General features: G+C 42.8%; 5 protein-coding genes across 10 annotated transcripts; 1 reads left to right on the forward strand and 4 right to left on the reverse strand.

Moving 5' to 3' along the window:
- Nucleotides 1–4,499: 4,499 nt before the first annotated feature.
- celf3a (cugbp, Elav-like family member 3a) lies at nt 4,500–36,776 on the reverse strand. Of its 4 annotated transcripts, none has more exons than XM_029663734.2 (15): nt 36,434–36,776; nt 27,651–31,423; nt 26,882–27,153; nt 26,233–26,315; nt 12,085–12,133; nt 11,268–11,393; nt 10,824–10,903; nt 10,316–10,459; nt 9,963–10,098; nt 9,613–9,753; nt 9,338–9,397; nt 9,122–9,226; nt 8,785–8,928; nt 8,419–8,567; nt 4,501–6,574 (listed from the first exon to the last, which is right to left on the reverse strand). In XM_029663734.2, exons 3-14 carry the CDS (start codon nt 27,024–27,026, stop codon nt 8,440–8,442), a joined length of 1,341 nt encoding a protein of 446 aa, XP_029519594.1. In that variant the 5' UTR covers nt 27,027–27,153; nt 27,651–31,423; nt 36,434–36,776; the 3' UTR covers nt 4,501–6,574; nt 8,419–8,439. The 4 variants fall into 4 exon arrangements, with proteins under 4 accessions (XP_029519592.1, XP_029519594.1, XP_029519593.1 ...); XM_029663733.2 differs by having other exon boundaries at nt 11,268–11,396; XM_029663732.2 differs by having other exon boundaries at nt 4,500–6,574; nt 9,122–9,397.
- Nucleotides 36,777–36,966: 190 nt separating this feature from the next.
- Nucleotides 36,967–77,458, reverse strand: rprd2a (regulation of nuclear pre-mRNA domain containing 2a). The gene is made up of 10 exons (XM_065020538.1): nt 77,228–77,458; nt 64,158–64,287; nt 59,321–59,469; nt 59,082–59,134; nt 58,659–58,785; nt 58,159–58,334; nt 50,503–50,848; nt 49,408–49,638; nt 45,094–45,270; nt 36,967–38,616 (listed from the first exon to the last, which is right to left on the reverse strand). Exons 1-10 carry the CDS (start codon nt 77,448–77,450, stop codon nt 37,061–37,063), a joined length of 3,168 nt encoding a protein of 1,055 aa, XP_064876610.1. The 5' UTR covers nt 77,451–77,458; the 3' UTR covers nt 36,967–37,060.
- Nucleotides 77,459–84,895: 7,437 nt separating this feature from the next.
- LOC115131763 (circadian-associated transcriptional repressor-like) lies at nt 84,896–89,710 on the reverse strand. 2 transcript variants are annotated; one of them, XM_029663727.2, is made up of 5 exons: nt 89,630–89,710; nt 87,989–88,332; nt 87,715–87,869; nt 87,457–87,601; nt 84,896–87,332 (listed from the first exon to the last, which is right to left on the reverse strand). In XM_029663727.2, the coding sequence occupies exons 2-5, from the start codon at nt 88,328–88,330 to the stop codon at nt 86,916–86,918; spliced, it is 1,059 nt and encodes a 352-aa protein (XP_029519587.1). In that variant the 5' UTR covers nt 88,331–88,332; nt 89,630–89,710; the 3' UTR covers nt 84,896–86,915. The 2 variants fall into 2 exon arrangements, with proteins under 2 accessions (XP_029519587.1, XP_029519586.1); XM_029663726.2 differs by lacking the exon at nt 89,630–89,710 and adding an exon at nt 89,235–89,495.
- A 7,553-nt stretch (nt 89,711–97,263) lies between these two features.
- On the reverse strand, nt 97,264–101,994 carry mrps21 (mitochondrial ribosomal protein S21). Its single transcript, XM_029663724.2, has 2 exons — nt 101,871–101,994; nt 97,264–97,821 (listed from the first exon to the last, which is right to left on the reverse strand). Exons 1-2 carry the CDS (start codon nt 101,951–101,953, stop codon nt 97,641–97,643), a joined length of 264 nt encoding a protein of 87 aa, XP_029519584.1. The 5' UTR covers nt 101,954–101,994; the 3' UTR covers nt 97,264–97,640.
- A 4,221-nt stretch (nt 101,995–106,215) lies between these two features.
- Nucleotides 106,216–109,318, forward strand: crabp2b (cellular retinoic acid binding protein 2, b). 2 transcript variants are annotated; one of them, XM_029665499.2, is made up of 5 exons: nt 106,216–106,317; nt 106,437–106,551; nt 107,673–107,851; nt 108,244–108,360; nt 108,501–109,318. In XM_029665499.2, exons 2-5 carry the CDS (start codon nt 106,470–106,472, stop codon nt 108,549–108,551), a joined length of 429 nt encoding a protein of 142 aa, XP_029521359.1. In that variant the 5' UTR covers nt 106,216–106,317; nt 106,437–106,469; the 3' UTR covers nt 108,552–109,318. The 2 variants fall into 2 exon arrangements, with proteins under 2 accessions (XP_029521359.1, XP_064876612.1); XM_065020540.1 differs by having other exon boundaries at nt 106,221–106,551.
- The last annotated feature ends 26,789 nt before the right edge of the window (nt 109,319–136,107 follow it).

Here is a 136,107-nt window from a genome sequence, read left to right on the forward strand (position 1 = left end):
AAAATCGTTTAAGGGCCAATCAGCAGTTGAAACAAGAACAAATTGCTTCCCTGCCACTGTTTAAGTAAAAAGCTGAGGGATGCGGCTGGAGAAATCTAATCATTCTGAAATTCATAGACAGAGCTATGGATGCAAGGTCTGACCACCCATGATGTTACTGTTACTGTTCCATTAAGTCAATTAAGAACAAATTCTTATTTACAATGACAGCCTGCCTACCAAGAGGCAAAAGGCCTCCTGCGGGGACGGGGGATGGGATTCAAAATAAAAATGTAGGACAAAACACACATCATGACAAGAGACACACCACAACACTACATAAAGAGAGACCTAAGACAACACCACATGGCAGCAACACACGCCAACACAGAATAGTAGCAACACAACATGGCAGCAGCACAACATGGTAGAAGCATTAACATGGTATAAACATTGTTTGGCACAGACAACAGCACGAAGGGTAAAAAGGTAGAGACAATAATACATCAGAATATATCACATTAGTAATAAAAAAAATTAAAGACTAAAGATTTTTTTTTCATATTTCTTCATTTATTTATTTTTCTAAGCTCACATAATATAATTTCAATGTATGCATTAAGGTGTCTGTGATATAATAAATGTGGCAAAACGAATGTAGACGTTAATACATTCATTTCTGTAGCTTCCAAAATATGTTTTAGAATATTGGGGGAGTGCCAAGATGGAGGCACGCCAAGATGGAGGCACAACGGCTTCAACACAGTGCCCCCTACTAGTCATCTGGGGTTTATATACGTTATTAGTTGGGATGCGTCTGCCAAGCCCTAGCTCAGTGAGTGATGGTGGCTGAAATAGTCCCAGTTCACTGAACTGTGTTAATGTTATCTGCAGATCTGCTGAGAGTCTATGGGGCTGAGCTGAAAGAAATCACTATAGAACAAATTGTTGGGGTTAGAGATAAAATTATTCAAATTTAAACAAAATGGTAGCCTATTATCTAGGCTGCATTAGGAGTGATAAAGTTAGTTAGATCCCCGTAGGCCTACTATGTACAGGGTTTTAGCTTAGGATGGGTTATGGATAGGGGGAAAATGTTCAACTTTACTTGACGATACTTCCTTATTTCTCAACTTGGAAGGCATCGGTATCTTATAAACTTGTTTTTTCCCAGTAGCAGGTGGAACTCCGATAACAAGGAAGTATACTAAATCCACTTTTTGTACTGACTGAGAAATGCTTCCTGCATGTGTAGATCTTGTTTGTGTTGTTTGGGTCACACTGTGTGACTAGCTGTCATCTTCTCCTCCACGTGACATTGTTGCTTAGAAACGACTAGTTCCAGCAAAGATGTTGGGAAAGGCAAGATGTCTAGCAGCTAAGATGGTGAGGAACCTCCTTACACAGTGCAAAAAGTTGATTTCATATTTTATTTAATATTGTTTTTTTGGAGTTCCACCTGGAATAAACAAATGTTTATAAGACACCGGTGCCTTCCAAATCAAGAATTAAGTATTGCCAGGTAATGGTTGGTTGAAAATAAGTTTACCATGCTTTCATTGGACCAGCACATCGACCTCTAGTACAAACTACACTGAACAAAAATATTAACTCAACATGTAAAGTGTTGGTACCATGTTCCATGAGTTGAAATAAAAGATCTCCGAAATGTTTCCATATGCACAAAAAACTTAATTCTCTAAAATGTTGTGCACACATTTGATTCCACCCGTTAGTGAGCATTTCTCCTTTTCCAATATAATCCATCCACCTGGCAGCATGATCATTACACAGGTGCACCTTGTACTGGGGACAATAAAAGGCCACTCAAAAATGTGCAGTTTTGTCACACAACAATGTCACAGATGTCTCAAGTTTTGAGGGAGTGTGCAATTGGCATGCTGACTGCAGAAATGTCCACCAGAGCTGTTGCGAGTTAATTGAATGTTAATTTATCTACCATAAGCCACCTCCAACATAATTTTAAAGAATTTGGCAGTACGTCCAACCGGCCTCACAACCGCAGACCGTGTGTATGGCGTTGTGTTGGGGAGCGGTTTGCTGGTGTCAGCGTTGTGAGCAGAGTGCCCCATGGTGGCGGTGGGGTTATGGTATGGGCAGACATAAGCTACAAACAATGAACACAATTGCATTTTATTGATGGCAATTTGAATGAACAAAAATACTGTGACAAGGTCCCATTGTGAGGCCCATTTTTTTAAAGGTATCTGTGACCAACAGATGCATATCTGTATTCCCAGTCATGTGAAATCCATAGATTAGGGCCTAATGAATTTATATAAAATTACTGATTTCCTCATATGAACTGTAACTCAGTATGATAATTGAAATTGGGCATGTTGCGTTTATAGTTTTGTTCAATATAGTTTAGCTATAACCCTGGAGGTTCAATATGGATAGGCTAGGTCTAGGGGCAATGGGACTCTGTGTTGTATACCCCCCCCCCCCTCCTCATTACAATAATCCTTAAATTGTGTCTTGCGTCGTTCCACCTCCAAAAAGCACAAAAAATAGGATTTCGACACCCACCATCTCAGATTGTTCTGGAATCGTTTGTTGTTAGAAACATATAAGATTAGCATTCCAGCAACGTTATTTTATTGAAATCTAATTTGATCTCTGAAAAACTAAGGTAATTGATTGCATCTAAATTGGCCATTTTAATTGATAGATTTCATAGAATATTCAATAAATATAGTATCTAACATCCAGCTTGGGACCAAACGTTTTTTATAACAATAAGAAAGACATGAGGAATCCATAGGAATGGTCAAAAGCCCCCAATGGAACCCCCCACGCCAATCCCAGGTCAACAACAAGTATATAGTATCAGTTCTCTGTGTCTGACAAGTAGTATGGAGCTTCAGTTCTAAAGTATTGTTTCTTCATCCTGTGTAATGTATTCCCAAAGAATTGGCTGATGTTTTTATTTTTTCCTGTTCAGAGAAATTAGTCATTGAAGTTTAGGTCCCATCCTACATCCCCGGTGCTACCAGGTGCTGTTACTGCTATTAGGTTAAAAAAAACTAAAAAAAACATAAGGAATCCCCCCTCCCCTCGATGTTAAAGGGATAGTTCACACAAATTACAAAATTCAATTGGTTTCTTTAGTAAGTAGTCTATTGACAAGGTATGACGGCAACCTATGCATTGGTTGTTGGCCACGGCTTCAAATGCTAACGTCTTATAATTTGTGGCACAAATCTAATGCATGTCAATGGTGTCTACATTGCCTTCCGAAAGTAGTCATACTAAACTTATTCCACGTTGTTGTTACAAAGTGGTAGTAAAATTGATTTAATTCTGATGTTTTGTCAACAATCTACACAAAATACTGTCAAAGTGGAAGAAAAATTCAAACGTTTGTAAATAATTCATGAAAAATAAAACACTGCGTATATCATGATTAGATGAGTATTCAACCCCCTGAGTCAATACATGTTAGAATCACCTTCGTCTGCGATTACAGCTGTAAGTCTTTCTGGGGTAAGTCGAAGAGCTTTCCACACCTGGATTGTGCAACATTTGCCCATTATTCTTTTAAAAATTCTTCAAGCTCTGACAAATTGGTTAAGTCAAAACTGTAACTCAGCCACTTAAGAAACATTCACTGTCTTCTTGGACAACTCCGTTGTTGATTTGGCCTTGTGTTTTATGTTACTGTCCTACTGAAAGGTGAATTCATCTCCCAGTGTCTGGTGGAAAGCAGACGTAACCAGCTTTTCCATTCCGTTTCTTTTTTATCCTGAAAACCTCCACAGTCCTGATAGATTATAAGCATTTCCATAACATGATGCAGCCACCACTATGCTTGAAAATATGGAGAGTGGTATTCAGTAATGTGTTGTATTGGATTTGCCACAAACATAACACTTAGTATTCAGGACAAAAAAAAATATTTGCTTCCTTTTCACTCTGTCAATTAGGTTAGAACTGTGGAGTAACTACAATGTTGTTGATCCATCCTCAGTTTTCTCCTATTACAGCCATTAAAAACTGTTTCAATTGGCCCCGTGGTGAAATTCCTGAGCGATTTCCTTCCTCTCCGGCAACGAAGTTAGGAAGGACGCCTGTATCTTTGTAGTGACTGGGTGTGTTGATACACTATCCAAAGCAGAATTAATAACTTCACCATTCTCAAAGGGATTTTCAATGCTGTTTTTTTTAACCATCTACCAATACAGTGGGTACCCTTCTTTGTGAGGCATTGGAAAATCTCCTTGGTTTTTGAGGTTGAATCTTCACTTGAAATTGACTGCTCAATGGAGGGCCCTTACAGTTAATTGTATGTGTGGGATACAGAGATGAGGTAGTAATTTAAAAAATCATGTTAAACACTATTGTTACACAGAGTGAGTCCATGCAGCTTATTATGTGACTTGTTAAGCACATTTTTACTCCTGAACGTATTTAGGCTTGCCATAATAAAGGGCTTAAATACTTATTGACTCAAAACATTTCAGCTTAATTTTTAATTTGTAAACATTTCTAAAAACATCATTCCACTTTGACATTATGGGGGTACTATGTGTAGGCCAGTGAACAAAACAATAATAAATAATCATTTGCACTTGAATTAATTTTTAAATTCAGGCTGAAACAAAATGTGGAAAAGTCCAGAGGTGTGAATTTCTGAAGGCACTCTATATTAGCTCTTTCAAATCAGGATTGAGGCAAAGATGAAGAGAGCAAAGTACAAAGAGAGATCCTTGATGAAAGCCTGCTCCAGATCGTTCAGGACCTCGGACTGGGGCGAAGGTTCACTTTCCAACAGGACAACGACCCTAAGCACACAGCCAAGAAAACGCAGGAGTGGCTTCGGGAACATGTCTCTGAATGCCCTTGAGTGGCTCAGCCAGAGCCCGGACTTGAACCCGATCGAACATCTCTGGAGATACCTGAAAATAGCTGGGCGAGTTGCTGCACCATCCAACCTGGCAGAGTGTGAGAGGATCTGCAGAGAAGAATGGGAGAAACTCCTCAAATACAGATGTGCCAAGCTTGTAGCGTCATACCCAAGAAGACTTGATGCTGTAATCACTGCCAAAGGTGCTTCAACAAAGTACTGAGTAAAGGGTCTGAATACTTATGTAAATGGAATATCTTTAAAAAAAAATTAAAAAAATAAATTAGCAAACATTTCTAAAAATCTGTTTTTGCTTTGTCATTGTGATATCGTGTGTAGGTTGCCCCCCCCCCAATTCAATTTAATACATTTTAGAATAAGGCTGTAACATAACAAAATTTGGAAAAAGGCAAGGGGTCTGAATACTTTCTGAAGGCACTGTAAAAATGGATTGTGATACTCAATGTTACTACTCAATGTTAGCATCTGAAACCAAAGCATTGGTATCTGTCTGTATATATAAACCAGTGTCATTTCGGAATTTGAGTGAACTATCCCTATAACATTGAGCTTTAAATAAATTACATTATAGCAGGAACAGCACGATCTAGTGGTCAGAACCTGGTAACATCAGGATGAAGGATGGGACATAAACTTAACAATTTTAATGACTTTCTCTGACCAGGTAAAAAAGAAAAAGAAAAAAAAGAAATGTGGGGTTGATTGGTTATGCTTTCATATGACAAGCAGGCTTCAGATATTTACTAACAGTGTAGTTTCCTACAGTAGAGTGAAAGCCAGGGAAAAACATATTTTGGGGTATGTATTTAAAAACCCACTGCTCTCTGTTGCACATCAATGCATATCCACATACGGACACATCATTTTCTAAATTTGACTTTATTTTTTCTTAAAGACATGTTTTAAAACAGCAATTGTAGGGAATAAATAATTAAACAATGATTTTTTGATAATTACATTTATGTAATTAAACATTCTACAATAAGTTTATCCATAGTCTTGTAGACCACAGGAATCTATTTTCTAAAATAAAATGAAGAAAAAAAAAGAAAAGAAAAAAATCGCCATTAACAAAAAAATTAAATGTAAAAAATGTAGATACAAAAATTCCACCCAATTACCTTCCCTCCCACCATTATGCCAATACCAGTAGTAGTGGTTATAATAACACATTTTCATTATTTGACTCCATTTAAAACAAAGATATGTACAGTGAGAAGAAGTTGATTTTCTTCCTGTTTAGTTACCCCTTCTATCATTTACTTTGAAATAATAAACTAAATCTACATACCAAATCGACCAATGGTAATCAATACAGAATATTATCCCCCCGATAAAGGTTACCATCCAACTTCTTCAACCCCAGACATTGCCCTTCCCCCTTACGTTATGGACCACAAACCACACTATACAGTAAAACCCTGTTCAGTAGAATAAGTGATATGCTTTTTCATGTAGACCTTGTAGCTGACAATACAGTTTGTACATAATATGACTGAATCCAGCTGTGGAATGGTATGTGTACTCAACCACCCACCACACGTTTGTTATTTTGTTGTTACAGATTTTTTTGTTATTGTTGCAGATACATATATTTATCATATTTTTCTGAGAAGTGTTGTTGCTCCCTGTGCTATACGGTTGGCGAAACAACCAAAAAGGCTGGAACGTCCCAAGCAGTTTCTTGATAGAACTCTTATATCTTCCCTGGGGAAGAGAGAGACAGAAAGAGAGGATGAATACAAAGAAACACAAATATTAAAATCGTTTAGATGAGCATATATATATGGAGTATGTTGACAGTCTTTGGAAGTATGGGAAAAACATCTGCAAACACGTTGGTTACACATATCACATGGATGTCCTCATTGATAACTACACAAGCACGCCTAGTGTCCATGCAACTCATACAGTGACAACCATACTGCTGCATTGGTGTGCATTTCTTCAATATTTGTATTGTTTTGGCAGGCAAATAAATGTCAAAACATGCACAAGAGGAATTCTGGGCGGTGTGGTTTTTGTATCTCTTCGTAATACTCGAGTCTAATGTTAAATCGCATTGACCAAACAATTGAGTCAAAGGAGATTCAAAATTCTTCTGAAATCATTTTCAGAGATAAGAGAACGTTTTTTTTTTTTTTTTTTAAGCTGTTAAGTCAAAGGTTCCTCGTGAGACCGTAGCCTATGGCTTTACGTTTGATCGGAAAATCGAAATAACCCAGAATTCCTACAGATGAATGCTGTTCCTCAGTCAGCAGCACATGTGACATGTCACAACGACAACCATACAGTTTTACCCAAACCCCCCCACATGAACGGTATCTCACGTGGTACACACACAACTACACACACACACACACACACACACACACTACTTTATTTATGAATTAATACACACAAGTACTTCGTGTGGATCCGCACACGCACATAGTATCATTATGTCACTAACTTGCACTGTAGGTCACAATCAGTCATACCAAAAACAAACAAAGTTCAGGCACTAAGTCACTTGGATTCAATTACGACTGCACAAAAACCCTGCACTCACCAAAACTAAAACAGCGACCAACTAAACATGGGGGATATGTAAGAATGATAATCATGACAAACAACAAAAAGGAAACGAATCAAAAAACAAAATCCAAAGAAAATATTTAGATACATGTTTGATTTACGGTTAATGCTTAATATTGCTCTGTGCAATGAAATAGATATATTGCAAAAAAATATATAATAGCCTGTCATGATAATCAATTGCTTACAAAATCTGAGGTACAGTGACAGTAATTTATCAGTGTTTGTAAGGATAAAAACAGGACAAAATAATAGAGGAAACTCACAACGCACCAAACACAATTCATGGTCGCCACAGCAACTCGCCATGCAGTTGAGCATGGTGAATAAAGGCAACGGCCAAAAATAAAATAGCTAAATGGCAACCATCACAGGCAATATCGCCACAGCAACCAACACAGGCCAATTAACTTACAACGCTGTGAGAGGAAGGTTTTTTTTAGCGGTTGCTAGGCAACCATAGCGACGTAGTCTCCACGATATATGTATGGACAGGACAGTCTTGAGTGTGGTATGATGTTTTTTTTCTCAGGAAAATGACATATGACACAGCACAAAAACAATAAATAAAAAGTAAAAAATAAATTAATGACGTATAATAGTTATTGTCTTCAACCTAATCATACAACACTTGTTAATGAAACATTTGTCTGGACTATATTAAATCTGCTTTTGAATAATGAAACATGTTGTCAATCCATTTGTCACGGCATTGGTATGGCCTTATCTCAACAAACCAAGTAGTCCTATGATTGTGTCTAAATGTAATGTTTTAAACAATTACTGCTTTTAGTAGACTGTCACCTTACTCATGTGTGGATCTGGTTCACTTATTTTATCCCAGTTGATAAGTCATTATTTTAATACTGAGCTTCCACAAAATTTTAACAAATGATCCCATAACCTACCTTTCACAGTTTCTCACTGCCTGTCAGTCCCCCTGACCCTCCATTCTCATCCCCCCCCTTGCTCACCTTCTCATCTCCCTTGCTCATTTAGTAGGGTCGGTTGGCATCCTTGGGCCTCTTGAGCTGCACCTTGAGCCTCTTCATGCCAATCTGGAAACCATTCATGGCCTGAATTGCCGTCTGAGCACTGGACGGGTTGTCAAAACTCACAAAACCTGAAGAGAAGCAAACAGAAGCAAAACCTTATGGCCAATTCTGTGAAAGTATTAAACTACGAGAAGGGAGTATAATCCTTCCCAGCATTGCCTCCTCCTCATAATTTACTATGTTCTCAATGTGGCACACTATTCCCTATGGGCCCCGGTCAAAAGTAGTGCACCGCCTACGGTATGGGGTGCCATTTGGGACACATCCGTTGTCGTCGTCACTCACCAAAGCACTTGCTCTGATTGGTGGCACGGTCAACAAAGACCTTTGCTGAGATGACGTTGCCGAAGGGGATGAACATTTGCAGCATCTCAGAGTCAGTGAACTCCTGAGGCAGGTGATAGATGAAGATGTTACACCCCTCAGGCCCTGAGAAGAAGAAGAAGAAGAAGAAGACAGTGGAAGGTTAGACCATCAAGGCTCCCTGAGGGGTTCTAACGTGACTTGAGATGATCAGGATGAGGTAGTGATTTTAGACTGTCTCACTCTGTGGGGGAACCAACATTGAACATAGTCAAAACGAGAGAATGCATAGAAGGGTGGACAAGTAAGTAGAAATCACCTTCTCGTTGTTGCAGTTGCTGAGGCTGCTGATGTTGCTGTGCAACCATTGTGTGTTGGTGTGGGAATGGCTGCCCCACCATTCCATAGGCAGAAGGGTAGGTTGCTGTGGGTGTGTTTGCATAAGTAAACATTAAGGACTGTTGAGAGGGCATTTCAAACCTAAAATTCCCTCCAGGAAATTTTAAGGACTCAAATGGACTCACTACTGTCCCACCTGTGTAGTGCTGCATCCCAGCGTACGCTTGCTGAAGAGGATCCAAAACTGGAGTTTGAGCTGAGAGAGAGAAAATCAAAGAAAAACAACAGCCCGATTTATCAACTGCTATACAAACATGCTTTTTTGGCGGGTGCTACATGCTCTAAATGGCATTTGGTGCCGTGCAACAGCTTACACCCTTAGTAAACGAACAAACATGCTAGATAAGGTTCATTTGCTTGCATTTTCATAATGATACTCTGATGGAAGCAAAGTCAGAGTAAGTGAGATACCTTGGTAAGAATGAACTCCATTGGTGTACAGGGTTTCAGACACTGACTGTCCATTGGGTGGAGCTGGGACTGGAGGGTAGCTGAGTGGTGGAGGCAGAGCAGGCACCGGTGTGGCTGCCATGGTGGGCGGAGTGCTGGTACCTGCACAGGACGACCGTTTAGGGGGACAGGCAGACACGGTGAAACAAAACGCAGGGACAAATGCAATAAAATGGAACCAAAAGCAGACAAAATGGGGCCAAGACTTTAGAGAAACGAAACGTATATATAAAGAGAGAAAGTGAGCCAAGCAGAGAATCCCGTGGGAGGGGATGAAAAGTGGCAGAGGACGGCAGCTTGTTATTAAGTACCTGAGGAGGTAGTGAGTGATGCGATGGGCGTGGCAATGAGGCTGCTCGGGTTGAGGGCAGCCAACTGCTGCATGGTGATGGTGGACACAGGAGACAAGTAGGCCGACTGGGCCACCAGAGCCTGCTGCTGCACCAGCTACAAAGAAGAAAAAAAGCGAAGGAGTCTCATTCACCGTCAGGATCACATCCCAAATGGCACCCTATCCCCTATAGTAGTGCACTACTTATGACCCGTATAAGAAATATCGGGTGCCATTTTGGGGTGTAGCCATTCACCACCAGTGTGTTGGCTTGAGTATTATGCTTGGGGTTCAGTACTATAATGCTTGGGGTTCAGTACTACTAGTACTCACTGCTTGTGTGTAGGCATTGTAAGCCCCGAGGTGTAAGGTCATGGGACTGATGACCCCCAGCTGGGACGCCACCTGCTGCATGCGCCTTATCCCTCGCTCCTTCTCAGAGTCGGCGAACTTCACCACCAGGCTGGAAGAGGCTCCCTGCGGGCAGAAAGGTGGACATTACACGGTGAAAATTACACACGTCACTGTACCAAATTACCTACATCACTGTTAACACAAGGACTGAGGAGCATACATTGTCTCCACTCCTATAAACTACAGTCTCTATGTCTAAATGACTGCTTTGGAGAGAGAGAGAGAGAGAGAGAGAGAGAGAGAGAGAGAGAGAGAGAGAATGCTATTCATTGTTAGACAGGTGTTTGAGAGGTGTTGTTAGAGAGAGAGAGAGAGAGAGAGAGGGGGAGAGAGAGAGAGAGAGGGAGAGGGAGATAGAGAGAGAGAGAGAGAGAGAGAGAGAGAGAGAGAGAGAGAGAGAGAGAGAGACTGTGTGTGACTGACTGACCGGTAGAGTGCGGCTCCCATGCAGAGTGCTGATGGCTGCCGCAGCCTCTGCATTGTTCTGGTACTTCACAAAGGCACAGCCTACAAAACATGACACATCGTTAAACCCTGGCCTCCCCTCACGTGACACGGCTACGGCCTACAAAGTGCATCTCACAATCGGCACTTCATCAGTTATAGCCACGTCATGAACCGTGGTCCACAAAACATTCACTACGTCATCAATCACAACCCATAAACTGCGTTTCCGCATCATTACCTATGCTCTATAAAACATGTTGCATCATCAGTCATGCCTCATACAACACAGAAAATCAAGCATCTATGCAGTACCACAAGTTTAGATGTGACCGATTCCTGACCTTAATGGTAATATTAGTGCTGTTGACGTGGCGGCGTCGATGTAAGGCTAAATGCTGCAGCGGTCAGTAATGGTGTGAGCTACCTTTGCTAGTGCCGTCAGGGCCGCGGAGCACGGTGCACTCTTCAATGTTCCCAAACTCCTCAAACATCTTCCTCACGTCCGCGTCAGACTGCTGCTTCCCCAGCATGCCCACAAACAGCTTCCTGTCTTCTAAGGGGAAGATGAGGTGAGGGGCCAAGATAGGAACGCAGAGAAAGGAATTTGGACATAGAGTGATGGGGGGGGGGGGCAGAGAGAGTGGTTGGTTGAGGCAGAGGCAAAATTGAATGATTATAATTGAATGATTTAATTGTTTTACATTGCTTCATAAACCCAATGTGTGTTAATCGATCAGCTAAATTGTTAGGCATTCATGTAGGGTGTTACAACATACAGTATGTTGATGCCTGTGACTATTGTGCTATAACCCTGCTATATACAGAAAAGGCCACCAGAGTGCAGTATCAAGGAATCGTGCTGCATAAAAGAGCACGATCTGGCTGTGACTGGAATGCTCCTTCGTCATCCACTGTTCTGTATGCTCGGTGACATAATGAAATACGCAGTTGGTTGAAATCCTTATTATAATTACTTTCTCTAGTCAGGCACTCAAATATTAAAGTAGTAGCATTCTTGAGTTACTCATTTTTCTAGAGGTATGGTTTAGAAGCAGAAGTTGCTCAGCAGCAGTGACGAGTGGCTATTTTTGTTGAAGCTGGGCGGGAAGCTGTTTCAGGCTTTTGTCTTGAGACATTGCAGTTGGTTTGAGACAGAGTGTTGTTTCAAAAGGGTAATATGTTAGACAGGTGTTTGAGAGGTGTTGTTTGAACAGGTGTTGCTATGGACGGATGTCTCTTACCCCCTCTGCCCTCGCTGTCTGCTGGCTTCACTTGAATGGGCCGGTTCATCTGAAATAGAAAGCCCACATTACATGGTCAGTAAGTAAGTTGCTCTTAACCCAAGGCACATCCATAATTAAGCAGATGCTTGTTTAGTTGCATATGTACTGTACATACATGCATATTGTGCATATGTAAGTAGAACACAAGAAAAAGAGCTGGAATGTGAGCTGGCCACTCCCTGGGCTTCTGATGAAGCCCTGCCTCGACCCATCACCCTCCTGGTTTACTGCTCTCCTTCTCCTCTCCTCTCATTCCCTATCAATTATATTCCCTCCCAGAGTCTGTCAGTGATACTGTTCAAGATCTCATTCACTTTTCTTGTCCCCCTCCCTCTCGTCTCTCAAACGCCCTTATCTAATCCTGTCCTCTATCGTTTCTTCTCTCCCTATCAGGCATTAAAAAAAAAACAGGAAAAGCACACACCCACGCGGGATTGGGCAAGTGATAAGATTAAGAATGCTCGCCGGCTAATCTGGATTACCAAAGCATGCTGGATTAGAATGGTGAAAGATTCTGAGCAGAGCGAGAGGGGGAAGGAGCTGTAGAGGAATGGATAGAATCAGAATCAGACCAGAATGAGGAGAGCGCAACCAAAACAAAGTAAGAATTAGACCAGAATGAGGAGAGCGCAACCAAAACAAAGTAAGAAACAGACCACCTTTCACACGTCATCAAAACCCAATCCGCAAAAATGACTTCACAACAGTTGTGGACCACGAACACAATCCTTGTAATGATGTAGGCGTAGCTAGGCACTTCAATGCTCTCTCTCAAATGTTTGGTGATGCAGTGAGAAGGAGAGCGGGTGGAGGGTGCAGAGAGGAAAGGGATTGGCGTGCAGAAAGGAGCGGGGCAGAGTGACAGTGTGTTACCGCTGGCTTAATGAAGGTCTTAATTATGGAGCTGGTGACATTTGAGCTAGTCACTGATCCCAGTCTCTGATTGATCAGTTGTGATCAGTCACTGGGAGACAGTATTGATCAGTGCAGCCGGGCCCTTGCCACCTGCATGCACAAACACCATCACCAGCAGGCCTGGTGTTTTCTGATGGAGAATGAGCCATTGATTATGACAATGAATTCGATGACCGTGTGGATTTGAGAAGCATCTGTTTACCGGGAAGGAATGAAAGCAGTAATTCAAACGCATGTGAACGTGGTGAATGTTTCCGGAAGTCAGTAAATAGAATAGAATTTTCTTCTCAGAGGTGATGTTTTTCTACACGCCTCAAAATGTTCGACAAAGTCACCTTGGATAAAGTCACCTGCTAAATGAGTTCATTTAATTTGCATCGGGTTAAAGATGACTGTAATAAAACACACAAAGCCAAAATATCACGTCTTAGCCAACACTTGGACTTCAATGACAACCTCATGACGCAACAATTGTTTGATAGATTGTTCGTATAAACCCGTCTCAAATCGAATTTCAGGATATTACAACAGCCTGAATAAAACAGAGTATACGTCATATAAACGCTAGGTTAGTCAATCTATGACTTGAGTGCTACCACGGTTACGATAAGGAGAGTAGAAGCAGAGCAGATGGCACAAGAGACAGGAATTAAGAGTATACAAGAGCAAGGCTTGGATCAGGGGGGAGGCCATCGAGGCAGTGGCACTCGACATCGGCACGGCAACCAGCCCTGCTCCTCTGACAAAGTCTCCACCTCGCATTGCGGTCACCATGACACCCTTGTGATGAGATCCACAGCAGGTAAACAAGGTTGCCCCGAACAACGCGCGTAGGAAAGGGGGAAAAAACGAATGACTAAAGGGTGGTACTAGGTTGAGAGACATTGGGATTATTAGGATGTGTATGTCGCGAGGGAGAAAGGATGCTTGGGGGAGAACTGGAATTTTAGGGACAAGGGGACATGGGATGGTGCCTGTTGCATTTAACTGCTGCCACAAGGGCAGATACTGTGGGGACCAAGAAAATGTCTCCACCTATTCCACTGTGCGAGCCGAGCCACTTCATACTTTTCCTCTTCTATATTTTCTCTGCAAATCAACAGGCTCATTTAAAAACAAAAAAAACAGCACAGATAAAATACAGCCAAAAGGCCAAACCGGCCGTATCTGTGACCCATTTTATCTCTCAATGTTCATGTTGCCGTTTTTTTTTTAATCGAAAGCTACAGTGACCTTATGATTATTTCTCAAACTCTACAAACACAGTGGCACAAACACAAATGTCCACACAGGCAGTCTGTAGACACATGCACCGTCTGTTCATGGCAGCCTCGTATGTATAAACACTCTTGCCTACATTGATGTGAGCACACACACAGTTAATTTTTCCCCCTGTGATGCCAAAAGGGATTTCGCTAGGATTACAGTATGAGATATTAAATCCATAGATCATCCAACCAAATCACAGCAAGACCCCTCCCCCACACCTGACCACATCCCCTCAATGCGCGCACACACACACACACGCTCATATTTATAGAGGAGCGTGAATGTGGGATGGGAGATGATAGCAGAGACAGGGTGTGTATATCCCTGTTAATCACATTCTTCATCACATTTCTCTCCTCTCTTGCCCTCTTCCAAACCAGAGGACAGCTCATAATCTCTGTCCCCTCCACTCGCTCACTGTATCAATAAGCCCCAAACAGGCTGCAGTGAAGAGGGTGACACATTTCTCTCTAATTCAAGTCCATTCTGCCCGTCTGCCCGAAAAGCAGTGACTGAAAGGTAAATATATCAGCGGAGACCATCTCCGTCTCTCTCAAGAGTGTGTACAGGGAGGGTGGGAGTGAGGGAAGGGGGGGCACAAAGACAATTTTCCCTTTCGCCTCCCTCCGCTCCATCACACAGCGCTGGTCATTGCATCGCGCCGGTTACCTAGCAACCTGGCATCCCTCGTCCCCACCGTCTCCTGGCAACGAGACCTGCGACTATAATCAACCCCCCATCACACACATACACCAGAACACAGATGTACACAGAACATGTACAGAGATAATTACAGAGCACAGAAAACACACAGGTGGAGACATAGGCTATATCTCTATTCGCAGATGCAAACAAAGCGAAAGAAATCTGACATAGAAAAACACTCAGGCACACAAAGAGATAAACAAAGCAACAAAGGCAGGCACAGAAAAAAAGGTACAATCGCAAACACAGATGGGAAATCTCCCTACGCGCACACACACGTCAACAATCTGTAATCAATGAGCAAGCCTGTCTTCAGTATGTCACTGCTGGTCATGCTCGGCCTGTTTACACATTCAGCGCTCTCTAGGGTGGGGTCATACATTGAAATACAACCTCGCTGCTTTTCTTCGTCCGAAGATACAGAGTATATCTCTAAAAGTAGAGATATATACGGAAGTAGGTACTGTACAGTCAGAGGCGAGTTGATTCTGAATCGTCAACCATTTTCTCTGTGCATAATGTTGGAAGTATATGTCAACCATATGTTATGTTTGTCCATATTGCACAGGGGTAAAAAACTACAATTGTGGGAGCTGGACTTGTTTTCATAGAGCTGCGTCCTAGTTTTTTTTTTTTTAGGTTTAGTCAGTTTAATTCCACCTAAGTGCGATATATATAGAGATGCATGTCCATCAGATTAAACGCTGGCCCTGCTCTGTGCGCCTGAGTTCACAGAGCCTGAGGAGTTGTCATAAGAGCCCCTTTCCCCTCCACATACACGCACACACACTCGTACCCCCCACCCCCCGACAAAACACCATAGTTCTCTGTAACAGATGTCTGTATTTAAGCTGATAAACGTACTGCCTCAATGCACCCTCGTCCCACAACCCCCACTGACCCACCCCCACCCGCTGCTCATGTCAAACTTTCATTAATTTCTTACCCCATCCCCCACCCTTCTCCCCACCATTCATCCAATTTCTCTTCAATTCACACCCATTTACCCTCCTCGCAAATTGAATCTATTCTACATTCATCCCTACAGTCTCCCCAAGTGACAGCTGTTGAGTCTTTCTACAGTGTGCATGACATCTGTACTATCCCTTGGCTTGCACACATTGATATCAGCCCGTAATTATATGCATACATATGCAAATGTACACACACACTTTAATAGATCAATCAGATAAGTGTGCTCAGATATGCACTCGTTATAATAATCATCCCTGGTCAGACTACTCACTGCTTTTAATGCTTACACACAGCACATAGAACAAATAGGCGACCCCACAGGCATACTGTGTATACACACACACACACACACACACACACACACACACACACACACACACACACACACACACACACACACACACACACACACACACACACACGAAGTCAGAAGTTTACATACACTTAGGTTGGAGTCATTAAAACTTGTTTTTCCAACCACTCCACAAATTTCTTGTTAAACTATAGTTTGGCGAGTCGGGTTTAGGACATCTATTTTGTGCATGATGTGAAGTAATTTTTCCAACAATTGTTTACAGACAGATTATTTCACCGTATCACAATTCCAGTGGGTCAGAAGTTTACATCCACTAAGTTGACTGTGCCTTTAAAAAGATTGGAAAATTCCAGAAAATGATGGCATGGCTTTAGAAGCTTCTGATAGGCTAATTGACATCATTTGAGTCAATTGGCGGTGTAACTGTGGATGTATTTCAAGGCCTACCTTCAAGCTCAGTGCCTCTTTGCATGACATCATGGGAAAATCAAAAGAAATCAGCCAAGACCTCAGAAAAAAACTTTTAGACCGCCAAGGCTCATCCTTGGGAGCAATTTCCAAACGCCTGAAGGTACCACGTTCATCTTTACAAACAATAATACGCAAGTATAAACACCATGGGACCACGCAGCCATCATACCACTCAGGAAGGAGACGCATTCTGTCTCCTAGAGATGAACGTACTTTGGTGCGAAAAGTGCAAATCAATCCCAGAACAACAGCAAAGGACCTTGTGAAGATGCTGATACAAAAGTATCTATATTCACAGTAAAACGAGTCCTATATCGACATAACCTGAAAGGCCGCTCAGCAAGGAAGAAGCCACTGCTCCAAAACCGCCAATAAAAAGCCAAACTATGGTTTGCAACTGCACATGGGGACAAAGATCATACTTTTTGGAGAAATGACCTCAAGCATACTTCCAAAGTTGTGGCAAAATGACTTAAGGACAACAAAGTCACGGTATTTGAGTGGCCATCACAAAGCCCTGACCTCAATCCTATAGAACATTTGTGGGCAGAACTGAAAAAAAGTGTGCAAGCAAGGAGGCCTACAAACCTGACTCAGTTACAGCAGCTCTGTCAGGAAGAATGGGCCAAAATTCACCCAATTTATTGTCGGAAGCTTGTGGAAGGCTACCCGAAACATTTGACCCAAGTTAAACAATTTAAAGGCAATGCTACCAAATACTAATTGAGTGTATGTAAACTTCTGACCCACTGGGAAAGTGATGAAATAAATAAATAATTCTCTCTACTATTATTCTGACATTTCACATTTTTTAAATAATGTGGTGATCCTAACTGACGGTGATTTTTTACAAGGATTAAATGTCAGCAATTGGGAAAATTGAATTTAAATGTATTTGGCTAAGCTGTATGTAAACTTTCGACTTCAACTGTACGTACGTACGTATGTATGCATGCACACTGCTCAAAAAAATAAAGGGAACACTAAAATAACACATCCTAGATCTGAATGAATGAAATATTCTTATGAAATACTTTTTTCTTTACATAGTTGAATGTGCTGACAACAAAATCACACAAAAATGATCAATGGAAATCAAATTTATCAACCCATGGAGGTCTGGATTTGGAGTCACACTCAAAATTAAATTGGAAAACCACACTACAGGCTGATCCAACTTTGATGTAATGTCCTTAAAACAAGCCAAAATGAGGCTCAGGAGTGTGTGTGGCCTCCACGTGCCTGTATGACCTCCCTACAACGCCTGGGCATGCTCCTGATGAGGTGGCAGATGGTCTCCAGAGGGATCTCCTCCCAGACCTGGACTAAAGCATCCGCCAACTCCTGGACAGTCTGTGGTGCAACGTGGCGTTGGTGGATGGAGCGAGACATGATGTCCAAGATGTGCTCAACTGGATTCAGGTCTGAGGAATGGGCGGGCCAGTCCATAGCATCAATGCCTTCCTCTTGCAGGAACTGCTGACACACTCCAGCCACATGAGGTCTAGCATTGTCTTGCATTAGGAGGAACCCAGGGCCAACCGCACCAGCATATGGTCTCACAAGGGGTCTGAGGATCTCATCTCGGTACCTAATGGCAGTCAGGCTACCTCTGCTGAGCACATGGAGGGCTGTGTGGCCCCCCAAAGAAATGCCACCCCACACCATGACTGACCCACTGCCAAACTGGTCATGATGGAGAATGTTGCAGGCAGAAGAACGTTCTCCACGGCGTCTCCAGACTCTGTCACGTGCACCATGTGAACCTGCTTTCATCTGTGAAGAGCACAGGGCGCCAGTGGCAAATTTGCCAATCTTGGTGTTCTCTGGCAAATGCCAAAGGTCCTGCACGGTGTTGGTCTGCAAGCACAACCCCCACCTGTGGACATCGGGCCCTCATACCACCCTCATGGAGTCTGTTTCTGACCGTTTGAGCAGACACATGCACATTTGTGGCCTGCTGGAGGTAATTTTGCAGGGCTCTGGCAGTGCTCCTCCTTGCACAAAGGCGGAGGTAGCGGTCCTGCTGCTGGGTTGTTGCCCTCCTACGGCCTCCTCCACGTCTCCTGATGTACTGGCCTGTCTCCTGGTAGCGCCTCCATGCTCTGGACACTACACTGACAGACACAGCAAACCTTCTTGCCACAGCTCGCATTGATGTACCATCCTGGATGAGCTGCACTACCTGAGCCACTTGTGTGGGTTGTAGACTCCGTCTCATGCTACCACTAGAGTGAAAGCACCGCCAGCATTCAAAAGTGACCAAAACATCAGCCAGGAAGCATAGGAACTGAGAAGTGGTCTGTGGTCCCCACCTGCAGAACCACTCCTTTATTGGGGGTGTCTTGCTAATTGCCTATAATTTCCACCTTTTGTCTATTCCATTTGCACAACAGCATGTGAAATTTATTGTCAATCAGTGTTGCTTCCTAAGTGGACAGTTTGATTTCACAGAAGTGTGATTGACTTGGAGTTACATTGTGTTTTTTAAGTGTTCCCTTTATTTTTTTGAGCAGTGTATGTATGTATGTATGTATGTATGTATGTATGTATGTATGTATGTATGTATGTATGTATGTATGTATGTATGTCACCTACAAAAACGCAAGATTTCTGGCTCTCACAGACCTGTAACTTCTTTAAGAGGCTCCTCTGTCCTCCACTCGTTACCTGTATTAATGGCACCTGTTTGATCTTATCAGTATAAAAGACACCTGTCCACAACCTCAAACAGTCACACTCCAAACTCCACTATGGCCAAGACCAAAGAGCTGTCAAAGGACACCAGAAACAAAATTGTAGACCTGCACCAGGCTGGGAAGACTGAATCTGCAATAGGTAAGCAGCTTGGTTTGAAGAAATCAACTGTGGGAGCAATTATTAGGAAATGGAAGACATAAAAGACCACTGATAATCTCCCTCGATCTGGGGCTCCACGCAAGATCTCACCCCGTGGGGTCAAAATGATCACAAGAACGGTGAGCAAAAATCCCAGAACCACACGGGGGGGACCTAGTGAATGACCTGCAGAGAGCTGGGACCAAAGTAACAAAGCCTACCATCAGTAACATACTACGCCGCCAGGGTCTCAAATCCTGCAGTGCCAGACGTGTCCCCCTCCAGTACATGTCCAGGCCCGTCTGAAGTTTGCTAGAGAGCATTTGGATGATCCAGAAGAATATTGGGAGAATGGCATATGGTCAGATGAAACCAAAATGGAACTTTTTGGTAAAACCTCAACTCGTCGTGTTTGGAGGACAAAGAATGCTGAGTTGCATCCAAAGAACCCCATACCTACTGTGAAGCATGGGGGTGGAAACATCATGCTTTGGGGCTGTTTTTCTGCAAAGAGACCAGGACGACTGATCCGTGTAAAGGAAAGAATGAATGGGGCCATGTATCGTGAGATTTTGAGTGAAAACCTCAGCAAGGGCATTGAAGATGAAACGAGGCTGGATCTTTCAGCGTGATAATGATCCCAAACACACCGCCCGGGCAACGAAGGAGTGGCTTCATAAGAAGCATTTCAAGGTCCTGGAGTGGCCTAGCCAGTCTCCAGATCTCAACCCCATAGAAAATCTTTGGAGGGAGTTGAAAGTTGTGTTGCCCAGCAACAGCCCCAAAACATCACTGCTCTAGAGGAGATCTGCATGGAGGAATGGGCCAAAATACCAGCAACAGTGTGTGAAAACCTTGTGAAGACTTACAGAAAACATTTGACCTCTGTCATTGCCAACAAAGGGTATATAACAAAGTATTGAGATAAACTTTTGTTATGGACCAAATACTTAATTTCCACCATAATTTGCAAATAAATTCATTAAAAATCCTACAATGTGATTTTCTGGATTTTTTTTCTCATTTTGTCTGTCATAGTTGAAGTGTACCTATGATGAAAATTACAGGCCTCTCTCATCTTTTTAAGTGGGAGAGCGTCACAATTGGTGGCTGACTAAATACTTTTTTGCCCCACTGTATGTATGTATGTATGTATGTATGTATGTATGTATGTATGTATGTATGTATGTATGTATGTATGTATGTATATAATAGACACACACAGTGTGTATGCTCAATTGTTAGTCATAAATTAATTCATTTTCAGACTATTCACAAAATAATGTGTCTGACTCATGGCTGAGTAAAATGTCAAGCTTAGTCAGACGTTAAAAAAAAACATTTTTTAGGGAGAGCGTCTATTCTTTATGAAGATCTTTAAAAAAAGAAAAAAAGAAGCTCTGACGAAGCTAAATAAACTATTGATACTGACAAGAGCAGTGTGTACGTTCTTATTTCCTTTATGAAGACGTCAACATCTCCAGTCCACATCTCTGGATGTTTTCTTCCCTATCACACACACTCCATCCCCCCTTCAGCAAACCATGTCAGTCTGAACACCTGCCCTCCCCCTCCCCCACAAGACACACACAGTCACACGTAGTCTCATTCCATCTCTGGAGACATGCCCCAGCAATCTGCACACCAAAAAAAATGAAGTGTATGTACAGTTCATTATTCAAAATTAGTCCTAAAATATTGGAATATCATTCACAGGCAGACTTCACTAAATCCATCGTCACCTGGTTATTTCTTGCTAATGAAGGGCAATGTCCGGTTCTGATTTCAGTGAAACATTATCATAACAAAGCACTGAAACAAGCATTTGACCCTTACCAGTGGGGATGACTATTGTGAAAGCACATACAATCTAGATCCAAAATGTAGATAAAGGGGGATCAAGGAAAGGGGATATATAGGTCATATTCTATTTGTGAGTTGGTCCATGTCGTGTCTGTAGGGTCATGTTTATCCGTCTCCAGCCGCTGTACCAGTGAAGTTGACCAGACACACTGGGATGGCAACAAAACAGAATTCAGACAGCGAGAGATCGCAGCGGGGAGATGGAGAAACAGAGGAGACAGGAGGACATGAGTACAAGACGGGAGGAGAGAGAGAGACCAGCAGATTCTCCTTTTGACACTATCCTCTGCCTCCATGTCGGTGAGACGGAGTGTCTCTCACCTGAAATTAAACTCAGATCAGACCATATGTTCATCCTGCCATCCTTTCACCCCCCCCCCCTTACTCCTTTTTACATCTACCTTTTGGCCGTAGTTGTGTATTGTGAGGACATTTAAAAGCACTGACATTTCCCACCATGGCAGGCAGCGTATAGCTCACTACAGACAGAGGGATGTTGAATATAAATGCACAAGGAAAGGAGGAGAGAGATAATGACATGCTTCAGCTTTCTGTATTCAGAAGCGCATTGGTGTATTCGTGTCTTACAATTACTTTCATGTTTTTTCCTTTATAGCGTCCCTGACAAGGGGATGGTGAAGTTAATTATTCTCTGGCAGTGCAGGTGCTATTAGATAACGATTACACCACAGCTGGTAGTGGGGGTGGGGATACTACTTGTGGGGGTGGGGTAGTCAGTGTCTAGCTAATAAGGTGGTTTTCATCATTGCGGGGGTTGGGATGGGGGACACAAGGGGGAGGTTGTTCTTGGACGGTTGTACATGGCTTAGGTGAGAAGGTCTGGGAAGCGAGTCACTGGGGAGATGGACGGGGGAGACGGGGTTTAACGACGGGGAACCTGCCTGCTGATCCTCTCTGAGAGGTCAGGAAGGCCAGACTACTGTCATGCTAATAATAGGATTTACAGTATATTGCTGCTAGTGCTAACTCTACCTCTCTGGCTCCCAAATGCCCCTCACTGTCTCAGCTTGCGAGTAAGCATTTCATTGTACTGAGTACACTACGCTGTGTCCTGGGCGAATGACAAATAAAACTTTGATTTGGCCCACTACCATCTTAAAATGGGAATACTGGTAATAAAACCCAACAAAAGAATACAACTCAGTAAACCTCAATAAAAAGAAGAGGGAGATATTGAGAGGAGGCAAGGTGAGTGGAGGAGGAAAGCAGGTTTGTCCAATAATAATTCCTAGCTGTGTTGCATATAGCCTATTTAGAGTCCCAAATGGTGGCCCCTATTCCCTGCATAGGGCACTACTTTTGACCAGAACCCTATGGGCCCTGGTCAAAAGTAGTGCAGTACATACAGTACCTACAGAAAGTATTCATAATCCTTGACACATTTTGTTGTGTTACAGCCTGAATTCAAAATGGATTAAATATATTCTCACCCATCTATGACAGAGAGAAAACATGTTTTTAGAAATGTTAGCTCATTTATTTAAAATGAAATACAGAAATCACTCATTTAAATAAGTATTCATACCCCTTTGCTATGACACTCCAAATTGAACTTAGGTGCATACAATCTCCTTGAGATGTCACTACAACATGGAGTCCACATGTGTCCAATTCAATTGTTTGGACATGATTTAGAAAAAGAACACCTGTCTAGATAAGGTTCCACAGTTGACAGTGCATGTCAGAGTAGAAACTATACCATATAGAGTCCAAGGAACTGTCCATAGAGCTCCGAGATATATTGTGATAAGGCATATATCTGGGGAAGGGTATAAAACAATTTATACAGGGTTTGAGTGTTTCTAAGAGCACAGGTGTTGTCAATCATTGGGAAATGAAAAAAATATTGAACTTACCAGACTGCCTAGAGCTGGCCGTCCAACCAAACTGAGCAACCGAGCCAGAAGGACCTTGGTCTGGGAGGTGACCAAGAACCCAATAACCACTGACAGAACTACAGAGTTCATTGGCTGAGATGAGATAACCTGCCAGAAGGACAGTCTCTACAGCACTTTTACCAACCTGGGCTTTATGGTAGATTGGCCAAATGGACGCCACTCATTAGAAAAAGGAACATGACAGCACACCTGGAGTTTACCAAAAGGCACATAAAAGACATAAGGCAAATGATTCTGTGGTCCGATGAGACACACATTTAACTCTCTGGTCTGAATGCAAAGCGTTATGTCTGGTGAAAACCATGCAGAGCTCATCACCCATCTAACACCATCCCTGCTGTAAAGTATGGTGGCGGCAGCATCATGCTATGGGGATGCTTTTCAGCAGCAGGGACTGGGAGACTAAGGATAGAAGGAACAATGAATGGAGCCAAATACAGGCAAATCCTTGATAAGAACCCGCTTCAGAGAGCAAACGACCTTAGACTAGGGGGGAAGATTTACGTTCTAACAGGACAATGACCCCAAGCATACAGCCAAAGCAACGCTGGAATGGCTTCAGAACAAGAATATTCAAGTCCTTGAGTGGCCCAGCCAATCCCATTGAAAATCCGTGGAAAGGCTTGAAGATTGCTTTTCACCGCCGCTCCTACCTCTAAACATAACAGAGCTTGAGAAAATCTGCAAGAAAGAATGGGAGAAAATCCCCAAATCCAGATGTGCAAAGCTGATACAGACACACCCAGGACGACAAAACAGAACCAGTCAAAAGTTTGGACACACCTACTCATTTCAAGGTTTTTTTTATTTTTTACATTGTAGAATAATAGTGAAGAGAACAAAACTATTGAATAACACATATGGAATCATGTAGAAACCCCAAAAAGTGTTAACTGTAAAATATATATTATATTTTATATTCTTCAAAGTAGCCACCCTTTGCCTTGATGACAGCTTTGCACACTCTTGGCATTCTCTCAACCAGCTTCTGAGGGAATGCTTTTCCAACAGTCTTGATGGAGTTCCCATATATGCTGAGCATTTGTTGGCTGCTTCTCCTTCACCCTGCGGTCCGACTCATCCCAAACCATCTCAATTTGGTTTAGGTTGGGTGATTGTGGAGGCCAGGTCATCTGATGCAGCACCATCACTCTCCTTCTTGGTCAAATAGCCCTTACACAGCCTGGAGGTGTGTTTTGGGTCATTGTCCTGTTGAAAAACAAATGGTAGTCCCACTAAACCCAAACCATAAGGGATGGCGTATCGTTGCAGAATGCTGTGGTTGCCATGCAGATTAAGTGTGCCTTGAATTCTAAATAAATAACAGACAGTGCCATCAGCAAAGCACCCCCACACCACATCCTCCATGCTTCACGGTGGGAACCACACATGCGGAGATCATCCGTTCACCTACTCTGCATCTCACAAGACACAGCGTTTGGAACAAAAAATGTCAAATCTGGACTCATCAGACCAAAAGACAGATTTCCACCGGTCTATTGCTCGTGTTTCTTGGCCCAAGCAAGTCTCTTCTTATTGGTGTCCTGCAGTAGTGGTTTCCATGAAGGCCTGATTCATGCAGTCTCCTCTGATCAGTTGATGTTGAGATGTGTCTGTTACTTGAACTCTGAAGAATTTATTTTCCAGATTGACTGACCTTCATGTCTTAAAGTAATGGACTGTTGTTTCTCCTTGCTTATTTGAGCTGTTCTTGCCATAATATACCACCCCTACCTTGTCACAATACAATTGATTGACTCAAACGCATTAAGGAAAGAAATTCCAGAAATTAACGTTTAACAAGGCCCACCTGTTAATTTACATGCATTCCAGGCTCACCTCATGAAGCTGGTTGAGAGAATGCCAAGAGTGTGCAAAGCTGTCATCAAGGCAAAGGGTGGCTACTTTGAAGAATCTCAAAAAATATGTATATATTTTGATTTTTTGAACACTTTTTTGGTTACTACATGTGTTATTTCATAGTTATGTCTTCACTATTATTCTACAATGTAGAAAATAGTAAAAATAAAGAAAAACCCTTGAATGAGCAAGTGTGTCAACTTTTGAATGGTACTGTATATAAATTAGATCTGTTTTTCATTTTCAATAAATTTGTAAAAAAAATAAATGTTAAACACGTTTTCACTGTCATTATGGGATATTGTGTCTAGATGGGTAACAACAAAATGTGGATTATGTCAAGGGGTATGAATACTTTATGAAGCCACCGGAGGCAATAGCATTCGGAACGCAATACTCGTCTGTTTCTATAGAGACTGCCGAGAGAGAGCGCCTGTCATGTCACATTCTGCTCCATAAATGTCACTTGGCAGCACACCTGCTGCCTGGTTATGCTAAACAAGCTGCTCTAACTTTGATTTCGAATGTGCGGGACGCGAGAGAGGGCAAAGTAACTCCGGCATGCCCCTAAGCTGTCACTCCCAACTCACCAAGACGTAGGATGATGACTAAGACGCTGACTGGATGCGCCATGTACAGGGAAATATAGGAAAGCTGCCCCTGACCTTCCTCTTGGGCAAATCAACTCAAAGGGAAGTGGAGCTCACATGTCAGAGTGAGTTATTTTTTTTCTGTGGCACACTGTTGTGTCTATGTGTGTGTGTGTAGTGCAGTGAGGTAGACTGCCACTTGTTCCGCCTTGTGCTCATGGGAATGGTTGCGTCCCAAATGGGACCCGATTTTCCTACGTAGTACTAGTGCACTAATTTTGACCAGGGCCCATACGGCTCTAGCCAATAGTGCACTACATAGGGAACAGGATGCCATTTGGGACTCGACCAGTGTGTGCTGTTGAACGTCAGAGAGAGCACTCACCCCTGGTAGCGTCTTCTGCTCGTGCAGTGCATTCTGGGCCTTGAGGGCAGACTCTCGTTCGCAGTATGTCAGGAAGGCACAGCCTGGTGGGAGGATTGAGGGTTCATTATACCATTAAACAAAGATCGGTGCATAACACTAGGTCTATAAGTGGAATGTATTAGTTTACCGTGATGCAACAAATGGGCAGAGAGAAAATGCAGCAGCTTGCACTGTGACTTTTAATATTCTGTTGTAGAAAATAAATGAATATAGGCTACTAAGCCTATGGACGGGCGAAGTTACATTTTCTACAATGACACCCATTCCCTATATAGAGCACTACTTTAACCAGAGCCCTATGGGCCCTTGTCAAAAGTAGTACACTACATACAGAATAGGGTGCCATTTGAGATGTAACCATTGCTTCAGCTGGTACAACCACAAAGACAAGCTGGAAGGTGCACTGATGAAACACATTTACTGTTGGCCAGAAAGGACTTAACTGCCAGTGGCCATGCACCTGTTACATAGGTCTCGTAGCCTAAATATGCTCAGTCATATAGCCTAAACAACGTCTAATCCCTGACAGCAGGACTATGTATTGTAACTAAGTATTTCCGTGCGCTCTACAGCCTAGCCTATACAGTGTTGTCTCCTCTCCCCTTACCTTTGTGCATCCCCGTGTACTTGTCCTTTATCACTGTCAACTCATAGATTTTCCCGAACTGTTCGAAGATCGGTTTCAAGTCCTTCTCCTCAAGATTTCGGGGTATCTGCCCAACGAAGAGCTTGATTGCGTCGGCCTCCTTCATTGACACGGTGTGGGAGCGGGGATGTGCGCACCGAGGACGGACACTGGAAATGTGGTCAGAATGAGCGGGGAGGACCTATAGATCTTCGGACAATGTGGAGATGACGGGCGAAGGTTTCAACTCGGTCCTGGAGACGAGGAGAGCGAGGGAAGGTGTTTAGAACACAACGACAGAGGAACAGATGAGAAGAAGAGGTCTAGTCTAAATTATTCATTTATTCTTCAAATGCATAGCTACTTTAATTTTCTTTCAATGTTTTGAATAGCAGGAGCTATCACGGTCATCGGTTGGTATAGCCATGCAAAACATATTGGAATGTTGCAATTCTAAATGAAATCAGTCCCCGCACCAAAAATAAATAAATCGGGAAATTGATGAGCTGATAACCTATTATTAGGTTCTGACTAACATCGTTGTTTACACGGGTAAATTAATGTAAATAAACAGACATCGAAGTACTCCTTTGTTCAACCCTCTATGGGTCTCAACTGCTTGTTTAAACCCATAGGCTATACTGTCACGTTGTGTCAACGTATGGCCTGTTTGGTCCCTTTGTCAAGATGGGGTGACGATAACAATGAATTGAACATAATTGTACATACGTTAAGAGAACAACATCCTCACCTACTATTCCTCCTTGATCCTCTCTCCTTCGTCTCGCAGTTAGTTGAGAGCAGAATCACCCGTTCTCCTCTGTCCCTTGTCAAATAGGGTTTATTTTCGGTTTCTGTCTATTCTCCTGTTCAATTAAATTTGTCTAATGTAGGACCCCTCTGAATCCGTACCTTGACAAGTTACCCCCAAAAGAGCGCACCGAACAAATCCAAGCGACGACGTCCTTTATCCATAAACATGAGCGTGTGATGCTTTATCTCGTAGTTTTGATTTGTGTTATGTGTACAAACCCGGTTTTCCACTAAATACACACAAAATTGGATTTTCGAAAAAAAAATGACCTCTTTGGGATTTCTCAAGCGGTTTGTGGTTATAATAAAAGGCTCCCTATGATCAAACACAGGAAATGGTAGACTATTGCTGCCGCTCGCTCCCGCGTTGGCTGGCTCTGTGTACTCCGTTGCCTTTGACGTCGTAAACCGGTGTCTCCCTCCCTGTCGATCTATATTCTCCCTTAGGTTGTAACAAGCCGTGATGTCTGCCGTTAGGAAGCGTCTAAGAATTCTACCAGGACTGGTCTTAAGACGACATTTCCTCCATTCTCATTTTTTTGACTGTGCAGAATGAGACAACATAATGATACAAAATCGATTACTTAATCATATAATACTTAACATTTATTGGACTAAATGATACTTTTATAATCTATGAGAGGGATTTTTGGTTTTGACATGTTTTCGTCCTTCATTTCAGCCATGCACTTTTTGGCGGTGCCTGACATCAAGGGATGCAAATCTGTCTTTTGTTCTAGTAGTGAGAGCTGACCGCGGTGCTGAAATGGTTGTAGACGCGGTCGCTGACTGAAACTTCGATTGACAAAGAATAAATAAAAACAAATCTCTTTAAAATTTGACATATGTCATAAGTCATTTGAATGGTTCTTCTGCACACACCCACTTTACACACAATGAGCGAACATGTAAACAATAGGCCCACATGACAGCATTCACTTATGCGCACATACCTAATCATGGCACTCCAAATAAACACGTACAGTACAAGATTTTCTCACAATGAAAAACAGATAGTTGTATGAGCTCTTGCCGAAACCCCCACTGGGTTTATCTCAGTTTTAAATAGCCAGTGGTGTTTTCATCTTTTTTTCCCCTCAATATTTATTGTACCCAACCCAAACCATTTCTTAAATTTGCCATCTATCATCCCTCCTTAAATCATGTCCCCACTTCCATCCCTAAGCACATGCATGGACTAAGAACTTTAGACTAAACTTTAGAGTTTATCTTACTCATCTTGATGATACAATACAATGGTTGACATTTAGAAAATAGTTTAAATTGGCAGGTGATTATTTCAGATGGTGCATGTCAATTGACAAGAAGAAGAAAAAGTTAGGCTTAGGGCTTGACTTGAGAAGGGGCTCACTTGAGCAGAGTACCTGCACCTCACATTTTCTACTGCTTGATGTCAGCGGTGACATTCTCAAGATAGAACACTTTCTGTAAAATGTAAAAGTGTGATCTATCCAACGAATATGAATATGATGATCCTATCAACACAGTTGGGAGTACCTAGACTGTCACTCACTGTGCCTCATAATGCATCAACAATGGACATGTCAGTTTAAGGTATAAGCAAAAGATACAAGTAACTGAGCAATAAAAAGAGTTATGATAATACATATTTTATTGTGTAAAGAGAAGCATACATATTATTGCTTTTATTTGAATCAAATCTGTTAATTAAAAATACATGGTTTAAATGTACAGAATTTTCCAAAGTAGAATAGTGTGTGTGTGTGTGTGTGTGTGTGTGTGTGTGTGTGTGTGTGTGTGTGTGTGTGTAAAACAGAGAGCTTAACCTGTCTGGTCTCATGTTTGCGGCACCAAGCTCACTCATTGTGGCTGTACTTCCTGTCCCTGGCTAAGTGACATGTCCTTTAGCCGTCTCTCAACCACTCTGCTCCCCTCTGGTTCTCCTCCTCACTTTGACCTCTTTCCTCAAGAGACATTCAAAGAGATGGGACAAAGTTACACACAGCAAATCAGTCATAACAATACAGCCAGTTGGCCAGTTGAGCTTAGCAGGTACACATTAGGCTCAATGTGTCCCCAATGGGCCCCTATTCAATTTATAGTAACCTCATTACAGGGCTATAGCGCACATCGCATATGAGCCTAGGATATCAACGATGCAAAGTGGGCCTAGTGTGAATGATCATGCAATTCTATGTGAGTGACTTATTGAGTAAAGTATTTGTCATCATTTAACTTGAGCGAATCACACGACCGCAAGGCGTTGCTCCAAATGGAGGCATGACCCGGGCAGGAACTTGTGCCAGTGTGCTAGCAAAAACAAAACTTCCAGCTTGCTAATTAGCAAAGAAAATAGCTAGCTAGCCAGCCAATGGCTTCACAGAGAAGAAAGCCTACACCATTAAAATCTGTGGTCATGTGTGTCGCCTGGGGGGGACTATCCCAATAAGAGTTACAACATCAGACCCATACAACCAAAGATTGTCTATTATATTGACAAGATAGTAGATATACCACTCCAACAATGGAAATACATGGAAGGCAGGGGGGGAGGAAGCGAGATCAGGTGGGATCATTCTAGCCAATGCAAAAGGAGATAAGTGTGTGAAGAGGCCATAGAGCTAGACAGAGGACTCATCTTTGTAGCTGTGCCATTATAGCGCCATTGAGGCAATCTTTATTGGCTCAGAGGATTTCCCACCCATGGTGGAATTGTGGAAGCCTTCAATGGCTGTATCCATGTTAAAACGGTGAGGGCAGTAACCATGTTAAAACGGGTTATGTCCATGATGACTCCACTAGCTCTGACAACATATAAAGTACATTTTTTCAAAGTTGCCGAAATGCCATTCGTAACAACCTAACCATTACTAGACTTACATTAGATCAAATAAGCCTCAAGTAGCAAATTAGCAATAAAAAAATGTTGTTGACCAAATTCGACACTCATTTATTACCTCCATACAAAAATTACTCAACTTGTGGACTTATTTTTCGTGGACAGATTTTGGGAGGATTAAAATCTTTCGCTTCGCCTCGTCCTCTCTGATACGACAGAGGTGCACAAGACACATGGGGGAAGCTGTAGGGGGAGATGATTTGTTGGTAGATTAAGCCAATGCCTATCACGCCGGGAGATTCACATCTTTCTTATTGGCTAACGAATGCTTAGTTTGACGTATTGGTCCACTAGACCTTCCATGCATTTGGGCAGAAGTGTCTGGGAACGAGGTTACCTATATAGTGCACTACTTTTGACCGGGGTGCCATTTGGGAAGCAGCCTTAGTCAATCATACCACCACCCTGACAATATCATTGTGGTTCTTCTCAAATAAGACACATTGCACCACTAGAGGGTGCTTGAATAACTACGTACAGTATCTTGACTTAAATTGTTTCACAAACCTGTGGAAACGATCAATAAAATGACTTTCCTCAACTAAATTATGGCCAACACAAGGCCAGTCATACATGGGAGATATCCCAGACACAGATTATGCCTAATCCTGGACACACAAGCATTTTCAATAGAGATTCTCACTTGAGCTAGAATTTTAGACCATGATTAGGATTCATCTGTGTCAGAGAAACTTCCCTGTATTTAGTATTTCTTTGGCGATGTTAAACATTTCATTACCCGGGTTAGTGGACGTTGAGGAGATATCGGTCCTTGTTGTCTCGTCACTCATGCCAGCAGTTTCCCACTCCTTACACAGGTCACCATATCACTGTTAACAGGAGAAAGGAAAGATGGAAAGAAAAAAGAGGTATTAGAACAGAGTAAGGCGGGGGGGGGGGGGGGGGGGGGGGGGGGGTCAATAAAGCACCCAAAATAGAACAATACACGATAAATGAAGCTAACCATTATCATAGTAAGGGCAAATGCTCAGATCCAGAGCTGGACATCACTTCACAGTTGTTTTATGAAAACAAAATCCCACAAGGTTTTCACCTTTTTAACAACCTGTAGGCCTACCTACACTATTGTTTCGTTTTTTGTCGAGACCATGGTAGGTTAACGCTGCAAGTCATGTTTTTTTTTTTTTTTTTAAGTAATGTTGCTCTCATGGAATGACCTTCCATGAGCACTACACCGATTAAGGACTAAATGAAGGGCTATTTGAACATGAAAATGTCAGAGAGATGCATTTCATTTAATTAAATTAAAGGTTAAGTAAAATATACAAAATGTTTTGTTTTTTTAAACGTATTTGTTCTTTGATTATAGGCACACTTAGTGTGGCTATAACATTCAAATATCAATTTCTTTACTCCATGTTTACTCATCGTTTTCCATTCAACATTAGTTACAACGTCACTATTTTGTCGGATATTATCCTGTACCTATATTTGTCCTATATCTTTCATCTTTGTGCGTCAATCCCTTTCCTGAATGTGCCAGCGCATGGGCCACGTTCAGTTGAAAAACGTTCTTGAACGTTGCATATAGAAATTCAATGAATAGGACCGACTTGATTCCTTCATCTACATGTCGGTGTAGCCATGTCTGTCCAACATAGAAATCTGCTATCTGAACGTTACGTCCTGCTGAACACGCCTCTGACCTGCACAGTTCGAAAACGCGCACACGAAAAACCTTTTTTTATGCAAGGTTCTGCGCACTGATTGTACACAACTTTAAACATTCGTCAATACCTTCAAATTACAATGCGGGGCTCTAAAGATGAGCAGGGAAACGTCCCATGCTCTCGTCAGATAAGGAGGCACTTATGAATAGGCAACAAACAGTAAGCTACACGTAAACCAAGACCGTGCGATGCAAAGGAACAAACGCGGTGTGCTTTTTATTTCACTTTTACATTTAAAACACTATGCTGCGTGTCTCAAATTGCTCAGACGTTATCCGACCGTTCTTTCGATTAGCATATGTTCTTACTGCGAGACAAATGCCTATGAGAACCTTTACTGACATCTAGCGCCCGAGTACTGAACATTGCCCACGTTTGTTTGTATACAACATACACATCTACAGTATGTCTAATATTACCCTACACTTTGATTACCATTTTATATAGGCCTACGTCATCCCGATTATTACTTATAGCAAAACGGAGAAAACCGTTTTCACATAGTGGTCAGGGACGACACACGGATGCATTTCGCAATATGTAAAATGATCACATATAGTTTGGTTGTTTTTGTGTAGCTCCCCTTACTGAAAAAATTTCACAAAATTATACAATGATCTTGTCTATTTCCAATTAACTTTAAAAAAAAGACTTCAATTACATTTCAATAAATGTCTTCATAACATATTATTTAGTGGTGTAAAGTACTTAAGTAGTATTTGGGGGTATCCGTACTTTACTACTTATATTTGACAACCTGTACTTTACTACATTCCTAAAGAAAATAATGTACTTTTTATTCCCTACATTTCCCTGACTCAAAAGTACTCGTTACATTTTGACTGTTTAGCAGGACAAGAAAATGGTCAAATTCACGCATTTATCAAGAGAACATCCCCTGCTGCCTCTGATCTGGCGAACGCACTAGACACACATGCTTCATTTATTTGAGTGATTGAGTGTGGCCCTGGCTATCCGTAATTAAAAAAACAAAAAAAAAACAAGAATGGTGGTCTGGTTTGCTTAAGACATTTTCAATTTAAACTTTCACTTTTGATAAAATATATTTGAGCAATTAGCTACTTTTGGCACAAGTATATTTAAAACAAAATACTTTGACTTTTACTCATGTAGAATTTTACTGGGTGGCTCACTACCTTGAGTAATTTTCTATTAAAAAAAGGTCTCTACTTTTACTGAAGTATGACAATTGAGTACTTTTTACACCACAGATTATTCCTGCATTTGTTATTCAATGCCTACTCAGACATATTAGCTCTGACACAATCAGTGTTTGGTTTATTTTGGTATTGTAAAGAATCATGTCATAGATAAAGTATTCTATTGAAGTCATGGTCAAGGCCAGAATTTAAACCAGCACTGCAGAACTGGCTGCAAGTCATTTAAATGACAAAACTGATCAAAGATCATCTTTTTAGTAAAGCATAAGAGCACTGCAACATTACAGAGGATCTGCAAGACTCATAAAAGCGTGTCAAGAGTAGTGGTGCTAATCTAGGATCCGTTTCCCCCAGGTCCATTCTTGTGATCTAAACTGATTCTAAGCACTCCTATATATGACCCCAGGCCTATAAGTACTATTTTCCAAGGAAGCATAGTGAATCAGGCCATGGGTGATGGCCGTTCTCTAATAATAGTGAGCACAGGCAGCGAAAACTTAAACCGAAGGCAGGGCATTGTCTCGTCCTGTTTAGGTAACCTTAAAAGGTCCTTCACTAACCACATTCATTATTTAACATAAGTTACTGTTCACAAACATCTAGGAACAGCAGATCCAGCTGTTTTTGGATGTACTTTTATTTTCTAAATTGATTGAAAGACCAATTCAATCTGGGTCCATTTGTATCAAGTGTCTCAGAGTAGGAGTACTGACCTAGGATCAGGTTAAATGTCCATAAAATCTTTACTGTGATCAAAAATGGCAAAACCTATCCTAAATCCACACTCCTACTCTGAGATGCTTTATGAGTTAAGGCCCCCGATCTAAAAGCCAATCAACAGGTCAATCTAACCAATCATGTATTAACATTCTGTGTCACTTGTTTTACATTGCCCTCCGTAATGTGCATTTTTTCCTTCTTTCGGCTGTATACTCAAAGTTTGGATTGGAAATCAAACAATGACGATGAGGTGAAAGTGCATACTGTCAGCTTTAGTTTGAGGTTTCATCCCTATCGGGTGAACCGTTTAGAGGTTACAGCACTTTTTTTTGTACATAGTCCCCCCCCCATTTTAGAGTCCCAAAAGTATCTGGACAAATTTACCTATGCGTATTAAAAGTAGTCAAAAGTTCAGTATTTGGCCACATATTCCTAGCAAGCAATGACTACGCCAAGCTGGACTCAAATTGTTGGATGATATTTGTGCGTCTAACTATCCATAATCATGGTAGCATCCACAATGTAGAAGTGTTTAGAAACATATTGTATTCTTATTTACCATTCATTTCTATTGGGCAGAAAATAATCTGAAACAACCATAACATTAATATAATGCATCCAACAAGTTTGTAGGGTCACACATTTGATGTGATCATTGTGTGCTTGGAATATGTGACCAAATACTAAAATTGACTACTTTAACACACATTAATTTGTCCCAATACTTTTGGTCCCCTATAATGAGAGGGGACTAGGTACAAAAAGTGCTATATTTTCTAAATGGTTCATCTGATATGGATAAAAATAACCTCAAATTAAAGCTGACAGTCTACACTTTAACCTCAGCCGTTGTATACTTTCAAATACAAAAGTGCTGGAGAACAAAGCCAAAAGTAGAACAAATTGTTCACGGTCCCAATAATTACAGAGGGCACTATATATCTTTGTGACAGGTCAGTGAATGTTTGCATTGTGGTCACAGAATGAGTCTCCTGGTGTGTCTCAACCATTTTGTATCAGGCACCAGTGGGCTACTCCTACATGGCCACGAGCTCAAATCTAATTTCTAAACCTCCCATTCTAAGTAAATGAATTACGCAGCACGTTGCATGGCAACAGATGTGAATCACTTAGGCTATTCGCTTCCTACAGTACACCAGATGACTACGCACTTACATTTCTGTTAGATTTTCATTTAGTGCATGAGCATCGTGGTTGAGGTCAGTTAGAACAGAAACAGAAGTCAGCAAACCCAGGAAATGATTTGAATTTAAATCCAAAACATATACCATCTCCCTTTCAATATAGAGAAGTCATTGAAAATAGCTTCTCAATAATGCATTTTTTATTGAATTGGAACATCAGTTTACAACTTGAATTGACCACAACCCAGAGGGGCATCAATGTTACTGTGGAAGTGGTGATGGGAAGGAATCATGGAGGAAGAATTAAAGGCAAACATGACTCAGGCGAGAGGCATTTCCCAAGACTGAGAAAGAAAGTAACCTCCCACTGCGGTTTTCAAACTCAGGTTTTTATTAAAGCCAGTACAAGTAAAAGATAGTTGAAGACGGAAAGTGGAGTTTCTTGATCCAGCTCCAAAATTTTCTTTTCTTCTTTGTCGTTTAGGGGCAACAATCACCCTCCCCTCCCCATTTTATTCTATTAGCCCTGTGCCGGTGTCATCCTTCTCTGAGAAATGAGAGAAGTGATGACACAGCCAGTAAAGGGTTAAATCTTTCGCACTATGCACACTGAACAAAGTTTTGCTTAACAATTATAATATTCAAAGTCATAACATTTATGGAATTTATCATTGTCCCCCAGCTACACAAACGGATATTGTAGAACATAATATTACGTTTACGTTCTCTTTGTGTCTACTTACATAAAATGTAGTGTAAACAAAAAGAGACCACTTAGGAGCAATTATCTCGGCTGTTGGGATCTCGGTTAGGTCTTTGCAAAGGGAAAGTAGACCTCAACTTTTAATTGAAAAATGACAAGAGAAACATAGCAGTAACTACCTTTCTCTGACACTTAAGCCTACTTTGCAAAAGAACAACGTCTTAAAATGCAGTTTAAATAATGAACAGTAGTCTTAGATGTAACTCACGCTAACGCATGCACACAAGTATATATGCAAGCTTAGAGCTAATTCAGAGGGGGAAATGAACTAAAGATTTAATGCAATGTTTTATACTCAAACGAATATGAGAACAATAATCAAACTGAATTATATATCCACCTCTTATCTTCTTTTATTCCGCTGCATCTCCGTTGTTCAGGCCGACTTCTCCATTCCCTCTTGCTCCAGATCCACGTCTTCACTCATCCTCTCTTCCTTAAGATCCTCCCAATTTACTCCTCCACTTCTCCTTAAACTGTACTCATCTATTCCCCTCTTCCTCAGGCCTCTTCTCCGCTCCCCTTATTTGTTTAAAAAGTACACCTGAAGTCTTCAGCTTCTTTCCCCAACTCATTTCTTATCCGCCTCCTCTTCTACCCCTCCATGTGTCACATCGCCTGCCTCAATGACATTCCGGGAGACTAAGCACTAATTTGATGTGAACCAAGTCAGTTGACAAGTCAGAACCGCGGAGGTAGGTGTGGTCTTTTTGGGGGAAAGAACGGACCACCTGGCCCCCCACCTCTGGGGTGTCCACCGAAAGGAGGCCCAGGCCGTTTCCCCCTGAACATGGGGCGATAGAGAGGTGGGCGTGGGGGTCCCCGCGGGAGGCCTCTCAGGTGTGGATGGCGAGCTAGGTGGAGAGGATGGGGAGGCAGGGGCATGTGGTCAGGGTGGTGCAGGTTCATGTGAGGGGGAAGGGGGTGTCTGTGACCATATGGAGGGGAAGGGCTGCGTGGCGGGTAGTTATAGTAGTAAGGGTCTTCTGAGGGAGAGAGGGGGAGTGAGGCGCTCTCTGACTCTATAAGGATAATGAGGATCGTCTACAGGTAGATGGTGGAAATCATCTGGGTGATAATAGCGATTATCTGGGTGACAGAGATCGTGAGGGTGCCGGTGGAGGTCATCGGGATGGCGATGGAAGTCGTCAAGGTGATGCAGGTTGTCAGGATGACGGAGTAGATCGGAGTGGCCGTGGAGGTCATCGGGGTGACGACGGAAATCGTCAGGGTGATATGGGTCATCCGCGTGGCGATGAAGGACATCCTGGTGACGGCGAAAGTCATCAGGGTGATAGGGGTCACTGATAATCACCGGACCACCCAATGTACTGACGCCCGCCCTGTCATCCTCAATCTCAGGGTTTGGTGAAGTTGCCTCCACAGGCACCATCACAGACGCGGGCGGGCCCTGGTAGTCCTGCAGTGGGGCTGGTATCCCAGGGAAGGGCGGTGGGGGTAGCTGGGGAATGGGGGGCAGGGGACTGTTGAGGAAGCTTGAGGGGTTGGCCCCCTGCTGGAAAGGCAGAGCATGAGGATCTCTTGTTTGGTAGGGCTGCGTCTGCCCCTCCCCCTGGTATGCATACAGTCCTGACATGGGGGTTTTGCCATCTCCTGCACCTGAGGCAGCCATGTTGTGGTTGCTGGGATGCAGGGCCTGTCCCTCTGGGTAGGGATTACCATACCATCCTCCTTCACTCACGACAGCGTTTGGCCCTGCCGGAGGCCCTCCTGGTGTGTTACTGAGTAACCCCTCCCCAAGGGTTGGGGCTGACACCTGTGTCGTGATGGGCTGGTAATGGGCCAATCCAGACTCTCTGAGAGAAGGAGCTATTCCATGCATCTCTTCCTTCCCTTCATAAGGCAACTGGTGGTACCCTTGACCATTAGGCGCTCCTGGATGTAGTCCTAAATGGCCATGAGTGTTGGGATCCTGCCAAGCTTGGTTATGGCAGGCAGTTGGAGACAGAGACAGGCTGCCATCTTCTGGTTTAGGAACCCCAGAGACCTGACCTTGTTTGGCCAGGAAGGGCTCTGCTCCTCCCGGAGTGTCCATGATCTCATCCAGGGTGGGGGTGCCTCCTCCGGCCTCGTCCCGTACCGGAGTGCCCCCCTGGGTCTCTGTACCCGCTAAGGGGCTGAGGGTGCTGCCTCCCGCTTGGACGGCCACACTAGCCAAACCCAGGTTAAAGGCATTAAAGCCAGGATTACCCTGCAGGAAGCTGTGGATCTTAGACTCCAGGCTGGAAGCGGAAGGCTTTTCTTCTTTCTCCTGCCCCAGGACCGGCCCTCTATGAGGGCCGATGGCTAAAGGCAGTGTGGACTGGGGAAGGGACGCTGCCTGAGGGACGGCGGTGGTGTTCCCCACTGCAGGGGCTGATGGGTTTGGTTCGAGCGTAGAAGAGGTGAGAGGAAGGCCTCGAGAGGGTGCTGTAGGGGTGGAGGCGGAGGGAGGGAGCTTGCCTGTACTGGGGGAGTTTGAGGAGAGGTTTTCCGCTGGACTGTTCAGACGAGTGGAGAGGCCTAAGAAGGAGACGTGTGTTAAAATGTGTGTTAAAATACATGACAACTATGAATAGCGAACTCCATTGTACGAATCTGAATGATTCTCACCCAATACAATAAAATTAGTGATAGCAGAATAAAGATGTACACTCCCTGTCTGTCACCACCTTTGCTACTCAAATAGCAGTCAAGAACAACAATATCCAAAATGTGCACATCACATTTCCAAATCATAAAACTTGTGATAGTGTCAACGTTTATGATCACTAGGTTTGATGTACAGTTCGTTACAAGACGATATGGCGCCATAACCTGGGTTGTTCTGAGCAGAATGAGCCTGTTTGTGAAGACATTTGAAGAAGCACAAGCAACCGAATGCACTCACGACTCCATTCTTTGTCCACCAATTACAACCGGTTTCTCTGATTTGCCTTGTGAAAGCTTAACATTAAGGCCGCATTTTATCACTTAGCTAGCCATGTTGGCAATAGAACAAGCTTTCAAATGCCCACCTGACCCAGATTGCGATTTATAATGGACCGTTTTTGGATTGCGTAAATAACAACCGTAATTGTGTGATGGCGGTGATGCAAAACAACTAGAAGTGTGCTTGCTCTAGTTCCTCAACGGCAAAGCTAGAAGAGCTAACAAAAAAAACATTAAAGTTCATTGAAACTGCATAGGAACTCTGTGGCTACTTGGAGACACCAGTTAGTCCTCTCACTCAAATTCTTGTGTCAGGTGAACTGTTGTGCCCTCACCTTTGGACTAATACTTTTCCCATGGTCTCCAAACTGTTCTCTTTCAATTGCTACCATGGTTATGCCTTTCATATTTCTTCTGGAAGAAACATTTTAATGTAGTCCTATCCATATAGGCCAATTCCCACAAGGGTTCAAGGGCAACTCAATACAACGGCCAACTTTTCTGGTTGAAAATACCCTGTGTATTTTATTTAACTATGCAAGTCAGTTAAGAACAAATTCCTATTTACAATGAGGGCCTACCCCGGCCAAACCCTAACGACACTGGGCCAATTGTGCGCCGTCCTATGGGACTCCCAATCACGGCCGGTTGTGATACAGCTTGGAATCGAGCCAGGGTATGTAGTGACTCCTCTAGCACTGAAATGCAGTGCCTCAGGGCTCCCGAGTGGCGCGGCGGTCTATGTGGCCTCAATATTGGTCAGACACATTTCTTCCAGTACCAAAATTGACTAAAAAGTGTAAGAAGTCAGTATATTCCAAAACGGAGTTGTGAGATGTGTAACTGAGTTAGGCACAAATTACATGGAGTTGTACTTGGGTTTTGATTTCGATGCCCACTAACACGGGATTGTTGTGGCTAAGGAAAATTGTCATGTATGGACAAACAGTTTTGCAGATTGTGCTGTATCCTCCCCATAAAAGACACAGACTTGCCCACATTACACAGTGCCTGACTAGTTTACATAAGACAACACGTTGCCAATGTTACGTTTTTATATTTTTGTTCAGTGTAACATGTAAAGTGTTTCATGAGCTGAAATAAAAGATCCCAGAAATGTTCCATGTGCACAAAAAGCTCATTTCTCTCAAATGTTGTGCACAAATTTCTTGATATCCCTGTTAGTGATCATTTCTCCTTCGCCAAGATAATCCAGCCACCTGACAAGTGTGGCATATCAAGTAGCTTATTAAACAATGATCATTACACAGGTGCACCTTCTGCCGGGGACAGTAAAAAAACACTCTAAAATGAGCAGTTTTATCACAACACAATGCCAGATGTCTCAACTTGAGTGAGCGTGCAATTGTTATGCTGACTGCAGGAATATTCACCAGAGCGGTTGCCAGAGAATTGAATGTTAATTTCTCTAACATAAGACGCCTCCGACGTCATTTTAGAGAATTTGGCAATATGTCCAACCGGCCTCACAAACGCAGACGTTTAACCACAGCAGCCCAGGACCTCCACCTCTGGCTTCTTCACCTGCGGGATCTTTTGAGACCAGCCGCGGATTTGCAAAACCGAAGAATTTCTGCACAAATTGTCTCAGGGAAGCTCGTCTGTGTGCTCGTCATCCTCGCCAGGGTCTTGACCTGACTGCAGTTCGGCGTCCTAACCGACTAGAGTGGGCAAATGTTCACCTTCGATGACAATTTTAATGCACTAAGATACCATGACGAGACCCTCAGGCCCATTATCGTGCCATTCATCCGCCGCCATCACCAGCATGATAATGCAAGGCCCCATGTCGTAAGGATCTGTACACAATTCATGGAAGCTAAAAAAGTCCCAGTTCTTCCATTGCCTGCATACTCAGACATGTCACCACTGAGCTCGTTTGGGATGCTCTGGATCAAAAAGGTGTATAAAACCGTGTTGCAGTATGTTGTGACCAACATATGCATATCTGTATTCCCAGTCATGTGAAATCCATAGATTACCTAATTAATTGATTTAAATTGACATATTTCCACATACGAACTAACTCAGTAAATTCTTTGAAATTGTTGCATGTTGCGTTTATATTTTTGTTCAGTGTATGTTTAAAGAACATTTGGCCCCTAAGCCCTTTTTGGAGTGGCCACTTAGAGGTGCAGGAACTCAAGCAGTAGAAAATGTGAGGTGCCGGTACGGAGTTCTATGACCTGCCCAAGACAAGCACTGAGGAGTCTAACTGTTTTGGGCAGAATGAGAATTGAGACGATGCACACTTACTTGTATCCCAACTGCCACTTCTTATTCGAAAAATTCTAAACCCATTCGCAAGCATCTTACATACAGTCGAGAAGAACTACTGAATATAAGATCAGCGCCAACTCACCATCAGTACGACCAAGAAGATCGCATGCAGCGACCCAAGGAAACGACTCCGAAAAAGAGGGAAACGAGGCGGTGTTCTGGTCAGACTCCGAAAAAGGGCACATCGCGCACCACTCCCCAGCATTCTTCTTGCCAATGTCCAGTCTCTTGACAACAATGTTGACGAAATCCGAGCAAGGGTAGCATTCCAGAGGGACATCAGAGACTGCAACGTTCTCTGCTTCACAGAAACATGGCTTACTGGGAAGACGCTATCCGATGCGGTGCAGCCAACGGGTTTCTCCACGCATCGCGCCGACAGAAACAAACATCTTTCTGGTAAGAAGAGTGGCGGGGGCGTATGCCTCATGACTAACGAGACATGGTGTGATGAAGGAAACATACAGGAACTCAAATCCTTCTGTTCACCTGATTTAGAATTCCTCACAATCAAATGTAGACCGCATTATCTTCCAAGAGAATTCTCCTCGATTATAATCACAGCCGTATATATCCCCCCCCAAGCAGACACATCGATGGCTCTGAACGAACTTTATTTAACTCTTTGCAAACTGGAAACCATTTATCCGGAGGCTGCATTCATTGTAGCTGGGGATTTTAACAAAGCTAATCTGAAAACAAGACTCCTAAATTTTACCAGCATATCGATTGCGCAACCAGGGGTGGTAAAACCTTGGATCATTGTTACTTTAACTTCCGCGACGCATATAAGGCCCTGCCCCGCCCCATTTCGGAAAAGCTGACCACGACTCCATTTTGCTGATCCCTGCCTACAGGCAGAAACTAAAACAAGAGGCTCCCACGCTGAGGTCTGTCCAACGCTGGTCAGACCAAGCTGACTCCACACTCCAAGACTGCTTCCATCACGTGGACTGGGACATGTTTCGTATTGCGTCAGATGGAAATATTGACGAATACGCTGATTCGGTGTGCGAGTTCATTAGAACGTGCGTCGAAGATGTCGTTCCCATAGCAACGATAAAAACATTCCCAAACCAGAAACCGTGGATTGATGGCAGCATTCGCGTGAAACTGAAAGCGCGAACCACTGCTTTTAATCAGGGCAAGGTGTCTGGTAATATGTCCGAATATAAACAATGCAGCTATTCCCTCCGCAAGGCTATTAAACAAGCTAAGCGTCAGTACAGAGACAAAGTGGAATCTCAATTCAATGGCTCAGACACAAGAGGCATGTGGCAGGGTCTACAGTCAATCACGGACTACAAGAAGAAACCCAGCCCAGTCACGGACCAGGATGTCTTGCTCCCAGGCAGACTAAATAACTTTTTTGCCCGCTTTGAGGACAATACAGTGCCACTGACACGGCCTGCAACGAAAACATGCGGTCTCTCCTTCACTGCAGCCGAGGTGAGTAAGACATTTAAACGTGTTAACCCTCGCAAGGCTGCAGGCCCAGACGGCATCCCCAGCCGCGCCCTCAGAGCATGCGCAGACCAGCTGGCCGGTGTGTTTACGGACATATTCAATCAATCCCTATACCAGTCTGCTGTTCCCACATGCTTCAAGAGGGCCACCATTGTTCCTGTTCCCAAGAAAGCTAAGGTAACTGAGCTAAACGACTACCGCCCGTAGCACTCACTTCCGTCATCATGAAGTGCTTTGAGAGACTAGTCAAGGACCATATCACCTCCACCCTACCTGACACCCTAGACCCACTCCAATTTGCTTACCGCCCAAATAGGTCCACAGACGATGCAATCTCAACCACACTGCCCTAACCCATCTGGACAAGAGGAATACCTATGTGAGAATGCTGTTCATCGACTACAGCTCGGCATTCAATACCATAGTACCCTCCAAGCTCGTCATCAAGCTCGAGACCCTGGGTCTCGACCCCGCCCTGTGCAACTGGGTACTGGACTTCCTGACGGGCCGCCCACAGGTGGTGAGGGTAGGCAACAACATCTCCTCCCCGCTGATCCTCAACACGGGGGCCCCACAAGGGTGCGTTCTGAGCCCTCTCCTGTACTCCCTGTTCACCCACGACTGCGTGGCCACGCACGCCTCCAACTCAATCATCAAGTTTGCGGACGACACAACAGTGGTAGGCTTGATTACCAACAACGACGAGACGGCCTACAGGGAGGAGGTGAGGGCCCTCGGAGTGTGGTGTCAGGAAAATAACCTCACACTCAACGTCAACAAAACTAAGGAGATGATTGTGGACTTCAGGAAACAGCAGAGGGAACACCCCCTATCCACATCGATGGATCAGTAGTGGAGAGGGTAGCAAGTTTTAAGTTCCTCGGCATACACATCACAGACAAACTGAATTGGTCCACTCACACTGACAGCGTCGTGAAGAAGGCGCAGCAGCGCCTCTTCAACCTCAGGAGGCTGAAGAAATTCGGCTTGTCACCAAAAGCACTCACAAACTTCTACAGATGCACAATCGAGAGCATCCTGGCGGGCTGTATCACCGCCTGGTACGGCAACTGCTCCGCCCTCAACCGTAAGGCTCTCCAGAGGGTAGTGAGGTCTGCACAACGCATCACCGGGGCAAACTACCTGCCCTCCAGGACACCTACACCACCCGATGTTACAGGAAGGCCATAAAGATCATCAAGGACATCAACCACCCGAACCACTGCCTGTTCACCCCGCTATCATCCAGAAGGCGAGGTCAGTACAGGTGCATCAAAGCTGGGACCGAGAGACTGAAAAACAGCTTCTATCTCAAGGCCATCAGACTGTTAAACAGCCACCACTAACATTGAGTGGCTGCTGCCAACACACTGTCATTGACACTGACCCAACTCCAGCCACTTTAATAATGGGAATTGATGGGAAATGATGTAAATATATCACTAGCCACTTTAAACAATGCTACCTTATATAATGTTACTTACCCTACATTATTCATCTCATATGCATACGTATATACTGTACTCTACATCATCGACTGCATCCTTATGTAATACATGTATCACTAGCCACTTTAACTATGCCACTTTGTTTACTTTGTCTACATACTCATCTCATATGTATATACTGTACTCGATACCATCTACTGTATGCTGCTCTGTACCATCACTCATTCATATATCCTTATGTACATATTCCTTATCCCCTTACACTGTGTATAAGACAGTAGTTTTGGAATTGTTAGTTAGATTACTTGTTGGTTATCACTGCATTGTCGGAACTAGAAGCACAAGCATTTCGCTACACTCGCATTAACATCTGCTAACCATGTGTATGTGACAAATAAAATTTGATTTGATTTGATTTTGTGTCCCGCCGTGCCCTGTTTTGTAACATGATTCGCTATGAAACAGCACCAGATAGACACATACTCTGGTCATAGATAGTAGCAGTAGACTTGATAGTCTGAAGTGCACTCTACTAGTTTTCATGCACATTTTTGTACTTGAGAAATACCAAAATCCCCAAACAACTTAGCTAGATGCAAAATTGTGCGACTAAATCATCCTCTGCAAAAAAGTCTAAATTAATAACATTTCTTTCTTCTGACTATTCGGAGGAAGTGGTAGGCTAATAGCGGTTGCTGCTACGGTGTTTCAAGAGCGACTAACACCAGTAACTGACAGGGTACGATAACACACATCGAACCACACCACCAGGACTGATATCTAGTTTTTCTTAATGAGCTAAACGATGAGCTCAGTCGCTCTTTAAAATTTTCTCTACCACACGGTTTCTCACCCTTCAGCCCGCTGGCCTGCCCCTGGGATTCGGACAGTGCACCGAAGAGCTCCTCAGGAGTCATGTCCACTTTAGACAGGATGCTGGTCAGAGGGCTGGCTACCTGGGGGGCTACTGGGGCAGGAGGGATGGTCCTGGCTGGAGAGGGGGAGACCAAAGAACCACCTGGACTCACTCCTAGGGGAAAGAGGAAAATAGATTTTAATTCGTTAAAACCATGACCAGGGAGATTGTCAAAGAATAGAGTAAAAAAACTGCTGGTTTTATGAGTTCATGTAAGTTCTATTCAACACCATTACAAAACATAAAATGTGCTTCTCTCTACTTCCACTTGAGCTGCAGCTGCATTGAATGAGTAGCCAAGTATATCGAACACCCTGCATTTTTATTATTAGCAATATTTCACTTTCTCTGGTCATATGAACATGAATTTGTGCAGATGCTGTGAGACTCGAGTTTCGCCATCAGGTGGAAGACTGTTCCCTCTCTCTGGTCAGTCTCATCAGAAGAAAGGAAGGAGAGTGCAGGGACCGTGAGAGGCGGATCCTCTCCTACTCCCTCCGCTGAGAATAATGCAGTGTTCAAAACTGGGAACTCCGAAATCTCAGACTTCAGTGCTTTACAGGCAACTGGGAACTCGGGGGGGGAAAACGAGATCCAACTGGGAAAAATAATTTTGAACAGGCATCCAACTCGAAATTCCAAGTCGGAAACTTGGGCACCTGCCTTGAGCTGCGACTTTCCGACATGAAGATGACTGACGTCGTGATTTGACCTCGTTGTTTCCCCGAGTTCAGTTGTCTTGAAAGCACCATGACCATCAGATACAGGTACCATCAGTGCAGTAAAATAAAAAAGCAAATACTTGAACATTTCTATTTATGCTCAGATGTACCTTGCAAGTGCTACACCAACTGATCTATTTTATTATCATAGCTCGAGTTTTGAAATGTAATATGGTCTGAGAAGAATATTGGCAGGCCAGGCATATAGCCAAAATACTGTGATGTAGGCTATTAGGCCAACTGCACAAACCTCATTCCGACAGAAAGTTTTTTTTATTTGGTTAATGTTACATTTTAATTCATATTTATAAAAAATCTGAGTCTTAGATCTCAGCTTGCTTTTTGACTGCGAAAGTGATCGAGAAAAAGGTTGGTGACCACTGCTCTGAATAATGGCTTCTCATTTAAACGGACTTCAAGGTGTTGTGACAAATGCTATTTAACAATATAATAGTAAATACGTCTAACCCTCAAGTATCCGAAATTACGTGATCAATTGAGGTTTACCGATTATGAAAAGCAGCCAGTTACTTGCTGTATAACTCTGATAGAGCTAAAAAGGTGCGCAATTGTTTTGCATGGAATAATCAGAAACGTATAGTTCTGACTATGCCCTTCAAGAGGATACATTTAACAATCACTTGAAAACAGCACGCAGTCGTCCATGGTTTTAGCAGAGCCGGGGGTCTCCTTGCCCCCTAGCAGGCAAATTGAACGCTCTGCACCTTGTGGCTTTATATTGATAACCTATAGCATCTCTGAGAATAACAGTGTTGATGTCAGCGGCTAATAGGGCTGGGAATTGCCAGGGACCTCACAATAGTATCCCGATACTTAAGTGCCGATACGATATGTATTGCGATTCTCACAATTCTATATGTATTGCATACTGTTTTTGCGATTCTCACAATTCTATATGTATTGCATACTGTTTTTGCGATTCTAACATTTTGCTCCACATACACGGAGTGGAAGCTCTTTCCATGACTGACTGACCAGGTGAAAGCCATGATGCCTTATTGATGTCAGTTATTAAATCCACTTCAAAATCAGTGTAGATTAAAAAGGAGAACACAGGTTAAAACCCCATGAGGTCGATATCCGCACCCCACTGATATTAATTAGCATTAAAATAAATCCCCATAAAAATCTGCCATTTCATGCTAGAGATATGTTTTTTTGGGGGGGGCATCGGATCAGTCTCAATCCACCGCATCCGCCTATGTCACACTTCCGCATCTGCAGTGAAACGGCGAAAGAGCTAGAGGGGTGTTTGTCAGACCATGAGACATCCTGAAAAGCAGTCTCCTCAAAAAATCGTCTGTAGCTTACAAACAGTTTGGCCTACAAACTAACTAAATGGTTAGTGGGCACACTAATGGTGGTGGACCATCGAGTTTGGTTAAGGTTTCTCCTCAGTGTGTGAGTGGAGGGAGGCTCTTGACATATTCGCTAAAGCCAACTGCTTGCAGATACAAGGCGGGTAAGGCTACCTACATTAGTGATTCTATTTTTTGTAATGTTTATTTAGTCACAAGATGAGACTTCAAATAGGCATGTGCATGTCAAAGACACTGTAGCTTACTGTTTAGAATGGTTAAATGGACATTGAAATATGTACATTAAAAAAACCACAGTAGGCTATTCTGGTTAGTCAAACGCCAAAGTCCTCTGATGATACTAGTCCCAGTCCCGTGGAAATTGACATCCCCGTGTTTTGAGAAAAAATATCTGCGTTTCACAGGTGTTGCTCACGGTTGAAGCAAGAAAACGGACTCAATAAATTGAACGAAGGGCAACGCATAGCCTGTGTATGATGGGTCAATATGTATCACTTATTTATCATGTCACCTTTATTTAACCAGGTAGGCCAGTTCAGAACAAGCTCTCATTTACAACTATAAACTTTCACAGTGAATGCTTTCGTTTATACGCTCTCTGCTGAACTAATTGAAAGTCGACAAGGGTGTCATTAAAAAAAAATATTGCGCTGATTTAATGCAACCCTTGCTGTTAATAGATCTAAAAGCAGCATACAAAATTTGGACTTGGACAGGAGGGGAGATATTTGATTTTGAGAGAAGGCAATGCTCAGTTAGATTCGATCTGTAGCGGTGCAGTCTTCATCATAAAAGCTGATAGTATTTCAACCACAAAAATATGCATCGAAGCCAAACTGAAATCTTATCGGAAAACAAGTTGGGTCGTTTTCACAGCTTTCTTTTTCCTTACAACCGGTCAAACTGATATCATTTGGACATTTTGCACAGAATACTCCAGTTACTCCAGAAACTGCTCCAGTTTCAACTGTTCTGCCTTACTATTATTCGACCATGCTGGTCATTTATGAACATTTGAACATCTTGGCCATGTTCTGTTATAATCTCCACCCGGCACAGCCAGAAGAGGACTGGCCACCCCACATAGCCTGGTTCCTCTCTAGGTTTCTTCCTAGGTTTTGGCCTTTCTAGGGAGTTTTTCCTAGCCACCGTGCTTTTACACCTGCATTGCTTGCTGTTTGGGGTTTTAGGCTGGGTTTCTGTACAGCACTTTGAGATATCAGCTGATGTACGAAGGGCTATATAAATAAATTTGATTTGAATACCTAATCCCTATATTTTTTCTTTATTGTATTCATTCTATCTATCCATCTATTACATTATGTTGAGAAATGGTTAATTTAGTATTCTAAGGCAACACATGATAAGAGAAGCTACATGTAATCTAATTAGACAACTTCACTAACAAATAGTCTTCCAAAATGTCAGAACTTCTAAGCAGAAACATCTCTAACATATCAGGCAAAACAAAATCCTGCACCATGTCCCAAAAATTGTTCTGCAGTCTGTCTGACGCCTAAAGCACATTACTATATTTTCCGTGTTAGGATTGGGTGCCTCAGATTTTCATGTAGTCGGCCTGTTGTGGATGGGTTATTAGCAATTGCGGGCAGGTGCGGGTCAATTAACAGCTGAACCACGCACCACTACTGTACATATAACAAATAGGCCTCATTGGCATGGCTTCTGTTATGAGGTGGAACACACTTCATTCAAACTGTTGTTAGAAAATACAATCTGTTAGAAAATACTGTGAAATTGACCAATTAAAACAGAGCCTATAGATAATTAGCAGGCAGCGTGTGTTAACTGTCCTTTTGAGAAACAATCACATGTTGGAACAGTGGGTGCATTCTGACATCACGTGCATAAAACAACTCACGCTGGGGGAACCATTAAGAGATATTTGGAACCCACATGTGAAAAGGTTCATTCAATTCTACTTCAAATTAAAATTATGCTTCCAGTCTTATTCATATTGGACATTTAAATCAAGGGTTGCATTGAATTAAATTCTGAATTGACCCTAAAATCCAGACTGCTTCCTTTATGATGCAACATCAGAATAACAGTGCTGATGATGTAATGGTGCCTTTATGATGGGCCATCATAATAGCAGTGTTGATGATGCAACAGTGGCTGCCTGCATGTAGTGCCTTTATGATGTTACAATAGCTGAAGTTTCTCACCTGGTTTCTTCATGACAGATGTGATGCTGCTGAGAATGGAGCTAATTTTACCCAGGTCCACATTGGCGAGGTTGCCTGATATGTTGGTTGTATGGGTCAAAGGGGTCACGAGAGCTGGGGAGGGTGTGGCCTGTGGAACAGACTTTGCCTCTGTGGCCAGTGGCAGTTGTGTGACAACAGGCACAGGAATGGGGACTGGAGCTGGGATGAGACTTTCAACTCGCTCCTCAACTGAAAACAGAGGAAGTGTTCAATCGAAACAGCTAAATTGCAACACAATAGAGCCGTACAGGTGTAAATGAGGCACATGAAAGTACTACACTGAACAAAAACATATCCCCAACAAGTAAAGTGTTGGTTTCATGAGCTGAAAAGATCCCAGAAATTTTTCATACGCACAAAAAGCTTATTTCTCTCAAACGTTGTGCACAAATGTGTTCACGTCCCTGTTAGTGAGCATTTCTCCTTTGCCAAGATAATCCATCCACCTGACAGGTGTGGCATATCAAGAAGCTAATTAAACACCATGATGATTACACAGGTGCACCTTATGCTGGGGACAATAAAAGGGCCCCTAAAATGTGCAGTTTTGTCACAACACAATGCCACAGATGTCTCAAGTTTCAGGGGAGCATGCAATTGGCATGCTGACTGCAGGAATGTCCATCAGAGCTGTTTCCAGATAATTTAATGTTGATTACTCTACCATATGCCGTCCTTAACATCCTTTTAGAGAATTTGGCAGTACGTCCAACCGGCATCAGAACCACGCCAGCCCAAGGATTATTTCAGTCATTAATAAAGCCCTTTTGTGGGGGAAAAAATGCATTCTGATTGGCTGGGCCTGGCTCCCCAGTGGGTGGGACTATGCCCTCCCAGGCCCATCCAGGGCTGCATCCCTGCCCAGTGATTTGGAACCCATAGATTGGGGCCTAAAATATTTATTTAAATTGACTGATTTCCTTCTATGACCTGTAACTCAGTAAAATCTTTCAAATTGTTGCATGATGCGTTTATATTTTTGTTCAGTATAGATCCTGTCCCTTAACCACCTTCACCCCATCTACGCTCTGCATCGCATGTCATTACCCTCACCTATGATATTGACGTTCTCTGCCTCCTCATCCGAGAGCTCCATGTCCTCCACGTCGCGGTTGTCTGAGTCCCCTACGGTGAAGCCCTGCTCGGGGGAGCCACCAGGGGAGGACAGGGGGCTTGGTGCTTCCCCTAAAGTGATGTCCGCCTCGTCATCCATGGCCAGGCCATCCAGGTCGGAGTCTGGGTCAGCCAGGCCATGGAACGGGGACTCTGAGCCATTGGGAGAGGGTGCGTCCATCGAGGGCGAGGGGATGGGCGACTCATCCAGGTCTGGTAAGGTGGCCTTGAGGCTGTCCAGCTTACGCTTGAGGTGGGACACCCGGTTGGCAAACGTCTTGTAGGCCTTGGGAAGTTAAAAAAAAAAGAAAAGAAAACTCGAACACAAAAAAATCTATGCAACTTACTACCAAAGCCCTCCACTAAAACCAAAGAAAATCTCTTTCAACCTTTCACAACAACAGATACAAGGCATTATTAAGGACACCATCTCGTACACTTCATGGCGAGGCCCCAAAATGTCCAACCTGGAAGCCTGTGTTTAAGACATACGGAAGTGGATGGCGGAAAATGTTTTAGTTTTAAACTCAGACAAACGAGAAATTATAGTTCTAGGTCCTAAGAAACAAAGCGATGTGCTATTTGATCTGACAATTAATCTTAAATACAGTCACCTCAAATAAAACGGTTTAGGACCTTGGCATTACTCTGGACCCTGATCTCTTTCGACAAATATTTTTCCCCCCATCAACGTAACACTGCAAAAATCAGAAACTTGTTGCCAAAAAAGTATGCAGAAAAGCTCATCCATGCTTTTGTCACTTCTATATTAGACTACTGAAATGCTCTACTCTCCAGCTACCCAGATAGAGCACTAAATACACTTCAGGTAGTGCGAAATACAGCTGCTAGATTCTTGACTTGTTCCTCTACCCATCTCTTCGATTTGGTCCTGCCGTAAATACCTACACGTATGCCAACAAATACCTACACGTATACAAGCAGGCCCTAGAATTTCTAAGCAAACAGCTTGAGGCAGTGCTTTCGCCTATAGAGCTACATTTTTATGGAACTGTCTGCCTATCCATGTGAGAGATGCAGACTCGGTCTCAACCTTTAAGTCTTTATTGAAGACTCATCTCTTTTGTAGGTCCTATGATTGAGTGTAGTCTGGCCCAGGGGTACGAAGGTGAACGACAAGGCACTGGAGTGACGAAACGCCCTTGCCGTCTCTGCCTGGCCAGCTCCCCTCTCTTCACTGGGATACTCTGCCTCTGACCCTATTATGGGGGCTGAGTTACTGGCTTACTAGTGCTCTTCCATGCCATCCCAGCCCTTTTTGCTATAATCTACTTGAGTGGGTTGAGTCACTGACACAACCTTCCTGTCCGGTTTTGCGCTCCCTTGGGCTCGTGAGGTGGAGAAGATCTTCGTGGGCTATATTCAGCCTTGACTAAGGGTAGTAAGTTTGTGGTCTGTTGATATCCCTCAAGTGGTGTGGGGGCTGAGCTTTGGCAAAGTGGGTGGGGTTATATCCTGCCTGGTTGGCCCTGTCCAGGGGTATAGTCGGACAGGGCTACAGTGCTTATCTGGTGTCCTGTGTGAGCTTAAACTCTCCTGCTCTCTCAACTAGAGGTCAACCGATTATGACTTTTCAACGCCGATACCGATTAAATCGAGCCAATTTTTATTTATTTATTTGTAATAATGACAATTACAACAATACTGAATGAACACTTATTTTAACTTAATATAATACATCAATAAAATCAATTTAGCCTCAAGTAAATAATGAAACATGTTCAATTTGGTTTAAATAATGCAAAAACAAAGTGTTTGAGAAGTAAAAGTGCAATATCTGCTACGTAAGAAAGCTAATGTTTCAGTTCCTTGCACAGAACATGTGAAAGCTGGTGGTTCCTTTTAACACGAGTCTTCAATATTCCCAGGTAAGAAGTTTCAGGTTGTAGTTATTATAAGAATTATAGGACTATACCATTTGTATTTCAAATGCTATTAGATGGTCTTAAAGGCACTTCAGTATTGCCAGTGTAACAGTATAGCTTCCGTCCCGCTCCTCGCTCCTCCCTGGGCTCGAACAAGGAACACAACGACAACAGCCACACTCGAAGCAGCGTTACCCATGCAGAGCAAGGGGAACAACTACTAGAAGGCTCAGAGCGAGTAACGTTTGAAACGCTATTAGCGCGCGCTTACTAGCTAGCCATTTCACTTCGGTTACACCAGCCTTCTCGGGAGTTGATAGGCTTGAAGTCATAAACAGCGCAATGCTTGACGCACAGCGAAGAGCTGCTGGCAAAACGCACGAAAGTGCTGTTTGAATGAATGTTTAAGCGCCTGCTTCTGCCTACCACCGCTCAGTCAGATACTTAGATACTTGTATGCTCAGTCAGATTATATGCAACGCAGGACACGCTAGATAATATCAACCATGTGCAGTTAACTAGTGATGATAAAAAAAATAAGATAAGTTTAATGCTAGCTAGCAACTTACCTTCGCTTACTGCATTCGCGTAACAGGCAGTCTCCTTGTGGAGTGCAACGAGAGAGTATAAGATCAGCGTCAACTCACCATCAGTACGACCAAGAATATGTTTTCCGCGACGCGGATCCTGTGTTCTGCCTTACAAACAGGACAACGGAATGGATCGCATGCAGCGACCCAAGAAAACGACTCCGAAAAAGAGGGAAACGTAGCGGTCTTCTGGTCAGACTCCGGGCAAGGGCACATCGCGCACCACTCCCCAGCATTCTTCTTGCCAATGTCCAGTCTCTTGACAACAAGGTTGATGAAATCCGAGCAAGGGTAGCATTCCAGAGGGACATCAGAGACTGCAACGTTCTCTGCTTCACGGAAACATGGCTTACTGGGAAGACGCTATCCGATGCGGTGCAGCCAACGGGTTTCTCCACGCATCGCGCCGACAGAAACAAACATCTTTCTGGTAAGAAGAGCGGCGGGGGCGTATGCCTCATGACTAACGAGACATGGTGTGATGAAGGAAACATACAGGAACTCAAATCCTTCTGTTCACCTGATTTAGAATTCCTCACAATCAAATGTAGACCGCATTATCTTCCAAGAGAATTCTCTTCGATTATAATCACAGCCGTATATATCCCCCCAAGCAGACACATCGATGGCTCTGAACGAACTTTATTTAACTCTTTGCAAACTGGAAACCATTTATCCGGAGGCTGCATTCATTGTAGCTGGGGATTTTAACAAAGCTAATCTGAAAACAAGACTCCCTAAATTTTATCAGCATATCGATTGCGCAACCAGGGGTGGTAAAACCTTGGATCATTGTTACTCTAACTTCCGCGACGCATATAAGGCCCTGCCCCGCCCCCCTTTCGGAAAAGCTGACCACGACTCCATTTTGTTGATCCCTGCCTACAGGCAGAAACTTAAACAAAAGGCTCCCATGCTGAGGTCTGTCCAACGCTGGTCAGACCAAGCTGACTCCACACTCCAAGACTGCTTCCATCACGTGGACTGGGACATGTTTCGTATTGCGTCAGATAAAAATATTGACGAATACGCTGATTCGGTGTGCGAGTTCATTAGAACGTGCGTTGAAGATGTCGTTCCCATAGCAACGATAAAAACATTCCCTAACCAGAAACCGTGGATTGAACTGAAAGCGCGAACCACTGCTTTTAAATCAGGGCAAGGTGTCTGGCAACATGACCGAATACAAACAGTGCAGCTATTCCCTCCGCAAGGCTATTAAACAAGCTAAGCGTCAGTACAGAGACAAAGTAGAATCTCAATTCAACGGCTCAGACACAAGAGGCATGTGGCAGGGTCTACAGTCAATCACGGACTACAAGAAGAAACCCAGCCCAGTCACGGACCAGGATGTCTTGCTCCCAGGCAGACTAAATAACTTTTTTGCCCGCTTTGAGGACAATACAGTGCCACTGACACGGCCTGCAACGAAAACATGCGGTCTCTCCTTCACTGCAGCCGAGGTGAGTAAGACATTTAAACGTGTTAACCCTCGCAAGGCTGCAGGCCCAGACGGCATCCCCAGCCGCGCCCTCAGAGCATGCGCAGACCAGCTGGCCGGTGTGTTTACGGACATATTCAATCAATCCCTATACCAGTCTGCTGTTCCCACATGCTTCAAGAGGGCCACCATTGTTCCTGTTCCCAAGAAAGCTAAGGTAACTGAGCTAAACGACTACCGCCCGTAGCACTCACTTCCGTCATCATGAAGTGCTTTGAGAGACTAGTCAAGGACCATATCACCTCCACCCTACCTGACACCCTAGACCCACTCCAATTTGCTTACCGCCCAAATAGGTCCACAGACGATGCAATCTCAACCACACTGCACACTGCCCTAACCCACCTGGACAAGAGGAATACCTATGTGAGAATGCTGTTCATCGACTACAGCTCGGCATTCAATACCATAGTACCCTCCAAGCTCGTCATCAAGCTCGAGACCCTGGGTCTCGACCCCGCCCTGTGCAACTGGGTACTGGACTTCCTGACGGGCCGCCCACAGGTGGTGAGGGTAGGCAACAACATCTCCTCCCCGCTGATCCTCAACACGGGGGCCCCACAAGGGTGCGTTCTGAGCCCTCTCCTGTACTCCCTGTTCACCCACGACTGCGTGGCCATGCACGCCTCCAACTCAATCATCAAGTTTGCGGACGACACAATAGTGGTAGGCTTGATTACCAACAACGACGAGACGGCCTACAGGGAGGAGGTGAGGGCCCTCGGAGTGTGGTGTCAGGAAAATAACCTCACACTCAACGTCAACAAAACTAAGGAGATGATTGTGGACTTCAGGAAACAGCAAAGGGAACACCCCCCTATCCACATCGATGGATCAGTAGTGGAGAGGGTAGCAAGTTTTAAGTTCCTCGGCATACACATCACAGACAAACTGAATTGGTCCACTCACACTGACAGCGTCGTGAAGAAGGCGCAGCAGCGCCTCTTCAACCTCAGGAGGCTGAAGAAATTCGGCTTGTCACCAAAAGCACTCACAAACTTCTACAGATGCACAATCGAGAGCATCCTGGCGGGCTGTATCACCGCCTGGTACGGCAACTGCTCCGCCCTCAACCGTAAGGCTCTCCAGAGGGTAGTGAGGTCTGCACAACGCATCACCGGGGGCAAACTACCTGCCCTCCAGGACACCTACACCACCCGATGTTACAGGAAGGCCATAAAGATCATCAAGGACATCAACCACCCGAACCACTGCCTGTTCACCCCGCTATCATCCAGAAGGCGAGGTCAGTACAGGTGCATCAAAGCTGAGACCGAGAGACTGAAAAACAGCTTCTATCTTCTATATATCTATATATTGACCTATCGGCTGCCTTCGATACTGTGAACCATCAGATCCTCCTCTCCACCCTCTCCGAGTTGGGCATCTCCGGCGCGGCCCACGCTTGGATTGCGTCCTACCTGACAGGTCGCTCCTACCAGGTGGCGTGGCGAGAATCTGTCTCCTCACCACGCGCTCTCACCACTGGCGTCCCCCAGGGCTCTGTTCTAGGCCCTCTCCTATTCTCGCTATACACCAAGTCACTTGGCTCTGTCATAACCTCACATGGTCTCTCCTATCATTGCTATGCAGACGACACACAATTAATCTTCTCCTTTCCCCCTTCTGATGACCAGGTGGCGAATCGCATCTCTGCATGTCTGGCAGACATATCAGTGTGGATGACGGATCACCACCTCAAGCTGAACCTCGGCAAGACGGAGCTGCTCTTCCTCCCGGGAAGGACTGCCCATTCCATGATCTCGCCATCACGGTTGACAACTCCATTGTGTCCTCCTCCCAGAGCGCTAAGAACCTTGGCGTGATCCTGGACAACACCCTGTCGTTCTCAACTAACATCAAGGCGGTGGCCCGTTCTTGTAGGTTCATGCTCTACAACATCCGCAGAGTACGACCCTGCCTCACACAGGAAGCAGCGCAGGTCCTAATCCAGGCACTTGTCATCTCCCGTCTGGATTACTGCAACTCGCTGTTGGCTGGGCTCCCTGCCTGTGCCATTAAACCCCTACAACTCATCCAGAACGCCGCTGCCCGTCTGGTGTTCAACCTTCCCAAGTTCTCTCACGTCACCCCGCTCCTCCGCTCTCTCCACTGGCTTCCAGTTGAAGCTCGCATCCGCTACAAGACCATGGTGCTTGCCTACGGAGCTGTGAGGGGAACGGCACCTCAGTACCTCCAGGCTCTGATCAGGCCCTACACCCAAACAAGGGCACTGCGTTCATCCACCTCTGGCCTGCTCGCCTCCCTACCACTGAGGAAGTACAGTTCCCGCGCAGCCCAGTCAAAACTGTTCGCTGCTCTGGCCCCCAATGGTGGAACAAACTCCTCACGACGCCAGGACAGCGGAGTCAATCACCACCTTCCGGAGACACCTGAAACCCCACCTCTTTCAGGAATACCTAGGATAGGATAAAGTAATCCTTCTCACCCCCCTTAAAAGATTTAGATGCACTATTGTAAAGTGGCTGTTCCACTGGATGTCTTAAGGTGAACGCACCAATTTGTAAGTCGCTCTGGATAAGAGCGTCTGCTAAATGACTTAAATGTAATGTAAATGTAATCTCAAGGCCATCAGACTGTTAAACAGCCACCACTAACATTGAGTGGCTGCTGCCAACACACTGTCATTGACACTGACCCAACTCCAGCCACTTTAATAATGGGAATTGATGGGAAATGATGTAAATATATCACTAGCCACTTTAAACAATGCTACCTTATATAATGTTACTTACCCTACATTATTCATCTCATATGCATACGTATATACTGTACTCTACATCATCGACTGCATCCTTATGTAATACATGTATCACTAGCCACTTTAACTATGCCACTTTGTTTACTTTGTCTACATACTCATCTCATTTGTATATACTGTACTCGATACCATCTACTGTATGCTGCTCTGTACCATCACTCACTCATATATCCTTATGTACATATTCTTTATCCCCTTACACTGTGTATAAGACAGTAGTTTTAGAATTGTTAGTTAGATTACTTGTTGGTTATCACTGCATTGTCGGAACTAGAAGCACAAGCATTTCGCTACACTCGCATTAACATCTGCTAACCATGTGTATGTGACAAATAAAATTTGATTTGATTTGAGAGAGGCAGGTCGTTATTGCGTTGGACTAGTTAACTATAAGGTTAACTAACAATCGGAAATCGGCCCTAATTAATCGGTTGACCTCTACTCTCAACCTCCCTTTCTCTCCTGAGCTCGCTCCACCGCACCTGCTGTCTCAATCTCTGAATGCTCGGCTATGAAAAGCCAACTGAAATTGACTCTGGAGGTGCTGAACTGTTCCCACTCTACAACCACTGATTATTAGTTGACCCTGCTAGTCATCTATGAACATGGGTAAGAACTACCTGGCCTTAATGGCCATGTACTCTTAGAATCTCCACCTGGCACAGCCAGAAGAGGACTGGTTCCCGCCTTTCTCGGGAGTTTTTCCTAGCCACCGTGCTTCTACATCTGCATTGTTGCCGTTTGGAGTTTTAGTTTCTATAAGCACTTTGGGACTTCTAATGACGTAAAAAAAGGGGCTTTATAAATACTTTTGATTGATTTTATTCAGCTACTCACATTGGCGACTATCTTGACCTCCTTATACTGCATCTCGTAGAAAATATCTGCGTTGCCAAGAGCATCCAACAGAGGGGGCCCTCCTTTGATCTGCCGGTCAAGGAAGGCAACAAACTCCTTTAACTTCGCACTGCCATCCTCAAAGTCCTTGGAGTGCCTCTTTCCTCCTGCCTTATCTGAATGGGTGGTTGATTTAGAGAGGGAAATGAAAGAAACACACACACAACCTTGGTCAGTCTAAAAACTACTGTTATCTCCTCCTAGGCTAGAGTGGCCAGACAGGGGTCAAGGTTTCTTTCAGATCTGTAAGAGATGCCTCATGCCTTTTCCAGTTACTGGGCCAATACTCATTGACAACATTTCAGGAGGATGTGGGCCCTGGTCAAAAGTTGTGCATTAAAATAGGGATTAGGGTGCAATTTGGGACAAACAGCATCAATGCTCATGGATAACTTTGCAGCAGGTTGTGTGTTAACCTTAAAACCTTTGGCTATTGTTACCTTTCAGTCTCTTGAGGGCCTCAGTGCTGCAAACGTCCACCCTCATGGCTGCCAGCTGTTTCTCCTTCAGTGACACCTCCTCCACAGAGCTGTGGTACTTAGAGAGGTGATCGATGAAAGCCTGGGGCTGCATGACAGGACAGTCAGAGAGTCACACCACAATACATAGCAGTTGTGGCTGGCAGTTGTGTGGCCTGATTCCCGTCAGGGTCTATTTCAACTCAACATAGTAGCTTTGGAGTACAAACATTTACTTTAAGTATTTACAGTTCTCATAGTACAGTAGTTAGTTAATTTGGTATGTTTTGGTATCAAGAGGATATGCAGTTGAAATCTTCTGAATACACAATTGGATAAAAAAAAAAAGAAAACCTCAGAGCAGAAAATATAATCTATCCTGAACAGTGGGTCGTGGACACTTACGACAAATTCAGCTACAATCTTAGATTGAAGAGCAGCCTTAGGGTTGACTGGAGCTGAAATTACATAACATAGTAATTTCTTAACACAACACACAAGCATTGAACTGCACAACAATAAACATGATGCCAAATTAAATTTGACATTTGTGCAATTTCAAAAGATACTTCATGATATTCAAAAGAAGCAGTATATCACAATGAACTCCGCTGGTGGTACATGTTTGGCACAGATTTACTCACCTTTAGGTGTCTCCACAGCAGCAGGTGACTCTTCTTTGACAAGACTGGACCTCAGCTCAGCTATAAGCTGCTCTGTGTACACACTCCTCTCCTCCCAGATGGTTAATATCCTGTCGACCGACTTCATCACCTTAGAGTCTCCGACATTACTGCAGGACAGGAGAAGACAGAATAGGTCATCACTGACATTGCACTGATGTGTAAAGTGTCAGTGTAGCCCTGACCAGCAGATCAAACCTTTTTTCCTATACACTCTGTGTTCAGTTTATTAGGTAGCAGGTACACCCATCTAGTACTGTGTCGGAACCACCTTTGCCTCCAGAACAGCCCAAATTCTTCGGGGGATTAACTCTACAAGGTGTAGGGAGGAATAGCATTACGCAGTTGTGGCAGATCTGACGGTGGTACATCCATGCTGCAAACAGCCCGTTCCATTCTCATACCAAAGATGCTCTATTGGGATTGGTCAGCAACAATGTTGAGGTATGCTGCGACGTACAGTGGGGAGAACAATTATTTGATACATTACATGCTTTGTAAGTAGGAAAATCGGCAGAGGTCTGTAATTTTTATCATAGGTACACTTCAACTGGGTCTTCCAGCATGACAACGACCCGAAACACACAGCCAGGGCAACTAAGGAGTGGCTCTGTAAGACGCATCTCAAGGTCCTGGAGTGGCCAAGCCAGTCTCCAGACCTGAACCCAATAGAAAACCTTTGGAGGGAGCTGAAAGTCCATATTGCCCAGCGTCAGCCCCGAAACCTGAGGGATCTGGAGAAGGTCTGTCTGGAAGAGTGGGCCAAAATCCCTGCTGCAGTGTATGCAAACCTGGTCAAGAACTACAGGAAACGTATGATCTCTGTAATTGCAAACAAATGGTTTCTGTACCAAATATTAAGTTCTGCTTTTCTGATGTATCAAATACTTATGTCATGCAATAAAATGCTAATTAATTACTTAAAAATCATGTGATTTTCTGGATTTTTGTTTTAGATTGTCTCTCACAGTTGAAGTGTAACCTATGATAAAAAATTACAGACCTCTACATACTTTGTAAGTAGGGAAACCTGCAAAATTGGCAATGTATCAAATACTTGTTCTCCCCACTGTATGTGTTATTCAAATTAAAAGCCCAATGAATACGCGCCTTTGTGTAATGCTTTAACTCCCACCGCTTGTGGGACATTTATTTTAAAAGACACGTATAAATAACAACTGCACGAGGACAGATGGTGACTGACACACACGTAACAGTTACAAATAGTAGCCATCTAGAAATAGCGCAAAAATGAGTTTCTCCAAAGATTTCAAAGAAAAGGGAAGTAGACAATGAATGTAGGGTGTTCCAGCAAGTGTGGACATCGAAATATTTATTTGAGGTATCAGGGAAAGCTGTGTGCTTAGTGTATGAAGATAGCATCGCTGTCTTGAAAGACTACAACTTGTCCAGACAAAATCATGCAGAGAAATATAGAATGATGTCTTCTGAACAGAGGGCAAGTGCATAAAAAGAGTTGCTTTCTCAGTTGCAAAAGCAGCAAGGACTTTTCACAAAACCGCATTCAGCAAACGATGGAATTGCGAGAACTAGCTATGTACTGCCCCACAAAATTGCCAAACATAGCAAGCCAGTTGCTGAGCACATCGCAGAGAATATGGAACAGTTGAAAGATTTAACCTATTTCTCCTTGGCCCTGGATGAGAGCAGCGATGTACGTGACACGGCGCAGTTGTTGATATTCTTACAAGGCATAACCCCAGACTTTGAAATTACGGAAGAGCTCGCTTTAATGCAGTCAATGAAGAGCACAACCACAGGGAAAGATTTATTGGAATATAATAAGTATGGGTCAAAGCTGGGACTGAGTTTTGAAAAGTTATCCTGTGTGACCACTGATGAGTGCCCAAACTTGACAGGAAAAAACATTGGCCTTTTGAAAAGGATTCAAGATCAAGTAGCTGAGCTGAAGCCAGATCACAAAATGATTTTCCTGCATTGCATTATTCAACAGGAGGTGCTCTGTAAAGATGTTCTGAAAATGAGCCATGTTGTGGATACAGTCACTAAAGTGGTAAACTTCATAAGAGCAAAATCTTTCAACCACAGGCAGTTTGACTCACTGTCTCTTCCAACAGAGTCGGGACATGCAGATCTCCCCTACCACAAAAGGGTGAGACGGCTGAGTTTGGCGAAGGTGCTTAAAAGGGTGTGGGACCTGAAGTCGGAGATTGCTGAGTTTTTGCAAATGAACGGAAAAAGTGGTTCTCCCTCAACTGCAAGATAAAACATGGTTGGCTGATTTTGCTTTCACAGTGGACATCATGGCCCTCATGAATTCAAAACTGTAAGAGAAGGACCTTTTTGCACATCAGATGTACAGCCTTGTCAAAGCCTTCAAGGAAAGATTACTCCTCCTGACCCGCCAAGTAGAAACCAACCATCTCACCCACCTACTGACACTACTAGTCTGTTCCCTGTCAGACGACCAGCGGGAGAAGTATACATCCCTGCTGCGTGCTTTGAACGGTGAGTTCTTTCGTCATTTTGAGGATTCCAAAGTGTTGGAAAATGACATGCTGTTGGTTTCCTCTCCCTTCACCGTGGATAACACTCCCACTGACCTGCAACTTGAGCTTATCGATCTTCAGTCTGATGCAGTGATTGGAGAACTATTCAAAACAATGTCGCTGACAAGGTTCTATGCATCCCTCGAACAAAACTACCAAAGATTAGAAGTCATGCTCAGAGGATGTTTGTACTGTTTGGGTCAACCCATGTAAGTGAACAGACATTTTCAGTGATGAAATATAACAAGGCACAGATCATCTCTTACTGACTCTCACCTTTCAGCAATCCTGCGCATAGCGACGTCCAAAACTATACCAGACTTTACTATTCTAGTCAATGCCCATCAGAGACATCACTCCTCACACTGATTGAGTAGTTTATATGGAATGTTGATCGTTCTTTGTTTTTGTGCATACCCATTAAACCTTTTAAGGATAGGGGGCAGCATTTCCACTTTTGGATAAATAGCGTGCACAATTTCAACTTCCTGCTTACTCATGCCAGGAATATATTATATGCATATGATTAGTAGGTGTGGATAGAAAACTCTGAAGTTTCTAAAACTGATTCAATAATGTCTGTGACTATAACAGAACTTATGTAGCAGGCAAAAAAAAAAACAGAGGAAAAATGGTTCAGGTTTTTTTTTGCCTCTGACCGTTCCCTCAGTTCTCTTTGCCAAGGGATATTTGATAGCGACCATTTTACAGTTCCTACGACTTCCACAGGATGTCACCAGTCTTTGGAATTGGGTTGGAGTTAATCATTGGTGCAACGAAGAAGAGGCACATCCTGGAACAACGTTACACTGTTGAAAGTTACGCAAGAGGGAAAAAGGGGCATGTTTTGTTTACTTGCTCTATTGAATACAGATTGCCCCGTCTACAATTTGATCGATTATTAACATTTAAAAATACCTAAAGTTGTATTACAAAAGTAGTTTGAAATATTTTGGCAAAGTTTATAGGCACCTTTTGAAATGTTTTGTAGTGACGTTGTGTTTTGGCAAGCTGTTTTTTTCCGGATCAAACCTGCTTTATAAATGGACATTTTGGGTATATATGGACGGAATTAATCGGAAAAAAAAGGACCAATTGTGATGTTTATGGGACATATTGGAGTGCCAACAAAGAAGCTCGTCAAAGGTAATGCATGTTTTATATTTCAGCATTTTGTGTAGCGCCTGCTACGCTAGTTCTTTTGTTTACAACTGGTTCAGGTGGGTGCATGCTAGCAGATAATAGCTTCTCATGCTTTTGCCCGAAAAGCATTTTTAAAATCTGACATGTTGGCCGGAGTGTAACGAGTGTAACTTTAATTGAGTATCCTGCATTTGTGATTTAATGAGTTTGAGTTTTATAGTGTTTTATTTGAATTTGGCGCTCTGCATTTCCCGAGGCTATTGACCACTTGAGACGCTAGTGTCTCCCCTATCCATGAGGTTTTAACAAGAGATCTGTCCGTGGTGCTGAACGCAGTGTAACTTTGCCTTCGTGTAGTTCATTGCATGTATAATAATGAAAACACCTACCAAAAGGAGACCATGGATGTGGTTTATTTCTGTGCATGTTAAAAATGTCAAATAAGTAGCATATCTGGACTTAATTTACAGTAGATATATCAGTCAAGTCATACACATGTATAATCCTGTAATACGATTCGGGCCAGTGATGGCAAAAATATATTCTAATGTGGTCCTCCATGGAAAATACTTGCCCAGGCCTGCCCTAGACACTGTCAATGCTAGTCTGCCTGCTTTATATGGCTTGGCTTGGTTAAGCACATTATCGCTCTGCAATTCACTTCGAGTGCATAGGGGAGAGGGGGGCTAAATGTAACACGCCTGTTGTAGTGTAACTTGGGGTAAACCACCACCCTACTCCTAAATCATTTTTGGGGGAGTGACCTAAATTTTGATGAGACAGATGACATTTTTAGAAGAGCAAGAGCAGTAAAGTTTTGGGGGAATTTTATTGGACATGAAGCGCTTTCTGTGAGAAGTACGGGCAGGGGGCGTGTTACCCAGGGTGGCGGTATACCCCAAGTTACCCTTACAGGTAGGCCTACATTAGAACACTGTGTTTATGCAAGTTCTAGAAACAGGACTCCCAAGAGATCTTTTCCCCCTCACTGCTACATTTTGCCCCCTAGAAGAAACATCTATGATCTGCTCCCTCTCCCTCAATACTAACCTTAACCATTAGTGCATAACCGATCCATGATCAGCATCTAGGGGCCACTTCAACTAACAGTGTGGTTTACTCACTTGACCAGCTGGAAGGCCTCAGGGAGTACGTCGGCGAAGGCAGTACGGTAGACGATGGCATTTCTCCTCTTACAGTTCTGAATGACATCGTTGGCGAGGTAGAACAAATTGAGCCGATGAGAAGCCTCAGCTGCCAGGAGAAAATAGCAGGAAAAAGGGGGAGGGAGAGAGAAAATAGTTGAATTGTAAACCACACAGTGGTGGGGCTGTAAAAATTGCGAGCATGACAAGTGTTACACAAACAAAATACTATACAATTTCATGTTTAGCCTTCCAGTACCCGACACTGCCACTACTACAGCATTAGGCTTATACCGGTAACTGCCAAAATAAAGGCAAAACCAACAAAGTCTCTTAATAAGGCAGTGGGCCACCACGAGCCGCCAGAACAGCTTCAATGAGCCTCGTCATATTTTCTACAAGTGTCTGGAACTCAAGCAGTGCGGCTTGGCAGGGCTCTGGATCGTTGCCTCTCCCAAGTCCATAGGGGAGTTGCAGCGATGGGACAAGACTAACTACCAATTGGATATTACGGAATTGGGGAGAAAAGGGGTAAAAGCACAAGAACAAAAAATAACACATTTTTTAAAAATGGTCTGGAACTCTATTGGATGGATGCGACACCATTCTTCCATAAGAAATTCCATAATAGGAGTTTCATTGATGGTGGTGGAAAACGCCATCTCAGGCACCACTCCTCAATCTTCCATAAATGTTCAATTGGGTTGATATCTGCTGACAGACGGCCATGGCATATGGTTTACATAGTTTTCATGCTTATCAAACCATTCAGAGACCCCCCGTGCCCTGTGGATGTGGGCATTGTCATCCTGGAAGAGATCACTCCCATCAGTGTAGAAATGCTTCACCATAAGTTGAAGATGATCACTCAGAATGGCTGCGTATTTACTGGCGTTTACCTTGCCCTCTAAGGGGTTGAGCGGACCTAAACCTTGCCAGGACAATGCACCCCACCTGATATCAATTTACTTAATATACATCATATACTGAAGTCTGTCCTTAATTTTGGCAGTTACCTGTACATTGCCTTCTTGTAACCGAAGGGTAACTTTCCTGTGTTTCGTACCAACTAGGATACTCTTCATCCTGTCCTGCATGGATTGACGCCATGTTTTGGGAGGTTTAACTCAGATGCAGGCCTGAAGCCTTACCATGCACCGGGTCCAAGATACCCTGGCCTAGGGCGATTGAAAGTGGAACCCCAGTCTAAAAGGCAGTGACAACGTTTTTCCTAAGGCCAAATAGGCTCTGGGCAGACACCTCAAAGGGTCATTGGAGCCACTCCAAAACATTAAAAAAATGTGAAAAGCATAAAACAGACCTAAATATTTAAAAACGACAAAACAATGCTTATTTTCCCTGCTTTCCCCTCGTCAAAACTAATCCCAACTTGCCAATACATTTAGCAGGTGATGACGGCATCATTGTCACCGATACTGTTATGGTTGTATAACACCAAGACAAAGCATTGCAAATACAGGACAAATCCAAACGGTCTATGATGCCAATGCCACATTTTTTTTTTTACACAAGAACCAAGATTACATTTGTTCAAGGGTCTCATTATCATTCAAAGATTTATTTTTATAAATATATTTAATTTTCAGGATGGGAATAACTCCGTTAAACTTAAAACGATTGAAACCAAATCTAAAGTATATAGAAAAGGATAATGGACCTATATACCAATACCCCATAATGATAAGTATTTGTAGAAGCACCTTTCTGGATTTCTGGGAAAGTCTAAGAGGTTTCCACACCTGGATTGTACAACATTTTCCCATTTTTCTTTTCATGCATACCCATAACATGATGCAGCCACTACTATGCTTGAAAATATGGAGTGGTACTCAGTAATATGTTTGGGGCAAATCTAACACCACAACACTATGTATTCAGGCCAGAAAGTGAATTGCTTCCCACATTCTTTGCAGTATTACTTTAGTACCTTGTTGTAAACAGGGCGCATGTTTTGGAATATTTATATTCTGTACAGGCTTCCTTTTCACACTGTCAATTAGGTTAGAACTGTGGAGTAACTACAATGTTGTTGATCCATCCTCAGTTTTCTCCTATTACAGCCATTAAAAACTGTTTCAAAGTCACCATTGGCCTCCTGGTGAAATTCCTGAGCGATTTCCTTCCTCTCCGACAACTGGGTAAGGAAGGACGTCTGTATCTTTGTAATGACTGGGTGATTTGATACACCATCCAAAGTGTAAGTAATAACTTCAACATGCTCAAAAGGATACGCAGTGTCTACTTTTCTATTTTGACCTCGCTACCAATAGGTGCCCTTCTATGTAAGCATTAGAAAACCTCGCTCTTTGTGGTTGAATCGGTTTCAAATTCACTGCTCAACTGGAGGGATCTTGTGTAGGGTACAGAGATGAGGTGGTCGTTCAAAAAATCAAGTTAAAGTGGAACAGACAGGATTTTCAACACAAAATCTTAAAATCTGTTCATATAAACCCACAGAAAGAACAGCACTTTCGAAAAAAAATTCTGACAAGCGCACACTTGGACATGGTCATTTTCGCGTTTTCATAAATTCATAGAATGTTCGGGAATTACGTAGTAAGGCATTTGTGAAAATTCTATAGCAATATAGTGGGAAAGCAGGCGTGCGTTTGGACAATTAATACACAGCAGTAAATAAAACGTCTGTCCTGTCCAGGACTGCATTCTACCCAGACAGGTGCGCCAATCAGAGCAACAGTTAGGCCTATGCTAAAAAGCCATTTGCCACACGGGGGTGCCATCTTTCACTTTGAACTGGACTGTATGTTTACAGGCAGTAGCAACCGCGTGACTTTAGATCATGAGAACGCATTCTCCCTCGCCCTCCATTTGGCAAATTTCGCCATAATTCTAGCCTGTCCTGCTTACAAGCAAAAACTAAAGCAAGAAGCATCAATAAAAAAAGTCAGATGTAGCAGGTGCTAAGCTACAGGACTATTTTGCTAGCACAGCAGGAATATGTTACGGGATTCTCCGATGGCATTGAGGTATACACCACATCAGTCACTGGCTTTATCAATAAGTGACAGTGCACTACAGTGACAGTACATACACTACCGTTCAAACGTTTGGGGTCACTTAGAAATGTCCTTGTTTTTGAAAGAAAAGCAATTTTTTTGTCCAATAAAATAACATTAAATTGATCAGAAATACAGTGTAGACAATGTTTAATGTTGTAAATGACTATTGTAGCTGTTAACGGCAGATTTAATGGAATATTGACATTGGCGTACAGAGGCCGACACTCCTGTGTTCTGATGGCACGTTGTGTTAGCTAATCCAAGTATATCATTTTAAAAAGGCAAATTGATCATTATTAAAACCCTTTTTCAATTATGTTAACAGCTGAAAACTGTTGTTCTAATTAAAGAAGCAATAAAACTGACCTTCAGACCAGTTGAGTATCTGGAGCATCAGCATTTGTGGGTTTGATTACAGGCTCAAAATGGCCATAAACAAATAACTTTATTTGGAAACTTCAGTCTGTTCTTGTTCTGAGAAATGAAGGCTATTCCATGCGAGATATTGGCAAGAAACTGAAGATCTCATACAACGCTGTGTACTACTCCCTTCACAGAACAGTGCAAACCGGGATGCTAGGCAGAGTTGCAAAGAAAAGGCCATCTCTCAGACTGGCCAATAAAAGATTAACCTGGGCAAAAAAACAAACAAAAAAAGACACCGGACCTCTGCCTAGAAGGCCAGCATCCCAGAGTCACCTCTTCACTGTTGAAGTTGAGACTGGTGTTTTGCAGGTACTATTTAATGACGCTGCCAGTTGATAACTAGTGAGGCATCAGTTTCTCAAACTAGACATTAATGTACTTGTCCTCATGCTCAGGTATGCACCGGGGCCTCCCACACCTCTTTCTATTCTGGTTAGAGCTAGTTTGCGCTGTTCTGTGAAGGGAGTAGATGAGAGCTGATGTGAATATTGACCCTTTAAAGGTCTTACTCACAAGGCCAGGCGGATTACCAGGATGTCTACTCCAAGCATGCACTGACCAACTGACATTTTCAACCTGATCGAGTTTGTAATAACAACATGTTTCAAGCATTCAACCATAGTCCCTGTGCCCAAGAATGCGAAGGTAACCTGCCTAAATGACTACCGGCAGCGATGAAGTGCTTTGAAAGGCTGGTCATTGCTTACATCAACAGCCTCATCCTGGAAACCCTAGACCCACTCCAATTTGCATACCGCCCTAACAGATCCACAGATGCCATCTCTATTGCACTCCACACTGCCCTTTCCCACCTGGACAAAAGGAACACCTATGTGATAATGCGATTCATTGACTACAGCTCAACACCATAGTGCCCTCAAAGCTCATCACTAAGCTAAGGACCCTGGGACTAAACACCTCCCTCTACAAATGGATCTTGGACTTCCTGTACGGGCCGCCACCAGGTGGTAAGGTTAGGCAACAACACATCCGCCACGCTGATCCTCAACACGGGGGCCCTCAGGGGTGCGTGCTCAGTCCCTTCCTGTACTTCGTTCACTCATTACTGCATGGCCAGGCACGACTCCAACACCATCATTAAGTTTGCCATGACTACAATGGTAGGCCTGAACACCAACAACAATGAGACAGTCTATAGGGAGGTCAGAGACCTGGCAGTGTAGTGCCAGGACAACAACCTCTCCCTCAATATGATCAAGACAAAGGAGATGGTTATGGACAATAGGTAAAAGGAAGACACAGCATGCTCCCATTCTCATCAACGGGGATGTAGTTAAGCAGGTTCAAGTTCCTTGGTGTCCACATCACCAACAAAGTAACATGGTTCAAGCACACCAAGACAGTCATGAAGAGGGCAAGACAAAGCCTAATCCCCCTCAGGAGACTGAAAAGATGTTGCATGGGTCCTCAAAAGGTTCTACATCTGCACCATCGGGAGCAGACTGGTTGCATCACTGCCTGGTACGGCAACTGCTCAGCCTCCGACCGCAAGGCACTACAGAGGGTAGTGCGTACGGCCCAGTACATCACTGGGGCCAAGCTTCCTGTTATCCAGGACCACTGTACTAGACGTGTCAGAGGAAGGCCATAAAAATTGTCAAAGACTCCAGCCACCCTAGTCACATACTTCTTTGCTACTGTATTGGCAAGCAGTACCGGGGCACTAAGTCTAGGTCCGAGAGCCTTCTAAACAGCATCTACCCCCAAGCCATAAGACTTTTGAACAGCTAATCAAATGGATACCCAGACTATTTGCATTGCCCCCCCCCCCCCCTTTTACACTGCTGCTACTCGGTTTATTAATATATGCATAGTCACTTGACCTCTACCTACACATTACCTCATTTAACCGGAGCCCCTGCACATTTAATCTGTACCGGTACCCCCTGTATATAGCCTCGCTACTGTCATTTTACTGCTGCTCTATAATTACTTCTTAGTTTTATTTTTTTCTCATCCATTTTTTACTTACACTTATTTTTCTTAAAAATGCATTGTTGGTTAACTAGTTGCTCCTACCCTCTACTTTTTGAACATTTTGTTAAAAATCGCGCAACATTTCAGCGCCCTGCTACTCATGCCAGGAATATAGTACGTTCATATGGTTAGAATGTGTGTATAGGAAACCCTCGGACGTTTTTAAAACTGGTTAAATCACGACTGTGGCTATTACATAACGTGCGTTACATCGGAAAGCGCAGGAAAACCTGATCACAGAAAATGGAAATAAATATCCTTGCGCCACTTCCAGCAATTGTTAACAGTGAGCCGAATTAGATAAGACCGAGCATTCAACTCCCACAGCATCCCCATGCAGTCGAGTATCTTGTGAATTTAATCCTCTTTGATTCTTGGTTGAACCGAAAGAGGGGCACGACGTACCTCCGGTCTCCGCCCAGATCATTCCGGAAGAGCTCTCTCCTGAAATTTTTTCCAAGACGACAGCTAATGATATGTACATCGCCTACGGATGATTTTTATCGCTTATTAACGTTTACTAATACCTAAAGTAGCATTACAAACGTATTTCGAAGTGTTTTGTGAAAGTTTATCGTCTACTTTTTGAATTTTAAAAATGACGTTACGTTGTGAAATCGCTGTTTTTTTCGTTTATCACACAGTCTACATATAACGATATCTTGGCTTTATATGGCCCGATTTAATCTAAATAAAGACCCAATAGTGTTTATGGGACATCTAGGAGTGCCAACAAAGAAGATGGTGAAAGGTAATGACTGTTTTCTATTTTATTGTGCGGTTTGTGTAACGCCGAAATGCTAATTATTTTGTTTACGTCCCCTGCTGTGCTTTTCTGTTGTAGTGTATTGGTGCATGCTATCAGATAATAGCTTCTCATGCTGTCGCCGAAAAGCATTTTAAAAATCTGACTTGTTGCCTGGATTCACAACGAGTGTAGCTTTAATTTGATACCCTGCATGTGTATTTTAATGAACTTTTGAGTTTTAACTAATACTATTAGCATTTAGCGTAGCGCATTTGCATTTCCAGAGCTCTAGTTGGGACGCAAGCGTCCCAGGTAGAGGTAAGAGGTTAAGGGCTTGTAAGTAAGCATTTCACTATACTACACCTGTTGTATTCAGCGCATGTGACAAATACAATTTGATTTGCCAAAAGCTGCAAAATACAGCTGAATGGATTTATGCAAATATGTCAACACCACGGGAGCCTTACATTTGGGAAAGTCACAATCCTATTGATAAAAAAATAAAAAGGTAGGCTCTTTCTCCCATCAGTTGCCGATGCACATGAATAAGATTAACAACTAATGCTAGCCAGAGTGAGATGAGCTAAAATCTAAACGAGGGAACATAAGCTACACTCTCAAACGTTTTCAACTAGTTGGCTGTTAAAATAGATAAACAAATGGGGAAATAGTAGCGTGCTAGTACTTCTGCAGCTTGCTCACCAATGCATGCTTGTCCCAACCAAAGTTGACAATGGGAACTTGTCTGCACACCCATTTGATCGATGCCAAATACATTTGATTGACAACTAAAATATATGCTAACTGTGGATAACAGTTCAAGTTCAGCATAGCTCGCTAGTTAGCTAGCAAAACGATTTACATTTCTTGCTACCTAACCAAATGGCATTTTAAAACCCTCTTATAAATGTTGGTTTTGAAGCATAAACTGGGATTTTTTTTGACTGATATGATTGTCTGTTTCATACCTGCAAAGTTGTTAAAACTGTCAGTTCCACTTTAAAACACTATTATTGCACACAGAGTCCATGCAACTTGTGACTTGGTAAGCACATTTATACTCCTGGACTTACATTATTTAGGCTTGCCATAAAAGGGGTTGAATACTTGACTCAAGACAGAACAACTTAATTAATTTGTAAAAACATAACACTGACATTATGGGTTACTGTGTGTAGGCTAGCGACAAAAACAAATCTCAATTGAATCCAGGCTGTTACAAAATTTGCTAAACGTCAAGGGTATGAATACCTTCTGAAGGCACTGTATAAACAGTCAGGGGAATTGACAGTTCCTCCAGTATTCAGATCACAATTTTTGGCTAAATCAATACTTCCCTGCATATTATGTGAGTGCCTGCTCATTTGACCAATCACTGCATTATTTCCACATAAAAAAAGTCAAATAGCAATATTATATATTTATATATATATAAATAAAAAAGACCCATCTCCGCAGTATAAAAAAAAAAAAGAGGGCTCGGAATTTTAACTAATACTGCACATTTATACTGCACAATATGGTTCAATCATGCCACACGTCAACAAACTTATTCCCTCAGCGCCTGCATCCCTCAGCCCATGCAAAATATCAGAATTGACTCTGCAATACCAAGCATTTTTGCCCGCACATAATCGCAAAAATATCCCTACGAAATCCTGGAGGAATTATTTATAATTGTGGAAGTTGGTTCCTGTTTCAGTCATGTCTTTGGCCAAGTTCGCATTGGTCAAACAAAAACACACAAATGATTGGGAGGCACTATTTGTCAACCACAATGCAGGTCAAGGCTGCATAGCGCAATTGGCGAGAAGCAACTGAAGCGACTTGAAGGTGACTTCATCAAACTGTATGACCTTAGACCACATGGTTTTTGTAAAGCTCAGTAAAGCTGCAGTCAACATGTTGCAAGACGGACCATTTTTAGTCCGCTTGAACACGACCAATAACTTATATTGTGACATTATAAAGGCAGGTAGCCACTAGTGATGGGGGGGGTCTCTCACGTCCCTCTGCAGCAGACACGCACCAAGTGTACAAAACATGAATATTGAGTTGCACCTAAGCATCGTGAGGTCCCTGGCAATTACCAGCCGTATTAGCCACTATGACATCAACACTGTGATTCAGGTCACATACAGCCAGGCAAGACACTTAGCCACGATAAGATCATCAACACAGGTGTTCTGTAGTCATATAGGCTAAAGAGGGAGGCAGTTAGCCTCTATTAGCCTACGTCAACACGTTTATTCTGTCACGCCATAAAAGGCAGAGACTATCTATTTTTTTAAATATATTTTTTGCGATATTCCACTTCAGCAAGCTATTTATTTTTTATTAGGAGTGTTTATGTCCGCTTGCTCTCCTGTTGTATTTTTGGTCACTTCTCCTTCGCGCACCATCCCATTTACGCCAGAGATCTGTATACAATGAATGACGAGATGCACGTCTCCGCCCTAACAATGGGAGACAGTTGTCCAAAAGTCGGGAAGGCAGGCGACAAGCTTAGGTCCAAAATAAGCCCATAGAAACGCATGACTTATTTTGGACCACTTGTCGCCTCTTCCTCTATGGTTTACACACACAAGCCTCACGCCTGCCTCTCACTCCAACAAAGTTGAGATCACATATTTAACTCTGACAAGCGGTTTCAACTCGCTATTTGAATTTGGTCCAACATAATCTGTCATATGGATACCAAAACACATTGAGACATTTTTTGACTGTGATAGAGGATAAGTTAACTTCACGATACCCTTTTTATGTCTCAACTACTCAAATTGTGCACAGAGCAGACACTACTAAAACGAGTGTATCAATGAATATTGAAAAAATATATGCTCAGTTTATCGCGCAATGCATTGGGGTACCGCTAGCAGCATTTTAGCCAAACACTTATACTAGCTGTCTAGTCTTTCATTAAATGTGCAATGACCATAACACACAACTTGTTTTCATTCTGAAAAATAAGGTAGGCCACTTGAGTTCAACATCTGAACAAAGTGGACAGGCTAACATGCTTTGCAAACAGACAGAAGGGTGTGTTCATAATTCAACTGTTCAACCTTGTTAGTTAGCAAATAGATCAAAGTTAGCTGAACTGGAAATAAAGATTAGCTGGCTTATCACTAGCACGTGGGCTTGAGATTTCTATTTAACTAGGCAAGTCAGTTAAGAACAAATTCTTATTTACAATGACGGCCTACCCCGGTAGGAATTAAGTTAGCTAGCATGTTATGCTAGCGACGACGCTAATCGTTTAGCTAGCTCACTTCAGCAAGCTAAATACATCGCTCTGAGTCTGGCTTGTACTGGCAGGAGTATGGGGTAATGTTAGTTACAGTATAGTGAGGGTGAATTAAATTATTCAACATCTTGCTAGCTAGCAACATTAGTGAAGCCAGCTGCAGTCACATTCTGGCTAACTAGCAACATGACGTAATTTATAATTATCTGGAAGCAGTGGAAACAACTTGAGCTAGGCCAAGTCCAGCCCAACCTGGGTTGGTTTCAAAGTGCCAATGGAAGAACCTCTAAGGGTTTCAGGCCTACATTGTTCCTTAAGTAAAATCTCCACCACCCGAGGCACCGGGCCATGCAAAACAAACTCGCCCTTTAAGCCTACATCATACAATTTTTAAGCATTGCCAACATCAGCTTCTGGTGCTGAAAAGGCAGGAGCACCAGCAAACAGTCATGGTGGCTGAAAATCTCCGCCCCCAAGGCAATCACAACAACATCCTGATACTTATCTAAGCCTGGGTGAAAATACCTAATTCACTGCTGTAGTAACAAGACCAGGCATACCAACCTAACACTGTACTCTTCCTCAGGCAATAGGTATAAACTAACAGGAGTAAATAGCAGGCGATTCATTTTGGAGTGAGTGAACAATCACTTGCTTCTAAACTAAGTCCATGAAGGAATCACACAAAGACCCCTTCTCCAAGTTGCACGGCAATACACCTTTAGCACATATCGGCTGTGGCTTGGCCCTTCAGTGTAACCTATGAATGATCGATCAGCGTAATAAAAGCCCATCACCGTTGATTCAGGTTCTATCAGCATTTGTCTTTGAACAATGCACACAGAATAAGCCTAATTAAGCTTTAACACCGCAATGAATGTCAGGGAGGGGCTGCTATTCACAACTGGCATTGCAAACACAGGGCCTGCCGCCTGACTGAATATTAAATCTTTGAATTTGAGTGATGCTTGAATCTAGTGCATGTGTAGTGCTGTGAATTCATAAAAAGCATAACAGCATTGACCAAGGTACAGTAAAGTGGACGAATATAAAGCACAATGAACCAATCCATCCAGTGGATCCTTCACAACCACCAACATATTTAAATATTATGAGGTGTGTAATAGTCCCCCCCCCCCCAGGCTTTCACAAGCAGTACCTTGTTCGCTCTCACAATCCCCTATTGCAACACAATCACATTTTTAACTCAAAGAAAATTACCTTAAAAAAAGGTGCAACCTGCAGTTGCTACATCAATTTGGGGACTTATAAATCTATGATATGTAGACCTACCCATTGATTCTTGAATACCTATAAAAAAGCCCCAATGGGCTTAGTTCAACGGTCATACCCCCATTAGAACCCAAAATATAAGCTCCCATGTTTGTAAATGTAAACCAACTATACCTCATCAAAACTAATGCTATGATGGATGGTCAGTACTTTCATCCATAGCTTTGTCTATGAATTTGAGAGTGGTTACATTTACCCAGCCAAATCCATCATATTTTTTACAGAAACATTGGCCGAGACAATTCTTGTTATTGTTTCAACTGCTTATTGAGGTTTTAAAAACTACACATGAACAGCATCAAACAGTCATTTAGAGTTACATGCTGACCAGACCAGTCACGCGAGCATGTTGATTTTGTCCACCCACAATCAGGACACTCAGGTTGAAGTGTCAACGAAATCTGAACCAATTATATTAATTTGGGGACAGGTTGAAAAGCATTAAACATTTAAGGCAATTTAGCTTGCTAACTTGCTGTTGGTAACTAATTTGTCATTGGATAAATACATTGGGTTGTTATTTTACCTTAAATGCACAAGGTCCTCTACTCCGACAATTAATCCACAGATAAAAGGGTGAACTGAGTTAGTTTCTAGTCATCTCTCCTCCTTCAGGCTTCTTCTGACTTTATATGGCGGTTGGCAACCAACTTTAAGGTGCATTACCACTACAGGTGTGGACCTCAGTTCATCTTTCAATTCACCCATATGGGTATACGCTCCTAAAAAACAATGAGGAGATGGGAGAGACGGGGCTTGCAGCGCATCGCAAATAGAACCAAGTTCTATTTTAGCGCCTGGCTACGCAGATTCTCGTTGACGCGAGCAGTGTGGGTGCAATGATTGAATAACATGTATGGGTACATTTATTTTGCAACACGAGCGGTGAGGTCAGTTACGTTATTAAGTCCCGCCTCTCTTATCACCTCATTGGTTTTTAGGCACATAGACCCACGTGGGTGATGGTCAAATGAACTGAGGTCCTCACGCCAGTCAGCAATGGTAATGCACCTTAAAGTTGATTGCCATATAAAGTCCAAAGAAGAAGCCCGAAGGAGGAGCGATTACTAGAAACTAAAATCAGATTTATCTGTGTATTAATTGTCAGAGTAGAGGTCCTTGTGCATTTCAGTTAAAATAACAACCCAATGTTTATATCCTATGATAAATTATCTAGCAACAGCAAGCTAGCTGTTACCATAAATGTTTGGTTATCAACCTGTCCCCAAATTAATATAGTTGGTTCAGACTTTGTGATATTTCAACCTGTTAGTCCTGATTGGAGTTGGAGGACAAAATCAAAATGCCTGCGAGCTGTCTGGTCTGCATGTTAGACATACTTTACTAATAACTATACTCTTTAAAAAAATGTTTTTTAAGTTTCTAAAACAACACACAGCACATAACATAAATATGGACTACCAAAGCTTCACTGTCACTAACAAAAAAGCAGAGGAAAGCATATAGCAAAAGCAGCACAGCATATTTCCGGTCTCCGGGAGACCTGAACAACAATACATTCAGGCATCTTCAATTATCGTACACAAGCACTATACACTCCCTATAGGCCTACAACAACTGAAGCTCCCAAAATAGTTGGTCATTTCCTGGGGTAGGCTAGTCTGCTCCTCAAAACGTACCTATTTGTATTGTGCAATAACTCCTATGTAGTAAACAGAAAGTTACAGTACACTCAACATATTTTATAAACGTGTAGGCTAATTACTGAACTATTTATCTAGCTAGTTACATGTATTTTGATTGTTACTGTTTGACACATCTAAGTGCAACTGATTTAAGGTGTTAAACCAAGGATGGCAAAGGCTTCAAGAAATTTGACAGTCTTAACAGAATAACAGCTAACGTTAATTATATGCGTAGAATACTTGCCCAATAAAGCCATTGTTTGTCAACAAATGACCAGACACGTTATAACAAACATTTGCTAGACATCACAACTAGTAACGTTAGTGATAGCTGACTGACACTGCAAGTCAACATTAGCTAACTTTTTAACTAACTAGTTCCACATAGGCGCACTCCCGCGTTACTTAACGTTACCCAAGAAGCTAACTATAAGATACATTACATGATTACATTTTACATGAACTTCCTGTGTTGTGCACCAATGTCACTAACTAGATACTGTTAACATTCGCTAAACATAGCTAGCTACTTACGTTAACGTATGCAGCTAACAGTTACCTAGTTCAAATGAGCTAACCTAGCAATATAACGAGCGCTAAACTAGCCAGGCAAATCAGCTATCGTTAGCTAGCTAACATTAGCAACTCACATTTCCTCAACCATTTAATCCAGTAACGCACGATAAGGCTGTGGTATTTCTTGTTCTCAATGCACCAATTTGATAGTCCTTGAATTGATTCCATTGTGTTCGACACTCCTTGAAACCGTCGGTCCAAAGTTGACTCCAGAGCCACAGGCAAACCACGACTTTGGCCGCTTGACGCGCCTGATCCTGCAGCCATCTTCGGGCCTTGCACTGCCAAGCCACACATAAAACAATGAGCCAGATATTTCAGCGGATGTATAAACGTGAAGCATCCGTTTGGCGTCGATTCCACTCACTACCAAATATGGTGATGAGAGAAAGCCCAATGGCCGGCAGTAGGAGAAGATGGCGCGAAATTCTACAAAATGTCTCTTCGATTAAACATTTCATCTCCATACAGTTTTCTATTTCCAAAACTATAATCTGTAACAAACAGATTGGACTGCGTGTTGTAGACTTCACCCTTTGCCAAAGTTTTTTTTAAGTGCAAGGGGGAATTTAGTAATTGCACACGCGCACTTCATAGAGTAGGCGTTCCCTAACGGAAATATACAAATAAATGCTAGCTCGTGCTTGGCTCTGCCCACCTTTTTTTATTTTAATATATTTTACCTTTATTTAACTAGGCCAGTCAGTTAAGAACAAATTCTTATTTTCAATGACGGCCTAGGAACAGTGGGTTAACTGCCTGTTCATGGGCAGAACGACAGATTTGTACCTTGTCAGCTCGGGGATTTGAACTTGCAACCTTTAGTCCAACGCTCTAACCACTAGGCTTCCCTGCCGCCCCACTGAACACTTCTCACACTTAGGAACCTCCCTCCTACACACTACTGTCACATGCCCTTAAGCTCGACACCTGTAACATCGGAATTTGGGGCGACATTTTGGAAATTGGCTGCCGCCCTCCGGCGCCCCTGATTGGCTACTAGACCACCGGGGGTGAGTGGAAATCATTTTAGCTAAAAGTAAGCTACAGAGATTTGCAACCAAATTTGCTACCACGTCAAAAACTATCAGGAAGCGATGTCCATCAGCCGGTGTGGAGAAGAACAAGCCTCCAAGGACGTTCATTCGCAGAGACGGACGAGCCCCCCGTTCGCTGGTTCTAGCAGCGAAGAGGGCGAAACAGAGCAGTCCGAGCCATCCACTTCCACCGATGATGACAGCTCTCTGGGTAGACAAGGACAGGTGGTTGCACCAGGCCTAACCACACCTCCAAACAATGCCGGCGGAGACCCTACTATCCGGACCTGGACTCAGATCTGTTACTCCACGTCCCTGATGACATAAAAAAATAAAAGATCCCGGCGAGTGGCCAAAAGATATGAATGGATCTTTACGGTATATTTTAGTGCAGACTGGGCCATATCAGGAAAAGGAGGGGAATTTCCCAAGAGATGAGGGGTAACAAATATTTTCCGTGGCCCACTGCAATAGGAGGATGGCGAACGGGGAGAGAGGGGAGAGACCATGGCTCATTTATTCCAAGCAAAACGATACAGCCTTCTGTTTTTGTGGCAAACTTTTTTTAACATGAGGGCAAATCTGCGCTGGTCAGGGATGGAACCAGGAGCTGGAAGAATCTGTCCCACCTCCTCAGCTCTCATGACAAGTCGCATGACAGCCTAGAAAGTTTCCAGAGGTGGAAGGAGCTGGAGATCAGGCTGGTGTCCAAGCAAACTATTGATGCTCAAGCCCAACGGGCTATTGACGGAGAGACTTCCACTGTCAGCAGGTGCTGCAGAGGCTCATAGCCCTGATACGCGTAATGGCCACCCAGAACATTGCACTTCGTGGGACCACTGACAGGCTGAACGAGCCAAATAATGGGAACTTTCTGAAGTTTGTGGAAATTCTGGGTATCATTGATTTGATTTCAGGACCATGGACAGTTACCGAGAGAAAACATTGATGACTGTAATGCAGCACAACAGCAGAGGAAAGAGGTCACTCTAGGCGGGCCACAAAATGAAGAAATGCTGAAATGTATATTGGACAATCAAATTTGATATTTAAATAAACAAAATTCGTTAAGGCTGGGTCATTGACAGAAAGCTTATTTTACACAGCTCCAGCGAAACTAGGCCCTACATGCATTTATGAAAGATTTTTGTCTCACCTAGGGTGGCGGAAAGGTCCAGGGCTCTGATAACTTACAGTTGAAGTTGGAAATTTACATACACTTAGGTTGGACTCATTAAAACTCGTTTTTCAAACACTCCACACCTTGCTTGTTAAAAAACCTCTTGAGACTAGGGGGCAGTATTTTGATGTTTGGATGAAAAACGTACCCAAATGAAACTGCCTATTTCTTAGGCCCAGAAGCTAGAATATGCATATAATAGGTAGATTAGGATAGAAAACACTCTACGGTTTCCAAAACTGTCAGAATATTGTCTATGAGTATAACAGAATTGATATTGCAGGCGAAAACCGGAGGAAAATCCAACCAGGAAGTGTTGTTTTTCTGAAACCTCTCTGTTCCATTGCATGCCTTCCCTCCATTTAAAGGGATATCACCCAGATTCCTTTCCCTATGGCTTCCACATGGTAACTGAGTGAGGTTTGTAGGCCTCCTTGCTCGCATACGCCTTTTCTCTCTCTTGCTCGCACAGACCTTTTCTCTCTCTCCCCTATTGAAAAAGCTACCGTCCGGTTGAAATATTATCAATAATTTATTGTAAAAACAACCTAAGAATTGATTATAAAAAATGTTTGACATGTTTCTACGAACTTTACAGATACTATTTGGAATTTTCGTCTGCCCGTCGTGACCTGCACAAGCCTGTGGATTACTCAAAAAAACGCGCCAAACCAAATTGAGTTTTTTGGATATAAAAATAATCTTTATCGAACAAAACAAACATTTATTGTGTAACTGAGAGTCTCGTGAGCGCAAACATCCGAAGATCATCAAAGGTAAGCCATTCATTTTATTGCTTTTCTGACTTTCGTGACAAATCTACTTTGCTGCTAGCTGTTTGTAATGTTTTGTCTGCTGAGAGAGCTGTCCTAACATAAACGCTTGGTTTGCTTTTTTGAAAATCTTTTTTGAAATATGACACGCCAAGTGGATTAACAACAAGCTAAGCTGTGTTTTGGTATATTGCACTTGTGATTTCATGAAAATTTAATATTTTTAGAAATTTAATTTGAATTTGTCACTCTGCAATTCAGCGGATGTTGACGAAAATGATCCTGCTAAAGGGATCGGTGCGGCAAGAAGTGTTAACAAACTATAGTTTTGGCAATCTACTTTGTGCATGACAAGTAATTTTTCCAACAAAGATTATTTCACTTATAATTCACTGTATCACAATTCCAGTGGGTCAGAAGTTTACATACACTAAGTTGACTGTGCCATTAAACAGAAAATGATGTCATGGCTTTAGAAGCTTCTGATAGGCTAATTGACATAATTTGGTCAATAGGAGGTGTACCAGTGGATGTATTTCAAGGCCTACCTTCAAACACAGTGCCTCTTTGCTTGACATCATGGGAAAATCAGAAGAAATCCGCCAAGACCTCAGAAATAAAATTGTAGACCTCCATAAGTCTGGTTCATCCTTGGGAGCAATTTCCAAATGCCTGAAGGTACCACGTTCATCTTTACAAACAATAGTACGCAAGTATAAACACCATGGGACCACGCAGCCGTCATACGGCTCAGGAAGGAGACACGTTCTGTCTCCTAGAAATGTACGTACTTTAGTGCGAAAGGTGCAAATCAATCCCAGAACAACAGCAAAGGACTATGTGAAGATGATGGAGGAAACCTGTACAAAAGTATCTATATCCACAGTAAAACGAGTCCTATGTGGACATAACCTGAAAGGCTGCTCAGCAAGGAAGAAGCCACTGCTCCAAAACCGTCATAAAAAAGCCAGACGACGGTTTTCAACTGCACATGGGGACAAAGATCGTATTTTTTGGAGAAATGTCCTCTGGTCTGATGAAACAAAAATAGAACTGTTTGGCCATAATGAATATCGTTATGTTTGGAGGAAAAAGGCGGAGGCTTCCAGGCCGAAGAACACCATCCCAACCGTGAAGCACGCGGGTGGCAGAATCAGGTTGTGGGGGTGCTTTGCGTCAGGAGGGACTGGTGCACTTCACAAAATAGATGGCATCATGAGGGAGGACAATTATGTGGATATATCGAAGCAACATCTCAACACATCAGTCAGGAAGTTAAAGCTTGGTCGCAAATGGGTCTTCCAAATGGACAATGACCCCAAGCATACTTCCAAAGTTATGGCAAAATGGCTTAAGGACAACAAAGTCAAGGTATTGGAGTGGCCATCACAAAGCCCTGACCTCAATCCTATAGAAAATGTGTGGGCAGAACTGAAAAAGCGTGTGCGAGCAAGGAGGCCTACAAACCTCACTCAGTTACGCCAGCTCCGCCAGGAGGAATGGGCCAAAATTCACCCAACTTATTGTGGGAAAGCTTGTGGAAGGCTACCCAAAACTTTTGACCCAATTTAAACCATTTTAAACGCAATGCTACCAAATACTAATTGAGAGTATGTAAACTTCTGACCCAGTGGGAATGTGATGAAAGAAATAAAAGCTGAAATAAATCATTCTCTCTACTATTATTCTGACATTTCACATTCTTAAAATAAAGTGGTGATCCTAACTGACCTAAGACAGGGCATTTTTACAAGGATTAAATGTCAGGAATTGTGAAAAACTGAGTATTTGGCTAAGGTTATGTAAACTTCTGACTTCAACTGTATATATCCTAACATCACTTTGTTGGGATCTCCACTCACGCCACCCTGTCTGCGTCGCACCAAACAACTAGCATCACAAACACCAGGAATCTTAACCTTCAGTTGGTCAGCATTCACATTTACCGTTACCCCGGTAATCACTCCTTTCAGTGGCACCCATTTCTGGAGAGCAAAACAATTCACATCACTTGCCCCCATTCGTTTAACACGGAGGGCCTGCTCCCTCTGACCAGCAGAAACACAAACAGTTATCACAAGACCACTTCTGGTTACCCTCACTGATTCCACAGCACCCAACTCTGTTTTCAGCCCACCCTGAAACCATAAACGGATGAGCCAAAAGGCAAGGGTCCACTTTATCCAAAAACGTCACTCTTTTTGTCACAGACTCATCTATATCCTGACCCTCGGTGCAAGCCTCGGACTCCAAGAACTTGAACACACCTACTTCCTCCGATACTTCACCCTCATTCACTTCCATTTCTCCTCCTGTCTTCAATTCACTCTGATTACAATTTCTACCATTCTTCTTTAACAAACCATCTCTCCTTTTCTCACCATTTTTAATCGACTCAAGCTCGTCCTCTTCCTCCCTGTCTCTCTTAGACCTCCTCTGCCTCTCATTTTCCCTTAATTCCTCCTCCATATTCCAAGTATAAGTCTCCTTATGGTAATACTGCACTTCTCCTGACATACACTACCGGTCAAAAGTTTTAGAACACCTACTCATTCAAGAGTTTTTCTTTTTTTTAAACTATTTTCTACATTGTAGAATAATAGTGAAGACATCAAAACTATGAAATAACACATACGGACTCATGTAGAAACCAAAAAAGTGTTAAATCAAAATATGTTTTATATTTGAGATTCTTCAAATAGCCACCCTTTGCCTTGATGACAGCTTTGCACACTCTTGGCATTCTCTCAACCAGCTTCACCTGGAATGCTTTTCCAACAGTCTTGATGGAGTTCCCACATATGCTGAGCACTTGTTGGCTGCTTTTCCTTCACTCATCCCAAATCATCTCAATTTGGTTGAGGTCGGGGGATTGTGGAGGCCAGGTCATCTGATGCATCAATCCATCACCCTCCTTCTTGATAAAATAGCCCTTACAGAGCCTGGAGGTGTGTTGAGGTCATTGTCCTGTTGAAAAACAAATGATAGTCCCACTAAGCCCAAACCAGATGGGATGGCATATCGCTGCAGAATGCTGTGGTAGCCATGCTGGTTAAGTGTGCCTTGAATTCTAAATAAATAACAGAGTGTCACCAGCAAAGCACCCCCACACCATAACACCTCCTCCTTCATGCTTTACCAAAGATGGCGGTTGGAACCAAAAATCTCCCATTTGGACTCAGACCAAAGGACAAATTTCCACTGGTCTAATGTCCATTGCTCAAATGTAAAAAATAGTACAAATAAATTAAAACCCTTGAATAAGTAGGTGTAGTAAAAATGTGAAACTGTAGTGTACATGTTCTTGCCTTGTCAAGGGATGCCATTTAACCGGCTGTCACAATCTCCGTACGATCAGCAGGAACCCCCAGGAAGCAGCTGCTTCGTCTTGATGTTAATTCTTTATCAATTGCTGCCGCAACGTTTTTCCATTTCAAACAAGCGCGCTCTCTTTCTCCCGAGTTCCTCGATTCGCTTGCTCAGACCCTGTGCCCCTCCAACAGCAGGGTCTGGTCTATCTTCGGTTAGTTATTTTTTTTTAAGTATGGTGCCGTGCTGGCTGTATGCATAAATCAGTTGCTATTGTTTTAACAGTACATAAAGTTATTTCAGTATTTACTAACGATAGTATTTATTATGTCCTTGCTTTTATTTCAACAAATTCAGCAACAAAGGAATTGATCGAGTTTCTGTCTTATTATAGAGTTGGTTGGTCGTTACAAGAAACCTAAAAACTGACTAATGTGAATGTAGCGCCACCCTGTGGCTAAATAGCTACAGTTCTCCAGCTCATCATTGCATGTCACTAAAACCGCACACAGGCCGCAAGGAATCTACCTTCAGGAGGCCCCACCACCCGGAAAACAGCCAACTTCCTGCAATTCTACACTTTTGCCATGGGCAGACAGAAAAATGAACAGTTTTGTAGCTAATCTCATGCTATTATACACATTTTGCCACATGCAATCTGGAGGGGCCCCCAACCGACATGTTCATACTCTATCAGGGGGAGGCCTGACCTCAAGGAGGCCCACAGAGGAGAGAGAGTGGAGGGTAGCCTGTTGCGCAAATGAGAAAAGTCTATAATCTTTGCTAAAACTCCCTTTATTTCCCTCCTTTTCTAGCTTCCTTTAATTTCCTCCTTTCCTAGCTCCCTTTCCTTATTTTCCTCCCGTCATTTCCTTTCCTCACATCCTTTCCTAGCTCTTTCCTTTCCAATCTTCCTTTCCTTCCTTCCTAGCTTCCTTTCCTCCCCTTCTTGGCATTCCTAGCTCCCTTTCCTCCTTTCCTTACTCCCTTTCCTTTCTGCCTATCCTACTTAATTTCCTCCTTTCCTATCTTCCTTTCCTCCTTTTCTTAATGTCTTTTCCTTCTTTCCACAATGGATAATAATCGTTTTTGTGTCATCGTCAATGATTTTAATGGCATTATACTGTATCCACATGTGTGGTTGTATTTTTTAAAAAATCAAATCATCCTTACAATGGAATAAAGCTTCAGCAAATAAGAAATGTATCTCTGCATTTTTTGTTGAGTACTCCCAACTCCTTCCTGCCTCAAATGACCGGTTGTCCTTTTGGAAGTTTTTCTTGGTAGGCTATTTTGTTGTATTTTTGTCATTGTTGTCGAGCACCCCTTCTACTTTCTTGCTGTAGCGCGGAGGCCTACCTGAACTCTCATTTAGCAGGGCCACAATCAATTCTACATCAGCTCAGATGTTCGGGGAAATAATTTGAATGTATGTGTCAGACGTCAAGTTCTGATGAACCAACACGTTCCTTTATTTTAGCAAAAAGGGTACAATTGATCAAAAACAATATAGGTCTCAAACAATTTTATATAAAATATTATGCACAAGTACATTGTGTGTAACCAAAAAATACAATTATATTATGTCCAACCCAAAAATGTGATGGAGGGTGTTGGGTAAAAGGTAGGAAGAAAAGAGGCAAAGGAAATGGCTTGAATAAAGGAAGATAACATAAAACAGCGAAGTATCCTTCTCAGTCTAACCATTTGTCCTCTTTTGATAAACAGAGAAAATGTCCAAAACATAGGCCCTATTTATTTGGAAATGTACATTTTATTTCAATTTTTTTAATGTAACACTTTAGTCATTTAACAGACACGCTTCTCCAGGTGTTGCAAGCGCCATGCTCTACCAACTGAGCCACACGGGACACGATTAATTAAGCAGGAGTATTAGGCTACATACACCAAAAACATCACATTAAATTGCAATATTTCCTCACGGGAAATATCTAAATAAACAACTCCACAATTGGCTGATGTATGACCAGCTTTTAGGAAGGGTTGTGCATTGCCTCAACAGTTACCTGTGTTTACAACTGCAGTGATCTCTCTCCTATGCTGTCCACGACCTGGGCCTTCCTCGGCATGGTTAGGAACAATAACACATACTACCAGCTTCAGTTGTCTGTATTCGTTTTTTTCCAGAAATCTTCTTTAAGTTGGTAGATCAAGACAGTACCCAGTTATTCTTGGTTTCCTGCCTACTCCCATCGAGGTAGTTACAACTCAAGAGAGACTCTCTGAAAGTGGCCAGGGATAAAGTGGCATTCAACATGAATGATATTTGCTAAGCAAAAACATTGTGGTTCAAATGGCCTAATGAAATAATTTTTATGGATTTTCTCCCAATCTAATAGAAACCTTCCTAGAAGATTAAAAAGTAGGTGTTTTGCATCATCACAATAGTAACATTTATCAATAAATGTAAAAAGTAAAATACTCATGTGCAAATCGCTTTTGGGCAGTGTATTCCTCAAAATATTTTTCTTTTCACACCATAGAAGAATAAACCTGACATCAAATGTATCAAAAAGTAAAGGGGCGGCAGGGTAGCCTAGTGGTTAGAGTGTTGGACTAGTAACCGGAAGGTTGCAAGTTCAAACCCCCGAGCTGACAAGGTACAAATCTGTCGTTCTGTGCCTCTTAACAAGGTACAAATCTGTCGTTCTGCTCTTAACTGACTCAAAGGTAAAAAGATGATAAATGTAAACTATAAAGTTATAAAGCCAATTAGAATGTAATAGGGAATCCCTGCTCTAGTCTGCATCCAGGTTTTTCAGAACAGACCTATTTTACGAGAAATACAATAACATAGTTGTTTTGTTATTTCTTTTGTAGTTTTTAATAGTTGTCTTTATTCCAGTTGTATGCTACTGGTGTAGTTAGTATTCACGCTGAGGTGGATTTAGTCAATAGTTACATTAAACTGTGTAATAAATAAATGGCTTTGTTGCCACTGGTTGGCAGTGGTTTAGTGCCAGTTGTATGGCATGGTTTACAATCAATGAGGTGGTATAGCAAGCCTTATACATCCAGCTGCCTTTTTTCACTGTGCTGCATCAGCTAAAGGATTAACGGGTTCTTGTATTGTTTTTCATTGTATTGTCCGTGTTTTAAGATTTACTACTATTGATAACTTTATCATAACTGTGAGTTGATGTTAGGTTAGAGGTCAATCTTTTTTTAGTGTATAGTGTATTTCATGTGATTGGACTGTATGTCTATTTTTGTTGACAAGTCTAAAATAAAATAAAAATGTAACAGTATATATATTTGTTTTATTTATTACTAAACACTGCTTTATCATATCAACCATAAAAAAATATTCCCAGGTAAATTTCAGTAAAAAAATAAATAAAAAAAATAACTCTCCAACACAGACAAAAGTGGATGAAAGATGGTTAAAAGGTGCAATGAGTTCAGAGTTCAGTTTTATGTCCACTTTTATGCGTCTGTGCTTCTACTCTGGCTCTTGTTTCATAGACCTTAGTAATGTGGGGATAGATTGACTCCTCCTTTGGATTCCCACTGATGTAATATTGGTCTGTGTCTTCACTGTGCCAGGCCCGCTGTGGCACCTCCGAGGCTGATGTCCATGGAGGGAGAGCTGATGTGAGTGAAAGACCAGATGGGTGGAGGAGACACGGCTGTCTTGTGTGGCTGGGCTACCACATGCAGAGCAAGGTGAAATTTCAAGCCTCTTATTTCCCTTTCTTCTCCTGCTGACAGTCAGACATGATGGGCTATAAGTGTCTGTGCTCAAAAGGCTAAAGTCTTGTGAGGTCACTTCCTGGTAGTTGTCCTCACACTGCAGGCGCTTGCAGCTGGGTGGGGCGGCACTCGGGAAATCAGAGTCCAACCAGCTAAGCTTGCGCTTCTGATGGAGCAAGAGTGAAGAAAAACATAAATTAGATACAAGTCTTACATATTATAGATTGCTGTGGGAATCATTATGACAATTACATATTAAACAGTGATAGCTAGAGCAGTAAGAGACCCACTTTGACTGGCATACACAGCTGATTTTGGTGCCATCGTGGCGGAAGACTGGGTGTGGGGTTCTGGGTGGCAGCGACAGGGGTCACATGGGGGAACCACATCTTCAGCATCATCTCTACCTGCAGGAGGGTGCGGAGGAATTTTTCTCTGGAAAAAGAGGAGTTCTGTCATTAATAACATGTTACGACATGAAACACTTAAAGTAAATGTGTGACTACACCATAAGTTCCTGCTCGCTATGCACATGATGGTTTGCTTACCCCATGTCAGGTTTCTGAAGAATACCCAGGATCCTCTGTAGTCTGTCGATGGCAACGCTCGATTGGAAACTGCTAAGACCTCTCTCAAATCTCCCCGTCTTGAGTCCATTCAGAAGCTCCAACAGGGGTCTGATAAACTTTTGTAGCTCTGAACACTAGGAGAGAGAAGGGAAACAGAAAAACATCAATATCTTCTGTCTGATAATGTCCCTGGGTGAGAAAATCAGTAACAAAGTATGTTTAAATCAGTCTTAAAAAATTAAAATAAACTCACTTTCTGAGCAAAGGCCAGGTCTCCTTGTGTGGTCTCCTCTGTGCTTTCCTTTGTGCAGAATGCAGCACTGCAAGAGGAAGCCACCATGGATGGGTAGATGTTGGTGTGGGGACTCCCAGCCATGGACCAGTGTAACCTAGGGGCTGCCTCGCCACCCCCGGCCAGGGGGAATGTTACTGAGCAGGTCTTGCCACCCCCTGAGCTATCTCCCTCGCTTTCGGAGGAGAAGACATCAATGTCTGCCTCGTCCTCCGTCACGTCGCTCTCGCTGAGGAGGAAGCTGGGGGTGGAGGAGCGGGAGTCGTAGGACGGCCATTTGGTGGACATGCTCAACAAATGCATCCCTGGAGAGAGAGAGAGAGAGAGAGAACATACCAGGTCAGTCCCAAGGGATATTACAATTAGTAATAGCTGATGTAGAGTTAATGGTGACCTAGGCATTAGAACAAGTCCGGCATGTAGTAAACCCCCCCTTTAACAAAATGACATAGTCAGACATACCTATATCACAACTTACATTTTAAAAAACGATCAATAAAAAAACAATAACAAATCAAAAACAATAACAACGCAAATTCATGGGTTTCACGTCACGTTCCAGAATACTAGTAGGTGTGTCCCCTAATAAATATTCAAGAAGGAATGCTGTTAGTCACTGATATTGGTTCAAACTCCACGAGCTGTTGCGTTGCTATCTATACATGTGATCGTGTGCTGTGTGGAGGGGTGACGCACCCTGTCCAGTGGGATTTGGCTGTATCGCTCTAGGATTTTGTCAGCTATTAGTTACATTTCAAACATCTGACCATTTTAACATCAAACTAATTGACTACCCTGAAACAAAAGGCCAGAGGCTGCATCACACTACATTGTTTCACGCATTATAAAGTTGTCAATGTTCATTGAACGCTTCTCATAAATCCCCTATGCCTTTTCTTTAAATACTTACTGTATTCAGTTATTAAATAATATATAGATAACATACATAGAGATAACTAATGCCATGAACTGATTCCAGGTTGGTTTGAGGCGTTAACCAAAGGAAGGTTCGTGCTAGAGCTGGAAAAGCTGATCCTGAACCAGCGCATACTTCAGGCACAACCAATAATGATTTTACTATTTGCTTAATTATTGTAACCAACAGAGCACATTTGACAGTTCAAAACGAGCTTAAATAGGACTGGGGTAAAAACATATCTAAAGAAAAACATAAGGCACAGTAGGCTATAGCCGATATATCTCTTACCTTTTAGGATGAAGCCGATATCAAAACAATCAAATAAAACAGTCAAATTGATAACTAGTTGAATATCTGCTATTTCCTTCTCCTATTGCAATTCTGATAAGATCTTATTTTAAAATATATATGACTAACACTGATGTTGATTGCGCGCTCTAGTTGCAAGAGTCCTCTATTCCCAACGTCTCCGTACTGTTTCCTCCTTTTCCTCCTTTCAAATTCCGTTTACCTTTCAGTGCTCAGTACAGCGAGGGGCAACATGTGAATTGCTACCATGCGCTACACGTGCTGAACTGTGTGCACGGCCGCGATTGGTTAGCACTTGGTAAAAAAACGCTCTCATTGGTTGAGAATATAACCACTCAGTGACTACATAAATACTGATTGGCCCAGTAACTTACTTGTCACGCTTTTCTCTCACTGCACGTGTCAGACGTGTGGAAGGCTGTGGCTGTATCGTCAGCAAGGAAAAACACGAGGCAGTAACCACACGGTTTAAATAGTGTGGCTGAGGTGTCCTGTCCTGCATTATCATAATGTAAGGCTAGTGATTAGGCGGTACTTACGGTTTTGGAATCCACTGTGTAGAACACGGGACAACAACTGATGTCATCAGCTATGGATCAGCCTGATGATGATGCACCAGAGCTGGGGCAATAAATAATTGGATAATGGTCGAGTTAGGGTGGCTACCAACTAAACTCAGCAAAAGAAGAAATGTCCTCTCACTGTCAACTGTGTTTATTTTCAGGAAACTTAACATGTGTAAATATTTGTATGAACATAACAAGATTCAACAACTGAGACATACACTGAACAAGTTCCACAGACATGTGACTAACGTAAATGAAATAATGTGTCCCTGAACAAAGGGGGTGTCAAAATCAAAAGTGTCGGTCCTGTCCGTCCTGTCTCCCTGTAGCGCTGTCTTAGATGTCTCATTAGTACAGACATTGCAATTTATTGCCCCAGCCACATCTTCAGTCCTCATGCCTCCTTGCAGCATGCCTAAGGCACGTTCACGCAGATGAGCAGAGACCCTGGTTATCTCTTGTTTGGTGTTTTTCAGTCAGTAGAAAGGCCTCTTTAGTGTCCTAAGTTTTCCTAACTGTGACCTTAATTGCCTACCATCTATAAGTTGTTAGTGTCTTAACGACCGTTCCACAGGTGCATGTTCATTAATTATTTGTGGTTAATTGAACAAGCATGGGAAACAATGTTTAAACCCTTTACAATGAAGATCTGTGAAGTTACTTGGATTTTTAGTAATTATCTTTGGAAGACAGGGTCCTGAAAAAGGCACATTTCTTTTTTTGCTGAGTTTAGTAAAACTGTCATGCATGTTTACTCCCCATTTAGTTAAAGCTGCAATATGTAATGTTTTGGACAACCCAACCAAATTCACATAGACATTTTAGTTATAAATATGTCATTCTCATTGAAAGCAAGTCTAAGAAACTGTAGATCTGTTTGATGTGTTTATTTTTCTATGCTCCCCGTTCTTAATTTTTAATTTTTTTTATTACTTTCGGTTTTGTACACCAGCTTCAAACAGCTGAAAATACAATATTATGTTATGGAAAATATATTTCACAGCGGTTTAGACGGTACAATGATTCTCTACACTTTTTTTGTCACAAACTGAAATTATGCAACTATTACAATTTTAGCAAGAAGGATATGAGTGATTTAGAGTAGATCATGTTTTCCCAGGTAAGCACAACGCAGTCAGGGGTACGCCAAATAAAAATGTGATTCACATTTAAATATACACTGCTCAAAAAAATAAAGGGAACACTTAAACAACACAATGTAACTCCAAGTCAATCACACTTCTGTGAAATCAAAGGAAGCAACACTGATTGACAAATTTCACATGCTGTTGTGCAAATGGAAAAGACAACAGATGGAAATTATAGGCAATTAGCAAGACACCCCCAATAAAGGAGTGGTTCTGCAGGTAGGGACCACAGACCACTTCTCAGTTCCTATGCTTCCTGACTGATGTTTTGGTCACTTTTGAATGCTGGCGGTGCTTTCACTCTAGTGGTAGCATGAGACGGAATCTACAACCCACACAGGTGGCTCAGATAGCGCAGCTCATCCAGGATGGCACATCAATGCGAGCTGTGGCAAGAAGGTTTGCTGTGTCTGTCAGTGTAGTGTCCAGAGCATGGAGGCGCAACCAGGAGACAGGCCAGTACATCAGGAGACGTGGAGGAGGCCATAGGAGGGCAACAACCCAGCAGCAGGACCGCTACCTCTGCCTTTGTGCAAGGAGGAGCAGGAGGAGCACTGCCAGAGCCCTGCAAAATGACTTCCAGCAGGCCACAAATGTGCATGTGTCTGCTCAAACGTCCTGCACGGTCAGAGAGACTCCATGAGTGTGGTATGGGGGCCCGACGTCCACAGGTGGGGGTTGTGCTTTTACAGCCCAACACCGTGCAGGACGTTTGGCATTTGCCAGAGAACACCAAGATTGGCAAATTCGCCACTGGCGCCCTGTGCTCTTCACAGATGAAAGCACGTGACAGACGTGACAGTCTGGAGACGCCGTGACAGTCTGGAGAACGTTCTGCTGCCTGCAACATCCTCCAGCATGACCGGTTTGGCGGTGGGTCAGTCATGGTGTGGGGTGGCATTTCTTTGGGGGGGCTGCACAGCCCTCCATGTGCTCACCAGAGGTAGCCTGACTGCCATTAGGTACCGAGATGAGATCCTCAGACCCCTTGTGAGACTATATGCTGGTGTGGTTGGCCCTGGGTTCCTCCTAATGCAAGACAATGCTAGACCTCATGTGGCTGGAGTGTGTCAGCAGTTCCTGCAAGAGGAAGGCATTGATGCTATGGACTGGCCCGCCCGTTCCCCAGACCCGAATCCAATTGAGCACATCTGGGACATCATGTCTCGCTCCATCCACCAACGCCACGTTGCACCACAGACTGTCCAGGAGTTGGCGGATGCTTTAGTCCAGGTCTGGGAGAAGATCCCTCAGGAGACCATCTGCCACCTCATCAGGAGCATGCCCAGGCGTTGTAGGGAGGTCATACAGGCACGTGGAGGCCACACACACTACTGAGCCTCATTTTGACTTGTTTTAAGGACATTACATCAAAGTTGGATCAGCCTGTAGTGTGGTTTTCCACTTTAATTTTGAGTGTGACTCCAAATCCAGACCTCCATGGGTTGATAAATTTGATTTCCATTGATAATTTGTGTGATTTTGTTGTCAGCACATTCAACTATGTAAAGAAAAAAGTATTTAATAAGAATATTTCATTCATTCAGATCTAGGATGTGTTATTTTAATGTTCCCTTTATTTTTTTGAGCAGTGTATATATATATTTTTTCACATTTTCAAACAGTACATTTATATTTCCAACGGGCTATACGTACATTTGGGTGAGTTTTTTTCCCACCTGAATATCCTCGTTTCACTGCCAAAAATGAAATTCAAACATCTTGTATTCAGCGAAATAACACAATGTCAAATACAGGTAGCCTAGTCAAATAATTAACATCCAATCACATTAACCGTTACTCTCTCACGGGAAACCTTCACTCTTGCGCAGACATTTAGAATCGAAACATGACAATTTGAAAAATAAGTCACTGCAGTTTTTTTTTTTAGCAAGAATGAAGACGACTTTCGAGTAGTAAGACATGTATAAAAGCAACAGATACCTTTAATAAGAAGGAGCTAGAAGCATCTTATATTGTGAGCTACCGAGTGGCTAGGACAGGCAATCCCCATACTATTGTGGAGGACTTATTCACATACAAGCCAGTGAACTTTGTGCATTACAGCTGGATGAGTCAGAAGTGGCGGGCCTGGCACAGCTCCTAGTGTATGTCCGTTACGTTTATGGGGGGTCAATTAAGGAAGACATCCTCTTCTGCAAACCACTGGAAACCAGGACAACGTGAGAGGATATTTTTAAAGTACTGTACAGCTTTGTAACATCAAATGGTCTTGTGGTCAAGATGTGTTGGTATCTGTACTGATTGCGCAAATGCCATGACAGGGAGACATAGTGGAGTGGTAAAGCGTGTGCAAGCAGTTGCTCCCGACGCCACTTGGGTACACTGCAGCATCCACCGAGAGGCTCTTGCTGCCAAGGGAATGCCTGACAGCTTGAAAGACGTTTTGGACACTACAGTGAAAATGGTTAACTTTGTTAAAGCAAGGCCCCTGAACTCTCGTGTATTTTCTGCATTATGCAATGGTATGGGCAGCGACCATGTAACACTTTTACAACATATGTGCTGGTTATCAAGGGGAAAATAATTTGACACGTTTTTTAAAATTAAGAGGCGAGCTTAAAGTTCTTTACTGACCATAATTCTCACTTGTCTGACCGCTTGCATGATGACGAGTTTCTCACACGACTGGCCTATCTGGGTGATGTTTTTTCTCGTCCGAATGATCTGAATCTAGGATTACAGGGAATCCGTAACTATATTCAATGTGCAGGACAAAATTGAGGCTATGATTAAGAAGTTGGAGCTCTTTCCTGTCTGCATTAATAACAAGGACAACACACAGGTCTTTCCATCATTGTATGATTTTTTTGTGTGTAAATGAACTCAAGCTTACAGACAATGTCAAATGTGATATAGTGAAGCACCTGGGTGAGCTGGGTACGCAATTACGCAGGTTCTTTCCCAAAACAGACGACACAAACAACTGGATTCGTTATCCCTTTCATGCCCTGCCTCCAGTCCACTTAATCAGAAGCCACTGTCAGATTTCTGGATTGGGCTGTGCTCAGAGTATCCTGCCTTGGCAAATCTTGCTGTTAAGACACCGATGCCCTTTCCAACCTCGTACCTATGTGAGAGTGGATTCTCGGCCCTCACTAGCATGAAAACTAAATACAGGCACAGACTGTGTGTGGAAAATTATTTAAGACTGAGACTCTCCAAAACAACCCAATATCCTTTCAAGCACACCCTTCTCATTAACCTGTGGCGAGTTATTCACAATTTTTGATGAACAAATAAGGTTTAATATGTAAGACGGCTAAATAAAGAGCAAAATTATGAATTATTATATTATTATTTGTACCCTTGGTCCTGTAAGAGCTCTTTGTCACTTCCCATGAGCCGGGTTGTGACAAAAACACTCATTTGTATGTTTTACAAATGTATCTTATAGTGTGTGTGTGGCAGGCTTACAATGATGTCAAAACAACAACATTTGAGAGTGCGCTGACCCTGGTGCTAGAGGGGGTACGCAGCTGGATGTTGAATGTTTGAAGGGGTAGGGACTATAGAAAGTTTGGGTACTACTGGTGTAGATAAATTATACCCTATTATAGCCAATTACATTTGTTTGGATGACCCAACCATTCCTAAAACGTATCATCTGATCCAGAAATGAACAGGCCTAATTAAATCAAGCAATTATATTTGGAGGTCCTTCCACAATGTTGTTATGGAGCGTTTACAGGCATACTCAATCTCTCTCTATCCCAGTGTGTTGTCCCCACTTGCTTCAAGATGTACACCATTGTCCCTGTACCCAAGAAAGTGAAGGTAACTGGACTAAATGACTCATCTCGCCCTGTAACACTCACTTCCGTCATCATGGAGTACTTTGAGAGGCTAGTTAAGGATCATATCACCGCCACCTTACCTGACATCCTAGACCAGGGGTGTCAAACTCATTCCATGGAGGGCCTAGTGTCTGCAGGTTTTTTTTTTTTCAATTAAGCCCTAGAGAACCAGTTGTGGAGTTCCTTACTAACTATCAAACTTAATTCATCAATCAAGTACAGGGAGTAGCGAAACACCGCAGACACTTGGCCCTCCACGGAATGAGTTTGACACCTGTGCCCTAAACCCCCTACAATTTTCATCATGCCCCAACAGATCCATGGATGAAGCAATCGCAATCACCATCGCACTGCCCTCTCCCACCTGGACAAGAGGAAAACCTACGTAAGAATGCTGTTCATCAACTACAGCTCAGCCTTCAACACCATAATGCCCTCCAAGCTCATCACTAAGCTCGTGGCACAGAATTTGAACCCTGCCCTGCGCAACTCGGTTATGGACTTCCTGACGGGCCGACCCCAGGAGTTAAAGGTAGGCAACACCTCCGCTACGCTGGCCCTCAACACGGGGTCCCCACAAGGGTGCGTGCGTGCCTAGCCCCCTCCTGTACTGCCTGTTCATCTATGACAGAGTGGCTACGCATGTCTCCTAATCAATCATTTTGTTCTTAGACGACACAATAGTGGTAGGCCTGATTACCAACAACGACAAGACAGCCTAGAGGGAGGACAACCTCTCCCTCAACGTCAACAAAACAAAGGAGTTGATCATGGACTTTGGGAACCAGCAGAGGGAGCATGCCCCGAAAAACATTGACTGGGTCGGAGTGGAGAGGTTGAAAAGCTTCAAGTTCCTCGGCGTCCACATCACTAACAACCTGAAATGGTCCATGCACAGACAGTGTGGTGAAGAAGGCCTAACAGTACCTCTTCAACCTCGGGACTCTGATGAAATTTGGCTTGGTCCACCGAGCCACCGCCTGTTCACCCCGCTATCTATAAATTAGAGACAGTACAGGTGCATCAAAGCTGGGACAGAGAGACTGAAAAACAGCTTCTATCTCCAGGCCACCAGACTGTTAAATAGTCACCACTAGCTGGCCTCCGCCCAGTACCCTTGGAGGTCCCTGTTACTAGCTGGCTACCATCCGATACTCAACCCTGCACCTTTGAGACTGCTGTCGTATGTACAAAGTTATTGACAACTGGTTACTACAATATAATTTTACACACTGTTTTACCCACTTCATATGCATATACTGTATTCTAGTTAAGGCTCATCCAATATAATTACTGCTGCACACACCAAGGCACTAGTTATATTCCGGACTCTGAGGTTATTCATTCTAATATTTGTTAATTATTTTCTTTAAATGCTTTTGATTTGCAAACATAAGCATTTCGCTACACCTATGTTAACATAAGCAAAAAATATGCATTTAACCTTTATTTAACTAGGCAAGTCATTTAAGAACAAATTCTTATTTACAATGACGGCTTACCCCAGCCAAACCTGGATGACTTTGGGACAATTGTGCGCCGCCCTATGGGACTCCCATTCACGGCCGGATGTGATTCAGCCTGGATTCAAACCAGGAACTGTAGTGACGCCTCTTGCACTGAGATGAAGTGCCCGAGTGGCGCTGCGTATGTAATAATATTTTATTTTAAACAATAAGAATATCAGAATTTCAGGCAATTTCTTGAGACAAGTGTATCATGAGACATTGCTTGAAATGAGTGGCCAACATGTTGTAGATTTACCTTTTAAACAGTCTCCACAATTTATATTATGGTCTATCTATAGCCCGCTTTCCAAAATCATTGATTCTGACTTCCGCCACTTCTCTATTGGAGGTAGGTCAGCCGCCATCCAAAGAACTTGCAAATCCATCATAGATCATGTATTGCCCTACTCCACAATGCCAAGATGATTTGCTCTGGCCAGCAACCTCTGCAGAGCAGCAAGTGCTTATGCTTTTATGGGCGCAAGAGCACAAGCTCACATTTCAGGGCCCCCATTTAGAGAAACCAGTGGATGTGACAACCCGTCCGTAGTTTATGCATCTCTGGCAAGGAATGGACTTAAATGGACCGTTAAGGGGTGCACTATATAGGAAATAGGGTACAATTTGGGATGAAACCAATGTCTTAGGAGACTGATATCCTGCTGTCATGCATAACTACACTGTTGTTCAAATTCTCCTTTTAAAATGTTACATGATAAAATGAATATATTGTTATTAATTTGCAACCTAATCTATGAATTAAATTATCGATAAATTGTTTGTTCATTCCACAACAAATGCCATTCTTTTTTACAATACTCTAAAAATTTGAATAAAGGACATTTTCATTATAGAACATGGCATACCTCAAAAATAGTGCAATATGGCACAAAACTAACGAAAATAAGTGGTGGGAGCAAGCAAAATTGGTTCATTTAATCTCAGAAACAAACGTACTAGAAACAAACTTACATAATGAGAGAATTTATTTAACTTCAGTATTACCACAACTTTTGATCCAGGTGCGAAACATCAATTTGGCTTTGTGTCTAAAATGTTAACAATAGTTTGATGTAAATAGTTACTGTCAGGTTTCATACGAGACTGAAGGTTTCATTTCTCAAACAAGACATAGACATGCTCGCCTCTATAATGAACAGGGAAAATTACCATTCAAAACCGAAGATATCATTTCTACGATAAACTATTTTTCAAAGTGTCTGCCACGAATCCTAACCCTTTGGATTGTGGAATACAAATCTTGATCTTCCATCTGGGTAGTGCTAACTCAGTGAGCTCTTACTCCTAACGGTCCTCTTCACACAGACGGAACATAGTCCTCCACCTAGGAGCCGACCCAGGGGTCTTGTCTCTGCGTCCGGGAGATGAAGGAGATCTTCCTGGCCATTTCAGAATGATAGATCCTCTTGCAGTTCTCATAGTTCTCTCGCTGCCTGCGCCGACAGGGCTTCTCATAGTAGCGCTTTCGTTTCACCGTTTCGATAATTCCATCCACAGACAGCACTCTTAAGGGTGCAAAATGAGAGAGCAGAGAGAAATGGGTTAGAAGTAGGCCTATACCTGTATACCTTCCATGTAAAATGTTTTATTCTTTGATATGAGGATGTGTTAGCCATTATACGTCTCATTAAAAGGCTTATAATATAATGTCTGAGTAGTAGGAAATATTCATCCATCTCAAATGGCTGTTTTTTAAGTCAGCATCACACACGGATAAGACATAAGGGGGTTATCATAAGACTTAACTAGTCTTAAAATGCAATGCATCAGAACGTTAAAGCCACAGGCTTTAGGTAAAAATAGTCATTTCTAATATGCAAGAGGAAATGGAGAGGCTTAGGGAAAGGTAGACAACCAAGCAGGAAGGGAGAGAAAGCAGTAGAAAATAGCCCCTCCCCAATGGTAGCAATTTTGGGAGATACTGATTTGGTGATTGTGAACACAGTAGCAAGTTAAATCTTCAGTTCGCTAATTTGAGAACAAGATCTGGCAGCGCTCCGTTTTGGACCGTTTCGTTCCAGAACCCATTTGCCATAATCCGGTACCTCATGTGGCATGAAAAATTATTGGGACTGTTTGCTTTTATTAAAAATGTTACATTGCAATCAGAGTTAATTCAAGTTGCCGCCTCAAATTATCATGCCCGCAAAAGAAACAATGTGAAAACGTGCCTGATATTCAACGTAAAAAATTGTGTTGGGCCGGCACGGGTTTATGTTTGCACAACATTTCCAACGCGTGGCCGTGTCGCTCACAGAACTAGAATGAGATTCACGTTATTTGACGTTGCTCCCTCTCTCTGCTCTGATAGACATGAGCCTGCAACTCTTCTCTCTCCAGCTATGCACTTCATTTTCTTCCTTATAGAAGCATAGCGTCGGGAAGGGTGCTGGAGGCGCTGATGAAATGACCCGATGAATTACATTTACATTTAAGTCATTTAGCAGACGCTCTTATCCAGAGCGACTTACAAATTGGTGCATTCACCTTATGACATCCAGTGGAACAGCCACTTTACAATAGTGCATCTAAATTGAAATACATCTGCCAAAGAACTACTGCTGTCTGTTCAGAAACAAATTCAACAGTTCAGAACACTACACCAGGAGTAGGCCTATCATTTAGCCACAGAATCAATAGCTTTTTTTTCTTTCAATTGCCTAGCCGTGGATTGTGTGTAGCCCAATCACAAAACATGCCTACAGTCGGGAAAATCTTTCAGTGAACGGCATCAAATCAAATGTTATTTGTAACATGCGGAGAATACAACAGATGTAGACCTTACAGTGACATGCTTACTTACAAGCCCTTAACCAACAATGCTTTGAGAAGTTAAGAAAAATAAGAGTGAATGTAAAAAATGTCAAATACAAGTAACAAATCATTTAACAGCAGCAGTAAAATAACAATAGCAAGGCTATATACAGGGAGTACCGGTAGAGTCAATGTGCGAGGGGCACCGGTTAGTCGAGGTAACAGAGGTAATATGTACATGTAGGTAGAGTTAAAGTGACTTTGCACAGATAATAAAAAAAGTAGCAGCAGTGTAAGAGGGGTCTGAGTAGGCCTTTGATAAGCTGTTCAGGAGTCTTATGGCTTGGGGCTAGAAGCTGTTAATAAGCCTCTAAGACCTAGACTTGGCACTCAGGTACCGCTTGCCGTGTGGTAGAAAAGAGAACAGTCTGACTAGGATGGCTGGAGTCTGACAATTTTTAGGGCCTTCCTCTGACACCTCCTCGTATAGAGGTCCTGGATGGCAGGAAGCTTGGCCCCAGTGATGTACTGGGCCGTACGCACTACCCTCTGTAGTGCCTTGCGGTCAGAGGCCGAGCAGTTGCCGTACCAGGCAGTGACGCAATCAGACTCGATGGAGCAGCTCTAGAGCCTTTTGAGGATCTGAGGACCCATGCCAAATCTTTTCAGTCTCCCGAGGGGGGAATAGGCGTTGTTGTGCCCTCTTCACGACTGTCGTGGTGTGTTTGGACCATGTTAGTTTGTTGGTGATGTGGACGCCAAGGAACTTGAAGCGCTCAACCTGCTCCACTACAGCCCCGTCGATGAGAATGGGGGCGTGCATGGTACTCCTTTTCCTGTAGTTCACAATCATCTCCTTTGTCTTGATCCTGTTGAGGGAGAGGTTGTTGTCCTGGAACCACACGGCCAGGTCTCTGACCCCCTCCCTATAAGCTGTCTCATCGTTGTCGGTGATCAGGCCTACCACTGTTGTGTCATCGGCAAACTTAATGATGGTGTTGGAGTCGTGCCTGGCCATGCAGTCATGAGTGAACAGGGAGTACATGAGGGGCCCCCGTGTTGAGGATCAGCGTGGCGGATATGTTGTTACCTACCCTTACCACCAGTTGCAGAAGGAGGTGTTTCATCCCAGGGTCCTTAGCTTAGTGATGAGCTTTGAGGGAACTATGGTGTTGAACGCTGAGCTGTAGTCAATGAATAGCATTCTCACATAGGTTGGCGTGGGTTAGCGTAGAGGCAGTTCAGAGATTAAATTGGGGGGTCACATTCAGGTTTCACACTATCGGGGGAAACACAGATTGGAAAGCAAATGGCTCCTGCTGAAAAGTGAAGACAAATATCTGTCAGTAGGCTAACAAATTCACTACATAAGCAAAAGTATGTGGACATCTGCTTGTCAAACATCTCATTCCAAATGTATTAATATGGAGTTGATCTCCCCTTTGCTGCTAGAACAACCTCCACTCTTCTGGGAAGACTTTCCACTAGATGTTGGAACATTGCTGCAGGGACTTGCTTCCATTCAGCCACAAGAGCATTAATGAGGTCAGGCACTGATGTTGGGTGATTAGGCCTGGCTTCGCAGTCAGCGTTCCAATTCATCCCAAAGGTGTTCGATGGGGTTGAGGTCAGGGCTCTGTGCAGGTCAGTTAAGTTCTTCCACACCGATCTCGACAAACCATTTCTGTATGGCCCTCACTTTGTCATGCTGAAACAGGAAAGGCCTTCCCAAACTGTTTCCACAAAGTTGGAAGCACAGAATTGTCTAGAATGTCATTGTATTCTGCAGCGTTAAGATTTCCCTTCACTGGAACGAAGGGGCCTAGCCCGGACCATGAAAAACATCCCCATTTCATTATTCCTCCTCCACCAAACTTTACAGTTGGTACTTTGTATTCGCGCAGGTAGCGGTCTCCTGGCATCTGTCAAACCTAGAATCAGCTGTCGGACTGCCAGATGGTGAAGCGTGATTCAGAGAACATGTTTCCACTGCTCCAGAGTCCAATGGCGGCAAGCTTCAAACCACACTCTAGCCGATACTTGGCATTGCGCGTGGTGATCTTAGGCTTCTGTGCGGCTGCTTGGCCATGGAAACCCATTTCATGATGCCCCCGCAAGCAGTTCTTATGCTAACGTTGCTTCCAGAGTCCATTTGGGACTCCATAGTGAGTGTTGAAAGCGAGGACAGATGATTTTTACGAGCTACAAGCTTCAGCATGCGGTGGTCCCTTTCTGTGAGCTTATGTGGTTTACCACTTCGCGGCTGAGTCATTGTGTGTATCATCTTCCAAATAGGCCTATTGAGTGAAGAGCATTGTTTTTACTAAATAAAACGAGAGACAGGCTTTTAGCAGGAGCTAATCGGCCATCGCAGTTGAGTGAGTTGCACATAATTGGGCGAGTCAGTGAAACTGGAAAGCTTTTCTAGGACTATAATTTCATCCTCATATTGTACAATGTGTCTCCACATACCTAAATCCAATTGTATTGGTTACGTAGACATATTTTTAAGATGAGCAACTATCGTCCGTCCTTTGGTAAGTAACCTACCGAATGGATTTTAACATTTAAGCTTGAAAAACTGGCGAACGGCAAGTTGAATGTCTGCTTCCTGGGTTTAAAGGACAATGGCCAAATTCAACGTTTACCTTATGGATTCTGTACACACCGGAAGTCATGTCGGAATGACATTGATCAAGTTAGCTACATTTGAACGACGATGCTCAAAATAATAAGCCGACTTACAATAGCTAACATTAGTTATCTCAGTAACTTAAAAATACATGTGGATATACGATACCTATTTAGAGCCTTGTAAGCTGCATCGATATTGCCCTCTTGGACCATCACCGTCCGAGCAACGAAACGAAGGTGGTTCGCCATGTTGTGACTGATGCAGTCGTCCGGATGGATGCAAAAGACTACAAAGTCTTATGTTCCGCACTAATATGAAATTGGAATCAGAAAATCACATTCAACACTAGATGGCGCTACATCGACATCCTATCCTGTGCTTAAGCTTGACTTTTGTCTTGAACTAAATATAAATACATTTGATTAGATTCGACAAAATAAGATTTAAGTTTCATAATCATGTAATTAAATATTGATTTACTACTAACCAGGTAGCTCTGTTTTATAAAAGCTATATCAATATGTTGGTACTAGTCTTGTTGGTTTTATTACATTACATTTATTCAATGTTTCCACCAGTTACTAACATTTCTCAACACAAAATGGCCATATGGAATGCATAATTAATGTAGCAATATTCATTACACTCAGCTCCGTTTTAAATCATTCAGTTCAGGTCATCCAATAATTAAAATAAAATTCATGAATTAATGAAAATAATATTTGTTTAGACTTTTTTTAAAATTCTTGAATAGAATTTCAATCATCACATCATCTGAATTGAAATGGAATTTGCCCTATGAAGACACAAAGACACATTCATACATTGGGAATGACTGTTACCCTCAATTGCGCCTCTGTGTTTATGTCCTGTAAAATGAGAACGCATTCAGGGGAAACATGAACAATCAAGAGATTTGAAAGGATACTGGTCGTCATAACAACAGGGACTAGATGTCCTCACATTTTCTTCCGAGGACCTTCTCCTCTCCTTTATCTAACTCAGTCCTCAGCTGGGCCTCTTAGCCTCATAGGCTATGTCCAAGTGGCACCCTATTGCATACATTGTGAACTCCTGCAAACAACATAGATAAATGTTTTGGGTTGAATTTTGGGGGTTGGTAGAATACACAGTATTAGGTTTCCAGGAGTATTAGTTCTGATCCAGACTTGTTGAAATGTTCTTGGCAGGAGAAAGAGGAGAGGGAGGGGGGTTGTAAGAGGATGTGGAGGAGACGGAACCAGCGGGACAGAATTGGTTGGTAATTACCTCTTGACATTTGGAGAGAGAGAGAGAGGTGTACAAATACTTTAACTATTTGCACATCATTACAACACTGTATAAAGACATAATATGACATTCGAAATGTCTTTATTCTTTTGGAACTTTTGTGATTGTAATGTTTTCTGTACATTTTTTATAGTTTATTTCACTTATGTTTATTATCTATTTCACTTGCTTTGGCAATGTAAACATGTTTCCCATTCCAATAAAGCCCTTTGAAATTGAATTGAGAGGGTTTTAAACCCTCACCCTGTCTCCTCTCTGTTGTTGGGGTCCATTTGACTTTGATCTCTATGCAACACTTTTAAAGGCTGACAAATTGTATGGTTGCAAACTCATTTGCTCACGTTCCCCTAGATTTTCGAATTGCAATATGAAAAGTGAGTTGCTTGAATGTCATGATTTTGGGAGAGAGGATTTTCACTAGTGCAACCAAAGGGATGGAGAGAGGTACAGTTGAAGTCGGATGTTTACATGCACTTAGGTTGGAGTCATTAAAACTTGTTTTTCATCCACTCCACACATTTCTTGTTAACAAACAACTATAGTTTTGGCAAGTTGGTTAGGACATTTACTTTGTGCATGACACAAGTCATTTTTCCAACAATTGTTAACAGACAGATTATTTCACTTATAATTCCCTGTATCACAATTCCAGTGGGTCAGAAGATTTACATACACTAACTTGATTGTGCCTTTAAACAGCTTGGAAAATTCCAGAAAATTATGTAATGGCTTTTGAACCTTCTGATAGGCTAATTGACATCGTTTGAGTCAATTGGAGGTGTACCAGTGGATGTATTTCAAGGCCTACCTTGAAACTCAGTGCCTCTTTGCTTGACATCATGGGAAAATCAAAAGAAATCAGCCAAGACCCCAGAAAAAAAATTGTAGACCTCCACAAGTCTGGTTCATCCTTGGTAGCAATTTCCAAATGTCTGAAGGTACCACGTTCATCTGTACAAACAATAGTATGCAAGTATAAACACCATGGGACCACGCAGCCGTCATACCGCTCAGGAGGGTGGCGCATTCTGTTTCCTAGAGATGAACGTACTTTTGTGCGAAAAGTGCTAATCAATCCCAAAACAACAGCAAAGGACCTTGTGAAGATGCTGGAGGAAATGGGTACAAAAGTAACTTTATCCACAGTAAAACAAGTCCTATATTGATATAACCTGAAAGGCCGGTCAGCATGGAAGAAGCCACTGCTCCAAAACCGCCATAAAAAAAACAGACTACGGTTTGCAACTGCACATGGGGGACAAAGATCATACTTTTTGGAGAAATGTCCTCTGGTCTGATGAAACAAAAATAGAACTGTTTGGCCATAATGACCATTGAGGAAAAAGGGGGAGGCTTGCAAGCCGAAGAACACCATCCCAACCGTGAAGCACGGGGGTGGCAGCATCATGTTGTGGGGGAGCTTTGCGTCAGGAGGGACTGGTGCACTTCACAAAATAGATGGCATCATGAGCCAGGAAAATTATGTGAATATATTCAAGCAACATCTCAAGACATCAGTAAGGAAGTTTAAAGCTTGGTCGAAAATGGATCTTCCAAATGGACAATGATCCCAAGCATACTTCCAAAGTTGTGGCAAAATGGTTTAAGGACAACAAAGTCAAGGTATGGGAGTGGCTATCACAAAGCCCTGACCTCAACTCCACAGAAAAGTTGTGGGCAGAACTGAAAAAGCGTGTGTAAGCAAGGAGACCTACAAACCTGACTCAGTTACACCAGCTCTGTCAGGAGGAATGGGCCAAAATTTACCCAATGTATTGTGGGAAGCTTGTGGAAGACTACCCAAAATGTTTGACCCAAGTTAAACAGATTTAAAGGCAATGCTACCAAATAGTAATTGAGCGTATGTAAAATTCTGTCCCACTGGGAATGTGATGAAAGAAATTAAAGCTGAAATAAATCATTCTCTCTACTATTATTCTGACATTTAACATTTTTAAAATAAAGTGGTGATCCTAACTGATCCAAGACAGGGATTTTTTACTAGGATTAAATGTCAGGAATTGCGAAAAACTGAGTATAAATGTACTTGGCTAAAGTGTATGTAAACTTCCAACTTCAACTGTATAAGGAGGAGATAGTGGTGTTTCTGCAGTTACTTATAATAGGGGTCTGTTGTTTTGTAAACACATAAACATGTAAAGACATGAAACTGTGTCCTGTTCCAGAGAGGTCTAGAACATATCTCGTTGAGAAGCATTTCAAGATATCTGAAGGGGGAGGCGAACATTCACAAAGCATTACACTGTAACATTTCTGAATATACTTTCATTCAGTCTTGTATTCGGTTTTAGTAGAATCTGTTTTTTTGTCATCCCATTCTGAGGTACTATTTAAAATAGTTCAAATTCAGAAATGATCCTTTCCCCAGAAATTGAGCCCTTTCATGCACATCAAACAAGAACAATTTATGTGCTTTAAGGTCGCATATTCTTGAATCAGTTGGTGAACGTAATTAGGCATTGTATTTATATTTAAATAAGTTAAAGGGAGTGAAGGACTTGTACCCCATATTATGTTTTGATTGATTCATTGATATATTGTCAATATGGAATATGCAATTTTCTAATGTGCTCATTGAGAAGAGCTAGCCCATGATAGGAAATAGCCTCATATAGATGATTGCCATGGGTCATTGATCAGCATCACCTCACTGCTCTCTGCACTTCCTTCTCTCCTCTTTCTACAGGAGCTAACCCAACCTATCTGATTTCACATTCCAAAATCTTAATCTTCTTTACGATGGGATCCTCTTTAACAAACGTGAAGTTTTCAATAGGACCGATGATACCCCTTTCTTATCCTATCACTTACTTGCCCAAATTCTTGTTTTGAGTTCCACAACCTGATTTACCGCACTGGCGCCATTCAACTTCAAAGTGCAAGCATACTTTCTTAATTAGGGGTTATGTTCTTGCAGTTTGTTTGGCAATAAAATCCCACTCGATAGAACTGGCACTATATAAAAGTTTACATTGTAACCTAATGAAAATGTATCTAGCCTAGCTTACAAAACGCAATATTATATACTGTAATAGTAATATATATATCTAGGGTCTAGATATCTCAGTCGGCTATTTTACGTGAATATACAGCCACAATTCTAGATTCTTCCACCAATGCTTGAGAAGAGGAACGTGTTCTTTGGTTCCATGATGGATTGTTGCTATTCATTACCACCCAGGGCGCGCTCGGCACGCTTAAACCAAGCAAAACATAAGACAAAAAAGGCAGTTCGGCGACCAGATTGAATCAACCTCTGAAGGAGGGAGGGGGGATAGAGTAAACAGAGAGGAAGGACCAGGTAACGGTACCCAACCTGAGAGACGAAATGCAAAGGAAAATCAAAGTAGCTGCAAACAGTTTATTTTCACAGGGTCAGCAGAGAACTGAATAGTAACGTTATCTATTTTCTTCTGTAAGTATCGACTACTATAGCAAACAGTTACATCTGAAATGGACCGTAAAATTGCAGACTTCTCTGGGACGTGGAAAATGAAGACTTCTGAAAACTTTGAAGAACTCCTGAAAGCACTGGGTGAGCATTTTCATACTGTTATGAACATGGACGTAGCCTTTTGGTTATTATAACTAACATTCCAATGTCTTAATGCACTCTATATATAAATATGTTTGTAGTAGACATGTCTGTAAATGTATCGACTCTTTGATATAGTCTCAGATTATCATAAATTCTACAAATCACTGTTGCACATATTTATGCAATTGCAATTATTATTATTTTTTCTATCTATGGAGCCCAAGCCTTTGGTCAAGCATCCCACTCTGGGCTATGGGTGAAATGTTAAACCAGCTTGGTCTGTGGCCACACACACCCCTCAAGTGTTTCTTCTCCTCTGTGCATGTGTTTGGTTTTATGGGTAATTATGAGCTAGCCATATTATTTCTAATAATTATCTTGCTTGATCTATTGTTTTAAAAGTCCCTGGTTATCTTTTTTGAGGCACCCATCCACCTACACACTCCTGCACGCGCACACGCACACACACAGAAAGGTCACAAGGGCCAGTCAGTGGCATCCATTAAAATGTAAAGACAAATAACCTGTGGAGGAATGTTATATTTTACCTAGTTATTACCCATTCCTCATGAGATTGTAATTAAATCCAGTGTAAACTGCTTTCAGGGGCCCCTGAAATGGGCCCCCTGAAATATATCCCTCCAAAGACCAATTTTGCTCCAGGCAAAAAATAATCTTTCAAATGAGAAGGTTTGTCAGATTTTTATTTAGGGATAAGAATGTTCATTTGAATAGGCGAGAGGAATGAAATTCAGTCTGATTATTCATTCATTTAGTTGAGTAACATCCTGTTAATTGTATGAAAGTCTATGCTAATCATCCCTTAAGGTTGAATGAATGAGAGCTCTGTCTGAGATCAAACCCTCCCCTCTGATGTCTTTCCCACTACCCATAAAATAATGGTTATGCATGATGGCTGTGATATGGCTTTTCATCAATAGATGCATCCCAAATAGCACTGTAATTCCCTATATATATATATATATATATTCAAAAGCCCCATAGGGCCCTGTTCAAAAGTAGTGCACTATGTAATGAATAGGGTGCCATTTAGGATGCATTCAAGGTCTCCATTCTCCATCTACTCCTGTGATACCTTATTGGTCCCCTATGACCAGGTGTGAACGTGTTTATCAGGAAGATAGCCGTGGCTGCAGCCTCCAGGCCTGCAGTAGAGATCACCCAGCAGGGAGAGAGCCTCTCCATTCAGACCTCCACCAGCATACGCACCACCCATGTCTCCTTCACCGTGGGACAGTCCTTCAATGAGACCACAGTGGATGGACGCCTCTGCACGGTAATACTCCATTTCCACACTCTTCATCATCTTCATCTCTACATATGTTGCATGAAATATTTTTGTTACCATATGTGCATTTTTTGCCAGGACTCAGTGTATGAAATTAGGGGTCTGTATAAGCATGTGGAAATAATCTGTGTGTAACTTGATAGTTGTTCTTGGTAATGGTTTACTATTCTTACTTTTTATATGGTTTGTAGAGGGCAGCAAACATACCGTCTAACAGACTTGAGGAAGCAGTAACATGCTGCAACAGTACTGCGTACCAAATGAGAAGCCTCAGGGTCACATAAAGATCTACTGTGTCTTTCTATCTAACCACTTCACTACAACATGCAGTGTCATTTATCTATTCAATCCTTGCTTGGCCTTCCTCCTATGTTCTCCAGAGTACCCCTCGCTGGGAGACAGATAGCAAGATCAGCTGTGAGCAGATTTTGCAGAAAGGGGAGGGCCCTAAGACTGCCTGGACCCGTGAAGTGACCAATGATGGTGAACTGATTTTGGTAAAGAGTCCATTTTTATTGCCTATAAACGGTAATTCTACTCCTGTATTTGCATGTTAGGCTTTAACTGTAAATGGGGGAAAATATATGTGTTTGATTTATCAGAGTTTTGTATTAATTTAGTTATCATTTTCTTTCAGATAATGAGCGCTGGGGATGTCGTGTGCACCAGAGTGTATCAACGAGAATGAAAACTTTCAAGACTGTCAAATGTTTCATTTTGTGCCTCTTTTTTCACTTTTCTTAATTTCTACCTGTTCTGTTTGCTTATTTAATCTTCCAGTCATTCAGATTGTGGTTAACAAGATGTCAGTGGTGTGCTTTTTGTCAGACAGAGTTTGACTGTTGTGAAAGCCTTGTGTCAATTTATTTTGATGTTGTGTCCGTTTTATGTTCTCGTATTAGCTTGTAATGGTATCGTTTTTCCTACACAACCAAAGCTGTATTCATTCTCAGTATATCACATGAAAACCCATCCATATTTTTGTTCCATTTTTTTTACCAAAGCAACTGTAAACCATCCTCAAAATGTTGTTAAAACAATTACAAATTGCTCATATATTTCCAAAACCTGATTTTATTAGCTTTCTGATTCAAACCGAGACCTTGTCCATCACCGCTGTTCTGACTTTCTCTCTCTCCATACCACCTCCTTTCAACTTCTATCCTCTGCCTAAGATCTTTGTTTGCATCCCTCATTTATTTTCCACCCCTTCCTGCCACTTCCATGCCACTTGGCCTCTTTGACAAGTAGCCTAGCGGTCAATTGTGCTGGGCTAGTAACCAAAAGGTTGCTGGTTCAAATCCCCGAGCCAGCAATGTGGAAAAATCAGCCATTCTGCCCTTGAGCAAGGCAGTTAACCCCCAACGACAACTGCTGCCCTTCTCTCCTACACACCCTTTTCTCTATGTGCTCTCATCCCTTACCATTTTGTTCATTAAAGTTTTTATACTCCAAGAGAGAATCCATATTTTATGAACAACATATTATACTCCCCTTGTTCTTGCCAAATGAGAGACATTTGGCAAGAACAAGGGGAAAAAACAGGAGCGGTAGGGAAAGAATGAGAGTGTGAGGGACAATAACAAAATCATTTAATATTGAGAACGGTGCTATTCCCTCCGCTCTCCTTCCCAGCTGTACCTACTTACAGTATGAGCTCAATAAAAGGTTCCCCACCCCCTCTTCCCTGGACTCGGCCGGCACCCAGTTATCAAAGGGTAAAATGACTGCCTCTGATTTGTGTGAAGACGCTTGTAGCTGCTCTCCGACTCTCCGACTCTCCCACGCACCTCTGAACTGGACAGCCGAAACAAAATACAGTCACACTTACATTAACACATACTTGGGAGGACGGTTCAGTTCTTAGAAAATAATGGACTGAAGAATGGATTGAACAGTGCAGGATCTCTCGTGCACTTCCTGAGGAGAGAGAATGCTTACTCTGTCCATAGGCAGTGATGGTTTTTCCAGATTTGCAGACTGTGTGCCAAGGGTCCCAAATCGCAGCCTATTGCCTATATAGGGCTCTGGTCATAAGTAGTGACGAATGTAGGGAATAGAGTCCCATTTCGAACGCAGCCAAGCCCTCTGAGGTCCTCCTCAGATTTACTCACTGTGCTGAGCCAGCATCAGGTTTCCTGGGCTTCATTTCCCCAAACTGTGTGTTTTCACAATAAACTCACTGGGTACGTGAGTGAGTGAATGAATGAAGTGAGAGTGAGTTATGTAACCTGAGGTGCATAGCTCCCATTTCAAACACACAGTTCAGTCAAAAGTGTTGATGCATTCCTCCAAACTTAATTAATCCATACTCTAACTGATATGCGTATATGTATATATTTTTTTAAACGGTCCTTCCGCTCTGGTCTGAAAATTAGTTTGCTTCGTTTGGCCGGGTGGCCAACTCTAGGAAGAGTCTTGGTGGTTCCAAACTTTTCTCATTTAAGAATGATAAGAGGCCACTGTGTTCTTGAGGACATTCAATGCTGCCAACATTTTTTTATACCCTTCCCCAGATCTGTGTTGAGACACAATCTTGTCTCGGAGCTCTACGGACAATTCCTTCGAACTCATGGCTTGGTTTTTGCTCTGTCAACTGTGGGACCTTATATAGACAGGTGTGTGCCATTCCAAATCATTTCCAATCAATTGAATTTACTACAGGTGGACTCCAATCAAGTTGTAGAAACATCTCAATGATGAGCAATGAAAACAGGATGCAACTGAGCTCAATTTCGAGTCTCACAGCGAAGGGTCTGAATACTTATGTGAATAAGGTACTTCTGTTTTTAATTTTTAATACATTTGCAAAAATGTCTAAAAACCTGTTTTCGCTTTGTCATTATGGGGTATTGTGTGTAGAGAAATGGGGAACTATTTTTATTTAATCAATTTTAGAATAAGGCTGTAACATTACAAAATGTGGAAAAAGTCAAGGTGTCTGAATAGTTTCCGAATGCACTGTATATGTGATCAGAGGCGTCATGCCTATAGGGGGCACAGGGGCACGTGCCCCACCAGATTTGTCCTGTTATTGTTTCTCTGTAATAATACTAGCCACCTAGCAATTTTATGAAGTTGGCTTTAGCTAGCCCATATAGGTTCCCAATCTCCCAACCTCATAACTACACTGAACAAAAAATAGAAACGCAACATGCAACAATTTCAAAGATTTTACTGAGTTAAAGTTTATTTCAGAAAATCAGTCAATTGAAATAAATTCATTAGGCCCTAGTCTATAGATATCACATGACTGGGAATACAGACATGCATCTGTTGGTCGTGGATACTGTAAAAAAGGTGGATGGATCAGAAAACCAGTCAGTAGCTGGTGTGACCACCATTAAAGAGCAGCAGTAAAATAACAATAGCGAGACTATATACAGGGGGGGGGGGGGGACCGGTACAGGATCAATGTGCGGGGGCACAGGTTAGTTGAGGTAATATGCACATGTAGGTATGGTTATTAAAGTGACTATGCATAGATGATAACAACAGAGAGGCGCAACGGTGTAAAAGAGGGGAGGGGCAATGCAAATAGTCTGGGTAGCCATTTGATTAGATGTTCAGGAGTCTTATGGCTTGGGCGTAGAATCTGTTTAGAAGCCTCTTGGACCTAGACTTGGCACTCCGGTACCGCTTTCCATGCGGTAGCAGAGAGAACAGTCTATGAGTAGGGTGGCTGGAGTCTTTGACAATTTTTAGGGCCTTCCTCTGACACCACCTAGTATAGAGGTCCTGGATGGCAGGAAGCTTGGCCCCAGTGATGTACTGGGCCGTTCACACTACCCGCTGTAGTGCCTTGCGGTCGGAGGCCGAGCAGTTGCCATACCAGGCGATGATGCAACCAGTCAAGATGCTCTCGATGGTGCAGCTGTAGAACTTTTTGAGGATCCGAGGACCAATATCAAATCTTCAGGGGTCTCTTGAGGGGGACACCAAGGAACTTGAATCCTTCAACCTACTAAATGGGTGTATATTACAAAGTGTATTTCAAATCTATATATCAATGTATGTCAAATGTAATCACAATATATATCAAAAGCATCAGAAAATGTATTTAATGTATTTCAAAATACATTCTGAAATACATTAAAGAATATATTTTCTGATTAATTTACTGATATATTTGGTAAATATATATTTGAAATACATTTGGAAATGTTTAGTGAAATCATATTGTAACAAAATAGTCACTCTTATCACATGCACTTACAGTATGTCAATCTTATTAAGACTGCAAAACTGACAACATACAAGCTTAACCTTTAATCACAGAACACAACAAAACACATTAACTGGTATGATCATTTGAGGGAAGCCAAAAAGCACTAAGCCAAAGCCATAACCCCAACAAGCCATGCCTCCAAGTCTTCTAATAGGCTGCTGCATTTTCATTGTACTTGACACATACCAAAAACATACCAAAAGCAGTAACATACATATACATTTTTAAAATTGCAACAAAAATACTACAACACATTATACTACAAACATTACACATTATCGGTCAAGTAGTGACTCCATTTCATTCATGTGCTTATGCCAAATAAACAAACTAACTTGACGAGAGCATTGCAACCATTGTCCAACGGGCAGAACTTAACGTGTATTGGGTTGTTCCATGAAATTAATGCCTTTTGTGTCACTTTGATATGTTAAGTAGAAGTTATGCACCAATATTGAATTTTAAAAGCCTGTTATATTAAATGAAGTACCTTTTACTATAGACCACATGGAGAATTCAATAAATCTGATGTCCAATATGAATAAAGACTTGCTAAGATTTGACATTATCACATGTCCCTCCATGCACCCTCTATGACTTCTAGGAAGTGTCGTGTCTTTGGCTATGCTGGATTAAGTGATATGACATGCTATTCTATAAAATAATTTATCCGTAATTAATATTACCTGATTGAGCTAATCATGTAAATGTAATTAACTAGAGAGTCGGGGCCCACAAAATAATATTTATAGAGCTGTTATCTTCCGAATAAACTCTTAAAGACGTAGTAATATTTTACATCAATAGCAGTCAATATTAATCGTCACCTTAATTCAGTCTCATCTGAAAGTTGTAAATTCTTGGTTATCTTCACGAACCCTGGCTAACAAGTTGAATCAGCAATACAAAATTGGGTTTAATTATTGATTTACTAAATACCTAACTAATCACACAGAATTACACATACACATAATTAATCATAACTTGATTACAAATTACGTCATAAAGGAAAACGCCCCTAGCGGGTGGAACAGATATGACAGCTTGTTACACAAAAGAAAAGGGGCTGGGTTTGAGTGAAAGAGTGGGAAGACTGAGGAACAAAGGAAGAACTGTGCTATCGTAAATACAGTAACTTATGCATTCTAAATTAACGCCCATTTGGAAAAGGAAAATGCAATAAATATTTACTCTGAGCTGCGCTTCAGTAGGTTGGTGGTAGATGGAAGGCCGTTTTGCCAAACCGAGTCCTTTGTCCTTTGAAGAATGTCTCTGGTGGTCAATTGGATACGTTGTAGTAACGTCGTTTTGTGATAGATGGAATACTCTGTCTGTTCCTTCCTAACCCTAGTTTGCAGCTGCTGTTGCTAACTCAGCGGCTAGGAGGTATCACTTTTGTAGTGAATAAGAGTTCAATGTTCATACCATTCGCAACCAAAGCTCACGCTGATGTTGGCTTCGTTCTGTAGTTATTATCTGAACCATTCTGACATCGGACCGTCGTCCTCACATCCTTGGAACAGGAGGTTACATTTCCGTCAAGGGCTTATATAGTGGAGGGAGAAAAGGGGTGTGTTTCGTAGTTTACAACCTATGTCTCTTCACGTGGGCCGTGAGTCGGGCCTAATTCACTCATGAAAATCCAATTCTCACATTTTAGAAGCTAAAATCACATTTCATCCCATCACAAATAATTTCATATTCAAACATTTAAATTGAACAACAATTCCATGTGAATCTGATAACTCTGATGTGTAGACTTTACACTGTAGAGTTTATGTCATCTTATCATTGATGAGAATGTCTCAGATGACAACCGAACTCACGTCATATTCATTAAATACCACTGCATATGTTCAATTGGTCGGATTACCAGAATATAGTTAATTTACCCCCACTTTCTGATGTTCCCAGAATCTCTATGTTAACCAAGTTTAAAATGTAACATCAGTAGGGTAGAGAGAGGAAAAAGGGGGAGAGGTATTTATGACTGTCATAAACCTACCCCCAGGCCAACATCATGACAGAAGATTTTAACCCACTAACCCCCCTCAAAGTTTTCACCATTGTAAAGACTTAGTTATTTCATTGCTTTGACATAGTTATTTCTGAAGATTATTTTTATTTATTTCATTACTGGCTAACGTTAGTACTCAGCTAACCACGGTTTGTGGTCATCAGCTATCCTTTAGCTCAAAAATCTATCGCCAGTTTTGTACAACGCAACTCAGACCAGAACATACCGGACCTATTTTTCCCTCCATATCCCCGGATTTCAACCGCAAGCTCTAGACATTTACACCTGGATCTCGCAGCTAGCTAGCTGCTATCCGTGTGACTATTGGCTTACGTCGATCCAGGAGCAAACATCAATTATTCCGGAGCTAGCCACCTGAAGAGTTCCATCAGCCACTCCTGGGCTACAATCACCTATGCGGACCCGTTTTACTGCCAATGCGAAGCCCCACCGGGCCTTCACGACTGGACTACCGACGTTATCTGCCCGAGGGAGTTATCCAACTGGCCCCTCCATCGCGATGTTACCTGAACGCCCATCTGCGGCCCGTTAATCATTAACTGTCTTATCGGCTGCTATCTGAATAGGTCTACTGGACAATTTTTCTTGGATCACTATAACTATATCTATTTTGCCAATTGGATTGATCCCCTCTACCACAGGGAAACCCATTAATCTACCGACAGAATTGCACGAGGTGGCTAAAAACAGACCTCCATCCTATCTGATGTCTGAATCACCGTGACCCCAACCAACCTCACTACTCACTGGACCCGTATGATCACTCGACTAAGCATGCCTCTCCTTAATGTCAATATGCCATGTCCATTGCTGTTCTGGTTAGTGTTTATTGGCTTATTTCACTGTAGAGCCTATAGCCCAGCTCACTATACCTTATCCAACCTTTCAGTTCCTCCACCCACACATGCGATGACATCACCTGGTTTCAATGATGTTTCTAGAGACAATATCTCTCTCATCATCACTCAATACCTAGGTTTACCTCCACTGTATTCACATCCTACCATACCTTTGTCTGTACATTATACCTTGAAGCTATTTTATCTCCCCCAGAAACCTCCTTTTAGTCTCTGTTCCAGACGTTCTAGACGACCAATTCTCATTGATTTTAGCCGTACCCTTATCCTACTCCTCCTCTGTTCCTCTGGTGATGTAGAGGTGAATCCAGGCCCTGCAGTACCTGGCTCCACTTCTATTCCCCAGGCGCTCTCTTTTGATGACTTCTGTAACCGTAATAGCCTTGGTTTCATGCATGTTAACATTAGAAGCCTCCTCCTTAAGTTTGTTTTATTCACTGCTTTAGCACACTCTGCCAACCCGGATGTTCTAGCCGTGTCTGAATCCTGGCTTAGGAAGACCACCAAAAATTCAGAAAATGTCATCCCTAACTACAACATTTTTAAACAAGATAGAACGGCCAAAGGGGGTGGTGTTGCAATCTACTGCAAAGATAGCCTGCAGAGTTCTGTCCTACTATCCAGGTCTCTACCCAAACACTTTGAACTTCTACTTTTAAAAATCCACCTCTCTAAAAACAAGTCTCTCACCGTTGCCGCCTGCTATAGACCAACCTCTGCCCCCAGCTGTGCTCTGGACACCATATGTGAACTGATTGCCCCCCCAGAGCTCGTGCTGCTAGGCGACCAAAACTGGAACATGCTTAACACCCCAGCCCTCCTACAATCTAAGCTTGATGCCCTCAATCTCACACAAATGATCAATGAACCTACCAGGTACCACCCCAAAGCCGTAAACACGGGCACCCTCATAGATATCATCCTAACCAACTTGCCCTCTAAATACACCTCTGCTGTTTTCAACCAAGACCTTAGCGATCACTGCCTCATTGCCTGCATCCGTAATGGGTCAGCAGTCAAACGACCTCCACTCATCACTGTCAAACGCTCCCTGAAACACTTCAGCGAGCAGGCATTTCTAATCGACCTGGCCGGGGTATCCTGGAAGGATATTGATCTCATCCCGTCAGTAGAGGATGCTTGGTTATTATTTTTTAATGCCTTCCTCACCATCTTAAATAAGCATGCCCCATTCAAGAAATTTAGAACCAGCCCTTAACCAACACAAAAACATCTTATGGCATTCTGCATTAGCATCGAACAGCCCCCTCGCCTGTGATATGCAACTTTTCAGGGAAGCTAGAAACCAATATACACAGGCAGTTAGAAAAGCCAAGGGTAGCTTTTTCAAGCAGAAATTTGCTTCCTGCAACACAAACTCAAAAAAGTTCTGGGACACTGTAAAGTCCATGGAGAATAAGAACACCTCCTCCCAGCTGCCCACTGCACTGAAGATAGGAAACACTGTCACCACCGATAAATCCACTATAATTGAGAATTTCAATCAGCATTTTTCTACGGTTGGCCATGCTTTCCACCAGGCTACCCCTACCCCGGTCAACAGCACTGCACACCCCACATCAACTCGCCCAAGCATTCCCCATTTCTCCTTCTCCCAAATCCAGTCAGCTGATGTTCTGAAAGAGCTGCAAAATCTGGACCCCTACAAATCAGCTGGGCTAGACAATCTGGACCCTTTCTTTCTAAAATGATTGTTGCCACCCCTATTACTAGCCTGTTCAACCTCTCTTTCGTGTCATCTGAGATTCCCAAAGATTGGAAAGCAGCTGCGTTCATCCCCCTCTTCAAAGGGGGGGACACTCTTGACCCAAACTGCTACAGACCTATATCTATCCTACCCTGCCTTTCTAAGGTCTTCGAAAGCCAAGTCAACAAACAGATTACCGACCATTTTGAATCCCACCATACCCTCTCCGCTATGCAATCTGGTTTCAGAGCTGGTCATGGGTGCACCTCAGCCACGCTCAAGGTCCTAAACAATATCTTAACCGCCATCGATAAGAAACAATACTGTGCAGCCGTATTCATTGACCTGGCCAAGGCTTTCGACTCTGTCAATCACCACATCCTCATCCGCAGACTCGACAGCCTTGGTTTCTCAAATGATTGCCTCGCCTGGTTCACCAACTACTTCTCTGATAGAGTGCAGTGTGTCAAATCAAAGGGTCTGTTGTCCGGGCCTCTGGCAGTCTCTATGGTTATGCCACAGGGTTCAATTCTTGGACCGACTCTCTTCTCTGTATACATCAATGATGTCGCTCTTGCTGCTGGTGAGTCTCTGATCCACCTCTACGCAGACGACAACATTCTGCATGCATCTGGCCCTTCTTTTGGACACTGTGTTAACAACCCTCCAGGCGAGCTTCAATGCCATACAACTCTCCTTCCGTGGCCTCCAATTGCTCTTAAATACAAGTCAAACTAAATGCATGCTCCTCAACCGAATACTGTCTGCACCTGCCCGCCTGTCCAACATCACTACTCTGGACGGCTCTGAATATGTGGACAACTACAAATACCTAGATGTCTGGTTAGACTGTAAACTCTCCTTCCAGACTCACATCAAACATGTCCAATCCAAAGTTAAATCTAGAATTGGCTTCCTATTTCGCAACAAAGCATCCTATACTCATGCTGCCAAACATACCCTTGTAAAACTGACCATCCTACTAATCCTCGACTTCGGCGATGTCATTTACAAAATAGCCTCCAATACCCTACTCAATAAATTGGATGCAGTCTATCACAGTGCCATCCGTTTTGTCACCAAAGCCCCATATACTACCCACCACTGCGACCTGTACGCTCTCGTTGGCTGGCCCTCGCTTCATGCTCGTCGCCAAACCCACTGGCTCCAGGTCATCTACAAGACCTTGCTAGGTAAAGTCCCCCCTTATCTCAGCTCGCTGGTCACCATAGTAGCACCCACCTGTAGCACGCGCTCCAGCAGGTATATCTCTCTGGTCACCCCCAAAACCAATTATTCCTTTGGCCGCCTCTCCTTCCAGTTCTCTGCTGCCAATGACTGGAACGAACTACAAAAATCTCTGAAACTGGAAACACTTATCTCGCTCACTAGCTTTAAGCACCAGCTGTCACCAGATTACTGCACCTGAACATAGTCTATCTATAATTTAGCCCAAACAAGTACCTCTTTCCCTACTTTATTTATTTAGCTTCTTTGCACCCCATTATTTCTATCTCTAATTTGCACATTCTTCCACTGCAAATCAACCATTCCAGTGTTTTACTTGCTATATTGTATTTACTTCGCCGCCATTGCCTTTTTTTGCCTTTACCTCCCTTATCTCACCTCACTTGCTGACATTGTACATAGACTTATTTTTCTACTGTATTATTGACTGTATGTTTGTTTTACTCCATGTGTAACTCTGTTGTTGTATGTGTCAAACTGCTTTGCTTTATCTTGGCCAGGTCGCAATTGTAAATGAGAACTTGTTCTCAACTTGCTTACCTGGTTAAATAAATAAATACAAATGTGATTAGCGATTCATTTACATCTGTCCCTCATTTTAAGATCATCCATGTGTCGTGACGTCACTTTCATCAACGTGATGACTGTTATTTGTCTAATAATTTGAAAATAAAGGAGAGGAGCTCAGATATATCCAACATCTGAGCATCTGAGCTCTTAGAGTGTGCGGCTCTCCTTTATTTTCAGGTTTTCTACTCCACTAGCCAGCACCTCGCCTAAATAGGTGTGCGTTTCTTTTTCTTCTAGATTTGTCTAATAATTACCTACCAGATTAAATGAATCATGTAACAATTAACTTATTAGGAATTTGGGGCACCACGGAAGAATTTGTTTCACGAGTTTCCATCTCCCGAATTAAACTCTAAAGATATCTCTTACATCAATAACAGTCACTTATTAATCCTTACCTCATATCAGTCTCATTCTGATTGTTGAAGACCTCTTGAATCTGCAAGAACCCCAGCCTTTTCTGATAATTCAGTACTACACCAATTGATTTAATGATTTATTTACTATCTAAATAATAACACACAATACGCAAACACACTTACATGAGATAAAAGTCCCGAGTGGACTGGCACGATATGACGGTTTGTTACACAATGGAAAGGGGATGGAGAAAGATAAAGCGAGGGAGAGACGAAGAGAGACAACACTTGGATACATTTGTAAACTACCCTCAAAGTAATAATAGTACTTTGCACATGAACCACCGCCCATCTGGGTAAGAAATGCAATGTATTTACTTGTAATGTCTTTGTCTGTCTTTTCTCTGTTCAACCAATCCACCCTGGGGATGGGGTAGTTGTAGTTCACGCTTCGGTGTAGGACTCGGCTTTGGTGTAAGGCTCAGCTTGCCCACCAGAGGTCACCATGTCCTTCTTAGTTGTTGACATGGCATAGGCCAGACATAACAACAAATACACAAATTCATGAAAAACAAAACAAGAATGACAGTTTAGGACTCTTACCCCTCCCTTCCACATTACTTAGCTGTGCCTCCCCCCCAGCCTCCCTCATATACTCTATATTACACGTACCCTGAGCATTGCACATAATGCTAGTGCACAGCCCTATAATGTCAATGTCCATGATTCCATGAGTGAGTGAGTGAGCTATATTGATATCAGAGATAGGCCTTTGCCCTACCCAGTCTGTTGGGGAGAGCTTAGGGGACTGTAACACCTGAGGTGGTGGTTCGCTCTCTGGTGCTGGTTAGGGCACAGATGATAGACAGTGGATTCACAGTTGACTCAGGGCTCCGGGCAGCCGGGCGGAAATGGAGGAAAACTCGCCTCCCTGCGGACCTGACATCCTTTCACTCCCTCCTCTCTACATTTTCCTCTTCTGTCTCTGCTGCTAAAGCCACTTTCTACTACTCTAAATTCCAAGCATCTGCCTCTAACCCTAGGAAGCTCTTTGCCACCTTCTCCTCCCTCCTGAATCCTCCTCCCCCTCCCCCCCCCCCTCCTCTCTCTCTGCAGATGACTTCGTCAACCATTTTGAAAAGAAGGTCGACGACATCCGATCCTCGTTTGCTAAGTCAAACGACACCGCTGGTTCTGCTCACACTGCCCTACCCTGTGCTCTGACCTCTTTCTCCCCTCTCTCTCCAGAGGAAATCTCGCGTCTTGTGACGGCCGGCCGCCCAACAACCTGCCCGCTTGACCCTATCCCCTCCTCTCTTCTCCAGACCATTTCCGGAGACCTTCTCCCTTACCTCACCTCGCTCATCAACTCATCCCTGACCACTAGCTACGTCCCTTCCGTCTTCAAGAGAGCGAGAGTTGCACCCCTTCTGAAAAAACCTACACTCGATCCCTCCGATGTCAACAACTACAGACCAGTATCCCTTCTTTCTTTTCTCTCCAAAACTCTTGAACGTGCCGTCCTTGGCCAGCTCTCCCGCTATCTCTCTCAGAATGACCTTCTTGATCCAAATCAGTCAGGTTTCAAGACTAGTCATTCAACTGAGACTGCTCTTCTCTGTATCACGGAGGCGCTCCGCACTGCTAAAGCTAACTCTCTCTCCTCTGCTCTCATCCTTCTAGACCTATCGGCTGCCTTCGATACTGTGAACCATCAGATCCTCCTCTCCACCCTCTCCGAGTTGGGCATCTCCGGCGCGCCCACGCTTGGATTGCGTCCTACCTGACAGGTCGCTCCTACCAGGTGGCGTGGCGAGAATCCGTCTCCTCACCACGTGCTCTCACCACTGGTGTCCCCAGGGCTCTGTTCTAGGCCCTCTCCTATTCTCGCTATACACCAAGTCACTTGGCTCTGTCATAACCTCACATGGTCTCTCCTATCATTGCTATGCAGACGACACACAATTAATCTTCTCCTTTCCCCCTTCTGATGACCAGGTGGCGAATCGCATCTCTGCATGTCTGGCAGACATATCAGTGTGGATGACGGATCACCACCTCAAGCTGAACCTCGGCAAGACGGAGCTGCTCTTCCTCCCGGGGAAGGACTGCCCGTTCCATGATCTCGCCATCACAGTTGACAACTCCATTGTGTCCTCCTCCCAGAGCGCTAAGAACCTTGGCGTGATCCTGGACAACACCCTGTCGTTCTCAACTAACATCAAGGCGGTGGCCCGTTCCTGTAGGTTCATGCTCTACAACATCCGCAGAGTACGACCCTGCCTCACACAGGAAGCGGCGCAGGTCCTAATCCAGGCACTTGTCATCTCCCGTCTGGATTACTGCAACTCGCTGTTGGCTGGGCTCCCTGCCTGTGCCATTAAACCCCTACAACTCATCCAGAACGCCGCAGCCCGTCTGGTGTTCAACCTTCCCAAGTTCTCTCACGTCACCCCGCTCCTCCGCTCTCTCCACTGGCTTCCAGTTGAAGCTCGCATCCGCTACAAGACCATGGTGCTTGCCTACGGAGCTGTGAGGGGAACGGCACCTCAGTACCTCCAGGCTCTGATCAGGCCCTACACCCAAACAAGGGCACTGCGTTCATCCACCTCTGGCCTGCTCGCCTCCCTACCACTGAGGAAGTACAGTTCCCGCTCAGCCCAGTCAAAACTGTTCGCTGCTCTGGCCCCCCAATGGTGGAACAAACTCCCTCACGACGCCAGGACAGCGGAGTCAATCACCACCTTCCGGAGACACCTGAGACCCCACCTCTTTAAGGAATACCTAGGATAGGATAAAGTAATCCTTCTCACCCCCCCCTTAAAAGATTTAGATGCACTATTGTAAAGTGGCTGTCCCACTGGATGTCATAAGGTGAATGCACCAATTTGTAAGTCGCTCTGGATAAGAGCGTCTGCTAAATGACTTAAATGTAAATGTAAATGCTTTGGGGAGGGTTGTGTTTTTGTTATTGGGCATAGGGGAGGATAGTACAATTTTTCCCTGGTTTACATTCCCTCTTCTGCATGTATTTTCCATATAAACAATAGCTTGACTTACTTTTGATACTACCCTAATAAAGTTTAGAAACTTTTGTGATGGTTTGGTATGGTGTGGCTAGCTTTAGCTACTGCAGGCCTATGATAGGAAGGCAGTGTGCCCTGGTGCTTCTCTTCCTTTATATACTGTAGGCTGTCTATACAGTATATAGTTTTAGGATGTCTATAGCTAGGTGTCCATCTAATTGGAGACCATATGCCATTTCAGAGTTTCCTTTAAGAAAATATGGCGCCGGACATCAGCTGTAACAAATTGCAAAAACACTATTCCTTGCGTTTCGATATGTTGCATATGCAAAACTTTATAGTCTATTTTTTAAATTTTGTTTTTCCTAAAATAATAAGTATCCACCTCACGGTTCAGCTTTCAGAGATTTGAGCACTAAATGTATCAGGGCATTGCATGCATAAGCCTATAGGCTTAGGTGTCTACTGTATGATATTAATATTTTAATAGACTCTGGTGAGTGCGCTAGTCCAGTGCAGTGGTGATTTTAGCATGTTAATCTTGGTGTGGTGAGGCACATAGGCTACTAACAGCTTACACAACATACTGTACACTTAGTATTACTTTCTTAGCTACAGTATATCTCCCTGGCATATTACATAATTTATGCAGCAGCATACAATACATTTTTGGACTCACCTTGTTGTGTTGTAATCACTTGAACAGGAAGGTGGCGCGGCGGTCTTTCTTGTGGGCAAATTTTGTCATCAAATTTTTGTCATTAAAGTCTTGCATTCTCTGGATTTATGGTGCTTTCAAGACAACTGTGAACTCCGAACAAACAAGGTTGAATCATGGCGTCAGTGATCTCTCAGGTCGGAGCTCTAGAAAGAGGCCTGAGTTCCCGACGTGGAATTACGAGTTGGATGACCGTTCAAAACACATTTTCCCAGTCGGAGCAAAAAAAATTCCTAGTTCCAAGTTGTCTTGAACTCACTGTAGTCTGACCTTGTTGTGTAACAGCGGAGTCAATCACCACCTTCCGGAGACACCTGAAACCCCACCTCTTTCAGGAATACCTAGGATAGGATAAAGTAATCCTTCTCACCCCCCCCCCCCCCCCTTAAAATATTTAGATGCACTATTGTAAAGTGGCTGTTCCACTGGATGTCTTAAGGTGAACGCACCAATTTGTAAGTCGCTCTGGATAAGAGCGTCTGCTAAATGACTTAAATGTAATGTAAATGTGTAATGTTTATGTCCAATGATCGATGAGCACTGATACGTTTTAAATATAATTCATCTTCATATGACAAGGATTGAAAAGGATTTGCTAGTAGATTGTCGACAGTAGATTGTCCAGCTTGCTAGCTAAGATTTTGAAAGTATAATGTTGACCTGATCTGTCCAATCAAAACTACGGTAGATATACCGTGATTTGACATCATTTTATCTCTGGCCAATGACCTTGAGCCTTCTTGGATGGGAACTTCTAATGTAAATCTATGGCAGTACCCAAGGGGCTTGAATTTTTTGCTCTCCCCATAGATTATGCGGTGACGTAGTGTCCCCATGACTGACAGAAAACTGAGCCAATCATGGCGCAACTAGAGAACATTACCAACCCCTACGCTCTGTATTTTCCGCTGGCTGCCCCACCACCACAGAAAGGACTGAGCTAGGCTGAAACACTACATTTTGGAGCTGCCTTACTCATGAAAGCAAAAAAGAGACCATATTTGTATGCGGCTTTATCAACTCAATTTCTTTTTTTACATTGTTTGCAAACTGATATGTGACACGTATTGATGCCAAAGAAACATGCAAAATGACAGGTCGACACTGGTCGAGTGTCACTTTGGTTATGCCTGCACATCATGGTTCACCAGCAGCCTCAAACATCTAAAGAATAAGCTACCAGCCAAACAAGCTTGAATTTAAACTCCCCCCTCATACTCATCTCGAGATTGAGCATTGTTTTGTCTCTATCTATGTAATTGTATATGTATTTATGTAACAAATAGGGACCAGAATGAAAATAAGTCCCCGATGTTATTGTGCAATCCCGGTCACTTTTAAAATTCTTTGTATGTTCGTGTACATTTTTAACTGACAAATAAAACCAATCAATCAATACAAACTGTGCAGCGGCCAATTACTGAAAGGAAAGAGAGATCTGTTACAAAACACCAAAAGGTTTAATGACTTTCGGAGATTGTCAAGCCAAGCCTTCGATACTGGGGTTAGTCTACAAGGTAGGGAGGGATGTATTTTTGTCACACCCTAATCTGTTTCACCTGTCTTTGTGCTTGTTTCCACCTACCTCCGGGGACCACCCATCTTCCCCATTATCCCCTGTGTATTTATACCTGTGTTCTCTGTTTGTCTGTTGCCAGTTTGCTTTGTTTGTGAAACCTACCAGTGTTTGTTCCCCTGCTCCTGTTTTCTAGTCTTTCCCGGTTTTGACCTGCCCTGACCCTGAGCCTGCCTGCCGTTCTATACCTTGCCCCACCTCACTGGATTATTGACCCCTGCCTGCCCTGACATTGAGACTGTCTACCGTTCTGGACCCTTTGCACCCTTTCTGGATTACTGACCCCTGCCTGTCTTTAACCTGTTGTTTGTCTGCCCCTGCATTAGAAATAAATGTTTGTTTCTTCGACACTGACTCCATCTGGGTCATACCTGAAACCTGATCATTTTCTGTTTGTCGAGATTGACAGTTTATTTATTGTGGTGTTTAAAACGCAAAGTGCCCGACGTCAGGTTGTGTGGTGCATTGGGATAGAAACCTGTTGGTGGAAAATTTGTTGCAAATATTTTATATAATCATAAATATGGCATGAAAATTTTGAAAATCTGATTTCCCTCTAGCTGATCATTGCCTGCAGCCGGCTCTGATCTTGGTGTAATGAAACAGGCAGGGATATAGTGAACTTGTCTGTAGTGGTCGGCGAAACTTCTGGCCCTTAGCCCTGTGTGGCAATGACTGTGCCACAAAAGCATGCTGAAGTGGCAAAGTCTATATCCACATTTATAAACACAGGGTTGCTACAGTTATTGTTATTTTTGGTCTTAAACATTATTTTGAGTTAATTATATGAGCGGGAGGGTGTTACATTTATTTTACAGAACAAGGGGAGGGTCATGTAAAAATATGTTTAATGTTGGGGACCCAGCTAGAAATGAGGAATCGGCCCCTTCCGGGTGTCGGACTCGGCCCAGAATCACAATGAACGACTGCCCAGAATCGGCCCAAGTTTATCGGGATGTTTCAGTCTATCCGAATTCAGCCGACTTTGTCGGCATCTTACCAGAATCCCTCCCAGAAGCGGCTGGATTAAATAAATGTAAACAAAATTCCCAGATTTTGTCATTTTAAATATTAGTATTATACTTTTTATAAATACAAATTATACCCATCCACAATTATTTTCAATAATGGTATTTATTGTTTACCCACTTTTTGTCATATCCAATTGTCTTGTCCCATCACTGCAACTCCGGTACGGCCTCGGGAGAGGCGTGCATCCTCCAAAACACAACCACGCCAAGCCGCACTGCTTCTTGACATAATGCACACTTAACCCGGAAGCCAGCCGCACCAATGTGATTGAGAAAGCGTGCATGTGCCTGGCCCGTCACGGGAGTCACTACAGCGTGATGGGACTAGGACATCCCGGTCGGCCAAACCCTCCCCTAACCTGGACGATGCTGGGCCAATTGTGCATCGCCTCATGGGTCTCCCGGTCGAGGCCGGCACGGGTATTGAATCAACATCTGTAGCAATGCAGTTTGCACTGCGATAGTTTTTCCCCCTCAACAATCTATACACAATACCCAATAATGACCAAGAAAAACAGGTCTTGAAAAATGTTTGCAAATGTATAAAAAATTCTAAACTGAAATATTACATTTACATACAGTTGAAGTCGGAAGTTTACAAACACTTAGGTTAGAGTCATTAAAACTCGTTTTTCAACTCCACACATTTCTTGTTAACAAACTATAGTTTTGGCAAGTCGGTTAGTATGTCTACTTTGTGCATGACACAAGTCATTTTTTCAAAAATTGTTTACAGACAGATTATTTCACTTATAATTCACTGTTTCACAATTCCAGTGGGTCAAAAGTTTACATACACTAAGTTGACTGTGCCTTTAAACAGCTTGGAAAATTCCAGAAAATGATGTCCTGGCTTTGGAAGATTCTGATAGGCTAATTGACATCATTTGAGCCAATTGGAGGTGTAAAAGAAATCAGCCAAGACCGTGGGAGCAATTTCCAAACGCCTGAAGGTACCACGTTCATCTGTACAAACAATAGTACGCAAGTATAAACACCATGGGACCACGCAGCCATCATACCGCTCAGGAAGGAGACGTGTTCTGTCTCCTAGAGATGTACGTACTTTGGTGCGAAAAGTGCAAATCAATCCCAAAACAACAGCAAAGGACCTTGTGAAGATGCTGGTGGAAACGGGTACAAAAGTATCTATATCCACAGTAAAATTAGTCCTATATCGACATAACCAGAAAGGCCGCTCAGCAAGGAAGAAGCCACTGCTCTAAAACCGCCATAAAAAAAGCCAGACTACGGTTTGCAACTGCACATGGGGACAAAGATCATACATTTTGGAGAAATGTCCTCTGGTCTGATGAAACAAAAATAGAACTGTTTGCCCATAATGATCATTGTTATGTTTGGAGGAAAAAGGGGGATGCTTGCAAGCTGAAGAACCCCATCCCAACCGTGAAGCACTGGGGTGGCAGCATCATGTTGTGGGGGTGCTTTGCTGCAGGAGAGACTGGTGCACGTCACAAAATAGATGGCATCATGAGGGAGGACAATTATGTGGATATATTCAAGCAACATCTCAAGATATCAGTCAGGAAGTTAAAGCTTGATCGCAAATGGGTCTTCCAAATGGACAATGACCCCAAGCATACTTCCAAAGTTGTGGCAAAATGGCTTAAGGACAACAAAGTCAAGGTATTGGAGTGGCCATCACAAAGCCCTGACCTCAATCTCATATAACATTTGTGGGCAGAACTGAAAAAGTGTGTGCGTGCCAGGAGGCCTACAAAGCTGACTCAGTTACACCAACTCTGTCCAGAGGAATGGGCCAAAATTCATCCAACTTATTGTGGAAGGCTTGTGGAAGGCTACCCTAAATGTTTGACCCATGTTAAACAATTTAAAGTCAATGCTACCAAATAGTAATTGAGTGTATGTAAACTTCTGACCCACTGGGACTGTGATGAAAGAAATAAAAGCTGAAAGAAATTATTCTCTCTACTATTATTCTGACATTTCACATTCTTAAAATAAAGTGGTGATCCTAACTGATGTAAAACAGGGAATTTTTACTAGGATTAAATGTCAGGAATTGTGAAAAACTGAGTTTAATTGTATTTGGCTAAGGTGTATGTAAACATCCGACTTCAACTGTACGTAATTCAGACCCTTTACTCAGTACTTTGTTGAAGCACCTTTGGTGACCATTGGGTTCTTGGAAGCCCCGATTCCTCAGTTTTGCCAGGCAGCCAGCTCTAGGAAGACTTCTTGGGGACCTTCAATGCTCCAGAAATATTTTGGTACCCTTCCCCAGATCTGTGCCTCGACGCAATCCTGTCTCTGAGCTCAAGGACAATTCCTTCGTCCTCATGGCTTGGTTTTTGCTCTTACATGCACAATTGTGGGACCTTACGTAGACAGGTGTGTGCCATTCCAAATCATGTCCAATCAATTGAATTTACCACAGGTGGACTCCAATCAAGTTGTAGAAACATCTCAAGGATGATCATTGAAAACAGGATGCACCTGAGGTCAATTTCGAGTTTCTTAGAAAAGGGTCTGAATACTTATGTAAATAAAGTATGTCTGTTTTTATCTGTAATAAATTTGCAAAAAATTCAATAAATCTGTTTTCGCTTAGTCATTATGGGGAATTTGATTGAGATTGAAGAGGACATTTGATTTTATTTTATCCATTTTAGAATAACATAACAAAATGTGGAAAAAGTCAAAGGGTCTTTATACTCTCCGAATACATGGAAATGACCAAAAGTAGAAAGAACTACATCAATGAGATCCATATTCTGTAATTGCAACAGCCACATTTTGATAAACTGGGGGATATACTGGAGAAACGTAACCACTCCAATTCATAAGACAGTTATGGGCTGTCGAATATCAACGAATACAGCCTTAGATCTTCGGTTATAATAGACAGGGTTTAAATTATTCTGCATTGCTTTTCAATGGAATGGATCTTGACCCTAATAGTAGTAGTAGTAGTAGCAGAAGCAGTTTATTGATCCCAACTTGGATGATAGATTTATCACCACAAGTATCCTCAATACACAATGTTTAGAGACAGGACAAGGGTACATCACAGTAATGTCTTGTTGACAACAATGAAAATAAACCCACTGAATTCACAATGGCTGTCTTTAGCGTACTTTGCATTGCATACAATTGACACATTGAAAGCATAGTCGTCATTTTATTCACCATTTCAATAAGGAAAGAGCAACAGTCGGTTTCCGATCCAGTATTAAATTGGGGTCTTATACAGTATGACCAAAAGGCTCAAACATCATGTGTGGCTATAGAGGGTACAAACACTGCAAAACCCTATGGTCAAATCAAATCAAATCAAATCAAATTTATTTATATAGCCCTTCGTACATCAGCTGATATCTCAAAGTGCTGTACAGAAACCCAGCCTAAAACCCCAAACAGCAAACAATGCAGGTGTAAAAGCACGGTGGCTAGGAAAAACTCCCTAGAAAGGCCAAAACCTAGGAAGAAACCTAGAGAGGAACCAGGCTATGTGGGGTGGCCAGTCCTCTTCTGGCTGTGCCGGGTAGAGATTATAACAGAACATGACCAAGATGTTCAAATGTTCATAAATGACCAGCATGGTCGAATAATAATAAGGCAGAACAGTTGAAACTGGAGCAGCAGCACAGTCAGGTGGACTGGGGACAGCAAGGAGTCATCATGTCAGGTAGTCCTGGGGCACGGTCCTAGGGCTCAGGTCCTCCGAGAGAGAGAGAAAGAAAGAGAGAATTAGAGAGAGCATATGTGGGGTGGCCAGTCCTCTTCTGGCTGTGCCGGGTGGAGATTATAACAGAACGTGGCCAAGATGTTCAAATGTTCATAAATGACCAGCATGGTTGAATAATAGTAAGGCAGAACAGTTGAAACTGGAGCAGCAGCATGGCCAGGTGGACTGGGGACAGCAAGGAGTCATCATGTCAGGTAGTCCTGGGACATGGTCCTAGGGCCCAGGCCAGTTGAAACTGGAGCAGCAGCATGGCCAGGTGGACTGGGGACAGCAAGGAGTCATCATGTCAGGTAGTCCTGGGGCATGGTCCTAGAGCTCAGGTCCTCCGAGAGAGAGAAAGAAAGAGAGAAGGAGAGAATTAGAGAACGCACACTTAGATTCACACAGGACACCGAATAGGACAGGAGAAGTACTCCAGATATAACAAACTGACCCTAGCCCCCGACACATAAACTAATGCAGCATAAATACTGGAGGCTGAGACAGGAGGGGTCAGGAGACACTGTGGCCCCAACCCGAGGACACCCCGGACAGGGCCAAACAGGAAGGATATAACCCCACCCACTTTGCCAAAGCACAGCCCCCACACCACTAGAGGGATATCTTCAACCACCAACTTACCATCCTGAGACAAGGCCGAGTATAGCCCACAAAGATCTCCGCCACGGCACAACCCAAGGGGGGGCGCCAACCCAGACAGGCCGACCACAACAGTGAATCAACCCACCCAGGTGACGCACCCCCCCAGGGACGGCATGAGAGAGCCCCAGTAAGCCAGTGACTCAGCCCCCGTAACAGGGTAGAGGCAGAGAATCCCAGTGGAAAGAGGGGAATCGGCCAGGCAGAGACAGCAAGGGCGGTTCGTTGCTCCAGAGCCTTTCCGTTCACCTTCCCACTCCTGGGCCAGACTACACTCAATCATATGACCCACTGAAGAGATGAGTCTTCAGTAAAGACTTAAAGGTTGATACCGAGTTTGCGTCTCTGACATGGGTAGGCAGACCGTTCCATAAAAATGGAGCTCTATAGGAGAAAGCCCTGCCTCCAGCTGTTTGCTTAGAAATTCTAGGGACAATTAGGAGGCCTGCGTCTTGTGACCGTAGCGTACGTGTAGGTATGTACGGCAGGACCAAATCAGAGAGATAGGTAGGAGCAAGCCCATGTAATGCTTTGTAGGTTAGCAGTAAAACCTTGAAATCAGCCCTTGCTTTGACAGGAAGCCAGTGTAGAGAGGCTAGCACTGGAGTAATATGATCAAATTTTTTGGTTCTAGTCAGGATTCTAGCAGCCGTATTCAGCACTAACTGAAGTTTATTTAGTGCTTTATCCGGGTAGCCGGAAAATAGAGCATTGCAGTAGTCTAACCTAGAAGTGACAAAAGCATGGATTAATTTTTCTGCATCATTTTTGGACAGAAAGTTTCTGATTTTTGCAATGTTACGTAGATGGAAAAAAGCTGTCCTCGAAATGGTCTTGATATGTTCTTCAAAAGAGAGATCAGGGTCCAGAGTAACGCCGAGGTCCTTCACAGTTTTATTTGAGACGACTGTACAACCATTAAGATTAATTGTCAGATTCAACAGAAGATCTCTTTGTTTCTTGGGACCTAGAACAAGCATCTCTGTTTTGTCCGAGTTTAATAGTAGAAAGTTTGCAGCCATCCACTTCCTTATGTCTGAAACACATGCTTCTAGCGAGGGCAATTTTGGGGCTTCACCATGTTTCATTGAAATGTACAGCTGTGTGTCATCCGCATAGCAGTGAAAGTTTACATTATGTTTTCGAATAACATCCCCAAGAGGTAAAATATATAGTGAAAACAATAGTGGTCCTAAAACAGAACCTTGAGGAACACCGAAATTTACAGTTGATTTGTCAGAGGACAAACCATTCACAGAGACAAACTGATATCTTTCCGACAGATAAGATCTAAACCAGGCCAGAACATGTCCGTGTAGACCAATTTGGGTTTCCAATCTCTCCAAAAGAATGTGGTGATCGATGGTATCAAAAGCAGCACTAAGGTCTAGGAGCACGAGGACAGATGCAGAGCCTCGGTCCGTTGCCATTAAAATGTAATTTACCACCTTCACAAGTGCCGTCTCAGTGCTATGATGGGGTCTAAAACCAGACTGAAGCATTTCGTATACATTGTTTGTCTTCAGGAAGGCAGTGAGTTGCTGCGCAACAGCCTTCTCTAAAATTTTTGAGAGGAATGGAAGATTCGATATAGGCCGATAGTTTTTTATATTTTCTGGGTCAAGGTTTGGCTTTTTCAAGAGAGGCTTTATTACTGCCACTTTTAGTGAGTTTGGTACACATCCAGTGGATAGAGAGCCGTTTATTATGTTCAACATAGGAGGGCCAAGCACAGGAAGCAGCTCTTTCAGTAGTTTAGTTGGAATAGGGTCCAGTATGCAGCTTGAAGGTTTAGAGGCCATGATTATTTTCATCATTGTGTCAAGAGATATAGTACTAAAAGACTTGAGCGTCTCTCTTGATCCTAGGTCCTGGCAGAGTTGTGCAGACTCAGGACAACTGAGGTTTGGAGGAATACGCAGGTTTAAAGAGGAGTCCGTAATTTGCTTTCTAATAATCATAATCTTTTCCTCAAAGAAGTTCATGAATTTATCACTGCTAAAGTGAAAGTCATCCTCTCTTGGGGAATGCTGCTTTTTAGTTAGCTTTGCGACAGTATCAAAAAGGAATTTCGGATTGTTCTTATTTTCCTCAATTAAGTTAGAAAAATAGGATGATCGAGCAGCAGTAAGGGCTCTTCGGTACTGCACGGTACCGTCCTTCCAAGCTAGTCGGAAGACTTCCAGTTTGGTGTGGCGCCATTTCCGTTCCAATTTTCTGGAAGCTTGCTTCAGAGCTCGGGTATTTTCTGTGTACCAGGGAGCTAGTTTCTTATGAGACATTTTTTTAGTTTTTAGGGGTGCAACTGCATCTAGGGTATTGCGCAAGGTTAAATTGAGATACTCAGTTAGGTGGTTAACGGATTTTTGTCCTCTGGCGTCCTTGGGTAGGCAGAGGGAGTCTGGAAGGGCATCAAGGAATCTTTGTGTTGTCTGTGAATTTATAGCACGACTTTTGATGTTCCTTGGTTGGGGTCTGAGCAGATTATTTGTTGCAATTGCAAACGTAATAAAATGGTGGTCCGATAGTCCAGGATTATGAGGAAAAACATTAAGATCCACAACATTTATTCCATGGGACAAAACTAGGTCCAGCGTATGACTGTGACAGTGAGTGGGTCCAGAGACATGTTGGACAAAACCCACTGAGTCGATGATGGCTCCGAAAGCCTTTTGGAGTGGGTCTGTGGACTTTTCCATGTGAATATTAAAGTCACCAAAGATTAGAATATTATCTGCAATGACTACAAGGTCCGATAGGAATTCAGGGAACTCAGTGAGAAACGCTGTATATGGCCCAGGAGGCCTGTAAACAGTAGCTATAAAAAGTGATTGAGTAGGCTGCATAGATTTCATGACTAGAAGCTCAAAAGACGAAAACGTCATTTTTTTTTTGTAAATTGAAATTTGCTATCGTAAATGTTAGCAACACCTCCGCCTTTGCGGGATGCACGGGGATATGCTCACTAGTGTAGCCAGGAGGTGAGGCCTCATTTAACACAGTAAATTCATCAGGCTTAAGCCATGTTTCAGTCAGGCCAATCACATCAAGATTATGATCAGTGATTAGTTCATTGACTATAATTGCCTTTGAAGTAAGGGATCTAACATTAAGTAGCCCTATTTTGAGAAGTGAGGTATCATGATCTCTTTCAGTAATGACAGGAATGGAGGTGGTCTTTATCCTAGTGAGATTGCTAAGGCGAACACCGCCATGTTTAGTTTTGCCCAACCTAGGTCGAGGCACAGACACGGTCTCAATGGTGATAGCTGAGCTGACTACACTGACTGTGCTAGTGGCAGACTCCACTATGCTGGCAGGCTGGCTAATAGCCTGCTGCCTGGCCTGCACCCTATTTCATTGTGGAGCTAGAGGAGTTAGAGCCCTGTCTATGTTGGTAGATAAGATGAGAGCACCCCTCCAGCTAGGATGGAGTCCGTCACTCCTCAGCAGGTCAGGCTTGGTCCTGTTTGTGGGTGAGTCCCAGAAAGAGGGCCAATTATCTACAAATTCTATCTTTTGGGAGGGGCAGAAAACAGTTTTCAACCAGCGATTGAGTTGTGAGACTCTGCTGTAGAGCTCATCACTCCCCCTAACTGGGAGGGGGCCAGAGACAATTACTGGTCAGATTGCTTTCATAAAGACATCAAGGTCAGTAAAGGAATCCAGGTTTCTGAGTGTATGTGTGTGTGTGTGTGTGTGTGTGTGTGTGTGTGTGTGTTGGGGAGGCAGCAACAAGCAGGTTGGGGGGCCAGGTGGGGTCGGGCCAGGTATATCAAGGTGTCAGGCCAGGGTGTCCTCAGCCACTGTCCTAAAGGTTGGGGGGCTCTGGCAGGGGGGAGATTTTCGGCACAACACCGGCACCTATTTCAGTCCAAGTCAAGCACTGATTACAATTCTAGGATTAGGGTTAGTACTTTTATCCTACTTTCTTCCTATTCCACTTTGACCCAAGGTGCAGGAGCCCAGCTCCACCAGCTCAATTTGACCACCGAATCTGTGTGAATCGGCAGTGGTTTCCTTTTGCCCCAGGGCCAAGGCAAGAACTGGCCTAATAATTTAAGGAACGACAGTGACACCCTGTGGTGGTCAGCGTTTTTCTTAATTTGTCCTGAATGGAATTGCCACATTAGGCATAATTAATAGCAGGGGAAACAAAATGTTCGTGATGAAGTGTCATGGATATCATAAAATGTATTGCAGAATCTAAAAATATAGATGTGACCTGCAGCAGTCAAGAGGGGTTTTGGACAATAATTTATATATAACCTAGATGACTGATAGGAGATGCTGTTTTGAAACCACCGTCTCTGCCTTGGCACTCCCCCACCGTTGTAAAACATATTTTGGAAGCTAGAGAAATGCATTTATTAATGTCTACATTCGCTTTTGCCACATCATTATATTACAGACACCTTAATGCATAATTATATGATGTGAGAAAAACACAAAACATATATATAAAAACATTTAGGTTAAAGTTTCATTCTTAGAGGTTACTAATGTTAACTGTTCTACAACAACAAAAATACTTATTGTAATTTTGTCCTACAAACATTTAATTGAAATACAGTAGAATTCCATTCATTCATATGGAGCACTGCTGCTACTGGGGAGTGCAAATAGATTTGTGTGTATTAGGTAGTTGTTGTGGAATTGTTAGATTACTTCTTAGATATTACTGCACTGTCAAAACTAGAAGCACAAGCATTTCGTTACAATCGCATTAACATCTGCTAACCATGTGTATGTGACTGATAAAATTGTATTTGATTTTATTGCCAACCGGTGGCTTCAAAGCCTCTCAAACGCCATTAGTTGGCGTCACAATCCGGGGTTTATCGCCACTTCATTTTCGAACGTTGCTATGGGCATAGCCAAACAAAGGAAGTGATGGATTCGACTTCCGCTTTACTTCCCTACTGCAGCGAGCTGGTGGCAAACTTGCCAGAATAAATTATTTGAAATAGTAAATGTATAGAGTATACAAGTTAAGTAATGTAATTTTATATTTATTTAATTCAAGTTTGCTAACGCTAGCTAGACTTACTAGAACGCTAGTTCTGTTACGATAACGTTCACGTTAGTTGTGTTGTGTCAGAGTTGAGGTCTGGACCATCCATCAAGCCAATAACGGTAATGATAAACTATAGGCTACATAACTATGAAACGTTGATCGTGTATCGTTCTACAGTCCTACACCTATAAATCAACTGATTAATGCATCTTACTGCATGCTGCCTATTATAATAAGGTGGTAACGCAAGACCGTTCATGAGGTCTCTAGCGCACAGATTCAGACCATTCAGGATGTGTTCATTGTCATAATGACAAATGCAGGTAATACTGTACTTCAATGTACATTGAAACTTTACCGACATCCATTTTCTATGCTGTAGGCCTGTTTTACATTAAGCAATTATCAAGAGCAAGACTGCTTCTTTCCTCGAATAGTCCCATTGCTTTTGTAGTCAATAGATTTTCCTGGGATTCTATGAGAAGAGGAATGGCCTATTGGGGAGAGGCGTGCATAGCCTGTTGTGCACTGGAACAGCTGGAAGAGAGGCTAGTGATTTGTAGCCGAAGTAAAAATCAAAATATTAGCTAGATATTAGGCCATTCATTAGCTGGATATAAGGACTATAGGCAAAATATTGACCTGTCAAAGTGCAATACATTTTCATTAAGAGATTATGAAATGGCAGCTCTGTAGTGCGTTCACCTAGGCTGCCCTCTGTGGTCCCTGGACATGCAAAGCTCCACTATTGACTGGGCATAGGCCTACGTTTTTAGACAATACAGTTGTTATATCTGGGCTACAAGAACAAAGTGCAATGACAAATGTATTATTGTTATCAAGTGAATACACAACTATTATCCATAGGCTGTAAACTGCATTGATGTAGGCAGTGGCGATTCTAGCATGTAAATATTGGTGAGGCAAAAAAAGAAAGAAGAAACATGCCAGCAAAGCTACTACACAACACTAAACAATACATTAATTGCACAATAATGGTGACAAACGGTGCACACAAAATGTTAGGGCCAACATAAAGCTGTCCCAACATCTTACTGCTACACCTGGCAATCAGCGGAGCCTTATCTGGTAGCGAAGCAGCCTTATTTACTGCCTTTAAAAAAACAGCTGATATGGCTGACTTGCTTAAACAAATGTGCTTTCTACTGACAATTGAGATGTACAAACTATGCATAAGGCAAGGGGGGGCAAAGTACGACCCGCCGTGCACTTCAATCCGGCCCGCAATACATAATGTGTTTTTTTACCCCTTTTTCTCTCCCCAATTTCGTGGTATCCAGTTGGCAGTTAGTCTTGTCACATCGCTGCAACTCCTGTACGACCCAGCCAAGCTGCACTGCTTCTTGACACAACGTCCACTTAACCCGGATGCCAGCCGCACCAATGTGTCGGAAGAAACACCATACACCTGGCGACCGTGTCAGCATGCATGCGCCTGGCCTGCCACAGGAGTCGCTAGAGCGAGATGGGACAAGGAA

This window comes from Oncorhynchus nerka, linkage group LG7 (genome assembly GCF_034236695.1).
Source record: "Oncorhynchus nerka isolate Pitt River linkage group LG7, Oner_Uvic_2.0, whole genome shotgun sequence".
Lineage (NCBI taxonomy): Eukaryota > Metazoa > Chordata > Actinopteri > Salmoniformes > Salmonidae > Oncorhynchus > Oncorhynchus nerka.

Coding starts and splice junctions, on each gene's coding strand:
- celf3a (XM_029663731.2), bottom strand. CDS start 27,026: ATGAAGGAGGCCGACGCAATCAAGCTCTTCGTTGGGCAGATACCCCGA. Junction 10,099..10,315: donor ACAATGCCTACACACAAGCA/GTGAGTACTAGT, acceptor TCTTCTTTGTAG/CTGGTGCAGCAGCAGGCTCT. Junction 9,398..9,612: donor TGGAGTTCATTCTTACCAAG/GTATCTCACTTA, acceptor TCTCTCTCTCAG/CTCAAACTCCAGTTTTGGAT.
- rprd2a (XM_065020538.1), bottom strand. CDS start 77,450: ATGTGTGGCTTGGCAGTGCAAGGCCCGAAGATGGCTGCAGGATCAGGC. Junction 64,288..77,227: donor GATTAAATGGTTGAGGAAAT/GTGAGTTGCTAA, acceptor TTCTCCTGGCAG/CTGAGGCTTCTCATCGGCTC. Junction 50,849..58,158: donor AGGTCAAGATAGTCGCCAAT/GTGAGTAGCTGA, acceptor TAACTTCCCAAG/GCCTACAAGACGTTTGCCAA.
- LOC115131763 (XM_029663727.2), bottom strand. CDS start 88,330: ATGCATTTGTTGAGCATGTCCACCAAATGGCCGTCCTACGACTCCCGC. Junction 87,870..87,988: donor ACCTGGCCTTTGCTCAGAAA/GTGAGTTTATTT, acceptor TCTCTCTCCTAG/TGTTCAGAGCTACAAAAGTT. Junction 87,602..87,714: donor CTTCAGAAACCTGACATGGG/GTAAGCAAACCA, acceptor CTCTTTTTCCAG/AGAAAAATTCCTCCGCACCC.
- mrps21 (XM_029663724.2), bottom strand. CDS start 101,953: ATGGCGAACCACCTTCGTTTCGTTGCTCGGACGGTGATGGTCCAAGAG. Junction 97,822..101,870: donor GCTTACAAGGCTCTAAATAG/GTATCGTATATC, acceptor TGCACCCTTAAG/AGTGCTGTCTGTGGATGGAA.
- crabp2b (XM_029665499.2), top strand. CDS start 106,470: ATGGACCGTAAAATTGCAGACTTCTCTGGGACGTGGAAAATGAAGACT. Junction 106,552..107,672: donor AGAACTCCTGAAAGCACTGG/GTGAGCATTTTC, acceptor CCCTATGACCAG/GTGTGAACGTGTTTATCAGG. Junction 107,852..108,243: donor TGGATGGACGCCTCTGCACG/GTAATACTCCAT, acceptor TATGTTCTCCAG/AGTACCCCTCGCTGGGAGAC.